Source organism: Hordeum vulgare, chromosome 7H (genome assembly GCF_904849725.1).
Source record: "Hordeum vulgare subsp. vulgare chromosome 7H, MorexV3_pseudomolecules_assembly, whole genome shotgun sequence".
Classification (NCBI taxonomy): domain Eukaryota; kingdom Viridiplantae; phylum Streptophyta; class Magnoliopsida; order Poales; family Poaceae; genus Hordeum; species Hordeum vulgare.
This window is the reverse complement of record NC_058524.1, coordinates 183293470-183437648: the sequence shown is the minus strand read 5'-3', so window position 1 is coordinate 183437648 and position 144179 is coordinate 183293470. Positions and strand designations below refer to the sequence as shown.

The window sequence follows — 144179 nt, the reverse complement described above, 5'->3', positions numbered from 1 at the left end:
CGGCAAAGAGGAGGACTTTCGTCCGAAAAAATTGCAAACTACGTCGGAGACAGCACTCCACACGCACCCACCAATAAATCTGGAGTTGCCCCTCCTCACGTCCAGTTCGGAACATGGCGAAGCACCGACATCTCAACACCACGCACCGCGGTCCGTTCCACCACACGAATCAGCCACGAGCCAGGGGGCCCCAGAGCTGTCCGTCCTCGCACGCAACCACCACCGCGATCCGCGCCACCAGTTACGGACAGGAAGGGCCTAGATCTGGTCGGCCCTGCCCGCAGCCACCGCCGCAGACCGCCCCACCCGCCACGGCCAGGAACGGACAAGATCTGGCTGGCCCTGCCCGCAGCCACCGCCGCAGACCGCTCCACCACTCGCACCGGCCATGACCAGGAAGGACCCGGTTGGCCGGTCCCGCCCGTAGCCGGTGTCGCACATCCATCAGAAAGACCTCGCGCCTCGCCCCGACGTTGCTGCGCGTGCCGTCCGCCCACTCCCGTAGCCGCGACCTCGCCACGCCCCTCCCTTGCACAGGCCCTTGTCGCGGATCACGCGTGCACCAGGCCCGCCGTCTACTTCCACTGGCATCGCGCCTCCTCCCGACGGCCACACACCCGTCGCGCGTCCTCGTCGCGGATCTTGCGAGCGCGAGCCGCCGCGCTTCCTCCCGACACCCGCACTCCCGCCGCGCGTCGTCCCGTGCGCGCTTCCACGCCGCGGATCTCGCGAGCGCGAGCCGCCGCGCCACCTTGGCCCCGCCCCTGTCAGCGGAAAAGGACAAGGCCCCGCCACCACCTTCACGGGAGCCGGCGCGGACTTTGTCGGCCGCTCCTCCGACGGCGGCGACCCGAGGGGAGGGAGGAGAGGGGGCTAGGGGGCCTCGGTCTAGGGTTTCCCCCGAGCCGCCAGGGATGACGACGCGGGGGACCGGGTGCGTGGTATTAAGGAGAAGTGATTTAGGGTCCCTTGTGGTTACTTTGACCTGGGGAGTAAGTGCTCGTACATGCTCGATCAACACGATTCTCGACTTCTCGTCTTCTCCTCTTCGCATTATCACAAACAATATTTGGATCTTTGTTACTCAAGAAACCAAAACCAATAACCAAACCAACAACAGCCTCACTTGTGAAAATCATAAGACTAGCTAGCTGATACACATTCTGACACATAGGCTTCACTTGCTCATGTCGATGTGCAGTGAACCTGACCATATGGCTCTGCAAGGCTAAAATCTTTTGCTTGCCAGAGCAAACTAACGAAGAACAATGTACTACTACTAAGCACGTACATATATACATGTATTTACATTTACGGTGATTACCTTACGTTCATGGCCAGTTTTACAGTCTACGTATGTCAAACTTGGTCACCGGCCGGAGGACAGCGCTGGGAAGTACTCCTGGCTGTTGATTGGTGCCGAGGGCGGCCGCCGGAAGCTGTCGTAGGACGTCTCCTGCGTCGCGCGCGTGGACGAAGCATTGCCTGTGCCGACGAAGCTGCCGCCGCTGCTGGTCGTCATCTCGATGTCGGTCAGGCTGAAGTGCGCCGCTCCCCCTTCCGGCGGCCACACAAAGCTCGGCTTGAACAGCGGCACCTCCGGCGGGGGCGCCTTCTTGGACACGATCTGCAGCACCTCCGGCATGGTGGGCCTGTCCCCGGGGTTGGGGCTGCTGCACGCCAGGCCGAGCAGCAGCAGCCTGGTGGCCTCGTCGGCGTCGTACCCAGCCGTTCCGAGGTCCTGGTCCACCGCCCCGACCAGCGCGCCGCGGCCATGCATCCGCCACACGAAGTCCACCAGCAGCGGGCAGTTGGCGTCGCCGAGCAGCGCGTAGCGGCCCGTGACGACCTCCAGCACGAGCGCGCCGAAGGCGAACACGTCCGTCTGGCTCGTGGCCTTGTGGCCCACGGAGTACTCCGGCGCGATGTACCCGCGCGTGCCGGCGACGCCCATGTCGGTGAAGGAGCTCCGGTCCAAGTCGATGACGCGGGCGAGGCCGAAGTCACCCAGGCGCGCGGAGAAGGACGCGTCCAGCAACACGTTGCTGGCCTTGATGTCGCGGTGGAGCACCGTGCGGCCGTACTCGTGGTGCACGTAGTGGAGGCCCGAGGCGACGTCCGCGACGATGCCGTAGCGGCTCGCCCAGCTGAGCGGCGCCGCCCGCTGGTCCTGGACGCCCCCGCGCCGGAACAGGTGCTGGTCGAGGCTGCCGTTGGGCATGTACTCATACACCAGCAGCAGCTGCCCTTTCTTGTAACACCAACCTGCACCAAAAATGCAAGCACGCGTTTAGAAAATTCAAAGAGACTAGAAGTATAACCACATTTGATCATTCACGTTTCGTGTAGCAAGTGGCAATGCTACGTTTGGTAGCGTGTTAACGATTGCATAAACTCGTCATGATCTGAATAGAGTACTGGCCTCTACTCCATTACCTGGACTTGTCAATGCCTTAAAATACAAGTAGCAAAACTAACTAGAGAAGGGTTGATTAGGACTAAACCATTTTTCCGAGTCAAGTCTCGGCTGATAAACAATAATGATCATGTAACTCATGAATTCATGAACAAACAAATAGTTAAACCACAATTTGTATGATGCATTGTAGAGTTTTGTTAACAAGTGGGTGAAATGGGATACCATGCATGAGGTGTAGTAGTAATTAAGTGAGGGCTTCATGCACATACCAATTAGGGGCACGATGTTTTTGTGGCGAAGGCGGTTGATGATGTCCACCTCCTTGACGAAGTCCTCGACGCATCTGGCATCATCCCGGATGAACTTCTTCACGGCCACCTCCGTTGCCCCCGTCTGGGCGTGCTCGGCGTCGGCGGGGAGCGTCCCCTTGTACACGACGCCGTACCCTCCTTTCCCCAGCCGCAGCCGCTCGTCGAAGTTCTTGGTCGCCTTCCTCAGCATCTCGTACGAGAACTCCCTCGGCATTCCCGGGAGGTGGCTCAGCGTGTGGCCCAGCCGCGTCTGGCTCCTCTGCATCTTCCGCCTCGCCCGCGACATTCTGGCCAGGAAGAAGGCGGCAATGACGATGGCCACCACCGCGATGGACACGAAGACGGCGACGAGGATTATCCAATCCTTGTTCCCCTTCTTCTCGGGGAAGGTCTCGATCGACATGCTCCACTCCAGGATGCAGTTGAGCTCGAAGGTGGCGCCGGTGGAAGCCGAGAAGCCGATGTATGCCTGCTCAGGGACGTGCTCGCTGAGGTCCAGTCCGCTGGCCAGGACCGGGGTCGCCGGCTTCGGCTTGCCCTTACCGCCCATGTACACCGTGACACGCCGGCCCACGCCGTCGTACTCGATCCAGACGGTGTAGTTGGCGGACGTCTGGGCATTCGTGGCGATGGTGATGTTGAAGTCGGCGAGGTTGGCCGTGGCGTTGGACACGACGCTGCCGATGTCGAGGCCGACGTGGTTATCGCTCGGGTCGTGGCTCTGGTTGAAGGTGTCGAACTCGATCGCCACGAAACGGTTCTTGGACGGGCCGGCGGCCTGCAGCGTCGCGTTGGTGAGGCCGAGGTACCCGCCGTGGCTGCCGGGAGGCGGCCCGTCGAGCGAGGGCGCGATGACGAACGCCAGGCCCTCGCCGGGGACCGCCTTGTCGTAGAACACGTTCATGGAGAAGGTACTGTTGAACGACACGACACGGGCACGCCGAGCCTGCGGCCGCGGCGCACGGCCGGCGCCGGTGTCGTTGCCGCCACCGGGGGCCTCGTCGTCGGGGAGAGTGCGCCAGATCGTGAACGGCTGCCTGAGGAGGACGGAACCGGACTTGTTGACGAGGTAGGCATCGTTGTTGCGGGTGTCCGGCGTGAGCTGGAGGGCGCCGCCGTTGATGCTGGCATCCTTGAGCACCTGCAGGGCGGCCGAGTCGCTCCGGTCGAAGGAAGCGTACGGGCCGTACCTCTTCACCGCCATGAGCTGCTCCTCCAGCTCCCGCAGCGGCCGGTGCTCCCTCGCGCTGCAGACGAAGGCGGCGCAGAGCCAGAGAAACAGCACGGCGACGAGGCAGCTAGCGCCGAAGCGCCGCAGAGAGTCGTGCCACGCCATGGAGTTGGAGTGAGCGAGCGCGGTTACGATCGAGGAGCTGAGCGGGTGAGGGGGGGAGGAGGGAGGAACCACGGTGTCGCCCGTGCTGGCTCTATATATGTTGCGGCGTGGGCGAGAGCTGGTGGCGTGGGCCGGGGGAAAGGGAAGGCGCACAGGAAATTCCTACCTCCCTGCCGAGTGCCGATCACGGCGAGACCGAGAAGGCGGAGCTCATGGCATCGTCGGGGAAACGTGGAGTACAGCGACGGCGTACGCTCCGCTGACAGTTTAAAAATGCATTGTGTGGGAAACGGCGGGGTGCCCGGTCTAACTGTAGAGTTTCCGGGCTTTTCCTACGCGTCCAATCCGAAAAAAAAACATCGGAATTGTGGCGCGCGGTCAAGGTATGCTATGGATGGTTCCGCTTTGAGTCGTCGTATTCGCCAACGAACAGGCATCATCCGGGTCGCCGTCGCTCCTGCGTGGGATCCTGCATGTTGCGACGACGTAGGCAGGTGAGGTCCCGCTGAGCTGATCCACGCGCGCCCTGGTTGCCTTGATCGGTTTTGGAGCTTTCCCCGTGACCTGAAAATGTACGCCCATCCTGTCGCGGTCGTCTTTTTTCTTTCGCCACGGCCAGCTGGGATGCGTGTGAACCAGGGCTGAAACGGGATAGTGCTGCCGATGCTTGAATTTGAATAGTGCCTCGTCGTGTCTATTTTTCTTTGCTATCTTTCCTATCTACTACCCCTGGAAAGAACTCGATTCAACATTTTTATAGTACTAACTTTGATGTATTCGGAGATTTATAGTCCTTCCAAGGTATAGTTTTGGTGAATGGAAGCCACTCTGCACGCAAGTTTGACTCTTGTGGGATGCCGTTCGGACAGTGCCCATGTGCTTGGGGCTTCTATTTTCCATCTTCTTCCCATATGTAGTCAGCATTTGCAAGAGCCAATTTAATTAGATGCTGCCATCACTAGGAACATACATATCCCCTTGACTACTGCTCTGCGGCTTGAGTGCTGTCCTACAAAAGATGTTGCATTGACCATCTGGGGACTGGGTTTAAGTGGCAGGATTACAACGGTGATGAGCGCATGTTCTTTTGGTGTTAACTTCTTATCGCGACAGGTATCTGGCTAACAAAATGCTCACCATAAGTATACAAGATTTGTTAAAAAGTTGAGCCTATGACACGTGGATCATGTAGCTAGAAAAGTATGCCAACTCATAAGTATGACAATCATTGTTAAAAAGTTGAGCCTATGACACGTGGATCATGTAGTTAGAAAAGTATGACAACCCGTAAGTATGACAATGAATCAAACACATAACTAAAATATTATGGTACGACTAAGTTTAGGTGTGTCAACCTTAGGCTACAAACCAAACATGTCCTATTTTTTTTACTTCGGCCCCAACTTTCTTCCTAAATTTACTCCATCGATCGGCTGCTAAGTAAAAGTCGTGCCTCTCCCACGTGTCATCTCCCACCCGTGCAAATTTGCCGGCCACTAACTAGAAAAAAGATTATAGGTAGAATATTACGAGTACTGTTAGGTAAAATAAACGCGCTACTCTAAATAGTAGTAGCGCTGGTCAAAAAGCACGCTACTGGTAATCGGTAACAGTAGCGACCGGTGCTAGGGGGCGTTATTAATAGGTGTGGCACACCGTTCGCACGCGGGCTAGCCACAGTAGTAGCGTTGGTCAAAAAGCACGCTACTGGTAATCGGTAGCAGTAGCGACCGGTGCTAGGGGGCGTTATTAATAGGTGCGGCACACAGTTCGCACACGTGCTAGCCACAGTAATAGCGTCGGCCCATGAAAAGCGCTACTGCTAATGACATTAGCAGTAGCGACGTCCATGGGCCGACGCTACTACTGTGGCTAGCCAGGCCCACCTCTGCTCCTCCAAGTTAGCAGCAGCGCCCATTCCCTACACGTGCTACTTCTAGGTTGTACCTTATCCACTTCTTCCCCGCGCCCCTCACTCCTCACTCTGTGCTTATCGATCCACTATCTCCCCCGCGTCAGCGCCGCTCTCGCATCCCAGGGCCCTCCCTGTCTCGACCCTTTCCACACGGCCCTCCCTGTCCCGGACCTCCCCATGCGGCGGCCCTCCCCGTCCCGGACCTTCCCATACGGCCCTCCCCGTCCTGGCCCTCCCCACGTGGCGGCCCTTCCCGTCCTGACCATCCACGCAGTCGTAGCTCTCCCTCCCTCCTATCTCCCACTCTCCCCCTTCTCCCTCCTCCCTTTGTTTTTGAAGTGCTAGATAAGATTAATGGATGGATGAATTGATGCATTTAGATGGATCGATGGTTAGATCAATGGATGCCTTTAGATCAATGGATGTATTTAGATGGTTAGATGGATGAATGGGTGCATTTAGATGGATGTGTGCATTTAGATGGATGGATGCACGCATTTAGATGAATGTGTGCATTTGGATGGTTAGATGGATGGATGGATGCATTTAGATGGATGTTAGTACTTCATCATGATAATATTGCTACGGATTTTTTTGCATCAATTTGTTGGTGCTACTTGTATCATTTTGCAGGGAGCACCTCCTAATGCCTATGTTTTTCCGGAATGGTGGTTCATTTCCGTTCCGGCAAATTTGAGGCTCTCAATATGTCCTATTTTAGCAATGATCATTTTTATGTAATGCTATTTGACTTATGATTTGGGTGACTTTCGGTCTATTGGGCTCCTCGTGTAACTTTCAGTATGTTCTTGATGGAGGAATACCGACGGTTGTCTTGGGGGTCGATTCCTCTTCTTTTCTTCTTGTTATAAATACCTCGGTACAATGCGCAAGTAGAAAAGAACAGGTGCGGTCATCACTGACGGTCGAAATATTAGTGCGAGGGAGAGAATAATAGGAGGAAGAGACCAACACCAATGGTCGAAATATCAGAGGAAGAATCCCAACAACTGTCGTGGGGGGCGCTTCCTCCTCTGTTTCCGTGTGCTAGAGATTTTGGTAATGCATGCGAGAACGAAGTGTTGGGGAACGTTGCATGGGAAACAAAAAATTTCCTATGCACACGAAGACCTATCATGGTGATGATCATCTACGAGAGGGATATCGGATCTACATACCCTTGTAGATCGCTAAGCGGGAAGCATTAAGAAATGCGGTTGATGTAGTGGAACGTCTTCGCGATCCAAATCGCCGCAGTCCCACGATCAGTCCTGATCTTCCACCGAACGGACGACACCTCCGCGTTCAGCACACGTACAGCTCGATGACGATCTTCGCCTTCTTGATCGAGCAAGAGAGACGAAGAGGTAGGCAGGTAGCTAAATTCTTCGGCAGCACGACGGCGTGGCGGTGATGGTGGTGGAGCTACTCCAGCAGGGCTTCGTCGTGCCGTATCGATCTAGCTACGATGTGTCATGAAGTAGTGGATGGAGAGAGGTTTGCACAAAGGCTTGAGGTGCAAAAACCCTCTCAAACCTCCACTATATATAGGAGAAACCAAGGGGTGGCTGCCTTGCCTCCCACTCCAAGTAGGAGGGGTCAGCCGAGCCAAGGAGGAAGGTCTCCTCCTCCAATTCGGTTTGGTGAAGGAGTCCTTTCCTTCTTGCCCACCTCCTCTTTTTTTTCTCTTCCTTTCCTTTATTTTTGCTCTAGCCGAAATATCACTATTGGGCTAGCCTCACCAGCCCACCATGGGCTGGTGCGCCACCCATGGGCCTATTAGGTTCTCTTCCGGGAGGGTGGACCCTCCCGGTCAAACCCAAGAACCCATTCGTCACTCCCCGTACTTTACGAGTAATGCCCGAAATCTTTTTGGAAGCCAAATGCAATGATCCTATATATTAATCTTCGTTTCTGGACCATTCCGGAGACACTCGTGACGTCCGGGATTTCATACGGGACTCCGAACAACATTCGGTTACCAACATCAATAATTCAACTATACTGAAAATGTCACTGAACCTTAAGTGTGCACACCCCGTGGGTTCGAGAACTATGTAGACATGACCGAGAAACTCTCTGGCCAATATCCAATAGCGGGACGTGGACGTCCACATTGGATCCTACATATTCTACGAAGATCTTATCGGTTGAACCTCTATGTCAAGGATTCACACAATCCCGTATATCATTCCAATTGTCCTTCGGTATGTTACTTGCCCGAGATTCGATCGTCGGTATCTCCATACTTATTTAAATCTCGTTACCGGCAAGTCTCTTTACTCGTTCCGTAATACAAGATCCCGTGACCAACTCTTTAGTCACATTGCTTGCAAGGCTTGTTTGTGATGTTGTATTACCGAGTGGGCCCCGAGATACCTCTCCACGGAGTGACAAATCCGAGTCTTGATCCATGCTAACTCAACGAACACCTTCGGAGATGCCTCTAGAGTACCTTTATAGTCACCCAGTAATGTTGCGACGTTTGACACACACAAGGCATTCCTCCGGTGTTAGTGAGTTACATGATCTCATGGTCGTGGGAATGAATACTTGACATGCAGAAAAGAATAGCAAAAAAATGACACGATCATATGCTACGTTTATTGTTTGGGTCTTGTCCATCACATCATTCTCCTAATGATGTGATCTCGTCATCAAGTGACAACACTTGTCTATGTCTAGGAAACCTTAACCATCCTTGACCAACGGGCTAGTCAACTAGAGACTCACTAGGGACATTTGTTTTGTCTATATATCCACACATGCATTTATGTTTCCATTCAATACAATTATAGCATGGATGATAAACGATTATCTTGAAACAAGAAATATAATAATAACTATTTTATTATTGCCTCTAGGGCATATTTCCAAGAGTCTCCCACTTGCACTAGAGTCAATAATCTAGCCTCACATCTCCATGTGATTTACAATGTAATGAATCTAACACCCATATAGTTCTGGTGTTGTTCATGCTTTGCTCGTGGAAGAGGTTTAGTCAGCGGATCTGCAACATTCAGATCTGTGTGCACTTTGCAAATATTTATGTCCTCCTCCTTGATGTAATCGTTGATGGCGTTGAAGAATCTCTTTTTGTGTCTGGTCCTCTTGTGAAACCTTGGTTCCTTGGCTAGAGCAATGGCACCAGTGTTGTCACAGAACGGATTGATTGGATCCAGTGCACTTGGCACTACTCCAAGATCTCACATGAAATGCTTCATCCAGACACCCTCCTTAGTCACCTCTCAGGCAGGTATGTACTCCGCTTCGCATGTAGAATCAGCTACGACACTTTGCTTGGAACTGCACCAGTTTACCGCGCCCCCGTTAAGAATAAATACGTATCCGGTTTGCGACTAAGAGTCATCCGGATCAGTGTCAAAGCTTGCATCGATGTAACCCTTTACGACGAGCTCTTCGTCACCTCCATAAACGAGAAACATTTCCTTAGTCCTTTTCAGGTGCTTCAGAATATTCTTGATCGCCGCCCTGTGTTCCATTCCTGGATCACTTTAAAACCTGCCTGCCATACTTATGGCTAGGCTGACATCCGGTCTTGTGGACGACATTGCATACATGATAGACCCTATGGCTGAAGCATAGGGGACGACACTCATCTTTTCTCTATCTTCTGCAGTTACTGGACATTGAGTCTTACGCAACTTTATACCTTGTAACATAGGCAAGAACCCCTTCTTGTATTGTTCTATTTTGAACTTCTTCAAAACTTTATCAAGGTATGTGCCTTGTGAAAGAGCTATTAGGCGTCTCGACCTATCTCTATAGATCTTTATGCCCAATATGTAAGCAGCTTCTCCTAGGTCTTTCATTGAAAAACTTTTATTCAAGTAATCCTTTACGCTTTCCAAAAACTCCACATTGTTTCCAATCAGCAATATGCATCCACATATAATATTAGAAACACTATAGAGCTCCCACTCACTTTTTTTGTAAATACAAGCTTCTCCGAAAACTTGTATAAACCCAAACGTCTTGATCACCTCATCAAAGCGCTGATTCCAACTCCGAGATGCTTGCACCAGTCCATAAATGGATCTCTAGAGCTTGCACACCTTGTCAGCATTCTCTGGATCGACAAAACCTTCGAGTTGCATCATATACAACTCTTCCTTAAGAAACACGTTAAGGAACGCCGTTTTGACATCCATCTGCCAGATTTCATAATCGGAAAATGTAGCTATTGCTAACATGATTCAGACGGACTTAAGCATCGCTACGGGTGAGAATGTATCATCGTAGTCAACTCCTTGAACTTGTGAAAAACCCTTTGCCATAAGTCGAGCTTTATAAATGGTCACATTACCATTTGCGTCCGTCTTCTTCTTAAAGATCCATTTGTTCTGAATGGCCTTGCGACCTTCAGGTAATACTTCCAAGGTCCATACTTTATTTTCATACATAGATCCTATCTCGGATTTCATGGATTCTAACCATTTGTTGGAATCTGGGCACACCATTGCTTCTTCATAATTCACAGGCTCATTGTTGTCCAACAACATGATCGACAAAACAGGATTCCTGTACCACTCTGGAGCAGTACGTGCTCTTGTCGACCTGCGAGGTCTGACAGTAACTTGATCTGAAACTTCATGATCATCATCATTAGCTTCCTCTTCAACTGGTGTTGCCTCGACATAAATTTCTTTTTGTCCTGCGGGACCATCTTGTTGAAGCAGAGGTTGCACAACCTCATCAATTTCTATCTTCCTCCCACTCAACTCTTTTGAGAGAAACTCTTTCTCAAGAAAAGCTCTGTTCTTAGCGACAAACACTTTGCCCTCGGATCTAAGATAGAAGGTATACCTAACTGTCTCCTTTGGGTAAACTATGATTACGCACTTTTTCGCTTTGGGTTCCAGCTTTTCAGGCTGAAGCTTTTTGACATAAGCATCACATCCCCAAACTTTAAGAAATGACAATTTTGGCTTCTTGCCATACCATAGCTCATATGGAGTCGTCTCAACGGATTTTTATGGTGCTCTATTTGAAGTGAATGTAGTTGTCTCCAATGCATAGCCCCAAAATGATAATGGCAAATCGGTAAGAGACATCATAGATCGCACCATATCTAATAAAGTACGATTACAACGTTCGGACACACCATTACGATGTGGTGTTCCAGGCGGTGTCAGCTGTGAAACAATTCCACATTGTCTTAAGTGAGCACCAAACTCGTAACTCAGATATTCACCTCCTCGATCAGATCGTAGGAACTTGATCTTCTTGCTACGATGATTTTTAACTTCACTCAGAAATTGTTTAAACTTTTCAAACGTTTGACTTGTGCTTCATCAAGTAGATATAGCCATACCTACTCATATCGTCAGTGAAGGTGAGAAATATAACAATATCCGTCGCGCGTCTCTATGCTCATTGGACCACACACATCAGTATGTACGATCTCCAACAAGTCACTTGCACGCTCCATTGTTCGAGAGAATGGAGTCTTAGTCATCTTACCCATGAGACATGGTTCGCATGTGTCAAGTGATTCAAAATCAAGTGATTCCAAAAGTCCATCAACATGGAGTTTCTTCATGCGCTTAACACCAATATGACCTAAGCGACAGTGCCACAAGAAAGTGGCGCTATCATTGTTAACTCTACATCTTTTGGTCTCAATGTTATGGATATGAATGTCATCACAATCGAGATTCAATATGAACAAACCCCTCACATTGGGTGCATGACCATAAAAGATATTACTCATATAAATAGAACAACCATTATTCTCTGACTTAAATGAGTAATCGTATCGGAATAAACAAGATCCAGATATAATGTTCATGCTCAACAGAGGCACAAAATAACAATTATTTAAGTTCATAACTAATCCTGATGGTAACTGAAGTGAGACCGTGCCGACGGCGATCGCATCAACCTTGGAACCATTTCCCACGCGCAACGTTGACGTCAGCTGTGCTTCCCTGGCAATGGCTCCAGAAAAGGGCTGATCCTGCAATCTCTAGTGTTAGCTAGACGAATTCTTATGACAACGAACCTTCTCCTGCAACGGCACCAGAAGAATGCTGCTAGCACTCCCCGGAAATGAAAATGGAAGAATGTTGTTGATGGCCCACCAGCGCGTGGGTTCGCAGCAGTTTTCGAGGGTAGAGTATTCGACCCAAATTTGTAGATCGCCTAAAGGACGTGAGAGAATAGTCTCGAGTATTAGCAGCTGAATTTGTCGGATTCAACCACACCTGAAAGATTAGTATCTGCAAGCACAGTAGTAACAGCAAAGTAGTATGATAACAATGGTGTCAGAAATGATCCGTTGACGGCAGACTATTCGTAATGATTGTATCAATGGCGCTTCCGTTGCCGTGTTGACGGAAATTGTCAATTCCCGTCAACGGTCTGGCGAATCAACAGTGTAGCAGGTAGTAGCAGTGTAACGAGCAATAGCAGTGGCAAGGAACAGCAGTAGTGATAGCAGTAGCAAGTAGCAACAGTAGCAAGCGACAGTAGTAGCAACAATAGCAGCAGCGCAAAACAAGTAACAACAGTAGCAACAGTAGTAGCAGTAGCAGCAGAGCGAGACAAGTAACAACAGTAGCAACAGTAGGACAAACTCATCGGCAATGGGTCGGTGATTTGTTTGGATGATATTCATCATGCAACAGCTATAGCACGGAGAGATATGTGGCTAGCTCCCGTTCGTCAATGTGATGTACGCATGCATTCCGTGTGTCGTCATACGTGCTTTGGGAAAAGAACTTGCATGACATCTATTGTCCATCCCTCCCGTGGCAGCGGGGTCCAAAAGGAAACTATGGGATATTAAGGTTCTCCTTTCAATAAAGAACCGGACCAACGCATTAGCACTTGGTGAACACATGAACTCCTCAAACTATGGTCATCACCGGGAGTGGTTCCGGTTATTGTCACTCCGGGGTTGCCGGTAACACATAGTAGGTAACTATAACTTGCAAGATCGGATCTAAAACACACATATATTGGTGACAACATAATAATTTCAGATCTGAAATCATAGCACTCGGGCCCTAGTGACAAGCATTAAGCATGGGAAAGTAGTAGCAACATCAAATCTCAGAACATAGTGGATACTAGGGATCAATCCCTACCAAAACTAACTCGATTACATGATAGATCTCATCCTACTCATCATCGCCCAGCGAGCCTACGAATAGATTACTCACGAACAACGAAGAGCTTCATGGAATTGGAGAGGGAAGAAGGTTGATGATGACGATGGCGACGATTTCCCCTCTCCGGAGCCCAAGACGGACTCCAGATCTGCCCTCCATATGAAGAACAGGAGGTGGCGGCGCCTCCCTATCGAAAACGCGACGAAAACTTCTCTTTTTATTTTTTCTGGGACGAAAGAAAACTTATAGAGCTGGAGTTGGGGGCGGCAGGTGCCTATGGGCCCCACAAGCCTGCCCACCGCCACCAGGGGGGTGGTGGCGGAGCAGGGGCTTGTGGCACACTAGCCCACCCCCTGAGGTGGAACTTGGCCCAGATATTTTTGATATTTTCCAAAAATGCTCCCCGTAATTTTTTAGGACGTTTGGAGAACTTTGATTTCTGCACAAAAATAACACCAAGGCAATTCTGCTGAAAACAGTATCAGTCCAGGTTAGTTCCATTCATATCATGCAAATTATAGTCCAAAACAAGGGCAAAAGAGTTTGGAAAAGTAGATATGTTGGAGACGTATCAATCGTCACTTCATCCTTCGTCAGCCTTTGTTTATTCTGCAGTTCTTGTTTCGAGTTGCAAATGTGAGCAGCAGAACCGGTATCAAATACCCAGGCACTACTACGAGAGCTAGTGAGGTACACATCAATAACATGTATATCATATATACCTTGTTTGGTGTTGGTCGCCTTCTTATCGACCAGATACTTGGGGCAGTTGCGCTTCTAGTGACCAGTCGCCTTGCAATAATAGCACTCAGTTTTCGGCTTAGATCCCGCCTTGGGTTTCTTCGTCGGATGGGCAACAGCTTTGCCACTCCTCTTGGAGTTACCCTTCTTGCCTTTGCCGTTTTTCTTGAAACTAATGGTCTTATTGACCATCAACACTTGATGTTCTTTCTGGATTTCTGACTTGCGACTTTCAGCATTGCAAACAGCTCACCGGGTGACTTATTCATCCCTTGCATGTTATAGTTCAACACGAAGCCTTTATAGTTAGGTGGCAATGACTGAACAATTCTGTCAGTGACAACTTCTTGCAGGAGAGCAATCCCCAGCTCAGCTAGACGGTTTGAGTACCCACACATTCTGAGCACATCTTCACTGACAAATGATTTCTCCTCCATTTTGCAAGCATGGAACTTATCGGAGGTCTCATACCTCTCTCTCGGGGCATTCTTCTCAAAGATAAACTTCAACTCCTGAAACATCTCATATGCTCCATGACGTTCAAAACATGTTTGAAGTCCCGATTCTAAGCCATACAAAACTGCACATTAAACTAGTGAGTAGTCATCCTTACGTGATTGGCAAGCTTTCAAAACGTCCTGTTGAGCCGTACCGGGTGGTTCATCTCCTAGCGCTTCTTCAAGGACATAATTCTTTTGGCCAGCAGAGAGGATAATCCTCAGATTATGAGCCGAGTCAACAAAGTTGCTTCCATCATCTTTCAACTTAGCTTTCTCTAGGAACATGTTAAAATTCAGGGTTGCTACTGCGCAAGCCATTGATCTACAACATAAAATTTTGCAAAGATTACTTAGACTATGTTCAAGACAATTGAGTTTAGATAATCATATTACTAATAAACTCCCACTCAAATAGACATCCCTCTAGTCATTCGAGTGTCGCATGATCCAAATTCACTAACTCAAGTCCGATCATCACATGAGTTGAGTATAGTTTCAGTGGTGAACATCTCCATGTTGATCATATCAACTATATGATTCATGCTTGACCTTTCGATATCTTGGGTTCCGAGGCCATGTATGTACATGCTAGGCTCGTCAAGACTAATCCGAGTGTTCCGTGTGTGCAACTGTTTTGCACCCGTTGTATGTGAACGTTGAGTCTATCACACCCGATCATGACATGGTGTCTCGAAACGATGAACTGTCGCAACGGTGCACACTGAGGGAGAACACAATTTTATCTTGAAATTTTAGTGAGGGATCACCTTATAATGCTACCGTCTTTCTAAGCAAAATAAGGTGCATAAAAGGATTAACATCACATGCAAATCATAAGTGACATGATATGGCCATGATCTTGTGCTTCTTGATCTCCATCACCAAAGCATCGGCATGATCTTTATCGTCACCGGCGCCACACCATGATCTCCATCATCATGCCGCCATCAAGGTTGTTGTGCTATCTATGCTATTACTACTAAAGCTACGACCTAGCAATATAGTAAACGCATCTGCAAACACAAATGTTAGTTTAAAGACAACCCTATGGCTCCTGCCGGTTGCCGTAGCATCGACGTGCAAGTTGATATTAACTATTACAACATGATCATCTCATACATCCAATATATCATACCATGTCTTTGGCCATATCACATCACATGCATACCCTGCAAAGACAAGTTAGACGTCCTCTAATTGGTTGTTGCATGTTTCACGTGGCTGCTATGGGTATCTAGTATGATTGCATCTTACTTACGCAAAGCCACAACGGTGATATGCAAATTTCTATTTAACCTTCTCCAAGGACCACCTCGGTCAAATCCAATTCAACTAAAGTTGAAGAAATGGACACCCGCCAGTCATCTTTATGCAACAAGTTGCATGTTAGTTGATGACACCGGTCTCTCGTAAGCGTACGAGTAAGGTTGGTCCGGGCCGCATCAATCCAACAATACCACCGAATCAAGAAAAGACTAAGGAGGGCAGCAAATTGAGCATCAACGCCCACGAACTCTTTTGTGTTCTACTCGAGATATCATCTACGCATGAACCTAGCTCATGATGCCACTGTTGGGGAACGTTGCATGGGAAACAAAAAATTTCCTACGCACACGAAGACTTATCATGGTGATGATCATCTACGAGAGGGAGATCGGATCTACATACCCATGTAGATCGCTAAGCGGGGAGCGTTAAGAAACGCGGTTGATGTAGTGGAACGTCTTCGCGATCCAAATCACCGCCGTCCCACGATCCGTTCCGATCTAGCACCGAACGGACGACACCTCCGCGTTCAGTACACGTACAACTCGATGAGGATCCCCGCCTTCTTGATCCAGCAAGAGAGACGAAGAGGTAGCTGAATTCTCCGGCAGCACGACGGTGTGGCGGTGATGGTGGTGGAGCTACTCCGGCAGGGCTTCGTCGTGTCGTACCTATCTAGCTATGATGTGTCATGAAGTCGTGGAGGGAGAGAGGTTTGCACAATGGCTTGAGGTGCAAAAACCCTCTCAAACCTCCACTATATATAGGAGGAACAAAGGGATGGCTGCCATGCCTCCTAGTCCAAGTAGGAGGGGTCGGCCGAGCCAAGGAGGAAAGGTATCCTCCTCCAATTCGGTTTGGTGGAGGAGTCCTTTCCTTCTTGCCCACATCCTCTTTTTTTCCTTTCCTTTATTTTTGCTCTAACCAAAATAGCCCTATTGGGATAGCCTCACCAGCCCACTAAGGGCTGGTGCGCCACCCATGGGCCTATTAGGTTCTCTCCTAGGTGGGTGGCCCCTCCCGGTAAAACTCCAGAACCCATTTGCCGTACCGATCTTTCCGGAAGCCCAATGCAACAATCCTATATATCAATCTTCATTTCCGGACCATTTGAAGACACTCTTGACGTTCGGTATCTCATCCGGGACTCCGAACAACATTCGCTTACCAACATCAATAATTCAACTATACTGAAAACGTCACCGAACCTTAAGTGTGCGGACCCTGCGAGTTCGAGAACTATGTAGACATGACCAAGACACTCTCTGACCAATATCCAATAGTGGGACCTGGACGTCCATATTGGATCCTACATATTCTACGAAAATCTTACCGGTTGAACCTCTATGTCAAGGATTCACAAAATCCCGTATATCATTCCCTTTTTCCTTCGGTATGTTACTTGCCCGAGATTCGATCGTGGTATCTCCATACCTATTTCAATCTCGTTACCGGCAAGTCTCTTTACTTGTTCCGTAATACAAGATCACATTTCCAACTCTTTAGTCACATTGCTTGCAAGGCTTGTTTGTGATGTTGTATTACCGAATGGGCCCCGAGATACCTCTCCGTCACACGGAGTGACAAATCCCAGTCTTGATCCATGCTAGCTCAACGAACACCTTCGGAGATGCCTGTAGAGTACCTTTATAGTCACCCACTAAAGTTGCGACGTTTGACACACACAAGGCATTCCTCCGGTGTCAGTGAGTTACATGATCTCATGGTCCTAGGAATGAATACTTGACATGCAGAAAACCATAGCAACAAAATGACACGACCATAGGCTACGTCTATAGTTTGGGTCTTGTACATCACATCATTCTCCTAATGATGTGATCCCGTCATCAAGTGACAACACTTGTCTATGGCTAGGAAACCTTAACCATCCTTGACCAACAGGATAGTCAACTAGAGTCTCTGTAGGGACATTTGTTTTTGTCTATATATCCACACATGCATTTATGTTTCCATTCAATAGAATTGTAGCATGGATAATAAACGATTATCTTAGAACAAGAAATATAATAGTAACTATTTTATTATTGCCTCTAGGGCATATTTCCAACACAAAGGGAGGAGCGGTCATCACCGACGGTCGAAATAGTAGTGTGATGGAGTGTCCACCAACATATACCACCATATCAGTGCGAGAGAGTGTGCACCATATACACCATGAGATATGATAGTTTTTCTAGAAGCCTCGACAGACCAAAACTCAACCCATGCTGATTTTTCATATACATCAATAGTTGTCATCGATTTTTAATCTTTGAATCATGAACCTAGGAAATGTCATCTGATGATGAGGGGATCCGTGAGTGTGACTTGCGGCGAAGATCGGGGTCTGTGCGAGTGGCCTCACCTATGAAATGGTAGGTACTTCACCATCAAGATTGATGAGACTTTTGATGTTCTTACGATACACAACGATGACCATTATTTTTGCTTCTTTGCTTTGTGTTTCTTTGCTTCAACGTGTAATTTATGTTTTTTTACAATTCGACTAGTGCATCCCCTATCATGCAAGATGGTCTGTCTTGATGAAGCTTGATTTTGAAGAAATGTAGAATATGGAGACGAGGAGAGCTCACCTTAGGACCAAACATGGTTTTACATTTTTGGTTAAACTATACAATGCGATTAATCACTCGCATTATGGTTGCTCAACTTGGCAAGCTCTATGCAAAGCATATGGATTTCACGAGGATATGGAAATAACCTTGAATATTCGTCGTGAAGATGATATTGAAGGTAATATCAACATTTGGGTGGATGTCGATGTGCTTGCAGTTTTACCTCTATGTGAGTTTCTCAACCATATTTGTTAAGTAATTTGCATTTTTTATTTAAACATACTTGGTGTTCATCCCTACTTCACTTGATTATTTAATTGACAACTTATTTCGTGTCTTTGAGTGAAACACAGAAGACATTAGACAGGACACACTATATTTATGGACAACATCTAACTTGGGAGGAGAAGAATTCTCTTGTCACCTTTGTTAATTGTGTCATGTGTGCTAAGGACAACATATATAATGGACCTAGCCCAAATTATACATTGTACATGCCACTAGTGCATAGGTTGAGGGCTGATGAAATGCGCGCAAATATCTTGGTAAGAGTTGCTAACTACATTACTATTATGTACTCCCTGCGTCCGGAAAAAATGTCCTCTAGTTAGTTCATTTTAATTTTTCAAAAAGCCCCTTATTCTTTGAAATCTCTTGCTAATCGACCCGTCTTCCATCCCTGTCGGCCGCAGGCACGGTGTGCCCAAGCCACTATCTTCCCCATCACCGGCGGGCACTGCACGTCCCAGCCACCGTTGGGCTCAGCCTACGCCACTCCTGTCGCGCCGCCAACCTGTAGAATGGAGGCGAGCACGAAGACTACAGCTGCTAATTGTGCACCAGCTTACCCGCACGCACAGAGGCGATCATTCCCACCTCCCACCTGCAACTCTGAGGCGACAACTTGACGGGCGACGACACGACTGAGGGACGCTAACTCCTATTCGTCCTGTTCATGTCCCCATCGCCCCGTCCTTCTCACGTCCCCAGCGTTCCCAGCGCCACCGCCGCCTACCCGCGTGTCTGCTTCGCTCGCGAGCGCGTTATCTTCTGCCACTCCGGCCTCTCGTAATGTTGTCTTCCTCCTCCATCTATGTTGCTTCTCCTAGTGGTGTTGCAGCCCCTGATATTTGTCCAGGTGGCCTGAATTTTTTTCTTCCTCATCCAGGCGACCCCGGCTATGCTGTTGTTGAAGTTACCAGCGCCCCCGCACTGAAATTGATGTCATGTGGACAAATTGGCGTGAGGTTCTTTGGGTAGCATCATGGCAGCATCATTGTAGAGCACATTGATGTGAATTTGATGTGAATTGGAGTGAAATTGATGTCATTGTAGATCAAATTTACTCTGCTCCGAAATTATTTGAGCTACATTGAGTATTACAGTAAAATTCAGTTAAAATATTCAGTAAAATTCAGTCCTACACTATATGACAAGGTGCTCGTGGCAACACTATTGAATGTATGCGTACGAACAGTTTCAAGAATATGGAATCTAGCCAAAGAACAACTTGACTTAGGCCAAGAAGTGAACGTTTCAAGAAAGAAGAAGGTGAATGTTGGTAGAAAGAGAAAAGAGCTAGACTTGGCGAGAACAACTACGGTCCCATTGAACAGAAGAAGAACAATTAGATCTCTTGCAAGCTGTTTGGGTGTTCCCCGCTTGACGCTACACGACAGGTTTCAATTGCAAGAGCTGAAACGCATCACTAACAGTGTGCTTCCACCGCTCTCTCCAATCCCTAACCGACTGCAGAGCACCTATGATTATCCGAGAACTGATACAGGGTGTAGAGGAGGAGTTTCAGAACTATCACGCTCATAAGCTGTTCGAGAGCTTCATCACTCTCCAAGCAGTCATCGTTGAAGTCCTGAAAGATCAAGGAGGAAATAGCTACAAATTGCCTCACTTGCACAAAGATCGCTTACAAAATGTCGGAGAGGAAATAATTGGTGTGTATTGTAGTGCTAAGCTAATTGCCAACACAATGGCCATTCTTGAACAAGAGGAATAGACTAAGGAAAAATGGAAAGTTGTAGATAAACAAATGAAAAGAAATGATATGAAAACAAACGATAGGAACTCGTGTCATGTGTGATATGTATGTCTTCTGTATGTCTTTGTGTCATGTGTTCAATGAGAGAATATTGGAGTATGTCATGTGATTTACTTGAATTTATTTGGATTTATTTGAATTATTTAAATTTATTTGAATTATCTCGAACTATTTGGATTTATTTTCATTTATTTGGTTTATTTGGATTTATTTGGATTTATCTGAATTATGTGGAATTATTTGGATTATTTGAATTAATCTGAACTAAGTTGAATTATTCGAATAATATCTTCATTAATATTGGAGTAGTCACTACAAGATGTACAAGGTCAATACAAGGAGTAAGAAGAAGAGAAATAATATTTTCATCAAGGGTCATTACAAGATGTACAAGATCATCACAATATCTTCTTCTTCTTCTTCTTATTCTCCTTCTCCTCCTCCTCCTTCTCTTCCTCCCCCTCCTTCTTCTTCTTCTTCTTCATCATCATCGTCTTCTTCTTCTTCGTCATCTTCTCCTTCTTCTTCTTCTTCTTCTTCTTCAAGATAAGTAGAAGAACTGTTGCCATGATGTAATATGCATATGACAAAACATAATTTTACCAGTCAAGATAGTGCAAAACTTGACAAGCTCAAGATAGACTAATTTTGACAACTATTGTACTGAAATGAAGCATTTTGGATCATCACAACAAAAGAAACATTTTACCAGCCAAGGTAGTGCAAAACTTTCTGCCAGTTAAGAAGAAGTACCCCGATTAGTTTTTCCCATACACCTTCGGAGAACCACATTTACATTCACATGTAGTGGAAGTCTGAAACAAACACTGTGGAGACGGCTGGTAATTTGAAGAGACTATCAGTCCAAGTCAAAATTGGGACTGGTCATTTAGAGTCAAATCTGTAACTTAAAGTGAGAGCAAAAGAATTTAGTTAGAGCAAAGTGTTATGAAAAAATTGAAAATTCAGTTAGCAAAGTCTACAAATTCAGTTAGCAATCATCACTCAGTGTAAATTGAATGAGCATTGGTTGAGTTAGCTATTCCATGCAAGAAGCAACAACTTACTGATTTTCAGATTTAAGATGTGAGCATTTAACTGATATTCAGTTTAGTTCTTGTGTAACACTGACATTCAGTTGAAATATACACTGACATTCAATGAGTAGTTTATTTAGATATACCCACCGGCATCGAAGAGAAGGACACATTCATCTTCATTGGAGCAGACACTCAAAGGATAATAAGAAAATGTCCAGACAGAGCTAACAAAAGCATTACAAGATGAATGTTTCTTAGCAGGGAGCAATACACCAAAATAAACCTGAATCAGGGGAACCTGAATCAAAGGTAGCAAAAATGAAGGTTTTTTAGCGGGGAACAAAAACCAGTAAAATTCAGCTAAAATTTCATATTTCAGGTTTGAGTTAATGTGTACTCCGAGCTCTGAATTTGTTTTGGTTGGTCTTTCAGGTGCTGCTATAGCAAATGAAGTTTGATGTGTATGAAGACTTTTAGGAGCTAACTGAATTTACACATAGTTCAGTTTCATTGAAATAATTGATAAGAAACAAAGTTTCTGAAAATCAGAATGTCCTACCATTGCAAATGAAGTTTGATGTGTATGCAGACTTTTTGCAAATGATTTTTTACTGAAATAAGATGGGCATAGGGAAATCTAGCAGTGTCGACAGATTTCTTTCTCAACTCTCATAAACTACAGAGTTTGTTGTTTCTACTCTGTATGCAATAGCAGACACAAGATCACCTAAGCTTTCTGAAACTGCAGAAAGGAGTAGCATTATAAAAAATTCAGGCAGACAAACAAATTTATCATAATCCTATGATCGAACCATCTGGGGAATCTTTTTCATCAGCTCAACTCCTCCCTCCAGAAACAAACCATACCACATCTGGAGTAATCAGGCATCGATCGAGGAGAGTAGGGACGCGGCTGATCGCGGGGAGGAAGGGAGGAAACACGCGCGGGGGGGGGGGGTGCTTACTTCTCGACGGCGACGCGCTCGACCTTGTGGCCCTTGCGCTTGGTGCGCATCTCTTCGCAGGGCGGGTCGTAGGTCAAGTCCTCGCCGGCGAGGAGCACCTACTTGCGGAGCTGTGCACGCTGCCGGTCGCTGATCTCCAGCGGCTTCCATACCCCCAGCTCTAGGATGAGCACGGGGCAGTGGCTGGAGCAGTTCGAGGGTCATAGGGCAGCGCCGTCGCCGGAGCCGACAAATAGCGAGCTTTGAAGAAAAGGGGGCTCCTTCCATCTTGATCTCCCGGTGAGGAAGTAGAGAAGAGGAGAGACGAGCGGGAGAAGGCGGCCGGCGGTCGATGCAGCGGCGGAGACGGCGGCGAGGCGATGGAAAAATTGGTCGGTGCACGTGGCTAGGTGACGGAGCAAGCGGCTCACGCATGGCGAGGTGATCGAGCAGGAGCGGTGTGTTGCGACGTTTGACGAAGGAAAGGGGAGGGGCATTCATAAAATTTCATCGGGGACATCTATTTTCGGACGGAGGGAGGAAATTACATTTCAATTATGCTACTATTATGTAAATTACATTGTTAACTAGGCTACTATTATGTTCTTCAAAAGAAACTACCAAATGGTGTTGTGCCTCCGTTGATGCATGGCAAAGGTAATATGAAAATTAAAAGCCCTACGAGGGCCCGATTTGCTTTTCCATTCTCGACTGAGCGCAAACCACAAGAAAAACTACAAATTGAAGCACGAGGAGAAATAAAGAAGGATCGCAAGCTACAACTTGGAGACCGTTGGATAAGTTTGCTTCATCACGAGACATAGATGTTATTCTGTTTTATGATATTTTACCTAGGAGAGAGGACCAGGTCCTATGAGAGCGGGGTTTACTGGTTTATATGAACTTGACATTATCGATTAGGATGATGATGATTATGGTTTTTTTATGTTTTATGACATTTTAACTTGGTATGATTAAGATGAAGATGAGTTGTTAGATGATTAAGAGGATGATGAGTTCGGAGATGATTAAATTGATGGATGCAAGTGACCAAGTGGAATTAGAGCAAAATATGATGTTCTAATTCACAACATCATATTTTCCTTATAACCCAACTTGATCACTTGCACCCATCCACTTTAATCTAAATATCGTTTTTTTCATAATTATTCATGTTGTTGTATATTAATATATATAACCGTGTGTAAATACAATATAAATATAAAAAAAATATGCACAGCTATTTGTGGTGTAGGTCAAAAAAGAGCGCTAACACACTTACGAGTAGCGTTGGGCCACACGCGCTACTACTAAACGTTAGTTGTAGCTCTGGGCAACTGGCGCTACCGCTAAAACTTAGTTGTAGTGTCGTAGCACTAGCATGTCTCCCCGCGCTACTGATAGTCTTCTGATCCGCGCTACTACGAGGGTTTTCTTGAGTAGTGGGCGTGACTCCCGGCGACCGCTTGTCGGCCTCGCCGCTTGATAACCCACAAGTATATGGGATCGTAATACTTTTTGAGGGTAGAATATTAAACCTAAATTTATAGATTCGACACAAGGGGAGCCAAAGAATATTTGCAGGTATTAGCACCTGAGTTGCCAATTCAACCACACTTGGAGATTTAGTACCCACAATTTATGAAGGAGGGTTGGTGATGACGAAGACCGAAGATTTCTCCCCTCTCCGGAGCCCCACACGGACTCCAGATTTGGCCTCCCGATGAAGAACAGGAGGTGGCGGCGGCTTCGTTTCACGAAACATGATGACACTTCCTCTCTTCTTTTTTCTCAGAAAATAGGATTTTATAGTGCTGGAGTTAGGGTTAGCCGAGTTCGTGGGCCCCACTACCACCCGGCCACACTAGGGGAGTGGCATGCCCTGGTGCCTAGTGGGTGCCTCGGGCTTCCTCTCCGGTAGGCCTTGGTTCCAGTATTTTTCTTGTATTCCATAAAAAATCTCAAGAAAGTTTCGTTCAATTCCGAGAACTTTTATTTATGCACAAAAACAACACCATGGTAGTTCTACTGAAAATAACGTTAGTCCGGGTTAGTTTCATTCAAATCATGCAAATTAGAGTCCAAAACAACAGAAAAAGCGTTAGGGAAAGTAGATACGATGGATACGTATGAACTCCCCCAAGCTTAACCCATTGCTTGTCCTCAAGCAATTCAGTTGACAAACTCAAAGTGAAAAAAAACTTTTACGAACTCTTTTGTTCTTGTTTACATATACATGCTTAGAGAGCACCCACGTTATCAGCATAAATCATGACTAATCATGTCGGCAATAACCTTATAAACTGTATTAGCTCATATCAATGGCATAATCAACTAGCGAGCAATAATAAGATAACTCAAATGCCAACACTTTGTTAAAACAATCATGATATAATATAACAATAGTGGTATCTCACTAGCCCTTTCCCAGACAGCAAAACATAAATGCACATCACCTCCAAAGTTCAAGCACTAACTAGACATTGTAATTCATGGTAGAGGAGATGCAGTCATGCTGCAAACAACGCTTAACTAGAAATAAAGCATGAGGATGACAACAATGCTCTCAGGTGTGGTACTTATTTGAGAAGGTGATGACTCAAAGTAAAAATAAAATATCATGAAAGTAAATAGAAAGTCCCTTCACAAAGGGAAGCTGGGATTTGCAACGGTGCCATAGCTCACAGCGAAAATGAGAGGTAAATTATTTTGGGAGGTACACCCTTCGTGTCAACGTTATGACCAAGAGTTATCGGTATCTTCCATGCTAAACAAATTAGCGGCGGTTCTCAAGCGGTAAAAGTAAAGGTTTACTCCTCTTCCTCCAACAAAAACACTCCACGGCTAGCCGAATCCACGGGTGTCATCCATACCAACAACAATCCAGGGGAGTTTTGTTTAATTATATGTGATTTATGATTTCGGGATTGGGAGTCCCTTTTTACGAGCCCCTCTCGTGTAAGGACGAGTGAATAAACACTCATCATGAGAATAATCTTCTTAGAATGGAAGATACTTACCGCCCCTTGGCGCTCCATGAGCGGTCCAGGCACACAAAACATAAGCTCATTTCAAATATTAGAGGTGGCCCATGCAAATTTACTTGGAACGGCAAGGTAATACCGCACATAGGTAGATATAGTGGACACATCTGGAATAACTTTGTTTCAAGGATTTTGGTGCACAAGCATTATTCCTTCTTAGTATAGGCGAAGTATATCAAATAGGTTGGGATGCGACCAGCTAGAGAGCGAAGACGGTCATGAACATGCTTATGAATAATTATCATTGCATACTACCATGAGTAGGATATAAACACCATGAACATAAATAGCATAGAGGCTATGTTGGTTTTGATTCAGCTACATATGTGAACATATGTCAAGTCAAGCCACTCTAACATTCAAAGGAGGATACCATATCATCATACTACATCACAACCATTTTAATGCATGTTGACATACAAGATAAATCATTATCCACTCCTAGCTACTTAAGCATGGCATAGACAACTATAATATCTAATTTTCATTGCAACATGTTTGGTCATAATACGCTAAATCATGGATACTAGTCTAAACATATTTACAAAAACAAAAACAAGTTGAGTTCATACCTGCTTCTCTCTGCCACAATAACTTCATCAAATATCGTCATTATTGCCTTTCACTTGCATGACCGAACGATATGAAAATAATAATAGTGCAAGAGTGTTGTGGACTGAGCTGAAATCTGCAACATTTTATTCAAAAAGAGAAGACAAAGTAATATGGGCTCTTTGTTAGATCCATAACAATGCATGTGAGAGCCACTCAACGTTTTCATCGAGGTCTTCCCCTTGGGTACCACTCAATAAAGTGAAAATAAATTCAGAGAAACACACTAAAATATTTTTGGAGTTTTAGTTTTTGTAGAAGAAAGCAAATTAAAGAAGGGAAGCTAAAACAAGAAAAACTATTTACATGGGAAATCTCCCAACAAGCAAAAGAAGAAAAGAGAAATCTTTTTAGGTTTTCTGCAAGTTTTTCACACACACAAGAAGAAAGCAAGAAAATAAATCTAACATGGATAATACAATGCAAGAGCGTGAACACCGACAACTAGAATATGCGGGCATGAATGCAAATTCGGTGAAAACACCTACTCCCCAAGCTTAGGCTTTTGTCCTAGCTTGGTAATCACCACACGTAGTAGCCGTCTCGCCTCATGTCGAAGTGTTTGATCAGCGGCAGTAGAGTCCCACTCCTGGGGATCCTACTCACCCATTGTCTAGGTGTTCTTGTAGGCAATAATGTTCTCATGCATGATCCTGTATCCATTCCATGAATTGTGCGAACTCATGGTTGAATCAGGCTTGTTCCATAAAGGGAATGTGTGGCCATTCGCACGGTCGGACCTCCGTCAATCGCGGGCTGGTGAGTCCAACATCAAATGATTCACCAATAACCCCCTTGGCATTTTTCTTGGATGAACTCCTCTTGAAGACGTTTATAATTACAAGAACAAATTTCTGAAAATTTTGGGTCACAAAATAAAGTTAACAAAACATCACAAGAATGATAGAAACTACTCATAAGGTTGCCTAGATCCTAAAACAAGCATTCAACCTACTTGGAACTTCAAGAATTTAACATGAAAGCTCATCTACAGCAGCACCTAGAGTATCTTATTACTTCTAGCATAAACCACTAAAGCAAAAACTAATTGGAGGAGTGTTGCCTCTTGAGATTGCGTTGGTTTTTCCCTTGAAGAGGAAAGGGTGATGCAGCACAGGAGTAGTAAGTATTTCCCTCAATTTGAGAACCAAGGTATCAATCCAGTAGGAGAATCGAGGTCAAGTCCAAAGTACCTGCACAAACACAAAATAGCTTGCACCGAACGCTATAAAGGGGTTGCATATCCCTTCAAGATTGATTGCAAAGTGAGATCAGAAGGCGGAAAGTGCAACAAAGTAAAAGTGTAAGGCTGAAAATATGGTGTGAAGTAGACCCGGGGCCATAATGTTCACTAGAGGCTTCTCTCAAAATAGCAAATAATACGGTGGGTGAACAAATTACTGTCGAGCAATTGATAGAACCGCGCAAAGTCATGACGATATCTAAGGCAATGATCATACATATAGGCATCACGTCCGAGACAAGTAGACCGATACTTTCTGCATCTACTACTATTACTACACACATTGACCGCTATCCAGAATGCATCTAGTGTATTGAGTTCATGAAGAACAGAGTAACGCCTTAAGCAAGATGACATGATGTAGAGGGATAAACTCAAACCAATGATGTTAACCCCATCTTTGTACCCTTGATGAAAACAACGCGATGCGTGCCTCACTACCCCTTCTGTCACTTGGTGAGGTCACCGCACGGTATGAACCCAAAACCAAGCACTTCTCCCATTGCAAGAATCATAGATCAAGTTGGCCAAACAAAACCCACAACTCGAAGAGAATTACAAGGATATGAAATCATGCATATAAGAGATCAAAAGAAACTCAAATAAGATTCATAGAAAATCTGATCAGAAATCCACAATTCATCGGATCTCGACAAACACACCACAAAGAAGAATACATCGGATAGATCTCCATGAAGATCATGGAGAACTTTGTATTGAAGATCCAAGAGAGAGAAGAAGCCATCTAGCTACTAGCCATGGACCCGAAGGTCTATGGTGAACTACTCACGCATCATCGGAGAGGTCATGGTGTTGATGAAGAAGCCCTCCTTATCCGAATCCCCCTCTGGCAGGGCACTAGAACGTGCCCCAGATGTGATCTTGCGGAGAGAGAATCTTGCGGCGGCGGAAAAGTATTTTCGTGTATCTCTCGCGCAGTTTTGGATTTTTCCTGAATTTATAGGCGGAAGAGGTAGGGCAGACGAGCCATAGGGGGCCCACAAGCCTGCTAGGCGCGGGCCCCCTCCTGGCCGCGCCTAGGGGGCTTGTGGGGTCCCCTGGTGGCCCCTTCCTTGGTTCTCACGTCCTGTGCGTATCTTCTATTCCGGAAAAAATATTTTCGGAAGTTTTATTCCGTTTAGACACCGTTTAAAATCCTCCTCTGAAAAGGGTCAAAAACACGGAAAAAACAGGAATTGGCACTTGGCACTGAGTTAATAAGTTAGTCCCAAAAAAGATATAAAAGGCATACAAAACATCCAAAGTTTGACAAGATAATAAGATGGAACCATCAAAAATTATAGATACGTTGGAGACGTATCAAGCATCCCCAAGATTAACTCGTGCTCGTCCCCGAGTAGGGAAGTGATAAAGACTGATTTTTTTATGTGGAATGCTACCTAGCATAGTTGTCCGTTGTAACTTCTTTCATGTGGCATGAATGTTCAGATCCGTAAGATTCAAAACAATAGTTTGCTATTGACATGAAAACAATAATACTTCAAGCAAACTAGCAAGGTAATCATGAACTTTTGAAATAACAAGGCCAAAGAAAGTTATCCCTACAAAATCATATAGTCTGGCTATGCTCCATCATACTCACACAACTAATTTAAATCATGCACAACCCCGGTATTGCCCAAGTAATTGTTTTCGCACTCTTACTTTCTCAAACCTTTTTCAACTCTCACGCAATACATGATCGTGAGCCATGGATATAGCACTATAGTGGAATAGAGTGTGGTGGTGGTTGTGAGACAAAAAGGAGGAGATGGTCACATTCACTCGGCGTATCAAAAGGCTATGGAGATGCCTATTAATAGATATCAATGTGAATGAGTAGGGATTGCCATACAAAGGATGCACTAGAGCTAAAAGTATGTGAAAGCTCAAAAGGAGAACTAGTGGGTGTGCATCCAACTTGCTTGGTCACGAAGACCTAGGGCAATTTTGAGGAAGCCCATCATTGGAATATACAAGCCAAGTTATATAATAAAGATTCCCACTAGTATATGGTGGTGACAAAATGAGAGGCTCTCAATCATGAAGAACATGGTGCTATATTGAAGCACAAGTGTGGAAAAGATAGTAGCATTGTCCCTTCTCTCTTTTTCTCTTTTTTTTGTTTGGGCTCTTAGGCCTCTTTTTCTCCTTTTTTTATTTTATTATGGGAAACTTTGACCTCTTTTTTATTTCCTCACATGGGACAATGCTCTAATAATGATGATCATCACACATTTATGTACTCATAGCTCAAAGCTCAGAACGATGATGACTCTATAGGAAATGCCTCTCGGAGTGTACCGGGATGTGCAACGATCTAGCTTGGCGTATGACGTTGAAACATCTCGCTAGCTATCTTACGATCATGCAATGGCAATTATGAGAGTGACGACACAAGTCATGAGACGGAACGGTGGGAGTTGCATGGCAATGTATCTCGGAATGGCTATGAAAATGCCATAGTAGGTAGGTATGGTGGCTGTTTTGAGGAAGGCATATGGTGGGTTTGTGCACCTGCGAAAATTGCGCGGTACTAGAGGCTAGCAATGGTGGAAGGTGAAAGTGCATCTATACCATGGACTCACATTAGTCAAGAAGAACTCACATACTTATTGCGAAAGTTTTTTCTAGTAACCGAAACAAAGTGCTAAACGCATAGTCCTAGGGGAAGGTTTGGTAGGTGTTAACCATCGCGCGATCCCGACCGCAACACAAAGGATGACAATCGATAGATCAATTATGCTCTGACTTCCTAACATAGCGGTTCACCATACGTGCATGTTACGGGAATAACTAACCTCAACACAACTATTTCTAGATTCACAACGCCCTACTAACATAACTTCTAATATTACCAAATCCACGTCTCAAAACTAATTGAGAGGAATCAAATTTCTCTTTCTACTCAATGGACATGAAGATGGAAGTTTTTGTATCCTCTTTGGGTACCTATCACCTTTGGGACTACTTTCGTAGCACAAGCCAACTACCAAGTCATGCACCACCGTGCTCTAAAAGATCTAAGTGAAGCACATAGAGCAAAATGGTCTAGCTCAAAAGATATAAGTGAAGCACAATGAGCATTCAAGCAAATTCACGATGAGTGCATGTCTCTCTCAAAAGGTGTGCAGCAAGGATGATTGTGACACAACAAAAAGAAAAGACTCCTATGATACAAGACACTCCAAGCCAAACACATACCATGTGGTGAATAAAAATATAGTTCCAAGTAATGTTACCGATGGATTAAAGACAAAAGAGGGGATGCCTTCCCGGGGCATCCCCAAGCTTAGGTTTTTTGGTGTCCTTCAATTTGGCTTGGGATGCCTTGGGCATTGCTAGCAGTCCCCGGCAACGACACTAGGGAAATGTTGTTGATGTGTTCCTAACTTGATGCCTCCGCGGCAACAGAGCCAGAACTTCTCCTAGTTGCTCAACAATTAGCAATTGTATTGCAATGGCCCACCATCGCGTGGGTTCGCGACAGTTTTCGAGGATAGAGTATTCAACCCAAATTTGTTGGTTCGCCCGACAGGAAGTGAGAGGATACTCTCAAGTATTAGCAGCTGAATGTGTCATATTCAACCACACGTGAAAGATTAGTATCTGCAAGCAAAGTATCAGCAACAAAGTAGTATGATAACAACGGTGCCAGAAACGATCTGTTGACAAGGCAGACTATTCCTAACTGTCGTATCAATGGCGCCAGAAGTTGACCGTGGACGAGAAATATTCTTTCCCGTCAACAGCGCGAGAAAAAGTATTGTAGCAGGTAGCAGCAATGTAACGAGTAACAGCAGTGGCAAGAAACAACAGTAGTGGCAGCAGTAGCAAATAGCAACAGTAGTAAGAGCAGCAGAGCAAAGCAAGTAACAACAGCAGCAACAGTAGTAACAGCGGCAGAGCAAAACAAGTAACAACAGCAGCTGGACAAACTCGTAGGCAATGGGTCCGTGATTTGTTTGGGTGATATTCATCATGCAACAGTTATAACATGGAGAGATATGTGGCTAGCTCTCGTTCGTCAATGTGATGTAGGCATGCATTCTGTGTGTCGTCATACGTGCTTAGGGAAAAGAACTTGCATGACATCTATTGTCCATCCCTCCCGTGGCTGCGGGGTCCAAAAGGAAACTACGGGATATTACGGTTCTCCTTTTAATAAAGAACCGGAACAACGCATTAGAACTTGGTGAAAACATGAACTCCTCAAACTATGGTCATCACCGGGAGTGGTTCCGGTTATTATCACTCCGGGGTTGCCGGGTCATAACACATAGTAGGTAACTACAACTTGCAAGATTGGATCTAAAACACGCATATATTGGTGACAATATAATAATTTCAGATCTGAAATCATGGCACTCGGGCCCTAGTGATAGCATTAAGCATGGCAAAGTAGTAGCAACATCAATCTCAGAACATAGTGGATACTAGGGATCAATCCTTGTCAAAACTAACTCGATTACATGATAGATCTCATCCTACTCATCACCGCCCAGCGAGCCTACGAATAGATTACTCACGAACGATGAAGAGCTTCATGGAATTGGAGAGGGAAGAAGGTTGATGATGATGATGGCGACGATTTCCCCTCTCGGGAGCCCAAAACGGACTCCAGATCTGCCCTCCAGATGAAGAACAGGATGTGGCGGCGCCTCCGTATCACAAACGCGACGAAATCTTCTCTCTTGATTTTTCTGGGATGAAAGTGAATTTATAGAGTTGAGTTTGGGGGCGGCAGAGCCACGTGGGCCCCACAAGCTTGGTGGCCGCCACCAGGGGGACGACGGCTATAGGGCTTGTGGCCCACTGGCCCATCCCCTCCGGTGGATCTTTGCGCAGGTATTTTTCATATTTTCCAGAAATATTGTAAGTAAATTTTCAGGATGTTCCGAGAACTTTCATTTCTGCACAAAAACAAAACCATGGCAATTCTGTTGAAAACAACGTCAGTCCAGGTTAGTTCCATTCAAATCATGCAAATTAGAGTCCAAAACAAGGGCAAAAGAGTTTGGAAAAGTAGATACGATGGAGACGTATCAACTCCCCCAAGCTTAAAACCTTGCTTGTCCTCAAGCAACTCAGTTGACAAACTGAAAGAGAAAGAAAAACTTTGACAAACTCTGTTTGATCTTGTTGTTGCAAATATGTCTAACTCATAACCAGAATTTCAGCAAGATCACAAGTTAACCACATAAGCAAGTGACACAAAGGTCTCACGGTAAACTAATATCAATGGCATAATCAGCTAGCGAGCAAATAATAATGAGTTTCAGATACCAACAATTCAATCAAAACAAGCATGAAGCAATATGAATAGGTGGTATCTCGCTAGCTCTTTCTGAGACCGCAAAACATAAATGCAAAGCACTTTCAAAGATCAAGGGATGACTAAACATTGTAATTCATAGCAACGAAGATCCAGTCATAGTCATACTCAATATCAATCAAAAGCAAAGCATAAAAATGACAGAGGTGCTCTCTAATTGGTGCTTATACAAGAAGAGGATGACTCAACAGGAAAATAAATAGACAAGCCCTTCACAGAGGGAAGCATTGATTTGCAGAGGTGCCAGAGCTCAAGCTTTGAAATCGGAGATAATAATTTTGGGTGGCATGCTTATATTGTCAACGCAATGACCAAGAGTTCTCAATATCTTCCACGCTACTCATGCTATAGGCGGTTCCCAAGCAGAAAAGTAAAGTTTTAACTCCCCCACCACCAATCAATCACACTCCACGGCTAGCCGAATCCTTGGGTACCGTCCATACTAACATCAATCCGGGGGGAGTCTTGTTTTATAGTTATGTTTTCAATTTAGGCGTGGAACTGGGCATTCCAATTACCGGCCCCTTTCTCGTGAATGACAGTGAATAAACACATGTCGAGGATAACACGCCTAACATGGAAGATATCAATATCCCTCTATCACCACATGAGCGGTTCGGGGATGCAAAACAAATTATTTCTTGAAGGTTTAGAGAATGGCACATGCAAATTTACTTGGAACGGCAGGTAGATACCGCAAATAAGTAGGTATGATGGACTCTCATGGAAAAACTTTTGGGTTTATGGAAGTGGATGCACAAGCAGTATTCCGCTTAGTACAAGTGAAGGCTAGCAAAAGACTGGGAAGCGACCAACTAGAGAGCGACAACAGTCATCAAGATGCAATGAGTTTGACTAACATTGAGTGCAAGCATGAACAGGATATAAATCACCACGAATATGAACATCATAGAGGCTATGTTGATTTTGTTTCAACTACATGCATGAACATGCGCCAAGTCAAGCCACTTGAATCATTCAAAGGAGAATACCATCCTATCATACTACATCATAGTCATCTCAAAATCTATGTTGGCATTCAAGACAAACCATTATAAGCTCTCAGCTAAATAAGCATGGCATCAGAAACTATGATCTCTAAGTTGTCATTGCAAACATGGTTCTCTCACAACAAAGCTGAATCTCGTACGACAAGCTAGTCATATTTACAACAACAAAATAGATAGTGTTCATAACAGCCTTTCCAGTCTCAGTCACTTCATCATATATCATCATTATTGCCTTCCACTTGCACGATCGAACGATGTGAACAATAATAAGAGTGCTTGTGCATTGGACTAAGCTGAATCTGCAGGCAAACACAAAGGAGAAGACAAAGTAATATGGCTCTTTGAAAGCTAAACAGGTATGCATGCAAGAGCCACTAAACATTGTAACCAATATCTTCTACCTTGACCCAAAGAAAAAGAAAACTATTTACACGGGAAAGCTCCCAACGAGCAAAAGAAGAAAGGAAAATCTTTTTGGGATTTCTCAAAAGGACACAAAACAAGAAAACAAGAAAACGAAAATAAACTAGCATGGATAATACAGTGGCAAAGTGTAAACACCGACTAATCAAGTGAAAGCATAAGCATGAATTTAAGGTTGGTGACAACACGTACTCCCCCAAGCTTAGGCTTTTGGCCTAGCTTGGTATACTCCCAAGGTGGGAGATAACCAGCTTTGGGATACTCCTGAGTGGACTGTACATGCCACTGCTGTGTGAGCTCCTCTGGCTCCCGCTGATAAACTGGCGTCTGGTACTCGACTGGCAGCTCGGGCAGAGGCACATGTGGTTGGGCCAAGCCCCAATATGCGTAGATGTCCGAGGGCAAAATAGTGTATCTGCCTGCATGAAGATCGAACAAAGAAGGAGTAGGCAAAGTAATAGTTTCTCGAGTACCCTGACTAAAAACCAAGTTATAAATCATCCGTCTACTAGCATCTCTATCCAAAAAATCATGGCGAACCACGCTGTCATAATCAAGATATTTCTCAGGAAGAAGCATCTGTCCTTCCTCTCCTAGTCTAACGGGTATCTCAAAGTGTCTGGCAAGACGGGTAGCATAGATACCTCCATAGACGACACCCTTGGAACGGTTTGTGTTCAACCGCTGGGCTACTATAGCACCTAGGCTATAAGTCTTATCGTTATAAAGGCCTTCGCGCAAAACCGCATGGTCTGGGGAGCTAAGTGATCCAGCCTCCCCACGGTCAACCAAGCATTTTCCCACAAATAATGAGAAGTACCGAAGCACAGGAAAATGTATGCTAGCAATTCTAGCGCGAGACACTCCTCTCTCCTCTCCAACAGCAATAGTACCTATGAAATCCTCCAAGTCCCGTGGACAAGGGTCACGAATATCCCCAACATAAGGTAATTTGCATACATTGCAAAAATCCTGTAGTGTCACGCACTGGGGGATGTCGTATAACATGAACTCACCCATGGGAGGATTCTTCCTCGGATAAAAGTGGAAGCTTTGAACGAAAATATTGGTGAGGAGGAGGTATTGTGAGCACTTATCTTCAACGAACGCGGTAAGACCTGCGTTCTCCACCAAGTAATAAAAGTCTTGATAAAGCCCGGCGGTGCGCAAAAATTCATCACTTGGCCACTCGCACGCTCTTACCTCTGTGACTCGAGGAACCACGTACTTGGGGTGGTTCTTCTCATCCTCCTTGGGGTTACGGCTTGAAGAGCCTCTCAAGAACCTCCTCATCTTTTCATTTTTCTAGCTCTGAAAAATTCTAAAATTTTAGAGACTTCGAAAGAAAAGTGAATAAGGATTAACCCAACTCATAGCAACTACTCCTACTAGTGCCTAAAGACCGTATCACGCGCTAAAACTACTTGGGACCAGCTAAAATCAACATTTCAAGCTCAAGAATAGGGTCACCAAGGTAGCAAGAATACGCGAAGGATAAAGCACTAGAGCAAAAACTAACTGGACCAATGGAGGAGTCACTTACCAAGGAGTAATTCCCCCAAAAGGGTCCGGAGAATGGTGCTTTGAGCAAGGAGATCGAAAATCACAACCAAATGAGCAAGAACACGGGTTTGAGCTGTGAACCGATTTTTCCTGGAGGAAGAAGAAGAGGATGGGAGCTGGAATGAGTGGAGGGGGTCCCTGTGGGCCCCACAAGCTTGGTAGCTGCCACCCGGGGGGGGGGGACGGCGGCTATAGGGCTTGTGGCCCACTGGTGTGGCCCCCAGGCCAGCTCTCAGTCCCAGTTTTTTTCAAATATTCAAGAAAAAATTATACTAGATTTTCAGGACCATCGGAGAACTTTTATTCTCGGGGTATTTTTCTCCGGGACGCTAAAACAGAAACAGGAAAAACTAGACTAAATCTATCATTTTTCTTCTAAGCAACATAAAGTGAATGCTTAAAACAGAGGTATGTGACTCTTTGATTCATCCATTTCATGGTCATCGAAAGAAATCCGTCAATGGGGTTGATCAAATCCTCATGACAAAACCTTTTCGAATCGCAAGAGGAAATGGAGAATTGTCGAATAGCCACTAAGTAACCTCAATGGGGATATGTATCTCCCCAACAAGAAAATCATACTTCATCTTGACACGAGGAATAGGGCATTCAAAGCTCCCAATAAGAATCGATGAAGTTTTTTCGATAGCATTGATGCAATGTACTTGATATCGTTTCTTCGGAAAGTGCATTGTATGCTTATTACCGTTGACATGGAAAGTGACATTGCCTTTCTTGCAATCTATAACAGCCCCTGCAGTGTTTAAAAAGGGTCTTCCGAGGATGACAGCCATGGCATCGTCCTCGGCAATATCCAAGATAACAAAGTCTGTTAAGATAGTGGCGTTAGCAACCACAACTGGCACATCCTCGCAAATGCCGATAGGGAAAGCAGTTGATTTGTCGGCCATTTGCAGAGAGATTTCAGTGGATGTCAACTTATCCAGTTCAACTCTACGATAAAGAGAGAGCAGCATAACACTAACACCAGCTCCAAGGTCACATAAGGCAGTTCTTACGTAGTTTCATTCAATGGAGCACGGTATAGTGTGCACTTCGGGATCACCAAGTTTTTTAGGAGTTCCACCTTTGAAAGTGTAATTGGCAAACATGGTGGAGATCTCAAGATCTGGTATCTTCCGTTTATTAGTCACGATATCTTTCATGTACTTGACATACGGAGATATTTTGAGCATATCAATTAACGACATCTGCAGAAAGACGGGTCTTATCATCTCAACAAAGCGCTCAAAATCCTCATCATCCTTTTTCTTGGATGGCTTAGGAGGAAAGGGCATAGGTCTCTAAACCCATGGCTCCCTTTCTTTACCATGCTTCCTAGCAGCGAAGTCATTCTTATCGTATCTCTTAGGTTGTGTGTTATCAGGATTAACCGTAGGTTCAATCTCCACATCCTTATCATTGCTAGGTTGAGCATCATTATGAACATCACTGTCCATATTGTCACCAGGTTCATGTTCATCACCAGATTGTGTTTCTGCATCAGACGCAGAAATATCATTTGGTTCTTCAGGTGTGACAGTATTTGGTGAACTGACATGTAGGTTTCTATCATCCTTCTTCTTCTTAGGATGACTGGGTGTATCAACATTAATTCCTTGAGAATCTTGATCAATTCTCTTAGGATGGCCTTCAGGATACAAAGGTTCCTGAGTCATTTTGCCTCCTCTAGTAATGACTCTGACAAAGTTGTCATTTAATTCATTGAGCAAGTCATTCTGAGCTTTATGTACTTGTTCTACCTGAGTAGTAATCATAGAGGCATGTTTACTCAGAAGCTTCAGATAATTGACATTTCTGTCTACACCAGCACTTAAATGACTAAGCATACGAGTACTTTGTTCCAAATGTCTGCTAACATAATCATTGAAACTCTGTTGTTTGGCAACAAAGTTGTCAAATTCATCAAAGCATAGGCTAGCAGGTTTATCAAAAGGAATATCACTCTCATCAAACCTACGCAGAGAATTTACTTCTGCTACCTGTATCGGGTTATAGAGACCATGGATCTCTTCGGTAGGTGGTAGATTTTTGACATCTTCGGATCTAATGCCTGTCTCTTGCATAGATTTCTTGGCTTCTTGCATATCTTCGGGACTGAGGAATAGAATACCTCTTTTCTTAGGAGTCGGCTTAGGAGGTGGTTCGGGAATAGTCCAAGCATTATCGTTGATCAAGATGTTATTTAGTAGAATCTCAGCTTGTTCTATAGTTCGTTCCCTAAAAATACAACCGGCACAACTATCTAGGTGGTCTGTAGAAGCATCGGTAAGTCCGTTATAGAAGATATCAAGTATCTCGTTCTTCTTAATAGGGTGATCAGGCAAAGCATTCTGTAGCTGGATGAGCCTCCCCCAAGATTGTGAGAGACTCTCTTCTTTGAGTTGATCAAAGTTGTATATTTCCTGCAAGGCAGCTTGCTCCTTATGGGCAGGGAAATATTTCTCACAGAAGTAATAGACCATATCCTGGGGACTACTCACACCGAGGAGCAAGAGAGGTGAACCAGGCTTTAGCGTCATCCTTTAGAGAGAAAGGAAACATCTTAAGGATATAGTAGTGGCGGATCTTCTCCTCACTAGTGAAAAGGGTGGCTATATCGTGTAGTTTGGTAAGATGGGCTACGACCGTCTTAGACTCATAACCGTGGAAGGATTAGATTCGACTAGAGAGATTATCTCAGGGTCTACAGAGAATTCATAATCCTTATCGGTGATAAAGATAGGTGAAGTGGCAAACTTCGGGTCGTATTTCATCCTAGCTTTCAGAGATTTTTCCTTCCACTTGAGAAGTAATTTCTCAGCGTCATAGGCATCCTTACACGCAAGAAAATCCTCAGCTATCTCTCCCTCCATAACATAACCCTCAGGTATATCAGGCAATTCATATATAGGAGAGCTAGATCTAGCAGGAGCAAAAGGAGGTTCCATCTCAATAGTATCGGCAGTTTCAGAAGCATCACGAGCATTGGCAGTAACTCTAGCAATATGAGCATCAAGGAATACCCCTAGTGGCACACCAGGCAAAGTAGTATCTCTAGCAGTATCAAGCATAGCATCATCAGGCATAGCATCTCTAGCATCATCAGGCAAAGCAGTATCAAGCATAGCATCTCCAGCAGTATCAGGCATAGCATCTCTAGCAGTATCAGGCATAGCATCTCTAGCAGTAGCATCACGCATAGCATCTCTAGCAGTAGCATCATAAGCATCATCAAACACAGGTGACATATCAAGATTTCTAGCAGGAGGTGATGTCGCAAACTTACTCATAACTGAAGGTGAATCAAGTGCAGAGCTAGATGGCAGTTCCTTACCTCCCCTCATAGTTGAGAGCAAGACTTTGGTTTTTGGACCTTTCAGATTCTTCATAGTGATCAGCAGATATGAATCCCAAGTGACTCAGAGAATATAGAAATCTCTTCCCCGGCAACGGCGCCAGAAAAAATGCTGCTAGCAGTCCCCGACAACGACACTAGAGAAATGTTGTTGACGTGTTCTTGACTTGATTCCTCTGCGGCAACAAAGCCATAACTACTCCCAGTTGCTCAACAATTAGCAATTGTCTTGCAATGGCCCACGAACGCGTGGGTCCGTGGCAGTTTTTGAGGGTAGAGTATTCAACCCACCTTTGTTGGTTCGCCCGACAGGAAGTGAGAGGATACTCTCAAGTATTAGCAGCTGAATGTGTCAGATTCAACCACACCTGAAAGATTAGTATCTGCAAGCAAAGTATCAACAGCAAAGTAGTATGATAACAACGGTGCCAGAAACGATCTATTGACAAGGCAGACTATTCCTAACTGTCGTATCAATGGCGCCAGAAGTTGACCATGGACGAGAAATATTCTTTCCCGTCAACAGCGCGAGAAAAAGTATTGTAGCACGTAGCAACAGTGTAACGAGTAACAGCAGTGGCAAGAAACATGAGTAGTGACCACAGTAGCAAGTAGCAACAGTAGTAACAGCAGCAGAGCAAAGCAAGTAATAGCAGTAGTGGGACAAACTGGTAGGCAATGGGTCGGTGATTTGTTTGGGTGATATTCATCATGCAACAGTTATAACACGGAGAGATATGTGGCTAGCTCCCATTCATCAATGTGATGTAGGCATGCATTCCGTGTGTCGTCATACATGCTTAGGGAAAAGAACTTGCATGACATCTATTGTCCATCCCTCCCGTGGCTGCGGGGTCCAAAAGGAAACTACGGGATATTAAGGTTCTCCTTTTAATAAAGAACCGGAACAATGCATTAGCACTTGGTGAACACATGAACTCCTCAAACTATGGTCATCACTGGGAGTGGTTTCGGTTATTGTCACTCCGGGGTTGCCGGGTCATAACACATAGTAGGTAACTACAACTTATAAAATCGGATCTAAAACACACATATATTGGTGACAACATAATAATTTCAGATCTGAAATCATGGCACTCGGGCCCTAGTGACAAGCATTAAGCATGGCAAAGTAGTAGCAACATCAATCTCAGAACATAGTGGATACTAGGGATCAATCCCCGTCAAAACTAACTCGATTACATGATAGATCTCATCCTACTCATCACCGCCCAGCGAGCCTACGAATATATTACTCACGAACGATGAAGAGCTTCATGGAATTGGAGAGGGAAGAAGGTTGATGATGACGGTGGCGATGATTTCCCCTCTCCGGAGCCCAAAACGGACTCCAGATCTGCCCTCCAGATGAAGAATAGGATGTGGCGGCGCCTCCGTATCGCAAACGCGACGAAATCTTCTCTCTTGATTTTTTCTGGGACGAAAGTGAATTTATAGAGCTGAGTTTGGGGGCGGCAGGGCCATGTGGGCCCGACAAGCTTGGTAGCCGCCACCAGTGGGGCGGCGGCTACACGGCTTGTGGCCCACTGGCCCATACCCTCCGGTGGATCTTTGCGCAGGTATTTTTCATATTTTCCAGAAATATTCTCCAGAAATTTTCAGGACGTTCCGAGAACTTTCATTTCTGCACAAAAACAACACCATGGCAATTCTGCTGAAAACATCATCAGTCCAGGTTAGTTCCATTCAAATCATGCAAATTGGAGTCCAAAACAAGGGCAAAAGAGTTTGGAAAAGTAGATACGATGGAGACGTATCAGGCATCCCCAAGCTTGTTCTCTTTCCACTCTTTATCCCTTTGTCCATGAGAACATCACCCAAAACTTGAAAACTTCACAACACAAAACTTAAACAGAAACTCGTGATATCATTAGCACAAGAAAACAAACTACCACCTCTTTAGGTACTGTAGCAATCTTGATTTCTATTTATATTGGTGTTAGATTACTGTATTCTCACTTTTCCATGGCTAGTACCCCCGATACTATCCGTAGTTTCATCAAAACAAGCAACCAACTCAACAAAAACAGAATCTGTCAAAAACAGACTAGTCTGTAGCAAGTTGTATACTTCGTATACTTCTGGTACCTCAAAAATTCTGAAATATTACGACTGCCTGGGAAAAAGGCATATCAACCAGCATAAAAAAGAATCAACTCAAAAACTCTTTCTGAATAAAAATTTAAAATAATTTCGTGAGCGAAAAGTTTCTGTCTTTTTCCAGCAGGATCAAACAATCATCACCAAAACTAGTCATAAAGGTTTTGCTTGGCTCAAACACAAAAAGAAACACAAAAGACACAATCATAATAGAATTATGATGGTGTGGACGCAACAAAAGAGAAAGAAAATGATAAATTCATTGGGTTGCCTCCCAACAAGCGCTATTGTTTAACACCCTTAGCTAGGCATAAGGTGATGGAATCACGTACCGTCGTGTTTGGTGCTCAAACCATAAGTAGGGTGATCACTCATCATCTTAAGGTCTTCATCTCTCTTACTAGATAATTCACCACTATTTTTAGGAACAAAAATAGACTTGGTGGCCTTATTGTGGGCAAAGTTTGGAGTGTTCTTCACAGCGGAAAAAGCGGAACCCAAGTTGGTTATAACATCCTCTAGTTTGCCAATCCTAGCGGAATCATGACCTAGTTTTTCGTTAACTATGGGTTCCCTCTCCTTTAGATTTTTCAAAGTCATTCCCACCTTGGATCCGTACTGAGTGATTTGATTGTGGATCTTTTTATCCAAATTCTCAATGAGTTCAATCGTAGCAACTTTGTTTTCAATGATATCCAGCCTACGCATCACATGTTCCAAAGTTAAGGTGGTTCCATTAACCATGAGTGGGGGTGAGCCTACCAAATTTATCAAAGCACCGTAAGAATCAACAGTATGGCTACCCAAGAAGTCTCCACCTACAATGGTGTCAAGAACATACCTATTCCAAGGGGAAATACCCACATAAAAGCTGCGAAGCAGGACAATAGTAGATTGCTTACGAGTAGATCTACTCTGAGCATTGCAAATCCTATACCAAGCGTCCTTTAAGTTTTCTTCGTCATTTTGTTTGAAATTGAGAACTTCGTTCTCGGGAGTATCGTTCGAAGCGGTGGGTCTAGCCATGAGGACATGTAGACTATCCCACACAAGCGAACAGAAAGCAAGCGAGAGAAAAGGGCGAACGAAAAAGGCAAATATTTTTGTAAATTTTTGTTTTTCAGAAGCGGCGAGAGGAAAACGAGAGGCAAAAAAGTAAATGCAAGAGATGAGTTTGCGACACTTACTTGGATGAGTTCTTTACTTGATCCTCCCCGGCAACAGCGCCAGAAATTCTTCTCCTGCCTCTTGAGCTTGCGTTGGTTTTTCCCTTGAAGAGGAAAGGGTGATGCAGCACAGGAGCAGTAAGTATTTCCCTCAGTTTGAGAACCAAGGTATCAATCCAGTAGGAGAATCGAGGTCAAGTCCAAAGTACCTGCACAAACACAAAAGAGCTTGCACCCAACACTATAAAGGGGTTGTCAATCCCTTCAAGATTGATTGCAAAGTGAGATCTGAAGGCGGAAAGTGCAACGAAGTAAAAGTGTAAGGCTGAAAATATGGTGTGAAGTAGACCCGGGGGCCATAGTGTTCACTAGAGGCTTCTCTCAAAATAGCAAATAATACGGTGGGTGAACAAATTACTGTCGAGCAATTGATAGAACCGCGCAAAGTCATGATGATATCTAAGGCAATGATCATACATATAGGCATCACATCCAAGACAAGTAGACCGATACTTTCTGCATCTACTACTATTACTACACACACCGACCGCTATCCAGCATGCATCTAGTGTATTGAGTTCATGAAGAATAGAGTAAAGCAAGATGACATGATGTAGAGGGATAAACTCAAACCAATGATGTAAACTCCATATTTTTACCCTTGATGGCAACAACACGATGCGTGCCTCACTACCCCTTCTGTCACTGGGTGAGGTCACCGCACGGTATGAACCCAAAACCAAGCACTTCTCCCATTGCAAGAATCATAGATCAAGTTCGCCAAACAAAACCCACAACTCGAAGAGAATTAGAAGGTTATGAAATCATGCATATAAGAGATCAGAAGAAACTCAAATAAGATTCATAGATAATCTGATCATAAATCCACAATTCATCGGATCTTGACAAACACACCACAAACAAGAATACATCGGATAGATCTCCATGAAGATCATGGAGAACTTTGTATTGAAGATCCAAGAGAGAGAATAAGCCATCTAGCTACTAGCTCTGGACCCGAAGGTCTATGGTGAACTACTCATGCATCATCGGAGAGATCATGGTGTTGATGAAGAAGCCCTCTGTATCCGAATCCCCCTCCGGCAGGGCACCATAACGTGCCCCAGATGTGATCTTGCGGAGACAGAAGCTTGCGGTGGCTGAAAAGTATTTTCGTGGATCTCTCGCGCAGTTTTGGATTTTTCCTGAATTTATAGGCGGAAGAGGTAGGGCAGACGAGCCACAGGGGGCCCACAAGCCTGCTAGGCGCGGCCCCCCTCCTGGCCGTGCCTAGGGGGCTTTTGGGGTCCCCTTGTGGCCCCTTTCATGGTTCTCACGTCCCGTGCGTATCTTCTGTTCCGGAAAAAATCTGTTCGGAAGTTTTATTCCGTTTGGACACCGTTTAAAATCCTCATGTGAAAAGGGTCAAAAACACGGAAAAAACAGGAACTGGCACTTGGCACTGAGTTAATAATTTAGTCCCAAAAAATATATAAAATGCGAACAAAACATCCAAAGTTTGACAAGATAATAGCATGGAACCATCAAAAATTATAGATATGTTGGAGACGTATCAAGCATCCCCAAGCTTAACTCGTCCTCGTCCCCGAGTAGGGAAGTGATAAAGGCTGATTTTTCAATGTGGAATGCTACCTAGCATAGTTGTCCTTTGTAACTTCTTTCATGTGACTTGAATGTTCAGATCCGTAAGATTCAAAACAATAGTTTGCTATTGACATGAAAACAATAATACTTCAAGCAAACTAGCAAGGTAATCATGAACTTTCGAAATAACAAGGCCAAAGAAAGTTATCCCTACAAAATCGTATAGTCTGGCTATGCTCCATCATCCTCACACAACTAATTTAATTCATGCACAACCCTGGTATTGGCCAAGTAATTGTTTTCGCACTCTTACTTTCTCAAACCTTTTTGAACTCTCACGCAATACATGAGCGTGAGCCATGGATATAGCACTATGGTGGAATATAGTGTGGTGGTGGTTGTGAGACAAAAAGAAGGAGATGGTCACATTGACTCGGCGTATTAAAAGGCTATGGAGATGCCTATTAATAGATATCAATGTGAATGAGTAGGGATTGCCATACAAAGGATGCACTAGAGCTAAAAGTATGTGAAATCTCAAAAGGAGAACTAGTGGGTGTGCATACAACTTGCTTGCTCACGAAGACCTAGGGCAATTTTGAGGAAGCCCATCATTGGAATATACAAGCCAAGTTATATAATAAAGATTCCCACTAGTATATGGTGGTGACAAAACGAGAGGCTCTCAATCATGAAGAACATGGTACTATATTGAAGCACAAGTGTGGAAAAGATAGTAGCATTGTCCCTTCTCTCTTTTTCTCTCTCTTTTTTTGTTTGGGCTCTTGGGCCTCTTTTTCTCCTTTTTTTATTTTATTGTCGGCAACTTTGGCCTCTTTTTTTTATTTCCTCACATGGGACAATGCTCTAATAATGATGATCATCACACTTTTATTTACTCACAGCTCAAAGCTCAGAACGATGATGACTCTATAGGAAATGCCTCCGACAGTGTACCGGGATGTGCAACGATCTAGCTTGGCGTATGACGTTGAAACATCTCGCTAGCTATCTTACGATCATGCAATGGCAATTATGAGTGTGACGACACAAGTCATGAGACGGAACGGTGGGAGTTGTATGGCAATATGTCTCGGAATGGCTATGAAAATGCCATAGTAGGTAGGTATGGTGGCTATTTTGAGGAAGGCATATGGTGGGTTTGTGCACTGGCGAAAATTGCGCGGTACTAGAGGCTAGCAATGGTGGAAGATGAAAGTGCATCTATACCATGGACTCACATTAGTCATGAAGAACTCACATACTTATTGCGAAAGTTTTTATTAGTAATCGAAACAAAGTGCTAAACGCATACTCCTAGGGGAAGGGTTGGTAGGTGTTAACCATCGCGCGATCCCGACCGCAACACAAAGGATGACAATCAATAGATCAATTATGCTCCGACTTCCTAACATAGCGGTTCACCATACGTGCATGTTACGGGAATAACTAACCTCAACACAAGTATTTCTAGATTCACAATGCCCTACTAACATAACTTTTAATATTACCAAGTCCATGTCTCAAAACTAATTGAGAGGAATCAAATTTCTCTTTCTACTCAATGCACCTGAAGATGGAAGTTTTTGTATCCTCTTTGGGACTACTTTCATAGCACAAGCCAGCTACCAAGTGACGCACCTCCGTGCTCTAAAAGATCTAAGTGAAGCACATAAACCAAAATGGTCTAGCTCAAAAGATATAAGTGAAGACAATGAGCATTCTAGCAAATCGACCACAATCCAGCATGCATCTAGTGTATTGAGTTCATGACAAACAGAGTAACGCCTTAAGCAAAATGACATGATGTAGAGGGATAAACTCAAACCAATGATGTAAACCCCATCTTTTTACCCTTGATGGCAACACCAAGATGCGTGCCTCGCTACCCCTTCTGCCACTGGGTGAGGTCACCGCACGGTATGAACCCAAAACCAAGCACTTCTCCCATTGCAAGAATCATAGATCAAGTTGGCCAAACAAAACCCACAATTTGAAGAGAATTACAAGGATATGAAATCATGCATATAAGAGATCAGAAGAAACTCAAATAAGATTCGTAGATAATCAGATCATAAATCCACAATTCATCGGATCTTGACAAACACACCGCAAAGAAGATTACATCGGATAGATCTCCATGAAGATCATGGAGAACTTTGTATTGAAGATCCAAGAGAGAGAAGAAGCAGTCTAGCTACTAGCTATGGACCCTAAGGTCTATGGTGAACTACTCACGCATCATCAGAGAGGTCATGGTGTTGATGAAGAAGCCCTCCGTATCCGAATCCCCCTCCGGCAGGGCACCGGAACGTGCCCCAGATGGGATCTTGCGGAGACATAAGCTTGCGGTGGCGGAAAAGTATTTTCGTGGATCTCTCGCGCAGTTTTGGATTTTTCCTGAATTTATAGGCGGAAGAGGTAGGGCAGACGAGCCACAGGGGGCCCACAAGCCTGCTAGGCGTGGCCCCCCTGGCCGCACCTTGGGGGCTTGTGGAGTCCCCTGGTGGCCCATGCCTTGGTTCTCACGTCCCCCGTGCATATCTTCTGTTCCGGAAAAAATCTTTTCAGAATTTTATTCCGTTTGGACACCGTTTAAAATCCTCCTCTGAAAAGGGTCAAAAACACGGAAAAAACAGGAACTGGCACTTGACACTTATTTAGTAAGTTAGTCCCAAAAAATATATAAAAGGCATACAAAACATCCAAAGTTTGACAAGATAATAGCATGGAACCATCAAAAATTATAGATACGTTGGAGACGTATCAAGGAGTGGGGGAGTTACATACCAAGAAGAAATCCCCCTAAACAGTTTCAGAAACGGACTTTCGAGCAAAGAGATCAAAATCCATGGGTTTGAGAGAGAGAGAGAGAGAGAGAGAGAGAGAGAGAGAGAAAGAGAGAGAGAGATTTCTAGAGGTAAGTGACGAAGTGAGCTAAAGGGATAAGTGAGGGGGTCCCTCAGGGGCCCACTACCCACGAGGGCGTGCCTGGTGGGGTGGCGGGTCATGGTGCCTAATGGACACCTCGTACGCCCCCTTGTGATGTTTTCAGTGTCACATGTTCTCAAATATTCAGAAAAAATTGTGTGAAAATTCGAGGTCATTTGAAGAACTTTTTTTGGGCACTTTTTTATTGCACGGAGAATTCGGAAAACAGGATAAACATAGTACTTATTGTATTTAATTAAAAAATAAGAGGAAAAATAAAGTGGGTACATAATAGTGTGCCTACTGAATCCATCGACCTCATGCCTCTTGAAAATGATTCATTAACAAGGTTGATCAAGTCTTATTAACAGCCACTTCCAATTAGCATGAACAAAAGAATTTTCGTAAATCATAAGTTACCTCAACGGGGATGTGCATATCACCAATAATAATTTTTGGCAGTTGAAAACTTCCATTGGTGATAGTTGGAGATTTTTTAATAAAATTTACATCAATCACTTGGAATTGTTTCCTCGGAAAATGCATCGTATGTTCTTTACCACTGACATGAGAAGTGACTTTGCTTTATTGCAATCAATAACACCCCCTGTAGTATTTAAGAAAGTTCTAGCAATGATAATTGACATGTTGTCATCCTCGGCCATATCAAGTATAACAAAGTCTTTCAAAATAGTAACATTTGCAACAATAACGTGTACATCCTCACAAATACAGATTGGTATGGCAGTTAATTTGTCAGCCATTTGCAATGAAATTTCAGTAGGTGTGAGTTTATTCACGTCAAGTCTTCTGTATAAATAGAAAGGAATAACGCTAACACCAGCTCCTAGATCACATAAAGCATTTTTCACATAGTTTCTTTTGATGGAGCATGGTATAGTTGGTATTCCAGGATCTCCTAGTTTTTAGGTACTCCATCCTTCAAAGAATAATTAGCAAGCATGGTGGAGATTTCACCTTCATGAATTTTTCTTTTATTAGTACTGATGTCTTTCAAGTACTTAGCATAAGGGGCCATCTTTAAAAGATCAGTTAAACGAGTACACAAAAAGACTGGCCTAAGCATTTCAGCAACGCGTTAAAATTCTTCATCATCTTTTTTCTTAGTTGATTTGGCTGGATAAGGCATGGGTATTTGAACCCATGGCTCTCTTTCTTTGCCATGTTTTCTAGCAACAAAATCTCTTTTATCATAACGTTTATTCTTAGGTTGTGGGTTATCAAGATCAATAGCAGGTTCTATCTCAACATAATTACCTCGTTCTTTATCATTGCTAGGTTGAGCATCTATATGAGCATCATTATTATCATTTCCATTATCACTAGGTGAATGCTCACAACCATGTTGAGTTTCAGCGTCAGAGATAGAGATATCATTAGCATTATTAGAAGGTTTTTTTACTTTAGGTTCACTAGAAGTATTCAAAGTCCTTTCATTTTTCTTTTTCTTTTTATTCCTAGAAGGGCTAGGTGTATCAATATTAAATATTTGTGAATCTTTTTCAGTTCTTGTAGGATGACCTTCTAGATATAGTGAATCTTGAGTAATTGTTCCTCATCTACTCATTACTCTAACAACATGATCCTTCATATTATTATTCATTTCATGAAGTAGCTCACTTTGAGATTTAGCAACTTGTTCTAGTTGAGTTTGAACTATAGAAGCATGTTTTCGTACACCTCTTACATCATTGGTGATTCTAAATAAGAAGTCACTTAGGCGAGAAATCATATCAGAGTTTTGTTTCAATTGTTTCATAACATAGGAGTTGAAATGATCTTGCTTTATAATATAATTATCAAACTCATATAAGCATTGACTAGGATGGTTATTGTAAGGGATGTCACATTCATCAAACTTTAAATGAGAATTTACCTCCACCACCCGGGGGGTGTGTTGAGACCATGTATTTCTCCAATAGGTGGTAAATTCTTAACATCTTCAACTTTAATGCCTTTTTCCTTCATACATTTCTTTGCCTCTTGCATAGTTTCAGGATTAAGGAATAAGATACCACTCTTCTTCGGAGAAGGTTTAGGCAGTGGTTCAGGAAGTGTCCATGCATCATGATTCTTCAATATATTAGTCAATAATTCCTCAGCTTGTTCAAAAGTTCGTTCCCTGAAAACACAACCAGCACAACTATCTAGGTGGTCCTAAGAGGCATCGCTAGTCCATTATAAAATATATCCAATGTTTCATTCTTCTTAAGAGGATGATCAGGCAAGCCATTAAGTAATCGAAGAAGCCTCCCCAAGCTTTTGGGAGACTCTCTTCTTCAATTTGCATAAAGTTAAATATTTCTTGTAAGGCATCTTGTTTCTTATGAGCCGATTTTTTTTCCAGAGAAGTAATAAATCATACCCTGGGGACTACGCACACAATGAGGAGCAAGAGTACATTACCAAGTTTTAGCATCACCCTTTAATGAGAAGGTAAATAACTTGAGAATATAGTAGTCGCAAATTTTCTCATCATGAGTAAATAGGGTGGCTATATCGTTTAACTTAGGAGATGTGCCACAAAAGTTTCATTTTCATAGCCATGAAAAGGATCAGATTCAACCAAAGTAATTATCTCTGGGTTGACAGAGAATTCATAATCCTTATCGGTAACAAAGATAGGTGAAGTATCAAACTTATGATCATATTTCATTCTAGCATTCAATAGTTTTTCTTTGAACTTGCGTAGTAGTTTCTTAAGATCTTCTCTATCCTCACAAGCAAGAAAGTCTCTAGCTATTTCTTCATCCATAACATAACCTTCAGGTACTTCACACATTTCAATTCTAAGATAGTCATGTCTAAAAGGTGTTTCAATATTTCCAGTTTCGAAGATTTCATCAGTTTCAGCATGCTCAATTTCTTTAGCTCTAGCAAGTTGTTCACCAAGAAATTCACCTAGTGGCACAGTATCATCAAGCAAGGTACTAGAATCATCATTAGCATCATTCATAGCAGAGGTAGCATCATCAATAACTTGCAACATATCACGATTAATATCATGTGGTGGTGGTGTTGCAAGTATATTCAAAACAGAAGTTGAATCAAGTGCTGACCTAGATGGAAATTCCTTACCTCCCCTCGTCTTAGAGGGAACGATCTTTGTTCTTGTATATTTTAGATTCTTCATAGCGATCAATAAATAGATATCCTAAGTGACTCAAAAAATATAGCTATGCTACCAGGCAACGGCGCGAGAAAATGTTCTTGATAACCCAGAAGTATATGGGATCACAATAGTTTTCGAGGGTAGAGTATTCAACCCAAATTTATAGATTCGGCACAAGGGGAGCCAAAGAATATTTGCTGGTATTAGTAGCTGAGTTGTCAATTCAACCACACTTGGAGATTTAGTATCTGTAGCATAGTAAAATGATAGTTTTGATAGAAGTGGTAACACTAGCATCAGTAACAGTAATAGTGATAGCAGTTTTGTAGCAGTTCTAACAGCAGTAGCAACATTAGTTACTTAGCAAGAATAATATGTGGAAAACTCATAGCCAGTAGATCGGTGATATTGCTGGATGATATTCATAATGTATCAGTCATAATGTAGGGCGACACAGAACTAGCTCCCGTTCATCGATATATTGTAGGCATGTATTCCGCAAATAGTCATACGTGCTTATGGAAAAGAACTTGCATGACATCTTTTGTCCTACCCTCCTGTGGCAGCGGGGTCCATAAGGAAACTAAGGGTTATTAAGGCCTCCTTTTAATAGAGAACCGGAAAAAATCATTAACACATAGTGAATACATGAACTCCTCATACTACGGTAATCACCGGAAAGAATCCCAATTATTATCACTTTGGGGTATGTGGATCCTAACACGTAGTAGGTGCATATGACTTGCAAGATCGGATCAAGAACATATATATAATGGTGAAAACATAAACGGACCAGATCTTAAATCATGGCATTCGGGCCCTAGTGACAATCATTAAGCATGGCAAAGTCATAGCAACATAAATCTCTGAACATAGTGGATACTAGGGATCAATCCCTAACAAAACTAACTCGATTACATGATAAATATCATCCAACTCCTCACCGACCAGCAAGCCTACGAAGGAATTACTCACTCCCCATGGAGATCATCATGGAATTGGCGATGAAGGAGGGTTGGTGATGACGAATACCGAAGATTCCCCTCTCGAGAGCACCAAACGCACTCCAGATTTGGCCTCCCGATGAAGAACAAGGGGTGGCGGCCAATCTGTATCATGAAATGCGATGATACTTCCTCTCTTTTTTCTTCAACAATAGAATTTTATAGTGTTGGAGTTAGAGATAGCCGAGCCCCGTGGGCCCCACTACCCACTAGGACGCGTTAGGGGGGTGGCGCGCCCTGGTGCCTAGTGGGCGCCTGGAGCTTCCTCTCCAGTGGGTATTGGTTCTAGTATTTTTATTTTATTCTATAAAAATCTCCAGAAAGTTTCGTTCAATTTCGAGAATTTTTTTTGTGAACAAAAACAACACCATGGTAGTTCTAATGAAAACAACGTCAGTTCGGGTTAGTTTCATTCAAATCATGCAAATTAGAGTCCAAAACAAGAGAAAAAGTGTTAGGAAAAGTAGATACAATGGAGATGTATCACCACTATCTTGTTTCCTCTCTTGCCTCCCACCGCCCTTTTGCCCGACATCGAACCCGTTCGACCCTCGTCGTCGTCGGAATCAAGGTGAATTGTCGTCGTCGTCACCATTGTTGCCTGTCATTCTTAGATTCTTATTTTTTTGTCGGTCACCCACCTGTTTGGTATAACGACACCGACCGGCCAGTGGACCACCAACACATCACAATTTTATGATGAATTGCCTAGGAGAGGATCACAGTTTGGCTGCATACACATCAACAATGTAAACAAATTTTACACAAACATCGGTGTTCCATTTGTTAAGGAGATAGTCTGTGACTATGAATATTGTTTGTCATAACCATAGAAGATTCATAGTCATCGTCCATATGCTTCACAAAGGGTACAATGATGATGAAGCTTATCGCTTCTAGACGACCCGACTATTTAAGTCGGTCGATTTCCTCCTAAGGCGGCAAGGTGGGACTAAAAACATGTGAAACATGTCGGTTCGATCGGATGTGCAAATCTTAATTAGGGTATCTCCAACGACAACCGCAAAATTCCTCCCGCGTCCGTCGCGGACAAGGGGGTCCAATCCGCTCATACAGATGCGGGTGGACGACAACAAATCATGGCCACATACATTTTGACAGTGATACGTCTCCAACGTATCTATAATTTTGAATTGTTCCATCCTATTATATTATCATCGTAGGATACTTTTTAAGCATTTAATTGCTGATTTATATTAATTTTGAGAACTAACCTATTAACCCAGTTCCAAGTGTCAGTTGTTGTTTTGTGCATGTTTTTGACTAATCAAGAATACCGTACAAACGAAGTCCAAATACCCTGAAACTTGTTCACGATTTTTTCTAGACAAAAAAACGACCTGGAAGTTTCAGAGGAAGACAAGAGGGCACACGGGGCGCCCCCAAGCAAACAGGGGGGGGGGGGGGGGGTAACCGCGTCGTAATGGCTTGGGGCCACCTTCCAGACCTCCAGCTCTCGTTCTGTGGCCTATAAATTTTCATATATTCCAAAAACTCGAGCGAGCCTCCTAAAGCTCTTTTTTCGCCGTCGCAAGTCTATGTTTTGTCGTGTGCCCATCTGGAGCCCTGTTCTGGTGCCCTGCCTGATGAGGGGTCGATCATAGAGGGCCTCTACATCAACCTTGCTTCTCCCCATGGTGATGTGTGAGTAGTTCACCATAGACATAAAAGTACGTAATTATTACCTGGATGGCTATCTCTCTCTATGCTCTTTGTTGCCATGATCACCGTGATTCCCACAGTGATCTATCTTATGTAATCACTCTTGTGTGGTGCATTTGTTGGGATCCGATGAATTGTAGGTTTATGTTCAGATTGTTCATGAATAATATTTGTGTATTCTCTCAATTCTTATATGCATGATTGTGATAGCTTTGTAATTCTGTCCGATATATTATTTTGGTTTAGCGAACTAGATTAATTTATCTTCAGCGGGGAGGTGTGTTGTAGTGGGTTCAATCTTGCGGTGCTCAATCCCAGTGACAGAAAGGGACATGACATATATTGTATTGCTGCGACTAAGGACAAAACAATGAGTTTCATTCACATTAAACGGATTTATTTTGTCTACATCATGTCGTCATCCTCCAAGCATTACTTTGTTTTTACTTAATACTCTAGATGCATGTTGGACAGTGGTTGATGGGTGGAATAATAGTAGTAGATGCAGGCATGAGTCGGTCTACTTTCTTACGGACGTGAATCCTATATGTAATGATCATTGACATGGATAAATATTGCATAACTATGCACTTTTCTATCAGTTACCCAACAATAATTTGTTTACCCACCATATGCTTTCTACGAGAGACAAGGCTCTAGCGGAAACTATGCCCCCAAGTCTACTCACAAATATATTTGCAAAAAATAAAAATAATCCTCTTAATTTTATTATTTGTAGTTACTTTTTATATTTAATTTTTTCAAACTATCTATCTATCACTACTTATGGCTTGCAAGTAACAAGTTCAAGGGATTAACAACCCTCTTGCACACGTTGAGTGCAAATGTGTGCTCTTTCGTGTGTAGGCGCTGAAGATGGGAATTTTTTTGGATCTCCTATTGGTTCGATAACCTTGGTTCTCACAGAGGTAAATACTTACCTCTATTGTGTTGCATCATCACCTCTTCTTCGGGGAAAACCCAATGCAGATCAGAAGTATCAGGAATAATTTCTTGTGCCGTTGCCGGGGAGTATGACCAATTTCCTATCAAGTACCCTCACACAAATTATCATTCACCTGTTCTGCTTTTTATTTGCTGTTATATTTTTCTTGCTATAAAAATCAAAAATACAAAAATATTTATCTTTGCTAGTTTACTTGTTTGCTTGATGCTATGGCTAGTTCTCCTCCGAACATGCCCCTTCCTCCTAACTTGGGAGAAGGTCCCAAAGTTCTAGATTTTTAATACTTGTGTGATGAATCTTTAAAGGAAGCTTGGGATAGATTACTAGAAATACAAATGAGAGCTAATCCCAAGAGTCGTATTAACTTACTTCTTAGGAGCTTTAGTGTGGCTTACCTCTATTTCATAGACGTGTTTTGGATTCTGTGTTTGAAAAAGACTTTCTTGGAAACAATGTTTTTCATACTTATGAAAAGATGATATGTGTATTTGGGCAATCAAAGATAGAAACCGTTGAACCTACTTTATTAGTTAGCTGCTGTCAAATCGACGTAATAGAAGAAACTAAGGCCAGTATGGAAACCAACCTTAGAGGGTTATACAACATCTCTACTAAAATCAATGGAAACGTAGTGCTACAAAATAGGAGATTTTATACTTTACATCAAAATATGGATGCTCTTAGTGTTTTGAAAGATGAAATGGAGATTCTCAATAAAAAATTGGAACAATTTGTTCATATTACTAATGATGGAAAAAAGACCAGAATTGTGAAAGGAAATAGACCCCTTGTTGCCAAAGATGACATCACTTGAAACTATGCATTGTGCCTAGCTAGGGGCATAAAACAATAGCGCTTGTTGGGTGGCAACCCAATAGTTATCTTATTTTTATTGTTGTATTGTATGTTTTTGTGAGTTAAAATGATTATTTCTACTATAATTATTGTGTTTTTATGTTTAATTGGATTTGTGCCAAGTAAAATCTTTGGGATGATTTGAATGATAAGTAGAATTGATATGGTGTAAAAACACAAACTTTGGTGTCGAGTGCAGAATTTTGTGATTTTACTGGAATGACTTTTCAATATGAAGTTTCACACAACATTAATGTAAAAATTACCCATGTCTTCCTAATTTTGCAAAAAAATGGAGATACAGAAGTATGATTTTTTCGATCACTACATATTGTTCTGTTTTAGGCATTTTATGTTTCTACTTGAATAGTTTTCTTGTTTTCATGATGCTATGGTTCATATCGGGGGGGGGGGGTATAAGCTATGGAGAAGTTGTAATACAGTACCTTACGAAATAATAAAATATGAATCAATTTATAATAGTACCAATGTTTATGGTTCGCCTATCATACTAACGGATCTCACGAGTTTTCTCTTGAGTTTTGTGTGTTGAAGTTTTCAAGTGCTGGTTGTTATCACGATGGATGAGGAAATGAGAAGCAGCAAAGCGCCTAAGCTTGGGGATGTCCAAGCCACCCCAATGAAAATTCTAGGAAAACTCAAGTGTCTAAGCTTGGGGATGCCCCAGAAGGCATCCCCTCTTTCGTCTCAATCAATCGGTATGTCAATTGGAGCTACATTTTTATTCATCACATGATATAAGTTTTGCTTGGAGCGTCGTGTGCTTTAGTTTTAGTTTTTCACAATCATTTTTTGGTAGACACATCCACTTTAGAGAGACACATGTTCATCATGATTTGTTAGAATACTCTATGTGCTTCACTTGTATCTTTTAAGCTAAACAATTGCTCTAGTGCTTCACTGATACCTTTTAGAGCACGGTGGTGTATAGATTTTATAGAAATAATTGCACTCTCGTTCTTCACTTATATTTTTTGAGAGTTCATAAATAGTGAGGCTAATGTGCATGGTTTATAAGACTAGTCCAAAATAATAGGTATTCAAGGAGTGCATAATCAAAACCTTCATGTAGCACATAAAAGAGAAATTGTGGGTTAATGATATTGATGTGGAATATGGGCTTGAGTGCATGGTTTTTCATTAGTAGAAATATCGATAGTTAAAGGGTGTTAATTTGTTGTTCATCTAAATATTGGTTATGGCATGATGATGATGTGTGAGCATTCTTATTCGTTGTTGAAATCCTAGTGTTGTTTAGGTCGGGAGGCGCGATGGTTAACTCCTCCCAACCTCCTCCCTAGGGGCATGCGTTTAGTACTTTGCTTCGAGAGGGCTAATAAAGTTTTGCAATAAGTATGTGAGCTCTTTATGACTAATGTCAACCCATGGATGTACGCACTCTAACCTCCTCATATTTGATAGCCTCTTCGGTACCATGCATTGCCCATTCTCACCTCAAGGATTGGTGCAAACTTCGTCAGTGCATCCAAACCCCGCGACATGATATGATTTTTTGCACATAAGCCACCTTATATCTTCCTGAAAACAGCCACCATACCTACCTATCATGACATTTCCATAGCCATTCCAAGATATACTGCCATGCAACTTCCACCGTTACATCATATGACTAGTACACCCATTGTCATATTGTTTTGCATGATCATGTAGATGACATAGTATTAGTGGAAATGTCACCATTCATCATTGTTATACATGTTATGCTAGATCATTGCACATCTTGGTACACTGCGAGAGGCATTCATATAGAGTAATATTGTTCAATAGTTTATCATATCAAGTCGTAAGTAAATAGAAGTTTGATGTTTTCATTATTAGAGCATTGTGTGAGTGAGGAAGGGATGATGGAGACAATGATTCCCCCACAATTCGGGATGAGACTCTGTATGAAAAATAAATAAAAGTGAGAGAGAGAGAAGCACAAAAGAGACAGAAAGAAGAAAAAAGAGAAAGAAAATAGAAAAATAGAAAAATAAAAAAAATTAATAAATAAAAGAAGGAAGGGACAATTATACTACCTCTTTTCCATACTTGTGCTTCAAAGTAGCACCATGTTTTCCATATACAAAGTCTCATGGTTTGCCATTTTCATATACTAGTGGGAATTTTTCATTATAGAACTTGTCTTGTATATTTCGATGGTTGGTTTCCTCAAATGCCTGAGGTCTTCATGAGCAAGCAAATTGAATGAACGAGCACTTAGTTTCAGTTGAGATTTCATACACTTACAACTCTAGTGCATCCGTTGCATGGCAATCCCTACTCCTCGCATTTATACCGATTGATGGGCATCTCCATAGCCCGTTGATCCGCCTAGTTGATGTGAGACTTTTTTCTCCACTTTTACTCCTTTGAAACCTACCACCATATTCTATTCCACCTATATGCTATATTCGTGGTTCAGGCTCATGTATTGAGTGAGGAATAAAAAGCTGAAGCACATTAAAAAGTACGATCCCATTACTTGGCTTAACACCGTGGTACTTGAAATTTGTATTTATATGGTGAAGAAGGAGCCATGCCATGCTAATATGAGAAAATGAATTGGGGCGGGGGGTAAACATTCTTGAAGGATCATATATTCTGGAAATTGATGATTGTGTTACTTATGTTTATGGATATTACTATGTTGATGTTTGTTAATTCATCAGTTATCAATGATAATACTTGCAAAATATTACATGTTATGTAGCATGTCACATCAAAAATATGTTTTTATCATTTACCTACTCGAGGACGAGCAGGAATTAAGCTTGGGGATGTTAATACGTCTCCAATGTATCTATAATTTTTTATTGTTCCATGCTATTATATTATCATTCTAGGATACCTTTTAAGCATTTACTTGTAGATTTGTATTAGTTTTAGCACTAACCTATTAACCCAGTGCCAAGTGCCAGTTGTTGTTTTCTGCATGTTTTTGGGTCTTCGGAAATATTGGACCAAACAAAGTCCAAATACCCCGAAACATTTTAACAATTTTGTTGGACAAAATAAGGACCTGAAAGCTTAGGAGGAAGATCGGAGGGCACACAGGGCGCCCCCAAGCCAACAGGGTGCGCCTAGGGGGATGACGGCGCCCTAATGGCTTGGGGCCACCTCCCAACCATACAGTCGTCATTCTCTCTTCCGCCATGTGCCCATTTAGATCCCTGTTCCAATGCCATCTCGAAGCGGGAATCGATCACAGAGGGTCTCTAAATCAACTTTACTGTTCCCATGGTGATGTGTGAGTAGTTCACCACATACCTACGGGTCCGTAGTTAGTACCTAGATGGCTATCTCTCTCCCTATGTTATTGCCATGATCACCATGATTCCTGTGGTGATCTATCTTATGTAACCACTCTTGTGCGGTGCGTTTGTTGGTATCTGGTGAACTGTGGGTTTATGTTCATATTATTCATGAACAATATTTGAGTCTTCTGTGAATTCTTATAAACATGATTGTGATAGCTTCGTAATTCTCTTGGATCCTTATTTGGTTTGGCCAACTAGATTGATTTATCTTCACTGGGAGAGGTGCGTTGTATTGGGTTCAATCTTGCGGTGCTTAATCCCAGTAACTAAAGGGACATGAAATGTGTTGTATTGTTTCCACTAAGGGTAAAATCGATGGGCTTCATTCATATTAATTGTATTTACTCTGTCTACATCATGCCATCACCCTCCAAGCATTGTTGAATTTTTACCGAGTACTCTAGATGCATGATGGATAGCGGTCGATGGGTGGAATAATAGTAGTAGATGTAGGCAGGAGTCGGTCTACTTTGTTACGGACGTGATGCCTATATGTAATGATCATTGCCATGAACAAATATTGCATAACTATGCGTTTTTCTATCTATTACCCAATAGTAATTCATTTATCCACTATATGCTTTCTACAAGAGAGAAGCCTCTAGCGAAAACTATGGCCCTGAGATCTACTCACAAATATATTTAGAAAAACTACATATACCTTGCTGCCTTTTATTATTTTTATTTAATTTTTATATTTAATATATTCAAACTATCTGGGTATCACTACTTAGCGCTTGCAAGTAACGAATTCAAGGGGATTGACAACCCTCCTGCCCGTGTTGGGTGCAAGTGTGTACTCTTTTGTGTGTAGGCGTTGAAGACGGGAAATTGTGTGGTTATCCTATTGGTTTGATAACCTTGATTCTCACTCAGGAAAATACTTACCTCTACTGTGTTGCATTATCCCCTCCTCTTCGGGGAAAAAACCCAACGCAGACCACAAGTATGAGACAACAACTCGAAGCACCACACGAAATTCCTGCAAACACAACCGGATTTCATATAAACATGATATATTTTATATAAAAGGCTAGTTTTTTTATATAAACATGACGGATTTCATTACATTTAACTAAGCGGTGCTAGTGTGGCTAATCTAAATGGTCACCTGCAGATCCCTTTGTTTTCCTCATGTCCGGCAACGAGATCATCAACCTATCGAGAGTCCCAGAGGCATATGCTCCAACACAAAGGATGGCTTGCTTCCCCACCGCTCATCGGAGTGGAACCTCTGGCTAATGCTTTAGCACAAGGGCAAGGAGGCACCTCCGCTTCCATGGAGTCCATGAGGGGTTGAATATGGTCCTCGCAAAAGAAGAACCTGGCAAGACACCGACTATGTACATCGGCATCACATTGGCGGTGGCCACCATGTGATCCAAGCGGCGGCGGCCTCTCGTATTCTACATCTCTTCGATGATGGCGACAGACGCGGAGGCGCTCGCCACCGACTCGTCGCTCTCTGGGCACCCGACATCTGTCTCTGCATGCATGGCATTGCCGCATGCACGGGAGGCGCCACCATAGGCACTGGAGGTGCGTTCGTAAACACGGGAGGCGCCATGCTCCCCACCGTGGTGGCATGGAGCAACTCGTCACTCAAGGAGGGGCAAGTTCTTGAACCACGTGTCGGCTTGGGGCGGCAACTGGTTTCATCGGGCCACGTGAGGGAGGTGGAGTAGCGAGCCGCCTCGCTCGTATCCGGTCGATGCGGTAGGCCACCCAGCTGGCTTATATACCTAAGAACTGCTCTTTAGAAGCCATGGAAAAAGTGAAGAAAATAGTGAAGAAGGAGATGGGGAAGGGGCGGAGGTGTGCGATTCTTGCCCAGCGTGTGGCCTCGTTTAAATAGAGGGCGCACGAAAGGAGCTCGAAGGGGTTGCGTTCAATGTTGGCCCGCCGGTCTGCTCATGAATGGACGTGTGGCCGATGTAAGTTTCTTGGCTTCCACACGGGTTTAATGAAGTTGTTGAATGCAGCGAGGAGGCATGTTCAGCCGGACGTGCTGTGGGCGGCGCCCACGGCCGATGGGCCGCCTCAATGGCAGAGGGAGTGAGAGATTGTGTCCGTTTTGAGCCGCCTTCAATGTGGAGCGGCGTGCTCTACAATGACATGAATGCGGGCAGCTGGCCCTGGGGCGGAAGCGCGCGTGAGAGGGGGAGGGGGTTGGTGGGCCAGGACGGTCAAAAGCGGGCTTGGGATCGGTCCGGACTCCCGCAAACCTTCTCATGTTTGTCTCCGGTTTACGGAAGAAAACGCGTTCGGACCGTGCTGCGGACTGATACAAAACCGCGTTGGTTGGCTTCTACGGTCCGGACAACGCACTCTAGATGGTCACGGAAAGTTTACGGGTCCGTCTTGGGAACGTCCTTAGAGAATTTTATTCGGTGTCCCGCTAGCCTAACACAAATAATAGTTTTTTACTCCGTTAAATATAAGGGATCAGCTAAATCCGGTCAAAATTTTGTGGAATGAATATATTTCACTAAGATTTATTTCGCCGGATACTTTATTATTTTTAGGAGATCGGTTAGAAATGACCCATCATGGTTATCGGACAAGTGTCTTCTATGTTCTGATCTGGAGTTTATCTAACCATTCTCAAAAAAGAAAAAGTCTAACCCTTGCTGAACTTGACAACGTTATTCGGTGGAGGTTGCGTGTACCTACATTTTAATACAAGATTACCCCAAGTACAAAAGAAGAAATAATTCCTTCGTTTCAAAATTAATGTCATAAATTTAATACTAAATTAGTATAAATTCTGTACTAGCTCAACGATACTTATTTTAAGACAGAGAGAGTACAAGGTAATCTCTGTTGAACACTTAAATCCCATGGAACCTGCATGGGACTTTCTCTTTGAAGAAAAATGCATGGGACTTTCTTTGGCTTTGAGTTTATCCAGGATTGTCAAGCCTTGACCATTGAAATGCTCCCTTAACGTTAATCCTCATTCTTTAGTCTTACGCCAATTTCCGTGTGATGTCATAACACAGACTGACAAGCACACATGGATTAAAATACTTCTGCGTTGTGAAGTTTCCTCTGAAATGTGGAGAGAATACTTATCCTCTCAGCTCCTAAATGTCGTTGGCTTATTCTTCGTACAGGTACCTCCCCTCATTTCCGGGAATAATACTTATTTTCTCTAAAGCAGGAGGGGGTGTTTGTTTGGTCAGACACGCTCTGTCACTGGTTGCAGATTTATTTATTTATACCAAGTTAAGCATGCATTTTCCAGAAAATGGAACAGGGTTACATGAATCGATCGGCCTCCTCTATGTAAAATAAGTCCATTTCGGCCGGCAAGCGCAGGTAGTCAAGTCGTCCAATCGTCCGATTCGCTAGTAGCAGGCCCATGCAAGGAACCTCCGGAGTCCAAGCTACAAAAGTCCATCGGCGAATCACAGAGCACACGGTCAATGATCTGTATTTCTCTCTGTATTGGTATTATATACTTTTTTTTGAGTGAATTTCACAATTTACCCTAGATGTGCATTTGTGACATTAATTACCTCGTCGAGTTGAAATCCATCTAGAATAGCCCTTTAAGAAGCTTCAGACTCTCATTTTTTTATGCATGTCTACTAGGAAAGGTGTAAGTTGATATATGGGATCTAAAAATATCTAGCCGAGGACGAGGAATGGAACAAATGAACAAGTAAAGCCTGGACATGATCGTCAATAATGTCCTTTGTACTTTACTCATTTTTCTTACGAATCATTTACACAACATGCGGATCCTATCTAACACAAACAAGCAAAATGAAAAACTGACGTAATATCGTTAAAAGTCTCTAAAATCTGATATTCCAATAGAATTTCGACTAAATGGAGTAATATGTGTCACAAATTTATAATAATAGGGTAAAAAGCGATATTCATTCTTTTTTTTTCTTCTGTAATAGCAGTTTGGACGACATGCTAACGACCTGTAAGTTAATATACTCCCTCCGTTATTATAAAAATAAATGTATTTAGATATTTTAATTCTAAATACATTTTCTTATTCATTTTGCGATAAATAATTCTGGACAAAGAGAGTACTTGTCATACATATCTTCTGAACGCGTCTTGGAATAAGCACAATGGTACAACGTGACAGCAACATGATTCCTAATAAGAAAAACCTGAGATGGGGTGAAAGGAAATAAAATTAACATTCGGACAGCTGCACCCCCCTTGAAAAGAATGTCAGAGCTTACAAGTATTGTTAGCTCGAAAACTGATCTTATATTATGGGACAGAGAAAATATTTCATAAAACGTTACTATTGCCGTCGATTGTACTCCCTCCATTCTAAAATAAGTGTCTTAATTTTGTATTAGCTTTAGTATAAAATTACATTAAGTTTAAGACATTTATTTTAAGATGAAGAAATACATCGTTAAAAGATAAAATGTTGTTATCATCTGAGCGCTGGTCACACGCATATCCCGTTTCTAACCCAGTCAGTGCGTGTCAGCAATACCTCACATGTTTAACAGGCCACTTGTCAAACTAATTGAGAAGTTGGTTTCCTATATCTATATCTACCTACTTATAAAGTAGGGTGCGTTTTTAAAGTTTTTTTGGTCCGTTCATTTTATTTATTTATACCTACTACTAACAATAGTAATAAAGCATTGTGTATTTCTCTGATTTTTTTGTCCATCATTAATCGATACCGTGTTGTGCATTTATCTGATTTTTTTTGTCCATCAACTTCCCTTAATCCATACCTATATTGATAAAGTACGTGTCCTCGACTAGGGGGCCTAACCTAGTCATCCCACACTCCTTGGACTAGGACACGGACCCTGCACCTATCCAAGACGGACTCCGGAGATTGCACGAAGGAACGTGATCAAGACTATGTATGCTGAAGACTTGTCGTATAATCCAAGACTTCTAGTGTCGTCTTCATGTTAGGATACCGACCTGAGAACCCTAGATATCCTATTCGGTGTGTACATAAGCCGTGGGGTTTAGCCCATAGAGGAGACTCAAACACAATATTACTCACCTAGCCCTAGGGTTAGAACACATCTCACGATCTCGAGGTAGATCAACTATGTATTCGATACTACTCCATCAATATAAACAAGAACAAGACGTAGGGTTTTACCTCCATCAAGACGGCCCGAACCTAGCTAAACATTGTCTCTTTTGTTCCTAAACTCCGAGATCCACAACTCAGGACCCCCTACCCCGAGTTCTGTCGGTTTTTACATCGACGCTGGTGCTCTCATTGAGAGTTTCACTGTAAGATCGACAGAAGGAATGATGAATCAACAGTAGATCGAATGCAACAACGGTTGTGGGAATGTTTACTTCCCCGGCCAACTTTTCGTATCCGGCACCATGATGTTATGCACCGATTCTACCGGCCGTTTGGCCTCAGTCGAAAACTTCGCCCAGGGTCAGATAGTAACCTTTGAAGGTCCGGAGTACACTGCGGATTCCCGTGGAGAACTTGTCTTGTCAGGTTGGATGAACGGTCTGGTGAAGGGGCTGCTTAGCATCGGAGGATTGACTCCGGAACCGATCTATCTTGAAGAGACCGGGTCAGAGGCCTTGGTAACACCAGAAACCCTAGCAACTCAGCATGGCGCCCTCTCGAGCCTCGACCCTCACTCAGGCTCGGCCCCAATCTCCGAAGCCATGTTGGATCTTAAACCAACCCCGAGCTAAACGCTGGGAATACTTCAAGTCATCCCTAACTATAGCCAGGCTATGAACCTCGAAGAGCTGCATCATCTTAATGAGATGCTCGACCCATCCAGAATGTTTCAATCTAAAGTTTTACAACAAGATCGGACTTAAAGCCGACAATCGGGAAATTTACGTCCCACGTGTTGATGACCCACAAGTATAGGGGATCAATAATAGTCCTTTTGATAAGTAGAGTGTCAAACCCAACGAGGAGCAGAAGGAAATGATAAGCGGTTTTCAGCAAGGTATTCTATGCAAATGATGTGAGTAACAATGATATATAGTTTTGTAGTAAGATAATTTGTAATAAGTGACAAATGACAATAGTAGCAAAGGTGCAGCAAGGTAGCCCAATCTTTTTTGTAGCAAAGGACGGTCCTGAAAGTACTCTTATATTAAGCAAGTGCTTGTGATGACACATGGGAATTCTTTTCTAGTCATGTTCATCATGTTGAGTTGATTCGTGTTTGCTACTTTGATAATTTTATACGTGGGTGGACCGGTGCTAAGGTGATGTTCTTACTTGAACAAACAACCAACTTATGATTACCCTCTCTCGCAAGAATCCGCAACTACGAAAGAAGAATTAAGATAGATCTAACCATAGCATTAAACGTGTGGATCCAAATCAGCCCCTTATGAAGCAACGCATAAACTAGGGTTTAAGCTTATGTCACTCTCGCAACCCATCACTACTTGTTACTCCACAATTACTTCCCTTAGGCCCATAACATGGCGAAGTGGCATGTAGTCGACGTTCACATGATACCACTGAGAGAAGTAACAACATACATATCATCAAAATATCGAACGAATACCAACTTTACATGATTATTTATAACAAGACTTCTCACATTTCCTCAGGAACAAAGTAACAACTCACACCTCATCGTCATGTTCAATATCGGAGGTATAATAATAATGATTAAAGATCTAAACATAATATCTTCTACCAAGTAATCCAACAAGCATCCACTCCAAGATGTAATCAACACAAGTAGTAACCCACGGGTACTAATCTGAGGTTTTGAGACAAAGATTGAAGACAAGAGATGAACTAGGGTTGGAGATGAGATGGTGATGGTGAAGATGTTGATGAAGATTGGTCCACCCATGAAGGAGGAAGCGTTGGTGATGATGATGGCTTCAATTTCCCCCTCCCGGAGGGGAACTCCCCAGCAGAATCTCTTTGAAATGGACGTATCAACTCCCCCAAGCTTAGACCTCGCTTGTCCTCAAGCGAAAGCCAAGCTCAAAAATTATGGCCACATGATTTGAGAGGGAGAAGTCCACAAAAAAATACGGACATGAGGTCATCATGAATATTAGCATAGAAGCAAGTATTTTATCATATATCTCCTCATAAACAAGTAACAATCCATTCACAATTATTGTATTATGAAGCATAAACCTTATTGACAATCAACAAACTATGTTCTGAGTCATTGGGACAATCATAATACATCATATTTTAGAGGAGAGTCTATGTAATAGCTTTCTTATTAACAAGTTCACATACTCAACTATCATTTAATCCTCTACAATTGCTCACGCTCAAGACATATTTTTGGAGCTAATGTTTCCATATGACACATAGGAAGATGGGGGCTTAATTGATTTGCCACCCAACTTATTTAACTCAAGGATAATGTCAACAGTAATAAATCATGATCATATACATCCACCTAGATATGTAAGTCTGAATCTTTCCAAGACACTATAGGGTTAATAGGAAGGAAGAGGAATAAACTTTAGTGACTCTCGCGTAGAATTAAATACATAGAAGTAAAAGATAGACCCTTCACAGAGGGAAGCAAAGGTTGTCACGCAATTTGAAGTTTTTGGATGTGCAAACTCTTAACGCAAAGGAACATCACTTTATATTGCCCTTTATGATAGCAAAGTTTATTATGCAGTTTGTCGCTTTTATTTCTTTGCCACAACAAGATCGTACCAAGCTTATTTTCCCTTGCAATAAAAGATCATACATATTTAAGGGCAATTTTTTATTGCTTGATGCACCAGTGACAACTTACTTTAAGGATCTTATTCAGTCCATAGGTTGGTATGGTGGATTCTCATGGAAAGAAACTGGGTTTAAGGGGCTATGGATGTACAAGTAGTATCTCTACTTAGTGCAGAAATTTTTGTCTAGCAAAAGATCTAAAGCAAGCAACACATGTTGAGGGATACAAGACCATATATCTTCTATTTGAATATAAACTACCATGATCATTACATTGTCTTCCATGTCCGACATCAACACTTGATCAGTATATAACATTTGGTGAGAGCTCACAATAATAAAATATGTGCGAGATATTGTATTTGTATGTGAATCTCCTCTCCTCTATCATAATCCTGTATTAGTGACTGATACTATGTTTTTTTATTCTCACCAACTTTTATCACTTATACCCTTTTATATGCGAAGTCATTACTCCCCATGAGATAAGCATATGACCTTTTGTATTTCTTTTATTGCCATGATATGCTGACGGGTGCATGCAAGTAAAGCACACAAACTCAACTAAGCTTTATTATATAACTCTCATACTCAATTACAAGGGTAGGTAGAACTCAAAGCAAAATATCTAAGCAAAGAAAATCTGAAATTTTATTTCCCCAAATCACGAAATAGATAAGGATCAAACTAAGATAGATGGAATGGTTTGAAGTGATGGTGATACGATGCCGGGGCACCTCCCCCAAGCTTGGAACGAGCTAAAGGTGGTGTCCATACCCATGTACTCAAGCATCCTTCTTGGGTGATGGTGGTGATGATGCAGTAGGCTTGTTCTGTGAAATGGTAAGGAGGGCAGCTTTTAGCTCCCTCATATCATAAAGTAACTATTGAATCATTGCGGTGTTCTTTTGCACTTCCACCATGATATGTTTATTCTCTCTCCACCAAGAGCTTATCCTGCATCACTTTCACTTGGATGAGAGATGTCCCACTTGGACGTTATATGCGAGGGGGAAATATTTTCAACTCCAAAGTTGTGAATCAAATTATGAAAATTATTTGCATGTAACCTGCCGAGGGGCCTCCTCGGGGTAGATTCACCTTTGCTTCTTGAGCTAGTTGAGATCTCATCCCCATTGGTGGGTAGCGGTTCAGAGAAGTGGATATGCTAGCTAGTGTTCCTTGTTCCGAGGTCGAGGGAAGAACATCCATGGAGTCCCTAGATCCTTCTCCCGATATGACGTTCTCAGATCCTTTTGATTCGAGTTCCATCTGTAAAATCCATCCTTAGTTCTCGACGTTGTTGGAGGACGACGAAGACATAACTCCACAGCTTTGGCAATCTGTCAGCAAAACAACTCGAAACAAGAACAGATGAAAAACTCGCGATGCGGTGGTGAAAACAGTCGGGATTATATATAATGATTTTTTTCTAGGTCAGAATACGTTCTCGGGAAGAAAACAGAGTCCGAAAGGCACACGAGGGCCTCACAAGCCATCAGGGCGCGCCCTATTAGCTTGTGCCTCCCTCGTGGGTCCCCGTGACTCCTTTTTATTCTTGGATTTTTTCTAAAATACCAAAACCAACATAACATATTTTTTGGAATTTTTGGAGTCTATTTACTTACTGTATCATGTACCTGCCCCTTTTCAGGTTTCAAGAGTGTTCTGGGAGGTTTCTCTTATGTGCTCCTCGGTGTTATCACTTTAATAATATTAGTTTCGACATTAATGGGCGTACCTAAGATGTAATGCTTAATTCTTTGCCCATTTATCACTCTCCGATTTTTTGCCTTCGAAGTTATTGATATTTATAGCACCAGAGTGATAGACCTTCTCGACAACATATGTACCTTCCCATTTGGAAAGGAGTTTACCTGCAAAGAATCTGAAACGGGAATTGTACAAAAGCACTAGGTCCCTTACATTGAATTTTCATCTTTGGATCCTCTTGTCATGCCATCTTTTATCTATTTATTTAAATAACTTGCAATTTCATAGGCTTGTGTCCTCCATTCATCTAATGAGCTAATATCAAATAATCTCTTTTCACCGGCAAGTTTGAAGGCTTAGTTAATTTCTTTAATTGCCCAATAAGCTTTATGTTCTAACTCAAGAGGTAAATGACAAGCTTTTCCATAGACCATTTATATGGGGACGTTCCCATGGGATTTTTATAAGCAGTTCTATAAGCCCATAAAGCGTCATCAAGTTTGTTAGACCAATTCTTTCTAGACCTATTAATAGTCTTTCACAAAATTAATTTTATTTCTCGGTTGCTCAATTCAACTTGGCCACTAGACCGAGGATGATAAGGTGATGCAATTCTATGGTTAACATCATATTTAGCTAGAAGTTTATGAAAAGCACCACGAATAAAATGTGAACCACTATTAGTCATTAAATATCTAGGGACTCCTAACCTCTAAAAAATGATCTTTTTAAGCATTTTAATAGAATTATTATGATCATCACTATTAGTTGGAATGGCTTCTACCCACTTAGTAACTTAATCAACAACAACTAAAATATGAGTATACCCATTAGAGGAAGGAAAAGGTCCCATAAAATCAAAGCCCCAAACATCAAATGGTTCTATAGCAAGTGAATAATTCATAGGCATTTCCCGTCGTCTACCAATGTTACCAACTCTTTGGCATTCATCACATGAAAGGACATACTTACAAGCATCTTTAAAATGAGTAGGCCAATAGAAACCGGATTGTAATACCTTGCGTGCAGTTCTGTCACCAGCATGGTGTCCTCCGTAGGCGTTAGAGTGACACTTCCTTAGGATATGTCCCTGTTAATGCTGAGGTATACAATGCCTAATAATACCATCTACTCCTTCTTTATAAAGACGTGGGTCATCCCAAAAGTAATGTCGTAATTCATAAAAGATTTCTTTTTCTTTTGCTGATAGGTGAAGCTAGGTGAATATATTTAGCAACAATGTAATTAGCATAATCCGCATACCAAGGGGTACTATGTGAAATTTTTATAACACCAAGTTGCTTATTAGGAAAATTACCATCAATAGGGAGTGGGTCATCAAGAGCATTTTCCATCCTAGACAAGTTATCCGCTACAGGGTTTTGAGCTCCCTTCCTATCAATGATATGCAAGTCGAATGCTTGTAGTAAAAGCACCAACCTAGTAAGTCTAGTTTTAGCATCTTTCTTTTCCATAAGGTATTTAATATCAGTATGACCAGTGTAAATAGTTTCTTTGGAATCAACGATGTAAGGTCTAAACTTATCACATGCAAAAACCACTCCTAAAAATTCTTCTTTTGTAGTAGCATAATTTCTTTGGGCACTATCTAGGGTCTTACTAGCATAAAGAATACCATTCAATTTCTTGTCTACTCTTTGTCCTAGAACAACATCAATAACATAATCACTAGCATCACACATGATTTCAAATGGCAAGTTCCAATCAGGTGGTTGAACAATAGGTGCATAAATTATGGCTTTCTTAAGTATTGCGAAGTATTCTACACAATCATCATCAAAAACAAAAGGAATATCTTTTTGAAGGAGATGAGTTAATGGCCTAGAAATATTTAATGAAACGCATACAGAAACCAACATGACTGAGCAAACATCTTATACCTTTTATATCTTTTGGGCATGACATTTTCTCTATTGCATCACCTTTGGCTTTATCCACCTGAATGCCTCGTTCAGAAATTTATGCCCAAGTACTATACCTTCATTCACCATAAAGTGGCACTTCTCCGAATTCAAGACAAGATTAGTTTCTTCACATCTCTACAAAACTCGAACAAGGTTGCCCAAGCAATCATCAAATGAAGTCTCGTAAATGGAAAATCATCCATGAAAACCTCAACAATCTTTTTACATAAGTTGGAGAATATAGCAGTCATGCATCTTTGAAAGGTAGGAGGTGCATTGCATAGACCAAAAGGCATACGCATATAAGCATAAGTTCCAAAATTCAAGTAAAGGTAGTTATTTCTTGGTCCTCTTTTGACACAGGTATTTGAGAGAAACCAGAGTATGCATCGAGAAAGCAAGAGTGTGTATGCTTGGATAATCTTTCTAACATTCGATCAATAAAAGGCAAGGGGTAATGATCTTTCCTAGTAGCTTTATTCAATTTCCTGAAATCAATTACCATCCTATAAGTAGTTACTATTTGATACGTCTCAAACGTATCTATAATTTTTGATGGTTTCATGCTGTTATCTTGTCATCTTTGGATGTTTTATATACCTTTTATATCTTTTTTGGGACTAACTTATTAATTAAGTGCCAAGTGCCAGTTCCTGTTTTTTCTGTGTTTTCGGCTCTTTTTAGATCTGATTTTGGAACGGAGTCCAAACGAAATAAAATCCCCGACATGATTTTTTCCCGAACGGAAGAAGATCAGGGGGCTTGTGGGCCAAGCTAGGAGGGCTACAGGGAGCCCACAAGCTCCCACTCCGCCACCAGGGGGCGGCGGTGGGCAGGCTTGTGGCCTCCCTAGTGCCCCCCTGACCTAGATCTTGCGCCTATATATTCCCTAAAAAATAGAAAAAATCAAGGGATCCACGAAAATACTTTTCCGCCGCCGCAAGCTTCCGTTTCCGCGAGATCTCATCTGGAGACCCTTCCCGGTGCCCTGCCGGAGGGGACTTTGGAGTTGGAGGGCTTCTTCATCATCATCATCGCCCCTCCAATGACTCGTGAGTAGTTCCCTTCAGACCTACTGGTCCGTAGTTAGTAGCTATATGGCTTCTTCTCTCTCTTGGATTTTCAATACAAAGTTCTCCATGATCTTCATGGAGATCTATTCGATGTAATCTTCTTTGGGGTGTGCTTGTCGAGATCCGATGAATTGTGAATTTGTGATCAGATTATCTATGATATATATTTGAATCTTTGCTGATTTCTTATATGCATGATTTGATATCCTTGTAAGTCCCTCAGAGTCTTGGGTTTTGTTTGGCCAACTAGATCTATGATTCTAGCAATGGGAGAAGTGCTTGGTTTTGGGTTCTTACCGTGTGGTGACTTTTCCCAGTGACAGTAGGGGCAGCAAGGCACACATTGTGTAGTTGCCATCAAGGGTAACAAGGTGGGCTCTGTCGTTGATATGAGATTGTCCATCTACATCATGTCATCTTGCTTAAGGCGTTACTCTGTTCTTTTGGACTCAATACACTAGATGCATGCTGGATAGCGGTCGACGTGTGGAGTAATAGTAGTAGATGCAGAAAGTATCGGTCTACTTGTTTCAGACGTGATGCCTATAGATATAATCATTGCCATAGATGACATCACGACTTTGCGCGGTTCTATCAATTGCTCAACAGTAATTTGTTCACCCACCGTCTACTTGCTTTCATGAGAGAAGCCACTAGTAAACACTATGGCCCCCGGGTCTATTCACACCTATCGTTTCCACTTTCGCTTTTACTTTGCTTTGTTACTTTGTTGCTTTCAGTTCTCACTTGGCAAACAATCTATAAGGGATTGACAACCCCTTCATAGCGTTGGGAGCAAGCTTTTTGTGTTTGTGCAGGCACTTGTGATACTCCTTCACTGGATCGATACCTTGGTTCTCAAACTGAGGGAAATACTTACCACCGCTGTGCTACATCACCCTTTCCGCTTCGAGGGAATACCAACGCAAGGCTCCAAGGCCACGGGGGAAATCCTTTGCATATTTGCCTAGGAAGTCCCTTAAGGCGTAGCTGTAGCAGAAGGATTCCTCGTGCCGTTGTTGAGAAGTATCAAGCAACACTCCTATTTCTGGCGCCATAGGAAGGTCTTTTGTTGCAGTAGCATAAGTATTTCTAGCGCCGTTGCCGGGGAAGGAGAGATCTATCCAAGTAGGTCTCACAAACTCATCTCTCGCATTTACCTTTTTGCCAGTTGCCTCTCGTTTTCCTCTCCCCCACTTCACATTTGCCGTTTTCTTTTGCCTTTGCCTTTCTCCTTTGCCGTTTTCTTTCGCCCGTTTCACTCTCTCTTCCTGCTCGTTTGTGTGTGATATAGTCCATCAATGGCTAGGCCCACCACTCCAAACGATACTCTTGAGAATGAAGTTCTCAATTTCAGGCAGAATGAGGAAGAAAATTTAAAGGACGCTTGGTACAGGATTTGCAATGCTCAAAGTAGATCTATTCGTAAGCAATCTACTACCGTCCTCCTTCGCAGTTTCTATGTTGGGATTTCTCCTTGGAATAGGTACATCCTTGATACCATTGTAGGCGGGAATTTTTTGGGGAGCCATACTGTTGACTCCTATGGAGCTATCATGAATTTGGTAGGCTCACCCCCGCTCATGGTTAATGGAACTACCTTGACCTTGGAACACGTGATGCAAAGACTTGATGCTATTGAAAACAAATTGCCACAGTTGAACTTATTGAGGGTTTAGATAGAAAGATCCACAATCAAATTACTCAGTACGGATCCAAAGTGGGAAATTTTTTGAAAATTTTAAGGGAGAAGGAACTTATAGTTAATGATTCTTCTAGAATTGGCAAACTAGAAGATGTCATAACCAATTTGGGTTCCGCTTTTGCCGCTGTACAAAATACTCCAAATCTCACTCTCAAAAAGACCGTCAAGCCTATTTTTGTTCCTAAAGATAGTGGTGAGTCATCCAATAAAGATGAAGATCTTAAGATGATAAATGATCACACTACTTATGGTTTGAGCACCAAAGATGACTATACGTGATTCCATCACCTTTCGCCTAGCTAAGGGCGTTAAACAAAAGCGCTTGTTGGGAGGCAACCCAATGAATCTATCCTTTTTATTTCTGTTTTGTGTTTTACACACTTTCATAATTCTGTTATGATTGTGTTTTTTGTGTTTCTTTTTGCGTTTGTGCCAAGCAAAACCGTTATGATTAGTCTTGGGGATGATCGTTTGGTCATGCTGGAAAAGACAGAAACTTTCTGCTCACGAAAAGAATTTCCATTTTTTTTATGTAAGAGATTTTGAGTTGATTCTTTTTGCTGCTGATTGATACGAAAATTCTTCAGACTTTCGTAATTTGTTCAGAATTTTTGAAGTACCAGAAGTATACGAAATATACAGATTCCTATAGACTGGTCTGCTGTTAACAGATTATGTTTTTGTTGTGTTGGTTGCTTATTTTGATGAAACTATGGATAGTATCGGGGGGTATTAGCCATGGAAGATTGAAAATACAGTAACCCAACATCAGCACAAGTAGAATTTAAGTTTGCTACAGTACCTAATGAAGTGGTGGTTTGCTTTCTCATACTAATGTTATCACGAGTTTCTGTTTAAGTTTCGTGTTGTGAAGTTTTCAAGTTTTGGGTGAAGTTCTTATGGACAAAGAGATAAAGAGTGGCAATAGATCAAGCTTGGGGATGCCCAAGGAACCCCAAGAGATTCAAGGATGCCATAAAAGCCTAAGCTTGGGGATGCCCCGGGAAGGCATTCCCTCTCTCGTCTTCAATCCATCGGTAACGTTACTTGGGGCTATATTTTTATTCACCACATGTTATGTGTTTTTGCTTGGAGCGTCTTGTATCATAGGAGTCTTTTATTTTTGTTGTGTAACAATCATCCTTGCTGCACACCTAGAGAGAGAGACATGCACTCACCGTGATTTTGTCGAGCTTCACTTATATCTTTTGGTAGACAATTCAGCTCACATGTGCTTCACTTATATCTTTTGAGCTAGATACTTTTGCTCTATGTGCTTCACTTATATATTTTAGAGCACAGCGGTGCGTGGCTTGGTAGTTGATCTATGCTTTGAAAGTAGTCTAAAAAGGGGTAGTTATCCAAAGGGATACGAAAACTTCCACCTTCAGGTGCATTGAATAGTTAGAGAAGTTTGATTCATCTCAATTAGTTTTGAGTTGTGGTTTTGGTAATATTGAAGTTATGCTAGTAAGGTGTTGTGGATCTAGAAATACTTGCGTTGAAGTTAGTGATTCCCGTAGCATGCACGTATGGTGAACTGCTATGTGATGAAATCTTAGCATGATTAGTCTATTGATTGTCATCCTTTGCGTGGCGGTTGGGATCGCGCGATGGTTTATACCTACCAACCCTTCCCCTAGGAGTATGCGTTGAATGCTTTACTTCCATTACTAATAAAACTTTTGCAACAAGTATATGAGTTCTTCATGACTAATGTTGAGTCCATGGTTTATATGCACTTTCACCTTCCACCATCACTATCTTCTTAGTGCCGTGCAACTTTCGCCGGTGCACAAAACCCACCATTAGCCTCCCTCAAAACAGCCACCATACCTACCTACCATGGCTTTTTCAAAGTCATTCCGAGATATAGTTCCCTGCAACTACCACCATGACATGTGCCATCACGTCTAAATTGCCATTGCATGATCATAAGATAGCTAGCATGATGTTTCCATTAATGTCTATGCCATGCAATATAATTGTCACGGTACACTACTGAAGGCATTCCATATAGAGTCATCGTTGCTCTAAGTTTTGAGTTGAAAGTGTGATGATGATCATTGATGGAGCATTGTCCCATGTGAGGAAATAAAAGAGGCCAAATAATCCCACCAAAAAAAAAGAGGCCAAAGAGCCCACCAAAAAAATAAAAAAAATGAGAGAAAAAGAGAGAAGGGACAATGCTACCACCTTTCCACACTTGTGCATATTAAGCACCATGATCTTCATGATTGAGAGTCTCTCGTTTTGTCACCACCATATAGCTAGTGGGAAATTTTCATTATATAACTTGGCTTGTATATTCCTATGATAGGCTTCTTCAAAATTGCCTTAGGTCTTCGTGAGCCAGCAATTTGGATGCACACCCACTAGTTTTCTTTAAGAGCTTTCACATACTCTTGGCTCTAGTGCATCATTTGTATGGCTATCCCTACTCATTCACATTGATATCTATTGATGAGCATCTCCACAGCTCATTGATATGCCTATTTAATGTGACCATCTTCTCCTTGTTTTGTCTTGCAACCTCCACCACACTCCACACCATCTATAGTGCTATAACCATGGCTCACGCTCATGTATTGCGTGAGAGTTGAAAAGGTTTGAGAAAGTAAAGGTGTGAAACAATTACTTGGCCAATACCGGGGTTGTGCATGATTTAAATTCGTTGTGCAATGATGATAGAGCATAGCCAGACTATACGCCTTTGTAGGGATAACTTTCTTTTGGCCTTGTTATTTTGGAAGTTCATGATTACCTTGCTAGTTTTCTTGAATTATTATTGTTTGCACGTCAATAGCAAACTATTGTTTTGAATCTAATGGATCTGAACATTCACGTCACATAAGAGGAGTTACAAAGGACATCTATGCTAGGTAGCATGAAAGCATCAAAAATTCATTCTTTATCACTTCTCTACTCGAGGACGAGCAAGAGTTAAGCTTGGGGATGCTTGATACGTCTCAAACGTATCTCTATTTTTTGATGGTTTCATGCTATTATCTTGTCATCTTTGGATGTTTTATGTACCTTTTATATCTTTTTTGGGACTAACTTATTAATTCAGTGCCAAGTGCGAGTTCCTGTTTTTTCTGTGTTTTTGGCTCTTTTCAGATTTGCTTTTGGAACGGAGTCCAAACGGAATAAAATCCCCGAAATGATTTTTTCCCGAACGGAAGAAGATCACGGGGCTTGTGGGCCAAGCCAGGAGGGCTACTGGGAGCCCACATGCTCCTAGTCTGCCACCAGGGGGGCGGCGGTGGGCAGGCTTGTGGCCTCCCTGTCGCCCCCCTGACCTAGATCTTGCGCCTATATATTCCCTAAAAATCAGAAAAAATCAAGGGATCCACGAAAATACTTTTCCGCCGCCGCAAGCTTCCGTTTTCGGGAGATCTCATCTGGAGACCCTTCCCGATGCCCTGCCGGAGGGGACTTGGAGTTGGAGGGCTTCTTCATCATCATCATCGCCCCTCCAATGACTCGTGAGTAGTTCACTTCAGACCTACGGGTCCGTAGTTAGTAGCTAGATGGCTTCTTCTCTCTCTTGGATCTTCAATACAAAGTTCTGCATGATCTTCATGGAGATCTATCCGATGTAATCTTCTTTGGCGGTGTGTTTGTCGAGATCCGATGAATTGCGGATTTGCGATCAGATATCTATGATATATATTAGAGTCTTTGCTGATTTCTTATATGCATGATTTGATATCCTTGTAAGTCTCTCCGAGTCTTGGGTTTTGTTTGGCCAACTAGATCTATGATTCTTGCAATGGGAGAAGTGCTTGGTTTTGGGTTCTTACCGTGTGGTGACCTTTCCCAGTGACAGTAGGGGCAGCAAGGCACACATTGTGTAGTTTCCATCAAGGGTAACAAGGTGGGCTCTGTCGTCGATATGAGATTGTCCATCTACATCATGTCATCTTGCTTAAGGCGTTACTCTGTTCTTTTGGACTTAATACACTAGATGCATGCTGGATAGCGGTCGACGTGTGGAGTAATAGTAGTAGATGCAGAAAGTATCGGTCTACTTGTTTTGGACGTGATGCCTATAGATATAATCATTGTCATAGATGATGTCACGACTTTGCGCGGTTCTATCAATTGCTCGACAGTAATTTGTTCACCCACCGTCTACTTTCTTTCATGAGAGAAGCCACTAGTAAACACTATGCCCCCCGGGTCTATTCACACCTATCGTTTCCACTTTCACTTTTACTTTGCTTTGTTACTTTGTTGCTTTCAGTTCTCACTTGGCAAACAATCTATAAGGGATTGACAACCCCTTCATAGCGTTGGGAGCAAGCTTTTTGTCTTTGTGCAGGCACTTGTGATACTCCTTCACTGGATCGATATCTTGGTTCTCAAACTGAGGGAAATACTTACCACCGCTGTGCTACATCACCCTTTCCGCTTCAAGGGAACACTAACGCAAGGCTCCAAGGCCACGGGGGAAATCCTTTGCATATTTTCCTAGGAAGTCCCTTAAGGCGTAGCCGTAGCAGAAGGATTCGTGGTGCCGTTGCTGAGAAGTATCAAGCAACACTCCTATTTCTGGCGCTGTTGGAAGGTCCTTTGTTGCAGTAGCACTATTCTTTATGGAATAAGCTCAATTTTATCATTAGGAATAACAGTTATACCTACTTTCTTAGGAACACAATGAACACGACTTACTCATCTACTATCAGCAATAGGATACATTATACCCGCTTCAAGCAGTTTTAGTACCTGAGTCCTTACCACTTCCTTCATCTTAGGATTAGGATGGCATTGATGATCAACAACAGGTTTAGCAGCCGGTTCCACATTAATCTTGTGCTAACATAGAGTGGGGCTTATGCCCTTAAGGTCATCAAGAGTATATCCAATAGAAGCTCTATGCTTATTTAGAGTTTTAACTAATCTCCTTTCTTCGTGTTCTGAATGGTTAGCACTAATAATAACAGGATATATCTTCTTTTCATCAACATAAGCATATTTCAAAGTACCAGGTAATGTCTTTAGCTCAAACACGGAATCTCCCTTGGGTGGAGGAGGATCCCCTAAAATATCAACTGGTAAGTTGTGTTTAAGAATAGGTGTTTTCCTAAGAAATATATCATCTATTTCATTTCTTTCATTCATATGCGTATGATTTTCATGGTCCAGCAAATATTGTTCTAGCGGACCAGTAGGAGGTATGGCAATAGACGCAAGACCAATTATTTTAGGGCTTTTTTATTCTTCTGCCCCTGGTTCCTTAGTCGTACTCATTCATCCTCACGCTCTTAACTTTTGCTCACTTTTCCCCACTCCCTTGTTTGAAACCCTCATAAATGGTCATAGCAGAGGATGCCATCGGGTCAATGGTTTGACCGTTAACTGCTCATGAGTGCGGCCGCGCTTAACTGTGTTGCCCATTGGACCTAACAAGTGGGGTCGCGTTGGATGGTGGTGCTGGTTGGATCGTTGGGCCGTGGTTTCGTTGGACTATTGGGTCGTTGCATGAAACACCTACATGCATGCGCTGATACACACCGCCACGATACAAAATCCTGATATGCATGCGCAACTTGATCCAGCTAGCCTGGCTGCATGCATTGATGCGCGCCGCCACAATGCGACATGGATGCAGCTTTCCTACCTGTGAGCCGCCACGGACGCAACGATAGTCATTGCCACTGGTTCATATCTTATTGCACGCATCTCTTCACATCGTTTCACCCTTTTTGATCCACTCACATCTGTTCGGTGTGGCGATTAAAAACAGTTGGCAATTAAAGTCTAGGGCATACCGATCGACGCGCCTCGTTTGAACATGGCAACATGGCCGGTTGTTGGATCGATAGAACAGGTGTCTAGAGGGGGGGGGGTGAATAGACTACTTGTATAAATGAAAATCCTAGCATTTTCCCAATTTTAATGATTGGCATATTTTAGCAATTCTAACAAGTCTAGTGCACCCTACACATGCTAGTCAACATATATGGCAGCGGACAATAAATACATTGCATATGTAAGTAAGGAGTAGAGTTTAGGAAGATCAAATGCAAAGATTGACATGGCGAGTTTTGTAACGGTTCTGATAGGTGGTGCTATAATATATCCACGTTAGTGGAGACTTCAACCCATGTTTGTGAACGATTGTGAGAGTCCACGGAAAGGTCCACTCACAAGGGGTCCACGAAGAAGCGGCCTTGTCTATTCCACCGTGGCTTACGTACACACACCACTAGCCTCACTCACGGTAGATCTTCATGAAGTAGGCGATCTTGCCCGTACAAACTTCTTGGTACAACTCCACAACACGAATTAGGAAGCTCCCAAGCGATACCTAACCAATCTAGGAGGCACCACCCTCCAAAAGGTAATAGATGCGGTACAACAATGAACTCCTTGCTCTTGTGCTTCAAAAGATAGTCTCATCAACACCCAATCGCTCTCTCACATATTTAGCATGGGTAGGAGAGATTATTTTTTTGGAAAGCAACTTGGGGAGGCTAGAGATCAAGTTTCAAATGGTTGGATTGGAATCTCTTGATCTCAACACATGAGTAGGTGGATCTCCCTCAAAAATTGGATCTGGCAAGTGTAAGTGTGTTCTGAGTGTTCCTTTACGAATGAGAGGAGGTGGAGGGGCATATGTAGGCATCCCCCGAAATCCAACCGTTACAACATTATTTCTCAAGTCGGTGACAGCGGAATGAATCTCGGTGGTATCGTGTTGCACTAAATGTGGCAACTTTTGAACTCTCGGTGAGACCAATATATGAATCTCGGTGGTTCCGATAAGATTGCCTAGAGTAGTGTCAAAATCATGGTGAGACCGATTCCAATCTCGGAAATTCTGATTCTTGGAATTTGCACAACGGAAAGTTGGGCACTGATCTCAGTGGCACCGATACGAAAGTTGGTGGTACCGCGAGATTAGGGTTTGGCAAAGGATCTGTCTGGAGGAAAATCGGTAGGGTCGAGTAGAAAAAGTTGGTGGCACCGATTTTGCTAGTTTGGCTTTCGACGGAGATATTTTGTGGGAGAATGAGTGAGTATTTTTGGTGGATATCTCTAAGCACTTGAGCAACCAATTCATCATAGTACCTCACCCCCTTTTAGTAGTATTGGCTTTCCTATGGACTCAACGTGATTTCTCACAAATGTAAAATGTAGAGTCCTCTTTCTTGAAACTCGAGCCAATCCTATTCCTTTCCTTGCATCAAGGCGCTTCTCCTCCCAATACTTTGGCCAATGCTCTTTGTGGACTATACCTGAAATATTCTAGGTAAAAGTGTTAGTCCAAGAGACAGTGTATTTTGTCATGAATTTTTAAAACCACCAAGGGAGCACATGTGCTTGAAATCTCCCCCTTTTGGTAATTGACGACAACATACAATCAAAGTTTTAAATAAAGATAGGCATTAGAATATAATAGCTTTGAAAGATACTCCCTCCATTCCTAAATATAAGGTGTGTTATTATTTTTGAAAGTCAAACTTCTCTATCTTTGACCAAGTTTGTAGACAAAAATATCAAGGTCTAGAATACCAAATCATTATCACTAGATTCATCATGAAATATATTTTTATGTTCTATATATTTATTAAAGTAAATAATTATATTTTCCTGTAAAGTTGGTCAAACATAGACAAGGTTTGACTTTTTTAAAAATTAATACACCTTATATTTAGGAACGGATGGAGTACATGACTAGTACAAGCTCCCCCTAAATGTGTGCAATTCCTTTTTATAGGATAGTTGCTTTGGAATGGATGGGCACACGCTTGGTAGAAGGATAAGACAAGTCATATATATCTTGTCTCTGTGCATCAAACATATGTGAATGAAGAACTTCCATGTTCAAGACTCACTCTTGCAAACAATATGTGCAAGAGACAAGGGATCATCTTGAACAAGGATATGATGCATATACTTACCTTGAGGTTCTTGATCATCTTATAAGTAGGCCTACACTTGAGAAAACAATAGTTAGATAACACAAGAGTACTCTATTGTAAAGATGCAAAGAGCTTCAAAAGTACCAAGAAATGGAGAAGATATGAGAAATCTGATTTGATGATAGATATGTCTCCAAGAGAATTTAGAACCTTTTCACTTAAGGATGAATATGTAAGATTATCTCTCCCCCTGAATCATAGAATGTTGATAGTGGGAGTAGGTAGGGTGATACAAGTTCGATCAAAAGATAGCTATTGTCGGGGGGATGACCCTCGGGTACCCCAAAGATGGCTAGTCGGACGGGGTGCCCGCCTGCCCGGGCCAGCTGCTCCGATTCCCACCCACGGCTGGCTACTCTAACCAGCCGGCTACCCGAAGTCAGCTACGACCTCCCATCGGACACGCGTGATCGAGACGGTCGTACCCCGCGGTAGTGCACTATTGGCCAGTAGTAATGTGCTAAACCGGCGTCATGCAGTTTCATCTATAGTGTAGCTTGTCCCGTGGGTGTTGATTTATAAAGCGTCCCACAGGACAAGCATAGCCTAGCTCACAAGCTACGTCCATCTTGCATGTAAGCTGCCCACTATAGCTTGCATCTCAAGCAGCTTGACATGTAAGCTACCTAGTGTAGCTTACATGTCAACCATCCACTCATGCCTATATAAGAAGCCACATGCTCTCATCCCCATCACACTCTCCCACGTATGAGGCAAGAAGCCCATGGAACTCCCCTCCCATACAGCTCCAGGAGCAACTTTGTACTCCGAATACACCTCATATACACACATGCAGGAAGAGGGGTACTATCTCTCCGGAGAGCCCCGAACGTGGGTAAACCACCACATGCTACTACCCCATCTTGTCGTGGATCTTCCACGACAACCTTGCTCTCACCTTGATTAGCCACCCCTGGCATCTGTTGCAAGAAAACGATGACACTTGGTGCCCACCATGGGCCTAGCTGCTATTGGAATCGCAGTCCGGGTGGGACCCTCTTCGTCACCACCACAACGGCTTTGCCTGCGTCCCCCCACATATGTTCGCCGCCGAGACCGCACGCTCTGGCTTCCCATGCGCCCCCGTGCTGCGTCTCGCTCCGGCACGATCATCCGTGTGACCCCGCGGCCGCTCCGGCCGTGCACCCATGGCCCCTCGTCACCCGCGTCCACGCGTTGCGGCTGTTGCTCCGCCTCCGTTCGTGCGATGTGGTGTGGACGATGTTTCGTTCATTCCCATGTGCCTGCGTCTGTGTAGCGGCTGCTGCTCCGCCCGTGTCGTCCGCCCTCGTGGCACACACGACACCTGGTATCTCCTCTTGATCCCCGTGCTGCTTCTCTGCTCCGGCCGTGCTCCCATGGCGCCCCGTCGCTCATCTGCGCGTTCCCGCCGCTGTTGCGCCTACGTCCACATGCCCACGCTCACGCTGACTTAGCTTCCACACATGAGCCAATACATTGCTCGTACAGTGATAGGGAATAGCTCATACATAACTAATATTGTAGTCAGACACAAGATAGACATCGCGTGTACACTGGCCAGATAGGGCTCGTACAAAAGCTCACCTCCGTTCTTCTCCCGTGAGTGCGTCCGTCCTGAGCACCTCTTGCTAGACCGCCTCGCGCCGCCAAGGGGATTCGCCCCGATCTCCCGGTCGCTCTGACCATGCCCTCGTGCAACTCCACGGCTACCGCTCCACCCACGCGCCCGTGTGCCCGTGTGTTCACCCTAGCCGACCGCACTTCCTAGGCCTCCGACTACTCGCGCTCCGCCCCTCCGCATCGTGTAGGGACCTCGACTTACGAGTCGAGATTGCCGAATGAACATGCTCAGTGATCCCAGAGATCAATACTCACTGGACACACAGATACTGAATATTAAGAGTCTTACATCCATACATATCGTTTGATACAACAAATCACCATTTCGGTCAAGTCTTACAAATATAGGGCCTTGAGGGCCAACACACCAAACTAAACTAGTAGCAAAATTATCAGTCGAAAGCGTGAACCCATGCCATCAGCCTTAACCTACAGGCATTCTGACTGGGAAGCGTCATAGCCCGCAAGAACGTCACCGAGTTACTCTTCACCAAATCTTGTTCTCTTATACCTGGTCAATGGAATAACCAGTGGCAAGCCAATGAGTACTTTGAATGTACTCGCAAATAGCCCATGATATGAACAATGCAATTGAAGGGATAACATGTAATATGCATCTTTGGTGGATAACATCTTGGTTGTGAATAATCAAGATCATGGATGTGCAGCATAAGCTAGATGTTGATATGAAGAACACGTTACAGATATCAATATATCTGCCGAGGGCTGAACACTCCGGGTTCACCCTATATGCCAAGTCACCAAACTTGGTCATATCAACTCTTCCTTATTAACACCACACTCACACACACACACACACACACACCTGGTTTATGCGGAAACGACTGTACGTAGTTTAAGCAGGATTACCCAACTGTCCTTGACCGTGGACACGGCTATTCGAATAGTTTTACACTCTACAGAGTTAGTACGCTGGACTCACGAGATCCGGAAACTTCCGTGTCATCCACGACTCGTGGTATATAACATACCCGAGGTAAGTATCCGATCAATGCCTTTCCCCTGACGATACTAGACAAAGAGGTCCACTCGATTGGAACCCAACCCACATGTTGTATGTATTACGAGCACCAACTCTGGACAGTATCAACCATGCGGGGATCAACGGTGTGCCTGGAACACGTAAAAACAGCATAGTCGCCCTACCTGGAACGACCCCATCACGAGAGTGACCACACATCACTCCAGCCACTAGTAATGTGGCTCTTTGCTAGCACCGACCAGAGTAATCAACATTGCCCCGTCCCATAAAGGGGTAACGTGGTCGTACATGTAAGGTTGGGACGGTCGACACATCATAAATTTAATCCCATTTCTGAAACCATACACACACAAATACCCGGTGCACCACTTCTCCGAAAGTGGCAACCTAACTCATCATCACCCTTGGGCATTAGTGGCACCCGACGGGTTTTTCATAAACCTTTGATTTGTACAAACAAAATGCTCATGCTACTGCTATTCTAGCTTTACATGTCAACATGATATTAGCATGATCCTCATAGGTGGTAGGATCATGCTCAAAATGCAAGTGCTCCGGAGGAGCCTTCGGTAACATCACTTCAATGATTTACCGGTACTTATGATCATATGCAACGGAAATATTTGCTACTCTAGCATGCAATATATCATATGCTCTGTCATGGTCAAAGGGTTGCTTGCCTTTGCTCACATAAGTCCTCGAGGTCTTCGAGGTGTTCCGATCCAACTCCGAGTACTCCATCTACCCGCCTCTATTGTCGGAAACAACCACGGTAAGCCACACAGCAAGCAGAAACGAAAGTGCTATAAAAAGGAAGTTATATTTTTCTTGGACCACTCTGGTCATAAGAAAATACCTGAAGCTTGCCATAGGAGGTTTGGATCATCAGGGATTTCTGAATGGAGAAAAGGAGGAGTAGGGGGTTCTTTATGAAGCCCACAGAAAATATTATGATAAAAATGAGTGAAGGCACTCATTTGACAGAGAACATTTTTAGAAACATTTAGGAAGTTGTTCCACTGGATTTGGAATTGAGGTGAATATTCTGTGGATTTTCTAATACTAGATAAATAGCATTAGGAAGCTATTTAATTAATGCAACAGAATAAAACCTAATAAAAATGTTGACCAAGGCTTCAAAAATAGGGCATGATTTCCGATGGCTCTAGAATTTGGAATCACTCAATTTGGAGTCGATTTGACTCTTGTAGGAATTTTGAAAGGTGGGCTAGGAGCATTTAAATCTATATTTGAATAATAATACCACAGAAAGATTGCTTGGAAAAATGTGCAAAGCACATCTTTGGATGGTCCTTGATTTTAGGGACCTGCAGAAATTTGAATCAACATTTTTGGAGTTAGAATGATCTTAATATGGATTTATGAAGTTTCTGAAGAAAAACAAAAGGACAAAGGGGCTGAACCAGGGAGGCTTATAACACTCTCAGGGCGTTAATTAGATGAATTGGCCGGCCCATTGGTTCGGCTGGCCAGCATAGGAGGCCACACAGGAGGCGGTTTCCCTTGGGGCGCCTCCACCTCAGAGAGGTGTAGCCCAGCCGGGGCGCGGCCACTCAAGCCGGTTAGGCTCGGCCCTGGCTCGCTGACTGCAGGGGCCCCTTGCCAGGCCTTCTCCAACCTCCTAGTTGGCCTGGGGCACGCACACAGGCCCGGCTGGTCGATGCAGGGGCCGGTTTCGGCGGCTTCTAGCCCCTCTCCGGTGGTGCGCCGGCCACCAAGGGCTCGGGGCACGGCCTCCCGCGCCCGAGGAGGAGCCAGCCCCGCAAGGGGAGCCTCGGGGCGAGGTAGCTCGCTGCCATGGAGGAGGCCGACGGCAGCCTCGGCGGGGCGCGGCGGCTCGGCCAGCTAGAGGGAAAATGGGGCATGGGGAGGATGCGGAGGGGCTGCAGGGCCCCCTGGGCACCACTACGTAGTCGGAGGAGGGCTGGCAAGCCCAGGGTGCAGGGAGGTAGATGCAGCTCTACGGCAGCCATGGGAGGAAGGAGGAAGCTAGGGAGGAGAGGGGAGCTCAAGGGGAAGCTCTGCAGATGCTCTATGGGAGAGGGAAGCAAGATAGGCTCGGGGGAGAGAGGGAATAAGAGGGGGAGAGGAAGAGAGAGCTCGGGAGCTCTCTGGAGCTCTGTGTGCATGGACGCCACGCACCCCAGAGGGACCTTGGAAGCTAGCTGGTGCCGGGAAGTGGCTTGACTCGTCAAGGGGAAGTGCAGTGACATACTGAGACAATTTGATTCGGCTAGAAACGGTCGGGAGGAAAGGAACAAGGTGCAGAGCACCATTTCTACACTCCAGGAAGGTGGTCACCACCCCACTTGGTGTCTCGGGCCACCCCTTGGCCAGGCTAAGGTGTCAAACATGCAAGGCATGAGTGCCATAATGCACTGGTGGAGTTTGGACAGATATGGAGCTGGTTTGAATTGGTTTGAACACTCATTAAGTTTGCAACAGGAAACTAGGGGCTCACAAAAGTGGTTTTCAGAGGGGCAGTCTTGGGGTGAAACCATGTCTAGCAGCATCTGGTATGGAAGGACTACACCACTGCAAGGTTTCAGCTCAAGCAAGGGAGGGTAGCAAGTACTTGCTGTACAAAGCTATATTTCAGCCAGAATTGATTTTGCAGATGTGCTGCTCATATTCCCCACATGAGCATGCTATAACTTGGTTTGAATTGACGCCTTGGGATGCTATGGGCCCTTTGGAAAGAGGTGGGGGCTTTGGCATAAGCAGAAGTGGGGAAAGAGGGGTAAAAATGGTGATCAAAGCGTGAAAATGAGAAATAGTTACATGGAGCCTCTCTCCAATAATTGACCAGTGGCCATAGAAATGTTACTCGAGGTAAAATTCAACTATATGAAGCTGTGGTAGAAATTTTAGCTTAAGGGTTAAAGTGGAAGGGGCCAAAGTAGACACATTAGTGAGTGCACACAAGGTGTTTGATGAGTGGCAGAGCAATCAGATGGACTTCAATGGATATGAAACTTAACATGATCAAATAATAGATGAGAATAGGCTTGGACACCAAATTTGGGATTTGATGCACAAGGTTTCCAATGTAGACTTGGAAAACCTATGAAATGGGCAGAAATGGCTTTCTGCTTACAAAACTATTCGAATCAATTTCCACAAATCCAATATTTGGTGTGGGGGCATTATTTGAGCATTAGATAATGCCCAAAAAGTTTGGGATCAATTAGAGAAACTTTATAATGTAAAATTCTCAAAGTCAGAAATCAATAGAGTGGGTTTTGAGGGGCTTGGGACAAGTTCTTCTATTATCCTTGATGCACCACTTGGTGTGGATGCATTATTGGAGTATCGGAACTTGTCTACCAAATTTGAGCACATTTGGAGATACTTGACAATGTGGAATTGCTCAAATTTGGATCTGGACATATAGGGTTTTAGAACTATTAGGGGAAGAAATTCAACTTGGAATTAGATAAAACTTGGCAAGATCATCAAACATATCATTGGTGACATGCTGGAATTTTACTGGAATTTATTGAGAATATTTCTTATAGAAATATTCCAAAAGCTTGAAATAGGCACGAAGGGTCTTGAAGGGGTTTGCCCAATATTTTGAACATAACCATGTGTTGAAACTCATTTATAAGCAATATATATGTCCACTTAGTTTCCCTAAATTTTCTCAAATATTTTGAAAGCAATAAAAATAACTTTCCTTCATAAGAGACCATTTGTGGTCCTATAGGAAGGCATTTAAATAAAATGGTAAAATAACTTTTGAAATAATAATTTTGTGGTTTTGGGAAGTCATTTTGATAATGGGTTTTAAGTAAAATAATTGGTGCAAAATGAATACCCTAATTTGAGGACTTGTAGTACAAATCCCATCCCACGGGTTTTGAAAGCTTAATTCAAGGGAATGCTTTTTGGTAAAAATAATATTTGGTAAAAATAGTTTTTGGTCCTAAACACATGGCATGGCCATTACGAAGGAGTTTGGGTTTAGGGAGGTGAGTCTGGAGAGTAACAGGATTTAATGAGAATCAACACAAGCGTATAAGCAAGCAGGCAAGCAAGCAACAGTCACTCCAAGCATCACAAGCATTCACAAAATTTTTAATTGGTCCTAATTTTTGAAATAAGTTAATTAGCGAGGAAAGCTAAACACACGGTGTTACAGACCTTACCCCTTAATAAAATCTCGTCCCCAAGATTTGTTAAGGTGAATATAAGGACTGCTCCTGCTATGCTGCTGAACACATCGATATCAATTTTCTAAAAACGTGGTCCGGCGTGGTCACCTCAAGAATGGCACTTATTGGTGCATCTGCGTTCCACGAAGATGTTGGAGGAAGGAAAATTGCAATACCTGGTTGCTAATCTGTGACAGCCCGAGACCGACGTTCCAGAAATTCCCCTTCTATTCTGTTTTCGTCGGATGTTCATTTTATTTGTCGCATCATCATCGCATCATGCACATCATCAGCATTGCATCGGCACCCCATTGCCTCTAGTTTTCAAAAGTTGCATCCGTTGTTAGTTGCCGGTTCACGTCGTTGTCCGTTCTGAGCCCGACCACACACGCACGCACCCGCGACATCATCAAATCCTTGTTTTTAAAAGTGTGTTGAAAACTTTCTCTAATTGGGTTGCAACTTGGTGTGCGGTCGTATTTAGTTGTAGCTAGGCCGCCTGTCAAGTTTCGTCGCAATCGGAGTCCGTCTGTTACCCGAACGGTCGACCGTAGCGGCACCGTATTCGGTCTACCGTCGGACGATTATCGGTGTTTGAAAATCGTGTTGCCGCGCCGCACCATTTCCCTCTCGTCTCCGGATAACTACTCTACACGGCCACTTAACCGTCCCCGCGTTCGAGATTGTCCGATTCCGACCGCGCGGTTGGATCCGGAATGAAATTCCGCTAAACCTAGCCCCCCCATTTGTCTATAAATATACCCTCCTCCTAATTTTAGACAGCTCCTCTCCTCCCACCCCGGGATCTGATACGTCCATTTTGCATCATGTTTTCATGTTGATATTTATCGCTTCTTTGGCTGTTATTTCACTTCACGGTACAATTCGTATGCCTTTTCTCTCTTATTTTGCAAGGTTTACATGAAGAGGGAGAATGCCGGCAACTGGAATTCTGGCCTGAAAGTGGAGCAAAGTTGAGATACCTATTCTGCGCAACTCCAAACTCTGTAAAAATCAACGAGGATTTTTTCCCGATTTATCAAAAATATTGGGCCGTGGAAGTGCCAGAGGGGGGCGTGCAGGTGGCCACAAGCCTACACGGCGTGCCCACCCCCCAAGTCGTGCCATGAGGGCTTGTGGGCACCCTGTAGGCCCACTTGCCCCCCTCTTTTGCTATATGAAGGGTTTAGTCTAGGAAAAAATCAAGGAGGAGCTTTTTCGTGGTTGCGCCGCCGCCACGAGGTGGAACTTGAGCAGAACCAATCTAGCGCTCCAGCAGGACGATCCTGCCGCGGAAACTTCCCTCCCGGAGGGGGAAATCATCGCCATCGTCGTCACCAACACTCCTCTCATCGGAGGGGACTCGTCACCATCAACATATTCATCAGCACCATCTCATATCCAAACCCTAGTCCATCTCTTGTAACCAATCTCCGTCTCCCGACTCCGGTTGGTACTTGTAAGGTTGCTAGTAGTGTTGATTACTCTTTGTAGTTGATGCTAGTTGGATTACTTGGTGGAAGAGTTTATGTTCAGATCCTTGATGCTACTCATTACCTCTCTGATCATGAATATGATTATGCTTTGTGAGTAGTTACTTTTGTTCCTCAGGACATGGGATAAGTCATGCTAATAGTAGTCATGTGAATTTGGTATTCGTTCGATATTTTGATATGTGGTATGTTGTTTTTCCTCTAGTGGTGTCATGTGAACGTCGACTACATAACACTTCACCATTATTTGGGCCTACAGGAAGGCATTGGGAAGTAGTAAGTAGATGATGGGTTGCTAGAGTGACAGAAGCTTAAACCCTAGTTTATGTGTTGTTTCGTAAGGGGCTGATTTGGACCCACTAGTTTAATGCTATGGTTAGACTTTGTCTTAATTGTTCTTTCGTAGTTGCGGATGCTTGCAAGAGGGGTTGATCATAAGTGGGATGCTTTTCCAAGTAAGGGCAGTAACCAAGCGCCGGTCCACCCACATATCAAACTATCAAAGTAACGAACGCGAATCATATGAACATGATGAAACTAGCATGACAGAAATTCCCGTGTGTCCTCGGGAGCGTTTTCCTCCTATAATACTTTGTCCAGGCTTGTACCTTTCTACAAAAGGGATTATGCCACTTTGCTGCACCGTTGCTACTATTGTTACTTGTTGCTTGCTACGAATCATCTCACCACACAATCACTTGTTACCGACAATTTCAGTGCTTGCAGATATTTCCTTGCTGAAATACACTTGTGAGATCCTTTTGCTCCTCGTTGGGTTCGACACTCCTACTTATCGAAAGGACTACAATTGATCCCCTATACTTGTGGGTCATCAAGACTCTTTTCTGGCGCCGTTGCCGAGGAGTGAAGCGCCTTTGGTAAGTGGAACTTGGTATGGAAACATTCATATAGTGTGCTGAAATTTATTGTCACTTTTCACTATGGATACTAATCCTTTGAGGGGCTTGTTCGGGGTATATTCACCTCGAATGGAAGCACAAATAGTTGCTCCTCAACCTGCTGCACCTACTGAAAATATTTGCTTTGAATTTCCTTCGGGTATGCTTGAGAAACTGCTGGCTAATCCTTTTACAGGAGATGGAACATCACATCCAGACGTGCATCTAATCTATGTAGATGAAGTTTGTGGTTTATTTAAGCTTGCAGGTGTGCCCGAGGATGAAGTCAAGAAGAAGGTCTTTCCTTTATCTTTTAAGGATAAGGCGTTGACATGGTATAGGCTATGTGATGATACTGGATCATGGGACTACAATCAGTGAAATTGGAATTTCATCAAAAGTTTTATCCTATGCATTTAGTACATCGTGATCGGAATTATATTTATAATTTTTGGCCTCGTGACAGAGAAAGCATCGCTCAAGCTTGGGGGAGTCTTAAATCAATGCTATATTCGTGCCCCAATCATGAGCTCTCGAGAGAAATTATCATTCAGAACTTCTATGCTCGGCTTTCTCATGATGATCGCACCATGCTTGACACTTCTTGTACTGGTTCTTTTATAAAGAGAGATATTGACTTCAAATGGATTTTATTGGAGAGAATTAAACGCAACTCTGAAGATTGGGAGCTTGAAGAAGGTAAGGAGTCAGGCATGAACTTCACATTTGATTGCGTTAAATCCTTTGATGAGACAAATACCTTTACTGATTTTAGCACTAAGTATGGACTTGACTCTGAGATAGTAGCTTCATTCTGTGAATCTTTTGCTGCTCATATTGATCTCCCCAAAGAGAAGTGGTTTAAATATCATCCAGTTGAAGAGAAAGTCATTGCCTATAATGATCCTGTTGTTCCCAGTGCTTACATTGAGAAACCACCTTTCCCTATTAGGATAAAGGATCATTCTAAAGCTTCAACTGTGATAGGTAGAGGCTATATTAGAACACCTATACCCCCTGAGCAAAATAGAGTTGAACCTAGCATTGCTATTATCAAAGATCTTATGTCTGAAGAAGTTGAGGGACATAATATTCACTTTTGTGAAGATGCTGCTAGAATTGCTAAACCTCACGCTAGAGACAAACATAGGCCTGTTGTTGGCACGCCCGTGGTTTCTGTTAAGATAGGAGATCATTGTTATCATGGTTTATGTGACGTGGGTGCTAGTGTTAGTGCAATACCTCAATCCTTATATGATGAAATCAAAGATGTGATTGCACCTGTTGAGATAGAGCCCATTGATGTCACTATTCAGCTTGCCAATGGAGATACTATCTGCCCTGTGGGAATTGTTAGGGATGTTGAAGTCTTGTGTGGTAAAACGAAGTATCCTGCTGATTTCCTCGTTCTTGCTACCGCACAAGATAGCTTTTGTCCCATCATATTTGGTAGACCTTTTCTCAATACTGTCAATGATCATATTGATTGTGAGAAGCAAATTATCACTGTTGGCTTTGAAGGTGTGTCACATGAGTTCAATTTCTCTAAGTTTGGTAGACAACCTCATGAAAAGGAGTTGCCTAGTAGGGATGAAACTATTGCCTTAGCCTCTATTTCCGTGCCTCCTACTGATCCCATAGAGCAATACTTGCTTGAGCATGAAAATGATATGCATATGGATGAAAGGGATGGGATAGATAGAGTTGTCTTAGAACAATACCCTATCCTTAAGAATAACTTGCTTGTTGAACTGCTTGGGGATCCACCCCCACCAAAGGGTGATCCTGTGTTCGAGCTTAAACAGTTGCCTGATACTCTTAAGTATGCCTATCTTCATGACAAAGGGATATATCCTGTTATAATTAGTGCTAACCTCTAAGAGCATGAAGAAAAGAAGTTCCTAAAAACTCTGAGGAAGCACCGTCTGCTATTGGATACTCTTGATGATCTTAAGGGCATTAGTCCTACTCTATGTCAGCACAAGATTAAAACTGATCCTGATTTCAAACGAGTTGCTGATCATCAAAGGAGATTAAATCCTAAGATGAAAGAAGTAGTGATAAAAGAAATACTAAAGCTCATGGAAGCGGGTATTATCTATCCTGTTGCTCATAGCGATTGGGTGAGTCCGGTGCATTGCGTCCTTAAGAAGGGAGGCATTACCGTTGTCCGTAATGATAAGGATGAATTGATCCCACAGAGGATTATTACTGGCTATAGGATGGTGATCGATTTTAGGAAATTGAATAAAGCCACTAGGAAAGATCATTACCCTCTGCCTTTTATCGACCAAATGCTAGGAAGGCTGTCCAAACACACACACTTCTGCTTTCTAGACGGTTATTCTGGTTTCTCCCAAATACCAGTTGCATAATCTGACCAGGAGAAAACCATGTTCATCTACCCTTTCGGTACCTTTGCTTAGAGACGTATGCCTTTTGGCTTATGTAATGCACGTGCCACCTTTCAAAGATGTATGATGGCTATATTCTCTGACTTTTGTGAAAAGATTGTCGAGGTTTTCATGGATGACTTCTCCGTTTATGGGTCTTCCTTTGATGATTGCCTCAACAACCTTGACCGAGGCTGCAGAGATGTAAAGCAACCAATCTTGTCTTGAATTGGGAGAAGTGCCACTTTATGGTTAATGAAGGCATTGTCTTAGGACATAAAATTTCTGAAAGAGGTATTGAAGTCGATAAGGCTAAGGTTGATGCAATCGAGAAAATGCCATACCCCACATATATCAAAGGGATAAGAAGTTTCCTTGGTCATGCTGGTTTCTATAGAAGGTTCATTAACGACTTCTCTAAGATTTCTAGGCCTCTTACCAATCTCTTGAAAAAGGATATTCCTTTTGTCTTTGACGAAGATTGTGAGGAAGCTTTCGAAATACTTAAGAGGGCTTTGATAACTGCACCTATTGTTCAACCACCTGATTAGAACTTGCCTTTTGAGATCATGTGTGACGCTAGTGATTATGCTGTTGGTGCTGCACTAGGGCAAAGAGTCGATAAGAAGTTGAATGTTATTCACTATGCTAGTAAAACTCTAGACAGTTCCCAGAGAAACTATGCCACTACGGAGAAGGAATTTTTAGCGGTCGTGTTTACATGTGAAAAGTTCAGGTCTTACATAGTTGATTCCAAATTCACTATTCACACTGATCATGCTGCTATTAAGTACATCATGGAGAAGAAGGACGCTAAACCTAGACTTATCAGATGGGTTCTCTTGCTACAAGAATTTGATTTGCACGTTGTCGATAGAAAGGGTGCTGATAACCCTGTAGCAGATAACTTGTCTAGGTTGGAAAACGTTCTTGATGACCCACAACCTATTGATGATAGCTTTCCCGATGAGCAACTGAATGTCATCAATGCTTCACTTAGTGCACCGTGGTATGCTGATTATGCAAACTATATAGTTGCCAAATATATACCACCTAGTTTCACGTACCAGCAAAAGAAGAAATTCTTCTTTGACTTGAGACACTACTTTTGGGATGATCCTCACCTTTATAAGGAAGGAGTAGATGGTTTTATTAGACGTTGTGTACTTGAACATGAACAGGGAAATATCCTACAGAAGTGTCACTCCGAGGCCTATGGAGGACACCATGCGGGAGATAGAACTGCACACAAGGTATTGCAATCAGGTTTCTATTAGCCCACTCTCTTTAAGGATGCCCGTAAGTTTGTTTTGTCTTGTGACGAATGTCAAAGAATAGGTAATATTAGCAAACGTCAGGAAATGCCTATGAACTATTCAATTGTCATTGAACCATTTGATGTTTGGTGCTTTTATTATATGGGACCTTTTCCAAAATCCAATGGGTATACTCACATCTTAGTTGTTGTTGATTACGTCACTAAGTGGGTATAAGCTATCCCCACTAGTAGTGCTGATCACAACACCTCTATCAGGATGCTTAAAGAAGTTATCTTCCCTAGATTTGGAGTCCCTAGATATCTAATGACCGACGGTGGTTCACACTTCATTCATGGTGCTTTCCATAAAACGCTTGCTAAGTATGATGTCAACCATAGAATTGCGTCTCCCTATCACCCTCAGTCGAGTGGTCAAGTAGAGCTAAGTAATAGAGAGATTAAACTGATTCTGCAAAAGACTGTTAACAGGTCTAGAAAGAATTGGTCTAAGAAGCTCGATGATGCACTATGGGCTTATAGGACTGCCTTAAGAAACCCATGGGCATGTCTCCGTACAAAATGGTGTATGGGAAAGCATGTCACTTACCTCTTGAGCTAGAGCATAAAGCTTATTGGGCAATCAAAGAGCTCAACTTTGATTTCAAACTTGCCGGTGAGGAGAGGTTATTTGATATTAGCTCGCTTGATGAGTGGAGAACTCAGGCATATGAGAATTCCAAGTTGTTCAAACAGAAGGTTAAGAGGTAGCATGATAAGAGGATACAAAAGCGTGAGTTCAATGTAGGTGATTATGTCTTGCTATATAACTCTCCTTTAAGATTCTTGGCACGCAAGCTTCTCTCTAAATGGGAAGGTCCCTATGTTGTTGAGGAAGTATATCGTTCCAGTGCTATCAAGATCAACAACACGGAAGGTAATTGTCCGAGAGTGGTAAATGGGCAGAGAATCAAGCATTATATCTCAGGTACTCCCATAAATGTTGAAAGCAATATTATCAATACCATAACTCCGGAAGAATACCTAAGGGACATTTATCAGCCTGTTTCAGACTCCGAAAACGAAGAGGTATGTGATTCGGTAAGAAAAGAGAGTCCAAAACTTTTCCAGTAGGAAATTTTCTCCGTTTTGGAATATTTGAAAAAATAAAAAAATTGGAAGTAGTCCGGAAAGTGCGCAAGGAGGTGACAAGCCTGCACGGTGCAGGCCCACCCCCTGGCCGCGCCGTGAGGGCTTGTGGCCACCTCGTGCGCCTCCCGCACTCCGTTTTCGTGCAGGGTACTCCTTCTGGTCTGAAAAAAATCATTATATATACTCCCGTTTGGTATGACCCCTGCATCACGCAGATTTCCTCTGTTTTTCGTTTCGAGCCTGTTTTCTGCCGCATATCTAGGTCAAGATGTCTTCTCAGGATTCAGAGGGGGAGAGCTATGTTTTGATTACCTTGCTAATCCCAAGGTCTATGGGGACTTGGATCCTTATGGCTGGACCACTGATGAGGAAGAAGATTATGATCCGAAGGGGAAAGAACAAACAAGTTCTGATGAAGAGGAGGCTCCTCTACCTCAACCTGGACACACTCATGTGGAGTTCAAGAAGTCGAGCCTCCCTGACTCAAGGAAGAAGCCTAAGACCTTGTTTACCCCTTCTCGTTTCTTGCAGGAGAGTAAGCAGGAATTATGCCAAAGGGTGTTGAAGCTTGAAGAGGAAAATGATGATCTGAGGGAGCAGAATTTTATGCTTAAGTGGAAATTAAACAAGCTCAAGACCTCATCAACAACTTCATCACCATCAGCACCAAAGGAAGACAACTGAACATGTGTATGGGCAATCCCCTTGGCTTGTGCCAAGCTTGGGGGAGTTGCCCAGTATCGTATCACTAGCACATCTTTTGCCTTTACCTTTGTTTTATTTCGTTCCTTTTCAGTTTTCTTTTTCTCTAGTAGTTTAAAAGTCTTAGTGTTTTAGTCTTGAGTTTTGCTTTGTGTCACCCCCGATGTATTCTTTCTCTTGAGCCATATAATAAAGAGTGTCTTAGTTGAAGGGCTTTGCCTCTTGCCATGATAAAAAGAATGAGAATAAAACAAAAGCATGAAAGATCAAACGTATCTATCGGAAGTGATAGCTGATACGTCTCAAACGTATCTATAATTTTTGATGCTTTCATGCTGCTATCTTGTCAACTTTGGATGTTTTATGTACCTTTTATATCTTTTTTGGGACAAACTTATTAATTCAGTGCCAAGTGCCAATTCCTGTTTTTTTGTGTGTTTTTGACTCTTTTCAGATTTGATTTTGGAACGGAGTCCAAACGGAATAAATCCCCGAAATAAATTTTTCCAGAACAGAAGAAGATCGGGGGACTTGAGGGCCAAGGCAGGAGAGCTACAGGGGGCCCACAAGCCCTGTAGCCGCCACCAGGGGGGGCGGTGGCTACCAGTCTTGTGGCCCCCCTGGAGGTCCCCTGCCCTAGCTCTTTCGCCTATATATTCCCTAAAATCCCAGAAAAAATCAGGGCATCCACGAAAACACTTTTCCGCCGCCGCAAGCTTCCGTTTCCGCGAGATCTCATCTCGAGACCCTTCCCGGTGCCCTGTCGGAGGGGACTTTGGAGTTGGAGGGATTCTACATCAACATCATGGCCTCTCCAATGACTTGTGAGTAGTCCACTTCAGACCTACGGGTCCGTAGTTAGTAGCTAGATGGCTTCATTTCTCTCTTGGATCTTCAATACAAAGTTCTCCATGATCTTCATACAGTTCTATCTGATGTAATCCTCTCTGGCGGTGTGTTTGTCGAGATCCGATGAATTGTGGATTTGTGATCAGATTATCTATGAATTATATTTGAGTCTTTGCTGATTTCTTATATGCATGATTTGATATCCTTGTAAGTCTCTCCGAGTCTTGGGTTTTGTTTGGCCAACTAGATCTATGATTCTTGCAATGGGAGAAGTGCTTGGTTTTGGGTTCATACCGTGTGATGACCTTTCCCAGTGACAGAAGGGGCAGCAAGGCACGCATCGTCTTGTTGCCATCAAGGGTAACAAGATGGGCTTTTATCATAGATATGAGATTGTCCATCTACATCATGTCATCTTGCTTAAGGCGTTACTATGTTCTTTTGAATTTAGTACACTAGATCCATGCTCGATAGCGGTCGACGTGTGGGTTAATAGTAGTAGATGCAGAAAGTATCGGTCTACTTGTTTTGGACGTGATGCCTATAGATATAATCATTTACATAGATAACGTCACGACTTTGCGTGGTTCTATCAATTGCTCGACAGTAATTCGTTCACCCACCGTCTACTTGCTTTCATGAGAGAAGCCACTAGTGAACACTACGGCCCCCGGGTCTATTCACAACTATCTTCTCCACTTTCACTTTTACTTTGCTTTGCTTACTTTTTTCTTTCAGTCCTCACTTTGCAAACAATCTAAAATGGATTGACAACCCCTTCATAGCGTTGGGTGCAAGCTCTTTGTGTTTGTGCAGGTACTTGTGACTCGACGCGATCCTCCCACTGGATCGATACCTTGGTTCTCAAACTGAGGGAAGTACTTACCGCCGATGTGCTACATCACCCTTTCCTCTTCAGGGGAACACCAATGCAAGGCTCCAAGGACGCGGGGAAATCCTTTGCATATTTGCCAAGGAAGTCCCTATAGGCGTAGCCCGTAGCAGCAGGATTCTTGGCGCCGTTGTCACGGAAGGTGTGTTGTCGCAGTAGCAGAAGGATTTCTGGCGCCGTTGCCGGGGAGGAGGATCGCTTGCCGGGAAGTATCAAGACAAGAATAATCTCCCGTCAACACGCCTATTTCTGGCGCGGGGAAGAGAGATCAAGTCAGATCTATCCAAGTAGGTGTCACAAACTCATCTCTTGCATTTACCTTTTTTTTGCCAGTTGCCTCTCGTTTTCCTCTCCCCCACTTCACATTTGCCGTTTTCATTTGCCTTTCTCCCTTGCCATTTTATTTTGCCTTTTTGCGTTTCTCCTTTGCCGTTTTCTTTTGCCTTTTGCCGTTTTCTTGCTTGCTTGTGCTCTTGTTGGTTTGTTGAAGTCATCATGGTTGAAAACACCAAACTTTGCGACTTCTCGAGTACCAATAATAATGATTTTATTAGTACTCCGATTGCTCCCGCCACTAGTGCGGAATCGTATGAAATCAACGCTGCCTTGTTGAATCTTGTTATGAAAGAGCAATTCTCTGGCCTTCCTAGTGAAGATGTCGCATCCCATCTCAATACCTTCATTGAACTTTGCGATATGCAAAAGAAAAGAGATGTGGATAATGACGTGATTAAGTTGAAGCTTTTTCCTTTCTCGTTGCGAGATCGCGCAAAAACTTGGTTTTCTTCTTTGCCTAAAAATAGTATTGATTCTTGGGATAAGTGCAAAGATGCTTACATATCCAAGTATTTTCCGCCGGCTAAGATTATCTCTCTACGTAACGATATCATGAATTTCAAGCAACTCCATCATGAACACGTTGCACAATCTTGGAAGAGGATGAATTTAATGATTAGAATTTGTCCCGCTCATGGCTTGAGTTTGTGGATGATTATACAAATCTTTTATGCTGGTTTGAATTTTGCTTCTCGCAATATCTTGGACTCAGCCTCAGGTGGAACGTTCATGGAAATCACGTTAGGAGACACTACAAAACTCCTAGACAATATCATGACCAACTACTCTCAGTGGCACACTGAAAGGTCACCTGCTAGCAAAAAGGTACACGCTATAGAAGAAATTAACTCGCTTAGTGCTAAGATGGATGAGTTGATGAATTTGGTTGCTAGTAGAAATGCTCCTTTAGATCCTAATTACATGCCACAATCTTCCTTAATTGAGAGTAGCAACGCTAGTTTGGACGTTAAATTTGTTTGTAGGAACAATTTTGGCAACAACAATGCTTTTAGAGGAAACTAAGTTCCTAGGCCTTTTCCTAGTAACTCCTCTAACAATTATGGCAATTCCTACAACAACACTTATGGAAATCACAACAAATTACCCTCTGATTTAGAGAGTAATATCAAAGAGTTCATCAACTCTCAAAAGATTTTCAATGTGTCCATAGAGGAAAAACTACTCAAAATAGACGATTTGGCTAAGAGCGTTGATAGGATGTCTTGTGATATTGATGCTTTGAAAGTTAGATGTGCTCCTCCCAAGGTCAACTTGCATGAAACTTTAAAAGCTATGCATGTCTCCATGAATGAAAGCAAAGAAAGAACCGCCCAAATTCGGGCTAGGCATGAATGGTTTAAAAGGGTGCGTTCTAGTGATGCAAATCACGAAGATCTTAAAGTGCTTGGTGTGACTCCTCTTGAATCTTTGTTTTCGCGTGTCAAACCTATTGGTGAACGTGCTGGATATGAATCCACTTTGGTTGAAAAACGACCCAATGATTCGGAGTCCACCTATCTTGATGATAAAGGTGTGGAGAGTGGAGTAGAAGAAATCAAAATATTGGGTAGTAATGAAACTCCCACTTTGGATTTCAAGGAATTCAATTATGATAGTTGCTCCTTGTTTGAATGCATTTCTTTGATGCAATCCATTGCAAACTCTCCACATGCTTATAGCCAAAGCAAAGCCTTTACCGCACATATCGTAGATGCTATGATGAAATCTCTTGAAGAGAAACTCGAATTAGAAGTCTCTATACCTAGAAAACTTCATGATGAGTGGGAACCTACTATCAAAATCAAAAACAAAAACTATGAATGCAATGCTTTGTGTGATTTGGGTGCTAGTGTTTCCGCGATTCCAAAGTCTTTATGTGATATTCTTGATTTTCATCAGATTGAAGAGTGTTCTCTTAATTTGCATCTTGCGGATTCTACTGTCAAGAAACCCATGGGAAGGATCGATGATGCTCATATTGTTGCAAATAAGAACTATGTACCCATGGATTTCATTGTACTTGACATAGATTGCAATCCTTCATGTCCCATTATTCTTGGTAGACCTTTCCTAAGGACTATTGGTGCTATCATCGATATGAAGGAAGGGAATATTAGATTCCAATTTCCTCTAAAGAAGGGCATGGATCATTTTCCTAGAAATAAAATAAGATTGCCTTATGAATCTATGATGAGCGCTACTTATGGTTTGAGCACCAAAGATGACTATACGTGATTCCTTCACCTTTTGCCTAGCTAAGGGCATTAAACAATAGCGCTTGTTGGGAGGCAACCCAACGAATCTATCCTTTTTCTTTCTGTTTTGTGTTTTTCACACTTTCATAATTCTTTTATGATTGTGTTTTTTGTGTTTGTTTTGCGTTTGTGCCAAGTAAAACCGTTATGATTAGTCTTGGGGATGATCGTTTGGTCATGCTGGAAAAGACAGAAACTTTCTGCTCATGAAAAGAATTTTCATTTTTTTATGTAAGAGGTTTTGAGTTGATTCTTTTTGCTGCTGATTTCTACGCAAATTCTTCAGACTGTCGTAATTGTTCAGAATTTCTGAAGTACCAGAAGTATACGAAGTATACAGATTGCTACAGACTGGTATGCTGTTAACAGATTCTGTTTTTGTTGAGTTGGTTGCTTATTTTGATGAAACTATGGATAGTATCGGGTGGTATTAGCCATGGAAGATTGAAAATACAGTAACCCAACATCAACATAAGTAGAATTTAAGTTTTCTATAGTACCTAAGGAAGTGGTGGTTTGCTTTCTTATACTAATGATATCACGAGTTTCTGTTTAAGTTTCGTGTTGTGAAGTTTTCAAGTTTTGGGTGAAGTTCTTATGGACAAAGAGATAAAGAGTGGCAAGAGCTCAAGCCTGGCGATGCCCAAGGCACCCCAAGTTGATTCAAGGATGCCGTAAAATCCTAAGCTTGGGGATGCCCCGGGAAGGCATCCCCTCTTTCTTCTTCATTCCATCGGTAACTTTACTTGGGGCTATATTTTTATTCACCACATGTAATATGTTTTGCTTGGAGCGTCTTGTATCGTAGGAGTCTTTTATTTTTGTTGTGTCACAATCTTACTTGCTGCACACCTAGAGAGAGAGAGACATGCACTTACCATGATTTTGTCGAGCTTCACTTATATCCTTTGGTTAGACAATTCAGCTCACATGTGTTTCACTTATATCTTTTGAGCTAGTTGATTTTCTCTATGTGCTTCACTTATATCTTTTAGAGCACGGAAGCGTGTGGCTTGGTAGTTGATCTATGCTATGAAAGTAGTCTCAAAAGGTGTAGTTATCCAAAGGGATATGAAAACTTCCATCACCATGTGCATTGAATAGTTAGAGAAGTTTGATTCCTCTCAATTAGTTTTGAGTTGTGTTTGTGGTAATATTGAAGTTATACTAGTATGGTGTTGCAGATCTAGAAATACTTGTGTTGAAGTTAGTGATTCCTGTAGCATGCACGTATGGTGAACCGCTATGTGATGAAGTCTGAGCATGATTAGTCTATTGATTGTCATCCTTTGTGTGGCGGTCGGGATCCCGCGATGGTTTATACCTACCAACCCTTCCCCTAGGAGTATGCGTTGAATGCTTTGTTTCGATTACTACTAAAACTTTTGCAACAATTATATGAGTTCTTCATGACTAATGTTGAGTCCATGGTTTATATGCACTTTCACCATCGACCATCACTGTCTTCTTTAGTGTCGTGCAACTTTCGCCGGTGCACAAAACCCACCATATAGCCTCCCTCAAAACAGCCACCATACCTACCTACTATGGCTTTTTCAAAGCCATTCCGGGATATATTGCCATGCAACTACCACCATGACATGTGCCACAACTTCTACATTGCCATTGCATGATCGTAAGATAGCTAGCATGATGTTTCCAATAATGTCTATGCCATACTAGATTATTGTCACGGTACACTACCGAAGGCATTCCATATAGAGTCATCATTGCTCTAAGTTTTGAGTTGTATGTGTGATGATCATCATTGATGGGGCATTGTCCCATGTGAGGCAATAAAAGAGGCCAAAGATGCCCACCAAAATAATAATAATAAAAAGAGGCCAAAGAGCCCACTAAAAAAATAATGAGAGAAAAAGAGAGAAGGGACAATGCTACTATCCTTCCACACTTGTGCTTATTAAGCACCGTGATCTTCATGATTGAGAGTCTCTCATTTTGTCACCACCATATAGCTAGTGGGAAATTTTCATTATATAACTTGGCTTGTATATTCCATTGATAGGGTTCCTTAAATTTGCCTTAGGTCTTCGTGAGCAAGCAAGTTGGATGCACACCCACTAGTTTTCTGTAAGAGCTTTCACATACTTTTAGCTCTAGTGCATCATTTGTATGACAATCCCTACACAGTGAGCATCTCCATAGCTCATTGATATGCCTAGTTAATGTGGCCATCTTCTCCTTCTTTGTCTTGCAACCTCCACCACACTCCATTCCACTTATAGTGCTAAAATCATGGCTCACGCTCATGTATTGCGTGGGAGTTGAAAAAGTTTGAGAAAGTAAAGGTGAGAAAACAATTACTTGGCCAATACCGAGGTTGTGCATGATTTAAATTCGTTTTGCAAGGATGATAGAGCATAGCCAGACTATATGATTTTGTAGGGATAACTTTCTTTTGGCCTTGTTATTTTGAAAGTTCATGATTACCTTGCTAGTTTGCTAGAAGTATTATTGTCTCCACATCAATAGCAAACTATTGTTTTGAATCTAATGGATCTGAACATTCACGTCACATAAGAGGAGTTACGAAGTACATCTATGCTAGGTAGCATGAAAGCATCAAAAGTTCATTCTTTATCACTTCCCTACTCGAGGACGAGCAGGAGTTAAGCTTGGGGATGCTTGATACATCTCAAACGTATCTATAATTTTTGATGGTTTCATGTTGTTATCTTGTCAACTTTGGATGTTTTATGTACCTTTTATATCTTTTTTGGGACTAACTTATTAATTTAGTGCCAAGTGCCAGTTCCTGTTTTTCTGTGTTTTTGACTCTTTTCAAATCTGATTTTGGAACGGAGTACAAACGGAATAAAATCCCCGAAATATTTTATTCCAGAACAGAAGAAGATCGGGGGACTTGAGGGCCAAGGCAGGAGAGCCACAGGGGGGCCACAAGCCCTGTAGCCGCCACCAGGGGGGCGGGCGGCAGCTACCAGGCTTGTGCCCCCCCTAGAGCTCCCCTGCCCTAGGTCTTTCGCCTATATATTCCCCAAAATCCCAGAAAAATCAGGGCATCCATGAAAACACGTTTCCGCCGCCGCAAGCTTCCGTTTCCGCGAGATCTCATGTGGAGACCCTTCTTGGTGCCCTGTCGGAGGGGACTTTGGAGTTGGAGGGATTCTACATCAACATCATCGCCTCTCCAATGACTCGTGAGTAGTCCACTTCGCACCTACGGGTCCGTAGTTAGTAGCTAGATGGCTTCGTTTCTCTCTTGGATCTTCAATACAAAGTTCTCCATGATCTTCATGGAGATCTATGCGATGTAATCCTCTTTGGCGGTGTGTTTGTCGAGATCCGATGAATTGTGGATTTGTGATCAGATTATCTATGAATTATATTTGAGTCTTTGCGGATTTCTTATATGCATGATTTGATATCCTTGTAAGTCCCTCCGAGTCTTGGGTTTTGTCTGGCCAACTAGATCTATGATTCTTGCAATGGAAGAAGTGCTTGGTTTTGGCTTCATACCGTGTGGTGACCTTTCCCAGTGACAGAAGGGGCAGCAAGGCACGCATCGTGTTGTTGCCATCAAGGGTAACAAGATGGGCTTTTATCATAGATATGAGATTGTCCATCTACATCATGTCATCTTGCTTAAGGCGTTACTCTGTTCTTTTGAACTTAATACACTAGATGCATGCTGGATAGCGGTCGACGTGTGGAGTAATAGTAGTAGATGCAGAAAGTATCGGTCTACTTGTTTTTGACGTGATGCCTATAGATATGATCATTTCCATAGATAACGTCACGACTTTGTGCAGTTCTTTCAATTGCTCGACAGTAATTCGTTCACCCACCATATGCTTGCTTTCATGAGAGAAGCCACTAGTGAACACTACGGCCCCCGGGACTATTCACAACTATCGTCTCCACTTTCACTTTTACTTTTCTTTGTTTACTTTTTGCTTTCAGATATCACTTTGCAAATAATCTATAAGGGATTGACAATCCCTTCATAGCGTTGGGTGCAAGCTCTTTGTGTTTGTGCAGGTACTTGTGACTCGACGCGATTCTCCCACTGGATCGATACCTTGGTTCCCAAACTGAGGGAAATACTTACCGCCGCTGTGCTACATCACCCTTTCCTCTTCAAGGGAACACCAACGCAAGGCTCCAAGGCCGCGGGAAATCCTTTGCATATTTGCCAAGGAAGTCCCTATAGGCGTAGCCCGTAGCAGCAGGATTCCTGGCGCCGTTGTCAGGTAAGGTCTGTTGTCGCAGTAGCAATAGCTTCACATATAAAAAGGATGATGATTGAAACTTGTTGAGGGTAGGTAAATGTAGACCTTGGTCATGGTTGCAATTAATAGGAAGTGATAAGGAAGGAGAAGTTCAGATATAAATATATCATCTCTAAGACCATCTATGATTGTGAACACTCACTAAACTATTGCATGCCTAGAAGTAGATGTTGGACAAGGAAGACAACATAATGAATTGTGTTTGCTTGGCTCTGAATAATGTTATATGATTAGAGATCCCTTAGCATGTGACGATTGCTTCCACCTCATATTAGCCAAAACCTCCCGCACCAAGTAGAGATACTACTTGTGCATCCATAAACCTTCAAACCAGTTTTGCCATGTGAGTCCACCATACCTACCTATGGATTGAATAAGATCCCTCAAGTAAGTTGTCATCGGTGCAAGCAATAAAAATTGCTCTCTAATATGTATAATCTATTAGTGTGTGGAAAATAAGCTTTGTACGTACCTGTGATGAGGAAGACATAAAAGCGACAGACTGCATAATAAAGTTCTTTAACACGGGAGGCAATATAAAGTGACGTTCCTCCGCACTAAGAGGACACACATCCAAACCTCAAAAGCGCATGACAACCTCTGCTTCCCTCTGCGAAGGGCCTATCTTGTACCTTTCTTTTTGCCCTTGAAAGAGTCATGGTGATCTTCACCAATTCCTTATTTCGCCTTTGTCTTGGCTACCGTCATATGCTTGGGAAAGATCTATAATCATATGTCCACTTGGAGGTAAGTACTCATGAATTATTATTGTTGACATTACCCTTGAGGTAAGCAGTTGGGAGGCAAAACCATAAGCCCCTATCTTTCTCTATGTCTAGCTGAAACTTTGATCTCATGAGTACCACGTGAGTTGTAGCAATTGTAGAGAACGAAAGAATGATTGAGCATGTGGATTTGCTTTACAAGCTCTTATTTGACTCTTTCTGATGTTGTGATAAATTGCAATTACTTCAATGACTAAAGGCTATCGGTTGTTACTTCTCGGTAAGGTTCTTGATCCATGCTTTACTTTGTGAAGGAATTATCACTTTAGCATGAGAGAATATATGTTGGTATTGCTATTCTGATCTTGATCATGACGCATGCATGTTCGTATCTTGTTTTGTCGACACCTCTCTCCCTAAGCATGTGGACATATTCAGTGAGCTAGGCTTTCGCTTAAGGACAAGCGAGGTCTAAGCTTGGGGTTGTTGATACGTCCATTTTGCATCATGTTTTCATGTTGATATTTATCGCTTCTTTGGCTGCTATTTCACTTCACGGTACAATTCTTATGCCTTTTCTCTCTTATTTTGCAAGGTTTACATGAAGAGGGAGAATGCCGACAACTGGAATTTTGGCCTGAAAGTGGAGCAAAGTTGAGATACCTATTCTGCGCAACTCCAAACGCCGTAAAAATCAACAAGGATTTTTCCCGATTTATCAAAAATACTGGGCCGAAGAAGTGCCAGAGGGGGGCGTGCAGGTGGCCACAAGCCTGCACGGCGCGGCCACCCCCCAGGCCGCGCAATGAGGGCTTGTGGGCACCCTGCAGGCCCACTTGCCCCCCTCTTTTGCTATCACTAGTGGGGACGGGGCCTTTAGCCCCGGCCCGTAAGGGGCTTTAGTCCTGGTTCACCAACCGGGACTAAAGGGGCGGGACTAAAGGCCTAACCTTTAGTCCCGACCCTGTTACAAGCCGGGACTAAAGGTGCTCCACGTGGGCGCCTCGTAGCGCCCCAGGGGCAGGACCTTTACTGCCGGTTCGTTACACAGACCGGGACTAAAGAGTTTCAGATTTTGCTTATTTTTGGGTTTTTTTTGAATGAAATTATTTTTGGGTTTTAGGGTTTTAGGGTTTAGGTGTTCGGGAGATTAACGTGATGCCTCGTTTGGTGTTCGGGAATTAGTTTTCATATAATTTAAATAGAAATAATTATGCATATATAGATAAGATTAACTTATCTTACAAGCGAGCATATATATACAATTATATGGAGATCTGAATTATCGGGACTAGAGCCCGTCTATTCGATTACATTGACGAACATCAGTAATGGCCCCTAGCTACACTAAATCGTCCTTTGTCATCTATAGCTTCCGTCCTCAGAAAGGTCGCAAGCTCCTCTGCAACAGCAATCGCGCGTTGTTCTGGTAGGACCTTCGTCCTCATGGCCGTGTACTATATAAGAAGAGGATATGAATATGAATATCAATCATGATAACAAAGAATGACGGGTAAAAATAGAGGTGTGAATGTTCATTGCTTACGTCGAATCTGTGATCCTTGTGCTCAGAGGTAAACGTGTGAATGGTCTCGCAAACATAGTATCCGCATAGATGCGTTCCCCGTGGCTGCTGGTCGCACTTTACGAGATTAGAATATATATAATCAAGATAATAATCTAGCATCATAAATGTATTGAAAATAGAAGTATATCATACTACTACTTACCTGAGCCGCTCTAAAGGTCAGCTTCTCAAGAAAGTTACCGGGAGTCACGCACTTGAACCGCTTCCAAACCCTGCCCAACAAGGATAATGATTTGCTAAATTTTTCATTAATTGATATATCAGAAAATCATCGAAAGAGACCGATAGAGCGCAAGAATGATTGAAATTACCCTTGGAGCATGTCCTGCAGGCTTTGGAACTGTTCCAAGGGTCTCGATGATGGGTCGAAGGCATCAACTCTTCCCTTATCAATTTGAATGTCCAACAGAATCCAATGGAAGATGCACATGTATATATATATATGTGTGTGTCAGTAACTTATCAATTACACTTATAAGTGAATGGACACAACAGAGTAAAGACCCTCACCTGAAGTTGTATGGAAACAGTATGTGGTCACATAAATTTTGATCTGTTAGAAACCTTAGAAGGTTTTCCTCCGTCTCCTTGGGTTTATCAGTTAGCGTCACTATATGTATTTTATCTGGGTCAATAAACCCAATATTTAGGATGTTCTTACTTTTAGAATCCAGAATCTTCTTTCTGCATAATAGAGTACAAGTTATATATAGAGAATGAATTGAAATAACTAAACAAGTTATATGTAGACAACCAATTGAAAAACTTACAGACAATAGCAACTCATAAGCGATTTGTCGAGGGCGCCGCCATTGTACATCTGGAAGAGTTCATCAAAGTCGATATGGATTTCTTCGGGGCGGCCGTAGTACTCCCGTGGGACACTCACCACGATCATCGTTCTCCCATTCTTTGATTCACTTAAGTACCATTGATGCATGTAACGCATATTTGTTGGGAGATCATCTTTGCTGACCAAAGGCTCTCCCATGACAAACTGTGGCTTAGGGGCAACCACAGCCTTGGGTAACCTGTCGTCTTGGGAAGCCAGAACATGTTCAACCGAGACACCCCATTCAGCCGCCCAATGCTTTGCTATTTCAAAAGCTTGCCCCTGCACCGGAGGGGGCACATTCTCGGTTAACACCTTGAGGGGTGGGATCGACTGTTTGGCCTGTTGTCCAAGCTGAGGAACGTTTGATTTTTTCTTGCTTGTAGTTGAACTTGATTTGCTCCCACTTGCACTTGCACGTGATCTGCTCTTTTTCACTTCCTTCTGCAATGTGCGTGTATAGTCATCAGGCTTATGGTCTAAGTCATACTGTGATGGAAGGGTCGTGAAGTATTTTGCAAATGCTATTTGCTTCTCGGTGTATTCCGGGCGGGGCTCGGGTTCCTTCTTTTTCATCTGCGCATCATGATGTTCCTTTGCTATCCTCGCGTTTTCCTCGGGGGTACGATCATAAGGTCTGATAGGAATATTAGCATGACGTACCTTTGGGAGGGGCGACCGTTTGCGCTTTAGGGGGCTCCGTCGCTTAGGAATCGCCGGCGGAGCGTTCTTGGTGGCACGCTCCGGTTAGTATCCGGAGCGGGCGGCGGCGGAGACGGACGACCCAAGTCTGGCGGCGGTGATCGAGATGGACTCGTGTTGTGCTGGCCGACGTCATGTGGAGGGCTTGGAGGTGATCTGCTCTTTTTCACTTCCTTCTGCAATGTGCGTGTATAGTCATCAGGCTTATGGTGTAAGTCATACTGTGATGGAAGGGTCATGAAGTATTTTGCAAATGTTATTTTCTTCTCGGTGTATTCCGGGCGGGGCTCGGGTTCCTTCTTTTTCATCTGCGCATCATGATGTTCCTTTGCTATCCTGGCATTTTCCTCGGGGGTACGATCATAAGGTCTGATAGGAAGATTAGCATGAGGTACCTTTGGGAGGGGCGACCGTTTGCGCTTTGGGGGGCTCTGTCGCTTAGGAATCGTCGGCGGAGCGTTCTTGGTGGCACGCTCCCGCTTAGTATCCGGAGCGGGCGGCGGCGGGGACGGACGACCCAAGTCCGGCGGCGGTGATCGAGATGGACTCGTGTTGTGCTGGCCGACGTCATGTGGAGGGCTTGGAGGTAATGGAGGTGTAGGTGCCCTGCGACGACTCAGAGGTGGTGTTGTCCTTGGGGCCGAGCCTGGAAGCTTGATGTAGTTCTTGTCCCATAGGATGACTCCACCCAGTACTTCTCGGAGTGTCCTCTCATCTTCGGGTCCAGCTATGTCGAGCTCCATATCATGAAACCCCGCCAGGATTTCATCCACCCCGACTTTAGCAAAGCCAGCTGGAATCTCACGGCCATGCCAGCGTGCATGAGGGCCAGAAGGTAAAGCTTGTCCGACGGCCACCTTCATGGATATGTTCTTGAATTTCTGATGGAGTTCACATGATGTTGACTCCTTGATTCCATCCACGGGGTAGCCGGGACCGCCCTCTATCATTCTTCGTGCATCGTCGCGCGGGGCCTCAGATTCAGCCACGCTGCTTTTCCGCTTAGATGGGGCGCCGGTAATATGAAGTGCAGGATCTTCCTGGCGCGCTACTCCTCTAAGCTCATCAATCTGCTTGTGTTGCTCGTTAATCCTGGCAAGCAACTGGTTGAACTTGTCATTCTCCTCATCCTGCTGCCGCTTCTTTGCTCTCTCTCGGCTTCTGTAAGTGTCTTGATCTCTGGCAAACCCAAGCCACCACGGGTAAGAAGGACCGAAGCCTCGCGTTCGTCCTCCATGTTCGTCATTGCCGAGGACCAGTGTGAGCAAATCGTTCTCTCTATCAGCAGTGAACTTTCTTTTTCCCTCCTTAATTTCTTTCACTATCCTTTTCCAATTCTCCCTGGGTATCCTAAGACCATCACTGCAGATGAGGTCCCCTATTTTTTCGTCGTACGAACCACCGTGCGCAAGGAACCAATTTCTTGGTCTCAATTCCCACTCATCACGGAGTGGTTCAGGTAAGATGCCTTTATCTAGCAGATCTTGCTCTTTCTTATCCCACTTTGGGATGGCAGTCTCATAGCCCCTGGCCCCAGCTTGTGGTGATATTTCTTCTTGTCGGCATTTATCTTGTTCTTTTCTGATAATGCCTGGGCATCTTCTGACTCCTTGTACTCTTGAAATGCCTTCCAGTGATTCGCCTGATTGGCTAGATACCCCTCGAATACTGGCACTTTCTTTATCTTCAGATAGTTTTTCCATAGCTTCTTCTTCCAGCTATGGAACAGTTCGGCATCTTATTTAGAGTCCACTGCTTGACTTTGGCCCTCAGTTTGTCTGCGGCGTCTTCATTCTCAGATTCTGGCAGGTTGAAATGTGACATGAGATCATTCCAAAGATTATCTTTGTACCTTTCGGCGACATAGTCACTATCGGCTGCCCCTTTGCGCTTGTTCCACTCCCGAACGTTGATCGGGACGTGATCCCTAACGAGAACTCCGCATTGCTTCTTGAATGTGTCAGCAACATTCTTAGGAAGCTTGGGTTCGCCCGTAGGCAATATCACCTCAAAGGTGTAATGCGTCCGTGCATCCAACTTTCTAGTCGGGCCTCGTTTCGTAGCTTTGCTCGATGTGGAGGCCTAAGAGGGAGAAACATTCGTCAAATGAATGTATATGTATACAATATAGATCTATCTCCAATATTTTTTCCATATTACAAGTGATTGTCGAACTTCATATGTATACCTCGCCGGACTTTATTATTTCTTCACCGGCTTCTCCATCAGTGGAGCTATCACCTTCTCCGTCATTGGACCTATCTCCTGCCCCATCGGCTTCATCTTCGTGTCGCTCGACCTCCATAACATATCCGGAGGGGTTTAGATATGACGACAGAGATTCAGCTGGTTCAACGTCGGGGCCGTCTTTGATTATATCTTCGAGAAGTTCTTCCTCTTCGAGGTTCCTGATATGTGGATCCATAGTTCTGCAAAAAACGGACATTTGATTAACTAATAAACTAACAAACTATATAAGAGGTGTTGGAAACTTCGAAGTGTCGTTTTATATAGGAGGACCTTTAGTCCCGGGTCTTGGCTAGAACCTAAACTCTAAAATACCAGCCGGGCGGAGCCCAGTCCCGGACACTTAAGCATATACAATAGCAAAATTAAACTAGTTATATTAATTTTCTTGCTAAAAATAAACTATTAACACTTAAGCATATACAATAGCAAAATTAAACTATTAACACTTAAGCATATACAATAGCAAAATTAAGCAATAATCTAAGAAACACTATTAACACTTAAGCATATACACTATACAATAGCAAAATTAAATGACAAAAAATATATTTCTTCTTCTTGTAACCCTAAACTAATTTTTCCTCTTCTTCTATTTCTCCTCTTCTTGTACTTCTTCTTCTACTTCTACTTCTCCTCTTCTTCTACTACTTCTCCTCTTCTCTTCTTCTACTTCTCCTCTCCTCCTCTTCTAATTTTTTCTCTTCTTCTACTTCTCCTCTTCTTCTATTTTTCCTCTTCTTCTCCTCTCCTCCTCTTCTTATTCTCCTTTTTCTTCTTTTCTTCTCCTCCTCTTCTTATTTTCCTTTTTCCTAATTCTACATATTACTAACCCTAATAATCTAGCACAAACCTAATAACAATAGGAATTAAATGAAAAAAAATCTTTTTCTTCTTTTCTTCCCTTTTTCTTCCTTTCTTCTCCTTTTTCTTCCTTTCTTCTCCTTTTACTTCTTTTCTTCTCCTTCCCTTTTTATTCCTTTCTTCTCCTTTTTATTCCTTTCTTCTCCTTTTCCTTACTTTCTTCTCCTTTTTCTTCTTTTCTTCCTTTCTTCTCCATTTTCTTCTTTTCTTCTCCTTTTTCTTCTTTTCTTCTACTGGCCGGAGTGTTGGGGAGGAGGGGGCTTACCGGCTGGAGGTGTCGACGGCGCGCGGCGAGGAGGACGGCGGCGGCGAGCAGGATGACGGCGATGGCGAGGAGGATGGCAGGCGGCGGCGAGCAGGACGGCGGGCAGCCTGACGGCGTCGTCGAGTTCGTCGCTGTGCCGCGCCGGGCAGGAGAATGAGGAAGAAGGAGAGAAGGAAATGCGATTTGGGTTGGAAATTTTCTAACTCCCGCTTATTTAGGTGGATCTTTAGTCCCGGTTCGGGGCTCGATCCGGGACTAAAGACCCCCTTTAGTCCCGGGTGGAGCCACGCACTGGGACTAAAGGCCCTTTTTCGGCGGACCAAAAGGCGGGAAGCAGGGGCCTTTAGTCCCGGTGCGGAGCTCCAACCGGGACTAAAGGGGGTCTTTAGTCCCGGTTAGAGCCACGCACCGGGACAAAATCCCCTCCTCGGCACGCGGCAGGCGAGGGGCTATTAGTCCCGGTTTTAGACAAAAGCCGGGACTAAAGTGTTGCCTATATAAACCCTCGCCCCTGCCCACCATATCCCCTGTTTTTTGGTTGTTGAAGTGTGACCATGCCATGCTCTTGCCACTCTAGTTCATGCACATGACGTGTTCGATGAAATGCCCGAGCCACTCTACTTAAGCTTTCTCCTCTCCAAGCTCGACCTCCAAGCTCCATTTTCCTTAATATTTGTCTAGGTTTGGCCGTGCACCAACTGCACAAGTGTTTTAAAAGGTTAGCTACTTCATCCTTTCATTTGTCACTGCTAGTGTAGCTCATTTCAAATGCTCAAATTAACTTCTTAGAGTCTGCACAAGCGTAGGGTGTCGTCCCGTGCCCGTCCTCCCATTGTCGATCGCTCCGTGCCAATCTCGTCGCGAGCACCACCGTGGTGAGCCTCTTGTTCTTATATTCTTTTTAAAAGAAAAAAAAATCTTACTTTTATGATTTAGATACATACTTGTATAAATTACTCACTTTCATTATTTTTTGTTATTATATAGTGCGATGGTTTTGGTATCCGCCTCCGTCGGCCCTCGTCCTGTCTATGATTCGGATGTGGTATATATATTATCTTTTATAACTATTTGTTTTATTTAGTGTTTATGACAATTATGACGACCAACGCGACATATATTTTTTAATCTAGGAGGTATGTGAACCGGAAATTCCAACCCACATAGAAATTCTTGACGAGAAGTTAAATTTGGTTGAAAAAGAAAACAAATACTTGAAGAAAAAATTGAAAATAATTGAGGATAAGAATATGGAACTGGAGTTGCATGTCGCCGATGTCATCGATGATCGCAAGATGAAGATCGATGCGATGCGGTTGAAGATGGATGCAATGCGCTTGAAGATGGATGAAATGCGCTTGAAGATTAGGAATATTAGAAAATATGCCATTGATAAAGAGGCTTGGTATCATTATGCTGTTGGGTCAATTGTTACCTTAGTTGCGATTTTGATCGCATTTTTTGTTTTACTTAAATGTTTTACATAGTTGTATGTTGTTTTATGAGAGAACTTTATGTATTTATTTTTTGCAATAATAACATTTGATCACTACTGTTCTTTGGCTTTAATGTGATGATGAACTTGTATTAATTTGGTCATATGTTCTGCAATGGTTTTTTGATATATTTAATTTCATAATAGAGGTGAATCACCAATGATAATATTTAATTTCATAATATGGTTTTTTGAACTTATTTGAACTCCATACTTTTTGTGTGTTCAAAATGCACCATTCAAAGCCACATCACAAAATTTCAACAATTTCGAACGAGAACTCATCTTTTACAAAGGTTTATTAAAATTCTTTTTCGCGTATTTGAGAATTTGACAAAACTATGAAAATGAAAAGTGTTTGAAATTTAGTACATTCCATACATGCATTACATAAAAGGTTTAATACATTATTACATTATTGCACCAATATTCCTATCTATTATTTCTGTTTTCTTCTGGGTCGTAGCCATGGAGAATCTTCATCATTCAGTAGGATGCTTGGGTCAGTTTTCACTTTGAAGGGCGGAATTTCATGAAACTTATTATAATCTTCTGACATGTCTGTCTTGTCATCTACTCCCACGATGTTTCTTTTCCCTGAAAGAACTATGTGGCGTTTTGGCTCATCGGACGATATCTTCTTTTGCTGATTTATTTTTCTCGTTTTTGTAGACATGTCCTTCACATAGAAAACCTGAGCGACATCATTGGCTAGGACAAATGGTTCGTCCATGTACGCAAGATTGTTGAGATCCACTGTTGTCATGCCGTACTTTTGGTCTACAACTACCCCGCCTCTTGTCAGCTTCACCCATTTGCACCGAAACAAAGGGATCTTAAAAGTAGGTCCATAGTCAAGTTCCCATATCTCCTCTATGTACCCGTAATATGTTTCCAAACAGTGCCCATTCTCATCTGTTGCATCAAAGCGGACACCACTATTTTGGTTGGTGCTCTTTTTATCTTGGGCAACCGTGTAAAATGTATTCCCATTTATCTCATACCCTTGGAAAGTACATATAGTCGAAGATGGTGGCCTGACCAAACAATACATCTCATCTCCAACGGTGTCGTCATTCATGAGATGTGTCTGCAACCAACTGTCGAAAGTCTTCTCGTGTTCCCCTTTAATCCAAGAGTCAGCCTTCCCCGGGTTTTCGGAGCGTAGAATATTCTTGTGTCTCATGATATACGGAGCCACCACGGTGGAATTGTGTAGAACTGTGTAGTGTGCTTGAGAGAAAGAATGCCCGTCCATACATACTTTTTCTTTCCTTCCTAGTGTGCCTTTTCCTGTCAGCCTACCCTCAAACCGAGATTCAGGAACACCAATCAGCTTAAGGTCAGGAAGAAAGTCCACACAAAACTCAATGACCTCCTCTGTTCCATAGCCCTTGGAGATGCTTCCTTCTTGCCTAGCATGGTTACGAACATATTTCTTTAAGACTCCCATGAACCTCTCGAAGGGGAACATATTGTGTAGAAACACAGGACCGAGAATTCTAATCTCTTCGACTAGGTACAGATATATACTTCCTGTCTGATCCAAACAGTGCGTGCATGCATTGTATCCCTTGTTTGACTGTCCTGAAATGTTACTAAGAGCAGGCCAATCATTGATGGTTACGAAAAGCAACGCTCGAAGGTCAAATTCCTCTTCTTTCTGCTCGTCCCACACACGTACACCTGGTTCGGCCCACAGCTGTAAAAGTTCATCAACTAATGGCCTTTGGTACACATCAATATCGTTGCCGGGTTGCTTTGGACCTTGGATAAGCACTGGCATCATAATGAACTTCCGCTTCATGCACAACCAAGGAGGAAGGTTGTAGATACATAGAGTAACGGGCCAGGTGCTATGACTGCAACTCTGCTCCCCAAAAGTATTCATGCCATCTGTAATCAGACCTAACCATAAGTTCCTTGCGTCAACTGCAAATCTCGGGAACTCTCTCTCGATTTTTCTCCACTGCCAACCATCAGCGGTGTGCCTCAACTTATCGTCTTTCATACGATCTTCCATGTGCCATCGCAACAACTTCGCATGATCTTTATTTCTGAACAGACGTTTCAACAGTGGTATTATAGGAGCATACCACATCACCTTGGCAGGAACCCTCTTCCTGGGTGGCTCGCCCTCAATATCACCAGGGTCATCTTTTCTGATCTTATACCGCAATGCAGTGCATACCGGGCATTTATCCATATTCTCGTACTTCTGACCGCGGTAGAGGATGCAGTCATTAGGACATGCATGTATCTTCTGCACGTCTAATCCTAGAGGGCAGACAAGCTTCTTTGCTTCGTACGTGCTGGCGGGCAATTCGTTCTTTCTTGGAAGCATCTTCTTCATCAGTACCAGCAACTTTTCGAATGACGAGTCAGTCACACCGGTCTCTGTCTTCCACTTCAGCAATTCCAGTGTGCTACCCAACTTCTTCTGGCCATCTTCACAAGTTGGGTACAACAATTTGTTGTGGTCCTGTAACATCTGCTCGAACTGCAACCTCTCCTTTTCTGTGTCGCAACCTCGCCGTTCATCAGAAATGACCTGGCCAAGATCATCAGCGGGCTCATCTGGTTCCCGTTCTTCATCCTGATCTTCTTCTTCATTGTCTTCCATTGCGGTATCAACATACTCAGGGAACATAGATCGGTAGTTGTCATCATCGTTCTCTTCTTCTTCATCGTCGTCTTCCATCATAACCCCTCTTTCTCCATGCTTGGTCCAAACATTATAGCCCGACATAAAACCGGACCGAAGCAGGTGGCTCTGAATGACTCTTGAGGAAGTGTAATCCTTCTCATTCCGACATTCAACACATGGACAAAACATATAGCCACCACCATGCTTGTTCGCATCGGCTGCATCTCGAAAAGAATACACGCCTTCTCTGTAAGCGGTTGTGCGTCGATCACCGTACATCCATGGATGGCTCATCTGTGTGATACGACAGTATATCAAATACAATCACGATCCTAGAAATTAGTACCGCACGGTCTAAACGAGGAAATATAGTTGCTAACCTTTTAGAATAAGTAGAAATAAAGAGGAAGAGGTTTAAGCATGGCTCAGGCATCTCATATCATAGTTGTGTTCGGTGAACTGAAGCGGCATCGCTCTAACACACATTTCAACAAACACCTCTAGTGCATCAAAAAAAGTGGAGAGCTAGCACACACCCACAAACCTCCATCCAAGAAAAATGCAAGGAAGAGGGGAGAGGGGGGCTGTGCTATATATAGGCAGAGGACTTTAGTCCCGGTTTGAGACACAAACCGGGACTAAAGGTGGCGCACATGCGGGCTGCCCACCGCGTAGCCCTTTAGTCCCGGTTTGGGACACGAACCGGGACTAAAGGCTCCTTACGGGCCGGGATTAAAGCCTCGAGGGAGGCATTGAGAATTGGGGCGACGTGGCCGGGCCTTTAGTCCCGGCCCAGAGGCAGGCCGGGACTAAAGGGTCCCGGCCAAAGGCCCATTTTCCACTAGTGTATATGAAGGGTTTCGTCCAAGAAAAAATCAAGGAGGAGCTTTTTCGTGGTTTTGCCGCCGCCACGAGGCGGAACTTGAGCAGAACCAATCTAGAGCTCCGGCAGGACAATCCTGTCGGGGAAACTTCCCTCCCGGAGGGGGAACTCATCGCCATCGTCATCACCAACACTCATCTCATCGGAGGGGACTCTTCACCATCAATATCTTCATCAGCACCATCTCATCTCCAAACCCTAGTTCATCTCTTGTAACCAATCTCCTTCTACCGACTCCGATTGGTACTTGTAAGGTTGCTAGTAGTGTTGATTACTCTTTGTAGTTTATGCTAGTTGGATTACTTGGTGGAAGAGTTTATGTTCAGATCCTTGATGCTACTCATTACCTCTCTGATCATGAATATGATTATGCTTTGTGAGTAGTTACTTTTGTTCCTGAGGACATGGGATAAGTCATGCTAATAGTAGTCATGTGAATATGGTATTTGTTCGATATTTTGATATGTTGTATGTTATTTTTCCTCTAGTTGTGTTATGTGAACGTCGACTACATAACACATCACCATTATTTGGGCCTAGAGGAAGGCATTGCGAAGTAGTAAGTAGATGATGGGTTGCTAGAGTGACAGAAGGTTAAACCCTAGTTTATGTGTTGCTTCGTAAGGGGCTGATTTGGATCCACTAGTTTAATGCTATGGTTAGACTTTGTCTTAATTCTTCTTTTGTAGTTGCGGATGCTTGCGAGAGGGGTTAATCATCAGTGGGATGCTTGTCCAAGAAAGGGAAGTACCCAAGCGCCGGTCCACCCACATATCAAACTATCAAAGTAACGAACGCGAATCATATGAACATGATGAAACTAGCATGACAGAAATTCCCGTGTGTCCTCGGGAGTGTTTTTCCTCCTATAAGACTTCATCCAGGCTTGTCTCTTGCTACAAAAGGGATTGGGCCACTTTGCTGCACCGTTGCTACTTCTGTTACTTGTTGCTTGCTACGAATCATCTCACCACACAATCACTTGTTACCGACAATTTTAGTGCTTGCAGATATTTCCTTGCTGAAAACCACTTGTCAGATCCTTGTGCTCCTCGGTGGGTTCGACACTCTTATTTATCGAAAGGACTACGATTGATCCCCTATACTTGTCGGTCATCAGGATCCGTGCCACCCCGAAACCCTAGTCCCACCTCTCTCTCTCCTCCCACCAACCACCAGCCGCCGCCGGCCCACGAGACCAATTTCGGGCCCGCCCGGCCCGAATCGGCCCCAGCCGCAGGCTCGCCACCAAGGAGCGGCAGCTCCCGCAGGCACAGACCCCGAGCAGCTCTCTCCTCCCGCGATCAACCCCGGGCCGTAGCTCCTCCCATCGTTGGATGTCTGCCCCGCCACCAGTCACAGTTTGCTGGAGCCCCACCGCGTCGGACCGGCAGCACCGGCCGGCTGTCGCCGCCCCCAGCTCGCCGTCCATGGCCACCTCCTGCTGCAGCTCTCGGCCACAGCCGCCTCGCGTCCTCAGCTCGCCGCCGCCTCGTCGTCGGTCTCCGGCGCCAGATCCGCCAGCCCGCGTCGCCCCACTGCCGCCGGATCCCGCCGGTTCACCTCACCAGCCCCGCCGCTGGTCCCCTCCTATCGGCAACCGCCGCCGCCGCGACTCCCTCGATCCCGATCGGGATCGGGAGGAAGGGATGATCGAGCCAGCGCCTGCAGCTCCTGGGCCTCCAGCCGCCGCGCCGAGCAGGCCCAGTACCAGGCCAGCTCCTCCAGTTCGGCCCATCGTCCCGCGACCCAAGCTCCCAACCGACCTGGCCCATGGCCCAAGGTGGGCAGTCTGCCCCCTCCTCTATCCTTGCACAAGCGAGATTTAGTTGTTTTGCGCCTCCAGTTCGGCCCGTTAGTTTATTTAGGAATTTTCGGAATTAATTCAATTCCAGAAAATTGACAATATTAAAATGTCTGTATCTTTTAAACTGTGTGTCGGATCGGAGTGATTTAGATATGTATCTCGTGTAAAATTTTGCGTAGATCACGATTTTGTAACTTGCATGTATGTTTGAAGTAGTTTGAACCGCCAAATGCCTAGTTTTGCGTGATGTCCCAATAGGAATTTGCCCGTATTTATTTTCCGTGCGTGTCCGGATTGCTTGATCTCCGTAGATAAAATGCTCATGTTTTAGGAACCATTTTGCCATGTATTTTAGAGTAGTCGTTGGTATTTTTGCATGTAGGATTCCGTAGCTAGTTTGCTATACCGTGTTTAGGATTTTATCTCGCATTTACGTGTGGCGATATTTTTGTGTTGCAACCCCACATGTTTTATATGTTTTCTGGGTAGAAAAATCCATAGGATTTAACTGTGTATTTAGTTTTAGCTTTTGAGCAAGTTAGTTAGCATGATATTTTGCCGTGTGGCCCTTTTGTTTATTTAGTGGGATTTAATCCGTGCGTGATATGATTAAGTTGTCAACTAGAGAGTTGCTCTTGGATGTTTAGTCTAGCCACTTGTAATTTTGGTTGCAATAGAAATCCATGTTTAGGTGTGGTTTGTTTGTTCTTTACTTGCTAGGAAATAGTGTTGTTTTAGAGATGCTGAAATATTTCCAAGTCTGAAATCTGTTATATTTTGTTGCTGTCTTTGCATGAGTTTATCTTGTGATCTGTAGCTCTTTTGAGGTTGGTGCAATGGAGTTAGTTGTAGACTTTGGGTTTCTCTAGCATGCTCTAAATTTTCATGCCATTTTGAGTCCTGTAGCTTATGGTCTTGCTGCTGTCAATGTGCCTTCAGATCGAAAACTGCAGTTTCATATACTGTTATTTTCACTAAGTCTGAAATAGTGTGTGAGATCCCATTTTAAGACTTCTATTCGTAGTGATCCATGCTTCCATGCTAGATGTTGTTAGTTGTATGTTGTAGTGCTTCTTGCCCTCTACCGTCTCATGCCTTGGTTGTGCATATTGGTTTTGTGTAGCTCGTAGTTGTGGGGTGTAGAAAATGCTATGTGGCTGATTTTGGCAGATTGTAGTGATTTCTTGTTTAGCTCGTAGTTGTTGAACCGTAGCTCCGTTTTGTTCGTGTCCTATATGAAACTTGCTTAGAATATCATGTAGTTTCATATTATATTGCTGGTTGTATGTTTTGAAGTGCTCGTGACCGTCATTGCACACATATTGCATTCATGCCATCATATCTTGCGGTGTCCGTATATTTTGATGCGTAGCTCCGTTGGAGATGTTCTCTATGTGTAAATTGCTTGTAATGACGCGTAGAATCACGTGAACCTATTTGTTTTGCTGGTTAACAACTAATTAAACGTGTTAGTTCAGATCTGGACATAAATGTAAATTAACATGTGAGGTCGTTCCGGAGATGCTATACGTCATTTCCGACCTCACTTAAAATGCCTAGATAGGTAGATTAATTACGCTTCACCTCTTGCCATGTTTAACCACATTTAATATTGCCGTGTACCTAATCGAGATAGAACTAAATAATCCGTATGTGGAGTTTCGTCAATATGCAACTCGTTGCATATTGAACTTCACTTAATGTGTAGTATTTGGTTGTTGTGATTTGACATGCGTGTCTTGCATATATTCTCTGTTCATGCATCATATGTGATGTGCATCGTGTGGTGAATATCGTGTGTTGATGGTTGTTTCCGGTTTCCTCCATCTCGATAGAGTTCCGCAAGTGTGTCAGATGTGAGGACCCTTTCGACTACATCGGTTCGTATGCTTCACGGAGTCATTCTTCTTCCAAGCGGGATCTCAGGCAAGATGACCATTTCCACATACCATTACTATCATTGCCATGCTAGTATTACCGTTTCTACCGATTATGTCTCGTTGCCTACCAGATGTTAAATGTCAGCCTCCCAACATTGCCATGAAAACCCTCAACCTGTTCACAACCTAGAAAACCACTGTTCGGCTACGTTACCGCTTGCTTAACCATGTGTTAGCATTGCTAGTTGCAGGTGCAGTTGCTTCCATGTGAAAACATGAGTTCCTTGTTATATCACCATATTAAATGTTATTTAAATTAATGCACCTATATAGTTGGTAAAAGGTGGAAGGCTCGGCCTTTCTAGCCTGGTGTTTTGTTCCACCTTTGCCCCCTTAGTTTCAGCTACCGGTGTTATGTTCCATAATTGAGCGCACCTAACACGCTTAGGGTTGTTATGGGGACCCCTTGATAATTAGTTTTAGATTAAAGCTGGTCTGGCAAGGCCCAACATTGGTACTATTTGCCCAACATAATAATTTTGTTAATACTGAAAGCATAGGGCGTCATGAACCCGAGGAGTAATTTTACATAATACAGGGAGGGCCAGTGCTGATGGTGCTAGTCCAAAATAGAGCACTGTGCGGGGCCAACCTAGGGCAACTTGGGAGATTTCAGTCAGGCCACCGTATGCGTCGTTCATCCGTCGTGTCGTGAGAACGAGATACGCGGCTCCTATCGGGATCGTCGACACGTCGAGCAGCCTTGCTGGATTAGTTTTACCTTTGACGAGATATCTTGTGCATCGGGATTCCGGTGATGCTTTGGGTAATCTCAGAGTTGAGGTTTTCCACTAAGGAATCCGACGAGATCGTGAGTGTCGTGATCGAGGATTTCTATGCGGCTAGTGGTAATTTGTGATGGATTAGTTGGAGCACCCCTGCAGGGTTAAATCTTTCAGAAAGCCATGCCCGCGATTATGTGGCAATGTGGAAACTTTGTTTAACACTGGTTCTAGATAACTTGAACTTAACTTAATAAAAACTTGCCAACTGAGTGCGTAATCGTGACTGTCTCTTTCATGAGTTCCTTCTCCGGTCGAGGAGATGGTGGGGTTATGTTTGACGTAAGTAGGTGTTTAGGATCAATCATTTGATCACCAGTAGTTCCCGTCCGTTATGAGTAGATCTTCCCCCTCTTATTTCTTTTACTCGTAAGTTTAGCCACCAAATATATGCTTAGCCACTGCTGCAACCTCACCACTTAACCATGCCTCACCTATTAAGCTTCGCTAGTCTTGATACCTTTAGAAATGAGATTGTTGAGTCCCCTGTGGCTCATAGACTACTACAACACCAGTTGCAGGTACATGTAAAGATTATTTGATGGGAGCGCGTTGATTGTTCATTTGGAGTTGCTTCTTCTTCTTCTTCTTCATCGATCTAGGATGGGTTCCAGGCCGGTTGCCTGGGATAGCAAGGCTGGACGTCGTTCTTCGTTTCTCGTTTATTTCGTCCATAGTCGGACCCTGCTCTTCTTCATGATGTTTATGTATTGTACTCATGTGACTCTGATGTAGCTTGTGGCGAGTGCAAGCCAATTCTTTATATATCTCATCTTCTCAGTACATGTACTTGTAACGATATCCATTCTTGCGAAACGACGAGAGGCGCTTCTATCCCTGACGAGGCCCTCGTGCCAAATTGAGGATAGGATCGCATCTAGGTGTTTCAAGTTGGTATCAGAGCAGTACCGACCTAGGAGCCCCCTTGATTGATCAAACTTGGCCGAGTCGAGTCTAGTGAAAAACTGCTTTGAGTCTAGTTATATATCGGAGAGTAGGTTTCTTTTTTCTCCTCTTCTATGCTCTGGTGAGGAATCTTGACGAAATAATTTAAATCTACCCCTCTTCTCATTCAAATTTTTTTGGGATCACACGGATATTTTTGGAATCTATATGATGCCGATGTGACGGAGTTCTGTCTTGGTGCCTCCTGTCTGACTTGATTTCTTCCGGGGAGTTGAGCTCCAGGGGATTCTCGAGCACATCGTTATCATTCAGATTTCTTAGTATCTTAGAACAAAGGATGTTCGTAATTCCTTCAATACTAGTAGTGGCGAGATAACCCCGATGTCCCGAGTACTGGTGCAGATTGTTCGGTAGTACTGCCATACTTTGTATCGTTGTGATCACGAGGGTCTGTAGTAGATGAAGGTACGAGATTCTGGTTGTGTGTTGACGGATGTGATACACTGGACGGGTTAATATAGGAGTTGTGTGACATATTACTCCTTGTATCCGTGTACCAGATTGCATGACCAGAAATTTCGGGAATTCTTAGGTGGGAATTCAAGTAGTTACTTACTTGGCAATCTTCCAACAAATGCATGATGTTAGGTTGGGGTCGTCTTACGGTGGTTCTCCTTGTGTCTTAAAGAGTCCTTGTAGCTTGCTACGACTCGGGGACGCTTCGTATGTCGTGTGCACTTCCTTGCACAGGATGACTACTGTAAGGATCGAGCCCGTGTGATCCTTTCCACGAAAACATCGAACGGAAATCTCTCTCATGAGTTTGTTTTGGCTTGTTTCGTAAGCCGCATCCTTTGTTTTGTTGAATATGGTAATTTGAGTTGCTTCGATGTTAAATGGTGATTTCATATCTTTCCAAGAGCTGTTCTCATATTTCTATGAGCATGCTCATTAATTCTTTTGCTCAATCAAAGTGTCTTTTCAATTCTTGTCAACCGGAGTCGTCATATCAATTCTTTTCAACCGGTGTGCTTCTCTTCAAGTGAATTCTATCCTCTCCAATTTTGCAATATCATTCTGTCTTTTCTTCCGGAGTTCATCTCATCTGTTCCAAGTGTCTTTGTTTTCCCCGCCCTCCCTCCCTTTTTCTTCTGTGATTAGTTTTTTATCCAAGTGCCTTTCTTTTCATCTATGCTTCCGCTCTCTTCTGTTCCGTGTCATATCCGGTGATTCATTGTAAAGATTCTTAGGAGTTCTAGTTCATCATTCCTTCAATCTGGTTGACTTTTTCCGGTGAATTCAATTTGGTTGTCCATGTTCATTATATCCTATTCATCCTTGTAATTCTTCCCTATGTTGGAGTTTCTTTTCAGCCTATCTTGTTGTCTTTTCTCTCTATCCTATCCAGAGTGCTGAAGATATCTCAGAGGTTCTTGTTTCCAATCCTTTCAATTATTTCGAGGTCTTAACCTCATCTAGTTTTCATTTGTACCGGTGCAATATCTCCCTTTCTGAGAAATCTTTTCTACGGTGGTTTCTTTTGAGTGGGCCCATAACCCACAGGTTTTTCCAGGATCTTATCCGGCCTTCTGATCTTTCCGGAGATATCTAATTCTTTTCAACTATGATGTAAGTATGGATTTCATCAGTCATATTCTTTCTTCAAGATTAATTTGTATAAATTCTCATATTTGGCTCAACCTTTCATTCTTCATTATTCCGGAGTGTCTCAGTATTCTTCGTGTTGTTTCTCGTCATCATTCTTAGCTTGCAAATTCGAAGGAGTGTTTCTCTCAAATCTTGCTCCATTGTCGTGTTATCCTGTCATTTGTTCCAATCATGAGTAATCTCTTTCTTGCGATCCGGTGCTTTTCTGAGTTGTTTTCATTCTCGATCCTCCGAAGGCCATCATCCAGAAGATTTTGTTCGTTCTCACCTTGCAGCTTTCATTCTCAAATTCTTCTCAATTGTTGTCTCTTCGTTCGTCTCTCAATTATTCTGGTGCCTTGTTCTAGTTTTCTCTCAGGTGGCTCATCTCTTCAATCTCATGTATCTCCATTCTTGTGGGGACCCCGACTAGCAAGTCGAGTTCGCCGTGCCCAGTGACCCCAAGGATCATTGTTCACTGAACACAGATACTGAACAATAGAGTCTTACATCCAAGTACCGAAATTATTACATCAAACAACCAGAAGGTCGGGTTCAAGAGCGAGGCCTAAAGCCAAATTAAACAGATACATCGAGTAGCGGAAACTCGTAAGGGCTAAGCGGTGCCCATGCCATCAAGCCTACACCGACATGCATTCTGACTTGGAAGCATCCTAGATCGCAGGTTCGTCTCCGACGGCGTACTCGTCGCCAAACTCCGGTCCTTCCATGTCTGGTCAATAATATAACCAGTGGCAAGCCAATGAGTACTTTGAATGTACTCGCAAACAGCCCATGATAGGAACATTGATAGCGAAGAATAATAGTAACAAGTATCTATGTTGGAATGCAATTTGGTGGAATGATCAGGTATATGCAACAAGTTAAAGAACTACTCTTGAAGAACAGGTTACAAATATCAACATATCTGCTAAGGGTTGAACACACCAGGTTCACCCTATATGCCAAGTCATCGGACTTGTCATAACCTCGATGTATTAATGAGGGCTAAACCATCCGGGTTTACCCTATATGCCAACTCATAGGACTTGTCATAACCTCGATGTATTAATGAGGGCTAAACCATCCGGGTTTACCCTATATGCCAAGTCACCGAACTTGGTCATATTATTACTCTCATAACAACACCTTTTTAACACCACACACACACACTTGGTTTAAGCGGAAACGCTGGACGTAGTTTAAGCAGCACCACCCAACTGTCCTTGACCGTGGACACGGCTATTCGAAAGTTTGACACTCTGCAGAGGTAGTACGTTGGACCCACGAGAAACGGGAAACTTCCGTGTCATCCACGACTCGCGGTATATCACATATACCCGAGGTAAGTACCCGATCATCTTCTTTCCCCTGACGATGCTAGACAAAGAGGTCCACTCGATTGGTACCCAGCCCACATGTTGTACGTCTTACGAGCACCGACTCTGGACTGTATCAACCATGCAGGGACCAACGGTGTGCCTGGAACTCATAATAATGCAATAGTCATCCTACCTGACACGACCCCATCACGAGAGTGACACCGATCACTCCCGCCACTAGTAATGTGGCTCTTTGCTAGTACCGACCAGAGTAATCAACAAAGCCCCGTCCCATAAAGGGGTATCGTGGTCGTACTAGTAAGGTTGGGACGGTCGACACATCATAAATCTAATCCCATTTCCGAAACCATACTCACACAAAACACCGGTGCATCACTTCACCAAAAGTGATCACCAACTCATCATCACCCTCGGGAATTAGTGGCACCCGACGGGGTTTTCATAAACTCTTTGATTAACTCATCATCATGCTCATGATAATATGCTCTATCTTTACTTGTCAACATGGTATTAACATGACCCTCAAGGGGTAGGGTCAAGCTCAATGCAGTAATCTTACTCTACTAGTCAAGATGACAGTAGCATGATCCTCATAGATGGTAGGGTCAAGATCATCATGTTTGTGCTCCGAGGAGCCATATGAATAACATCACCAACATGCAAGGGCTTTGAAGAAGCCTCCGGTACCATCACTACAATGATGAACCGGCATCCTGATCACATGCAACGGGAAAATACCAACTATACTAGCATGCAACAATGTTTGTGCTCAAGTCATGGTCAAAGGGCTGCTTGCCCTGGTCAGCTAGGTATCCGGGGTCTTCGAAGTCTTCCGCTTCGAGGCTCTGAGGGTCTCCGAGGCAACGGGAAAACCGGAGCTCCGAGGTGGAGGGGTCTCGGTCGATCTCGAGCACCGGGGCTCTGCGAGCTCGATTGGGCGGCTAGGGGGAGTCTAGTGGTTGTGCTGAAGCTGCTTGGAGGGTGCTGGGGTGCCGGGGGGACCTATTTATAGGCCAGCGGCGGTGAGCCGACTCGGGCGCGCCGGTGACTCACCGTGGCGCGCGTGCAAGCTCAGTGAGGTGCTGGCCGCAAAACCACGGGTTCGGGATGTGGTTTAGGACCTCCTGGTGCATCGGTCGCAGAGGGAAAGCGAGTGGGGTCGAGCCGCAGCGACCGTGCATGCTCGGCCGCGTCGGGCGCGCGCGGGCACGCGTCGCCTGAGCTCTTGCGCGAGGAGAGGGGGCCCCTGATGGTAGCTTTGCACAGAGTGGGTGTCGGGGAAGTGTTTGGACATTACTGGGGGGGTGGAACTGGCCGGGGCGACGTCCCCTTGCTGGAGGTTCTCTGTAGCGCGTCTAGAGCGCGGTTTTGGCATGCCACGGCATGCTGGCGCGCTCTGGGGCCCTTTGGGACGTGTCCTCCATGTCCTGAGTGTTGCTGGGAGTGTGCCTAGCCGTTGTGTGCTAGTGGGAGCACGAGCTGGTCAAGGAGGCAAGGAACACTAGTGCTGCCAGTACTGGCCTGCGGCTCAAATTGAAGATCTTGGCACTAGTGCTTGGAGTTGGGGAGGGGCAGGTTGACTGGGTGCTCAGGGTGTTCTAGGGCTCTACCTCACCAAGTTTGGGGCTTTGACAATGGGTAGAACAGTGGGTAGGAGGGTTTTTACCTTCCTGTCAGTAGGTGTTCGACAGTGATTTGGGGTGCTTCCACTCCACCACTGGAACTAAAACTTAACAGGTTTGGTCTTGGGGTAAAAACATGGGGTTTCACCAAATTTGAGCTCCATTGAACAAGTTTGGCTTTGTAAACATGAAACTGCCTCAAAATGACCAGTACTGTCCTTTACAAAGGAAGTGCGGCCAAACAGAGTCTCACAAATCCCATTTTTGGTGTGGAGTCCTCATTTGGGGTGTCAAACACCTCTGCAAAGTTTCAGCTCCATTGGAGAAACTTTGCAATGTAGAGTTGTTCCAACTCTTCTCTGGACAGAGAGGGTTTTGGGCTTATTAGGTACACTTCCCCACCTTGGATCAAGGTGAGATTTTATGTGAGCACCTAATATGGCTTGTGAGGGCTCCTGAAATTTAATGGGAATTTATTGAGATCATTTCCTTTGGAAACATCTCAAAAAGCTAAAACAGACAGAAATGGTTTTCAGGGTTTTACTCAAATAGTACTAATATAAAATAGGGTTGAAAATCTTATATATGGAAAATATATGTCCTTCTGAGCTTCCATGAATTTACTCAGAATTTCTAAGGCAGGAAAGCAATTTTCCTTGTGGGAATATCATTCGTGGCCTTAGAAACAGACATAAATATAAAATAGGAAAATAATATTTTACATCACCAATTAATGTTTTTAATGAACGAAAATAATATCTGGATCAGATCACCAACTTTGGTTAGAAGTGCTACTTGGCTTCATGAGCTAGTAGTGTATCCCAACATGATGAAGGTGATCTTGATATAAAGGAAAAAGGGTTTTTGAAGAGAGCAAAATAGTAAGTTTTTCATGGGTTTGAGTCATCAATCAAGCAAGCATTCACTCATACAAGGGCCAACATTTCACTCACAACATTATTTGAAAAAGTTTTAACAAGCTCTGATTTTTGCAACATAAAATATTTGTGATGAAAAACAGGGTGTGACAGACCTATCCCTCTTACAAGAATCTCGTCCCCGAGATTCCTAAGCTAAGCGCTAAATAGCTCGGGAAATTCTGATCGGAGATAGTCTTCACGTTCCCACGTGGCTTCTGCTTCGGTATGGTTGCTCCACTGAACCTTGAAAAACTAGATGGTGCGGCTTCTGGTGCAACGTTCGGCTTCATCCAAAATGCGGATCGGTTTCTCGCGGTAGGTAAGGTCCGGTTGAAGGTCAATAGCTTGATGATCAATGTCCTTGTAAAGATCGGGACGGTTCGGCACTTGTAAACACTTCCGGAGCTGTGACACGTGAAACACGTTGTGCACACCCGAAAGCTCAGGAGGTAGCTCCAACTGGTAAGCTACTTCCCCGCGCCTTGCCGTGATCTTGAAGGGTCCAATGAACCTGGGAGCTAGCTTCCCCTTGACGTGGAAATGCTTGGTCCCCTTGAGAGGCGTGACTCGCAAGTACACGTGGTCTCCGGGAACAAACTCCACATCTCTGTGGCGAGGGTCCGCATAGCTCTTCTGCCTTGACTTAGCTGCCTCCAAGTTCTCTCGGACAAGCTGAACCTTGTCCCCTGGTTCCTGCAGTGCTTCTGGTCCAAAAACTAGTCCTTCACCGGTTTCGGACCAATTGAGCGAGGTGCGGCACTTCCGTCCATATAACGCTTCGAATGGGGCCATCTGAAGACTGGACTGGTAGCTGTTGTTGTAAGAAAACTCAGCAAATGGCAGGAAATATTCCCACTTGGCACCATGAGCCAAAACACAGGCGCGGAGCATGTCCTCAAGTATCTGGTTCACCCTCTCGGTCTGTCCGCCCGTTTGCGGGTGGAAAGCCGTACTGAAGGAGAGTTTGGTTCCGAGAGCTTCTTGAAACTTCTTCCAGAATCTTGAGGTGAATTGCGTGCCGCGGCTGGACACGATCTCCTTGGGAACTCCATGGAGACTCACCACTCGATGAATGTATAGACTGGCCAGCTGGCTACCATCGTAGGTGGTGTTAACGGGGATGAAATGGGCCACCTTGGTCAAATGATCGACTATGACCCAAATGGAGTTATGACCCTTATTCGACCGGGGCAACCCGGTGATGAAGTCCATGCCGACTTTATCCCACTTCCATTCCGGCACTTGAAGAGGTTGCAACAATCCAACAGGTCGCTGGTGTTCAGCCTTGACTCGCTGGCATACATCGCATTTAGCGACATAGGAGCCAATTTCCCTCTTCATGCCATGCCACCAGAATCGTTCTCGGAGGTCTTGGTACATCTTGGTACCACCTGGATGGATAGAGTACGGTGTGTCATGAGCCTCTTACAGGATCAAGTCCTTAAGTTCGGCCTTGTTAGGTACGCATAAGCGCTTCCCGTACCACAGTACTCCTTGCTCATCAATCGAGAATCCTGGGGCTTTGCCTTCTCGCACCTTCCTCTTGAGTCCTTCGATACTCTTGTGTCCCTTCTGGGCTTCCTTGATGTCGTCTGCCAGAGTAGGCTTGACTTCGAGGTTGGCCAGGTATCCTGGTTCGACTATCTCAAGCCCGAAGCCCTCCATCTCTTCATACAAGACGGGTAACCTTTCCTTGAGCATGACGTTCAAGGAGCCTGCCTTCCGGCTTAAGGCATCGGCTACCACGTTCGCCTTGCCGGGGTGATATTGAATGCTGATGTCGGAATCCTTGATTAACTCAAGCCATCTCCGCTGCCTCATATTCAGCTCCCTTTGAGTGAAGATATATTTCAGACTTTTGTGGTCTGTATATATCTCACATCGCTTCCCCAGAAGGTAATGTCGCCACGTCTTCAGAGCATGCACTACAACTGCTAGCTCGAGATCATGGGTGGCGTAGTTCTCCTCATGCGGTCGCACTTGCCGTGACAAGTACGCCATGATCCTGCCATCTTGCATCAGGACTCCACCGAGCCCGGTTCCAGAGGCATCACAATATATTCCGAATTCCTTGTTGATGTCTGGGGTAGCCAATACCGGGGCGGTAGTTAGCCTCTTCTTCAACTCCTGGAAACTTGCTTCACACACCGGTGTCCACTCGAACTTTCGGCCTTTCTTCAAGAGCTGAGTCATAGGTCGAGCGGTGCTGGAGAAACCTTCTACAAACTTGCGGTAGTATCCCGCGAGCCCGAGGAAACTCCTAACATCCTTCACGTCCTTTGGTGATTCCAAGTTGGTCACTGTAGTAATCTTGGACTGATCTACGGCCAAACCGCTTGTCGTCAGGGTATGACCCCAGAAATCCAACTTCGTTCAGCCAAAAGTGACACTTGCTGAATTTGGCATAAAGCTGGTGCTCTCGAAGCTTTCCCAGAACTAACCTCAGGTGTTGCTCATGCTCCTCTTCGGACTTGGAGAAGATTAATATGTCATCGATGAACACGACGACAAACTTGTCCAAATGTTCCATGAAGACCTTGTTCACGAGGTACATGAAGTAGGCTGGGGCATTTGTCAAACCGAAGGGCATGACAGTGCATTCATATAGACCGTACCGGGTCACGAATGCAGTCTTGGGTATATCTTCGGGTCGAATCTTCAACTGGTAATATCCCGATCGAAGATCGATCTTGGAAAATACCCTGGCCCCGTTTAACTGGTCAAACAGGTCTTCGATCTTGGGGAGCGGGTACTTGTTCTTAATTGTGACTTCATTAAGAGAACGGTAATCAATGTAGAGTCGAATGGTACCATCCTTCTTTGAAACAAATAGAACAGGTGATCCCCAAGGTGATGCACTCGGACGGATGAACCCTTTCCTGAGTTGCTCATCCAGCTGCTTCTTCAGATCTGCCAGCTCTTTGGAACCCATCCTGTAAGGCTTTTTATATATAGGCCTTGATCCGGGCATGAGCTCGATGATGAACTCGATGTCTCGGTCGGGAGGCATTCCGGGTAGCTCGTCAGGAAAGACATTCGGGTATTCACGGACTACCGACACTTGATCAAGCTCTACCTCGGATAGACTGTTGACTCGAGGCACTTGAGCCGATACTGGCTCGGAGACAAACTTGACCTTGACCCCTTGGTTGCTTGTCATGGTAATGGCCCTGTTGGCACAGTCCAAAAGACTCTGGTGCTTGGCCAACCAATCCATGCTGAGGATTACTTCTAAGCCTTGTGATTTAAGCACAATGAGGTCTGCCAAGAAACTCGATCCATTGATAACTATCTCGACCCTTCTACACCCTAGGTTGGTCCTCAATACTGCTCCCGGGGTTTGAATTGCCATCTGTCCACGGAGTAGAGTGGGTTTTAAACCACACTTCTCCGCAAACCTTTGAGTAACAAAAGAATGCGAGGCACCACAATCAAACAAACTTATTGCTGGAGTTGAGTTGACGAGGAACGTACCCAGAATGCAGTGCGGGTCTTCCTGCACCTCTTCTGCAGTGATGTGATTGATCCGGCCCCTGCCATTGAACTGCTGGTTGCGGGGGGCCTGGTTCCTTCCTGGTGCACCTTGACTGGGGTTGGGTGCATTGGGATGCGGTGCGTCGGGCTTCTTGTTGGGGCACTACCTCGAATAGTGCCCGGTCTGACCACACCCAAAGCAGGTGACCTAACCTGGAGGGTTGGTCTTGACTCCACCGTTGTTCGGTGGGTTGACTACTGGCTTGGCTTGCTGCGGAGGTTGATAATTCTGGCGGAATGCCGGGTGCTTGTACTGCTGCTGCTGAAAGTTGGGTCTTGCAGGTGCTGACTGCCATGGTCTTGGTCTTGCGTTACTGGGTCCTCCACAGCCTATCAGTTTGCGCTTGCGGGTGTCGTCCATCGCACGACGCTTGTCTTCCAGCATAAGCGCCTTGTTAACCAACTCGCTGAAAGTCTGGCAGTCGCAAACCACCAGCTGGTATTGCAGGGACTGCTGTAACCCTTCCATGAAGCATTCCACCTTAGCGACCTCAGTGTTAACATCTTCGGGCGCGTACCTCGACAAGAGGTTAAACTTCTGCAGGTACTCCTTAACAGTTCCACTGCCCTGCCTCAAGGCTCGGAATTCCCGCATCTTAATGGTCATCAGTCCAGGTGGAATGTGAGCCGCGCGAAATCCTTCCTTGAACATTACCCAAGTGATGACTTGCCCTATCCGCACGATCTGAAATCCATCCCACCATGCCCTGGCGGTGCCTCCGAGACAGTGAGAAGCATAAAGGACCTTCTCATGATCGTCGGTGCACTTGACCAGCGCAAGGAGGTCTTCAATGGTGCGGATCCAGTCATCGACGTCCAGTGGTTCAATCGTCTCCGTGAATATGGGGGGCGTAGTCCGCAGGAACTCAGAAAGAGTAGAGCGGCTACCGCCATTCCCATTCCGCGGTGGGTTGTCCACCAGGACTTGAGTCAACTGCTGAATAGCGGCATTGCTGGCTTGACGCTCCTCCCGAAGAGCTTGAAGGAACTGAGCCATCGTCAAGTTCTCAGGAGGAGGTGGTGGCGGAAGGTCTCTAGGCTGCTCGTGGTGACCTCCAGCGTGAGCTTCTCCTTCGGTTCCCTGCGGCGTCCCTGAGGAGCCGGTGCCGGGGTTGCCGAAGGTGCTGTTGCGGGTTGCGTTCACCATCCTGTCATAGAAACAGACATGTCAAAATGCCACCTTGCTCGGGAATACAAGGATTCGTTCCTAGTCAGAGGGGGTCCGATACGTGCAAGTGCAAAGTTTTCAAAACCAAAGTTTTTGACAAACGGAAATTGCATTGATAAAAACTAGGTGATGTAGTCACTTACAGGCTGCCTAAGGTAATAGGTGACTTACATCAAGCACACATACGTAAATTAGAAACGGATACGTGGATACCCTATGCTCGGGGTACTCCTAATTGCCTACGCTAATCCTACGCGACGGACTGCTCAGTCTCAAAGGTGGACTCAACAGGATCCTTATCTTCGTCCTCGTCTTCATCAACATCTTGTTCCTTTATAGGAGTGGAAGAAAGAATCCGCACATCACGGCATCTCTTAGGCGAGGCGGCGAAGATCTCAGTGTACTCTTCCGCTGTCAGGCGGCGACTCCGAAGAGGGACTGCCTGGATGGGTAACACACCACCCCTAGTAGCAACAGTTGTCCTCCCTTCAGGTGTGCCTGCCTTCTTTACTTTGCGACTCTGCATCTTCTCAGTGTGGAGCAGGCCCTTGACTATGTGCAACTCTTGATGAAGCTTGGCTGATTCCTTAACGAGGAAGTGCGTGACGGTGTCCGACGAGAGGCTGAAGTAGGTCTGAAACCTTAATGGCATCCCATCCTCCGTGGCTAGGGTGAGTGTCCAACTCCCATCCAATCCTTCCTTAATGAAGGGTAGGTGACGAATGACAGGCTCATTAGCCATCTCAGGGAGGATGCTGCGGAGACGCACGAGCGCCTCTCGTGCGGCCGTCTCCACTGCCATCATCAGCTCTCCCATCTGTGGTCCTTCGAAGAACCAACTAGACGGGGAGTCATTAGCCTTCACTATCACATCCACGTGATATTCCTTAGTGTCGGCGTTGACCCAGTGCTCGTGGTAGAGGAACATGGGCGTGCGAGGTACGTGGCACTTCTCGAGACAATCCATCAGGAGTAGTGGAAAGCCGGTCTCCAGAAGCGTCTCAGGTACAACAGCCATCTACAAGGCATACGAGAGAGGTCAGAAGGTTGTATGTGCTAAAGTTTTGTGCAAGGATGGCGTTCTAACGTTCTCGGCTAACGTCCATGCTATCTAAGGCTTCCTATAGTCAGGATGGCTCTGATACCAGTTCTGTGGGGACCCCGACTAGCAAGTCGAGTTCGCCGTGCCCAGTGACCCCAAGGATCAATGTTCACTAAACACAGATACTGAATAATAGAGTCTTACATCCAAGTACCGAAATTATTACATCAAACGACCAGAAGGTCAGCTTCAAGAGCTAGGCCTAAAGCCAAATTAAACAGATACATAGAGTAGCGGAAACTCGTAAGGGCTAAGCAGTGCCCATGCCATCAAGCCTACACCGACAGGCATTCTGACTTGGAAGCGTCCTAGATCGCAGGTTCGTCTCCGACGGCGAACTCGTCGCCAAACTCCGGTCCTTCCATGTCTGGTCAATAATACAACCAGTGGAAAGCCAATGAGTACTTTGAATGTACTCGCAAACAGCCCATGATATGAACATTGATAGCGAAGAATAATAGTAACAAGTATCTATGGTGGAATGCAATTTGGTGGAATGATCAGGTATATGCAACAAGTTAAATAACTACTCTTGAAGAACAAGTTACATATATCAACATATCTGCTAAGGGTTGAACTCACCGGGTTCACCCTATATGCCAAGTCATCGGACTTGTCATAACCTCAATGTATTAATGAGGGCTAAACCATCCAGGTTTACCCTATATGCCAAGTCATCGGACTTGTCATAACCTCGATGTATTAATGAGGGCTAAACCATCCGGGTTTACCCTATATGCCAAGTCACCGAACTTGGTCATATTATTACTCTCATAACAACACCTTTTTAACACCACACACACACACACACTTGGTTTATGCGGAAACGTTGGACGTAGTTTAAGCAGCACCACCCAACTGTCCTTGACCGTGGACACGGTTATTCGAATAGTTTGACACTCTGCAGAGGTAGTACGCTGGACCCATGAGAAACGGGAAACTACCGTGTCATCCACGACTCGCGGTATATCACATATACCCGAGGTAAGTACCCGATCATCATCTTTCCCCTGACGATACTAGACAAAGAGGTCCACTCGATTGGTACCCAGCCCACATGTGGTACGTCTTACGAGCACCGACTCTGGACTGTATCAACGATGCAGGGACCAACGGTGTGCCTGGAACTCATAATAATGGCATAGTCGTCCTACCTGGCACGACCCCATCACGAGAGTGACACTGATCACTCCCGCCACTAGTAATGTGGCTCTTTGCTAGTACCGACCAGAGTAATCAACAAAGCCCCGTCCCATAAAGGGGTATCATGGTCGTACTGGTAAGGTTGGGACGGTCGACACATCATAAATCTAATCCCATTTCCGAAACCATACTCATACAAAACACCGGTGCATCACTTCACCAAAAGTGATCACCAACTCATCATCACCCTCGGGCATTAGTGGCACCCGACGGGGTTTTCATAAACTCTTAAATATCATTTTAAAAACAGATCACAAGGTGATTTTAAAAATGTTGCAAGGCTTGAATAAATTCAGTTTATTATTTTGGAAAATGTTTCCTATGGTTTTTATTAGCTAAGCATATTTATTTAAAAGCAAACAGGAGCAAACAAATGCTTTAAATATCATTTTATTATACCAAAACAGATTATGTTTTTGATAAACGTCAAACTCTACAGAATCAATTACTACACATTTTAAAAAAATTGTTGGTGGAAGAATCATATTTTTCTACTGGCTAAATATTTTTGTAAAAATCATTTAAGTTGCAGGTTAATAAATAAAAGAAAAAGGCCAGGGGGGAGACCGAGTCGGTCCAGCCAGCAGAACGGCCACCAGGCGCGCGCGGGCCAGGTTCAAACCTGACCTGCGGGCCCTTGGGGTCAGTGTCAGCGGCTGTGCGCGCTGGCTACCCCAGGACACCAACAGGTGGGCTCCACCTGTCGGGTCCTTCTCCTAACTCCAGCCAGAGAGGTGGAGACGGACGCCGGCGAGGCTACCGTTGCCCTCAGGCCAATCTAGGAGCAGGAATGGGTCCCTCGTTCTTCCGCCCACCTCCTCATGGTCGGGACGTCACCGGAGCTGGTCTGGGTCACCGGCGACGAGGTGATTGTGGCGTAAAGGTTTCGGGTTGGCGTCGAGCTAGTGGCTAGGGGCACGGATTCGCTCGGGGGAGTTGGGGGAAATGGTCCTGGCGTCAAGGGGAGTTTAATGGGTGGTCGGGTAGCGCAGGAGCCGGCGCGTAGCCGGAGATCGACTGGAGCTCCGAGGCGGAGGGGCCTCGGTTGATCTCGAGCACCGGGGCTCTGCGAGCTCGATTGGGCGGCTAGGAGGAGTCTAGTGGTTGTGCTGAAGCTGCTTGGAGGGTGCTGGGGTGCCGGGGGGACCTATTTATAGGCCAGCGGCGGTGAGCCGACTCGGGCGCGCCGATGACTCACCATGGCGCGCGTGCGAGCACAGTGAGGTGCTGGCCGCAAAACCACAGGTTCGAGACGTGGTTTAGGACCTCCTGGTGCATCGGCCGTAGAGGGAAAGCGAGTGGGGTCGAGCCGCAGCGACCGTGCATGCTCGGCCGCGTCGGGCGCGCGTGGGCACAGGTCGCCTGAGCTCTTGCGCAAGGAGAGGGGGCCCCTGATGGTAGCTTTGCACAGAGTGGGTGTCAGGGAAGTGTTTGGACATTACTGGCCGGGGCGACGTCCCCTTGCTGGAGGTTCTCTGTAGCGCGTCCAGAGCGCGGTTTTGGCATGCCACGGCATGCTGGCGCGCTCTGGGGCCCTTTGGGACGTGTCCTCCATGTCATATTTTAAATCACCAATTAATCTTTTTAATGAATGAAAATAATATCTGGATCAGATCACCAACTTTGGTTGGAAGTGCCATTTGGCTTCATGAGCTAGTAGTGTATCACAACATGATGAAGGTGATCTTGATATAAAGGAAAAAAAGGGTTTTTGAAGAGAGCAAAATAATCAGTTTTCATGGGTTTGAGTCATCAATCAAGCAAGCATTCACTCATACAAGGGCTAACATTGCACTCACAACATTATTTGATTTTTTTAACAAGCTCTGATTTTTGCAACATAAAATACTTGTGATGAAAAACAGGGTGTGACAATTCTTTCATGGTTGCCTCATTCATTTCAATTCTCACCGGTGTTTCTTGCAACATTTCTTCTAGTTTGTGCTCATATATCTGCTCTGTCTCTTCAAGAAGAATAAGTGATATGCTAAATCCATTGCTTGTCATAAATTTAACTTGATGAAGGATAAGCATAACATAATTCTTATTCTTGTTCATAGTAATCTGAATTGTTCTTCCAGAGTGGCTCATGATATTAATTCTTTTCTCAAGTGCTTATCTTTCTTTTCCGAAGTTCCAAGTTCTATCAAGTATCTCTTTGCGAAGCTTCATCTAAATCATTGCAAGGCCTTCAATCTCATTCTTTCATCATTTCATTCTGGTGTTCCCCAAGAGGTTCGTCATGGTGGTGCATCAAGTTGATATTCTCTTGGTCCAGAGTTGTTGTGATTTTGCTCTTTTGGGTCAATCATGTTGTTCTATCAAGATCATGGCGTTCCCTTGTTCTATTTAGTTGTTTGTTATGAATCCTATCTAATTCTCCCATCTTATCGATTTTTTTGTCCCATTTTCCTACCGAAGTGCTGCCGAAATTTTCCTTGAATTCTTGCTTGTTTCTCATATCATTCCTCATCGCTTTGCAACCTTCAAGGTTTGTTGGTTTCAGTCGTTTGTCAAAGAAGCGATTCAGTTTGACCTCTTGCTTTCTCATCCTCTCCCCCTTTCATTCTTGGATCTCGGGTCGAGATCCTCTTGTAGTGTAGGAGAGTTGTGACAGCCCGAGACCGACGTTCCAGAAGATTCCCCTTCTATTCCATTTTTGTCGGGTGTTTACTTTATTTGTCGCATCATCATCGCATCATCAGCATTGCATCGGCATCCCGTTGCCGCCAGTTTTCAAAAGTTGCATCAGTTATTAGTTGCAGGTTCTTGTCGTTGTCCGTTATGAGCCCACCACACACGCACGCGCCCGCGACATCATCAAATCCTTGTTTTTAAAAGTGTCTTGAAAACTTTCTCTGACTGGGTTGGAACTTGGCATGCGGTCGTATTTAGTTGTAGCTAGGCCACGTGTCAAGTTTCATCGCAATCGGAGTCTGTTGGGTATCCGAACGGTCGACCGTAGCGGCACCGTATTCAGTCTACCGTCGGACGGTTATCGGTGTTTTAAAATCATGTTGCCGCGCCGAACCGTTTTCCCTCTCGTCTTCGGATAACTACTCTACATGGCCACTTAACCGTCCCCGCGTTCGAGACTTTCCGGTTCCGACTGCGTGATTGGATCCGGGAAGAATTTCTGCTAAACCTAGCCCCCCATTTGTCTATAAATATACCCCCCTCCCATCCTAATTTTAGACAACCGCTCTCCTCCCACCTCGGGATCTGTGCCACCCCGGAACCCTAGTCCCACCTCTCTCTCTCCTACCACCAACCACCAGTCGCCGCCGGCCCGCAAGACCCATTTCGGGCCCGCCCGGCCCGAATCGGCCCCAGCCGCTGGCTCGCCCCCGAGCAGCGGCAGCTCCCGCAGGCGGAGCCCCCGAGCAGCTCTCTCCCGCGACCAACCCCGGGCCGTAGCTCCTCCCGTCGCTGGATGTCTGCCCCACCACCAGTCAGAGTTCGCCGGAGCCCCACCGCGTCGGACCGGCAGCACCGGCCGGCTGTCGCCGCCCCCAGCTCGCCGTCCATGGCCGCCTCCTGCCACACCTCTCGGCTAGAGCCGCCTCGCATCCAGAAGTTGCCGCCGCCTCGTCGTCGGTCTCCGGCGCCAGATCCGCCAGCCCGCGCCGCCCCGCTGCCGCTGGTTCCCCTCGCCAGCCCCGCAGCCGGTCCTCTCCCATCGGCAACCGCCGCCGCCGCAGCTCCCTCGATCCCGATCGGGATCGGGAGGAAGGGATGATCGAGCCAGCGCCTGCAGCTCCTGGGCCTCCAGCCGCCGCGCCGAGTAGGCCCAGTACCAGGCCAGCTCCTCCAGTTCGGCCCATCGTCCCGCGACCCAAGGTCCCAACCGACCTGGCCCATGGCCCAAGGTGGGCAGTCTCCCCCTTCCTCTATCCCTCGCACAAGCGAGATTTAGTTGTTTTGCGCCTCCAGTTCGGCCCGTTAGTTTATTTAGGAATTTTCGGAATTAATTCAATTCCAGAAAATTGACAATATTAAAATGTCTGTATCTTTTAAACTGTGTGTCGGATCGGAGTGATTTAGATATGTATCTCGTGTAAAATTTTGCGTAGATTACGATTTTGTAACTTGCATGTATGTTTGAAGTAGTTTGAACCGCCAAATTCCTAGTTTTGCGTGATGTCCCAATAGGAATTTGCCCGTATTTATTTTCCATGCGTGTCCGGATTGCTCGATCTCCGTAGATAAAATGCTCATGTTTTAGGAACCATTTTGCCATGTATTTTAGAGTAGTCGTTGGTATTTTTGGATGTAGGATTCCGTAGCTAGTTTGCTATACCGTGTTTAGGATTTTATCTCGCATTTACGTGTGGCGATATTTTTGTGTTGCAACCCCACATGTTTTATATGTTTTCTGGGTAGAAAAATCCATAGGATTTAACTGTGTATTTAGTTTTAGCTTTTGAGCAAGTTAGTTAGCGTGATATTTTGCCGTGTGGCCCTTTTGTTTATTTAGTGGGATTTAATCCGTGCGTGATATGATTAAGTTGTCAACTAGAGAGTTGCTCTTGGATGTTTAGTCTAGCCCCTTGTAATTTTGGTTGCAATAGAAATCCATGTTTAGGTGTGGTTTGTTTGTTCTTTACTTGCTAGGAAATAGTGTTGTTTTAGAGATGCTGAAATATTTCCAAGTCTGAAATCTCTTATATTTTGTTGTTGTCTTTGCATGAGTTTATCTTGTGATCTGTAGCTCTTTTGATGTTGGTGCAATGGAGTTAGTTGTAGACTTTGGGTTTCTCTAGCATGCTGTGAACTTTCATGCCATTTTGAGTCGTGTAGCTTATGGTTTTGCTGCTGTCAATATGCCTTCAGATCAAAAACTGCAGTTTCATAAACTGTTATTTTCACTAAGTCTCAAATAGTGTGTGAGATGCCATTTTGAGACTTCTTTTCGTAGTGATCCATGCTTCCATGCTAGATGTTGTTAGTTGTATGATGTAGTGCTTCTTTCCCTCTACCGTCTCATGACTTGGTTGTGCATATTGGTTTTGTGTAGCTCGTAGTTGTGGGGTGTAGAAAATGCTATGTGGCTGATTTTGGCAGATTGTAGTGATTTCTTGTTTAGCTCGTAGTTGTTGAACCGTAGCTCCGTTTTGTTCGTATCCTATATGAAACTTGCTTAGAATCTCGTGTAGTTTCATATTATCCTGCTGGTTGGATGTTTTGAAGTGCTCGTGACCGTCGTTGCACACATATTGCATTCATGCCATCATATCTTGTGGTGTCCGTATCTTTTGATGCATAGCACCGTTGGAGATGTTCTCTATGTGTAAATTGCTTGTAACAACACGTGAAATCACGTGAACCTATTTGTTTTGCTGATTAACAACTAATTAAACGTGTTAGTTCAGATCTGGACAGAAATGTAAATTAACATATGAGGTCGTTTCGGAGATGCTATACGTCATTTCCGACCTCATTTAAAATGCTTAGATAGGTAGATTAATTACGCTTCACCTCTTGCCATGTTTAACCACATTTAATATTGACATGTACCTAATAGGAATGGAACTACATAATCCGTATGTGGAGTTTCGTTAATATGCAACTCGTTGCATATTGAACTTCACTTAAAGTGTAGTATTTGGTTTTTGTGATTTTACATGCGTGTCTTGCATATATTCGCCGTTCATGCATCATATGTGTTGTGCATCGTGTGGTGAATATCGTTTTTTGATGCTTGTTTCCGGTTTCCTCTATCTCGATAGAGTTCCGCATGCGTGTCGGATGTGAGGACCCTTTCGACGACATCGGTTCGTCTGCTTCACGGAGTCATTCTTCTTCCAAGCGGGATCTCAGGCAAGATGACCAGTTCCCCAGATACCATTACTATAATTGCCATGCTAGTATTACCGTTTCTATTGATTATGTCTCATTGCCTACCACATGTTAAAAGTCAGCCTCCCAACATTGCCATGAAAACCTTCAACCTGTTCATAACCTAGCAAACCACTGCTTGGCTACGTTACCACTTGCTTAACCATGTGTTAGCGTTGCTAGTTGCAGGTGCAGTTGCTTCCATGTGAAAACATGAGTTCCTTTTTATATCACCATATTAAATGCTATTTAAATTAATGCACCTATATACTTGGTAAAAGGTGGAAGGTTCGGCCTTTCTAGCCTGGTGTTTTGTTCCACCTTTGCCCCCTTAGTTTCGGCTACCGGTGTTATGTTCCATAATTGAGCGCTCCTAACACGCTCGGGGTTGTTATGGGGACCCCCTTGATAATTCATTTTAGATTAAAGCTGGTTTGGCAAGGCCCAACATTGGTACTATTTGCCCAACATAATAATTTTGTTAATATTGAAAGCATAGGGCGTCATGAACCCGAGGAGTAAGTTTACATAATACAGGGAGGGCAGTGCTGATGGTGCTGGTCCAAAACAGAGCATTGTGCGGGGCCAACCCAGGGCAACTTGGAAGATTTCTATCAGGCCACCGTAAGTGTCGCTCATCCGTCATGTCCCGAGAACGAGATACGCGGCTCCTATCGGGATCGTCGACATGTCAGGCAACCTTGCTGGATTAGTTTTGCCTTTGACGAGATATCTTGTGCATCGGGATTCCGGTGATGCTTTGGGTAATCTCAGAGTTGAGGTTGTCAACTAAGGAATCCGACGAGATCGCGAGTGCCATGATCGAGGATTTCTATGTGGCTTGTGGTAATTTGTGATGGATTAGTTGGAGGACCCCTGCAGGGTTAAATCTTTTGGAAAGACGTGCCCGCGGTTAGGTGGCAACGTGGAAACTTTGTTTAACACTGGTTCTAGATAAACTGAAGTTAACTTAATTAAAACTTGCCAACTGAGTGCGTAACCGTGGCTGTCTCTTTCGTGAGTTCCTTCTCCGATCGAGGACACAGTGGGGTTATGTTTGACGTAAGTAGGTGTTCAGGATAAATCATTTTGATCACCAGTAGTTCCCATCCGTTATGCGTAGATCTTCCCCCTCTTATTTCTTGTACTCGTAAGTTTAGCCACCAGATATATGCTTAGCCGCTGCTGCAACCTCACCACTTAACCATGCCTCACCTATTAAGCTTTGCTAGTCTTGATACCTTTGGAAATGAGATTACTGAGTCCCCTGTGGCTCACAGATTACTACAACACCAGTTGCAGGTACAAGTAAAGTTTATTTGACGCGAGCGCGTTGATTGTTCATTTGGAGTTGCTTCTTCTTCTTCTTCTTGATCGATCTAGGATGGGTTCCAGGCCGGCAGCCTGGGATAGCAAGGATGGACGTCGTTCTTATTTTCTCGTTTCTTTTCGTCCGTAGTCGGACCCTGCACTTCTTCATGATGTTTATGTATTGTACTGATGTGACTCTGATGTAGCTTGTGGCGAGTGTAAGCCAATTCTTTATATATCTCATCTTTTCAGTACATGTACTTGTAATGATATCCATTCTCGCGAAACGACAAGAGGCGCTTCTATCCCTGACAAGGCCCTCGTGCCAAATTGAGGATAGGGTCGCATCTGGGCGTTTCATAATTGTACCTGGTGCTTGGCACCCAGTCCGACCGACAGGTGGGCCCAGGGGCCGCCGTCAGCCTCTTCTTCTTCCTCTAATTCCTGTTTCATGGGTGAGTCCCATGTGCTGCCTCCACTTGCGGTGCCTAGGGCGTAGGGTGTCCGGGGGCGCCCTGCGGTGGTGCACGGTGAGGCAACTGTCGGCGCAGCGAGCTCTCACCTCGCGGGCCTGGGCATGTCGACACTGCTCTGGGATTCCCAACGAGCACCGACGACCGAGCAACAAGCGGGGCTGGTGGCCTTGCCAGTGGCTCACCAAGCCTGGCTATAAATTGGCCAGGGAGTCCTCCTCATTCTCCCACCCGGCTTCACCCCTTGTTGCTGCTCCGATCTCTTCCTACTTTTTCTTCTTCTTGTAGGTGCTCGAGGAGGGACGCCAATGGCGGACGAGACCTCGGGGTGGCTCATAATCCTCCTGTCCGGAATGGTGGCGTTGTTGGTCGGGGTCTCGACGATGTACTGTGCGATCGTCCATGATGATCGTCACAATATTGTTGCCCGAACGGCGGCTCTCGATGGCGGTAGGGTTCATGATGATTAGGGAACTGCTCAGTGTACGTGTGGTGTTATTGTGTTAGCGGTGTCTCTGCGAATAAATACGTATGCAGTTCCTTCTTACGAAAGAACCGAGGTGTGCCATTGTGGCAAGTGGTTAGGTGCTGATGCGTGTGTGGTCGTGAACATAGTCGTGGTTCGGTTGGAGGTTGCTCCCGGTGCGTCTGTCCTTGCTAGTCTTACTATCTTGCATGTCGTAGCCGGCGTAGTTGACGTGGGAGCTGTAATAAAACACGTTGTTTCTTCTTTCTTCTCCATCGTCGTGGCTCCTTGATCATGTCGATGCTTCACCTTGCTTGCAGGAAATATTCTTCGGTTGCCGGAGGGTTGCAGTCTGCGGAGTATGTGGCTCATCTAAACAGGACTGAGGTGTTCGTCCTCTTACTGGGCGAATAAGTATGTCATCCGCGAGGACAACAACATATTTTCCCAAGCATCACATAATCACAGTGCTCATGAGAAAGGTGAGGGGAACGGTATCTCGCTATGGGCGGTCCTTGATCGAGGGGTTTATGGTCTAGCATGACCCAGTCCTTCATGCTCATGTTCGTCATAGATACGATGGGTGGTGGTCTGGCGGGGTACTGGCCATATGCCAATGACTTAGAGTCGTTTTCCATGGTCGTAATCCGTCCATCTTATGGCTTGGTGAAGCTTTAGGGTCTCAAGGAACTTAGGATGTGGGTGAACGGTTATTATCCTATCTCTTAGCACATTCCTTAGATGCCAATAGTTCGACCTCTAACTCGGGACGACATCACCCTATCTCATCAAAGATACCATCTCACATGGGTCAACTCCATACACTCAAGCTAGTCAACTGCGGGGTTGAGGTAAAAACTAACTTCAAACACTACTAGTATGGTGTAGCTACGATGCACATGCATTCCTAAGCAAGAACCTTGGGAAGGCATACAAGCTCCTAAGATTGAATTTAAGACACCGCGAATCCAAATGTCTAGCTAGATCATTCAATGGACAGGGCACTGCATCTCTATAGTAAGGAAACACGTTGTAGTCTAATCCAAGATCTTGGTTCCTATCTACTAATCCGGTCAAGTGGTTCATCAATCCTGTCGAACACCACTGGACCCATCACTCCTACAAATCCAATATTGATGGGGTTCTACATAATCACTTAGAGTCCTCATAATTTACATATCATTGCAAGGATTACGTAACGATTTATCCACCAACTTCAATATCATGGCCATCTAATCTCCATGGCCAATCCACATAGGTTCGCAAATCAATTAGACAATTCCAAGTATTCGAGTTCGTTATCCACTGAGGAACGTGGTATCATGATCGTGATCATCGGGATAAATCCAATTTACTCTGAACCATGTGGTCTCTGTCATCAATCGATACTCTATTGGGATTACCTATTTAAATCCAAAACTCAAGTCCAAATAAAACTCCTACTCGATACTCCAAGTCATCATGGTAAAATATCTAACCATGTCGTCTACTTGATAAAGTCAATTATAACCCCAAGAATTCATCGCTCCTGATCACAATCGTCCTACTGAATCCAAACTTACTCCAGGAATATGTAGGTTATGCTACTATATGAACTTGTTCCACCAATTCACCTACTTTTATATGGGTATTGTGATACACCAAGATAGTCTGGCTATATCCTCAAAACACCTATCACCATCACAACAATCTTTAGTCTATACTCTCATATCCGAGAACGGTCCTTCTTATGGCATCAGGGTTATGGTGCTATCTTAAGATTGAGGGACACTTGTTCACCATGATCACTTGTTCCATCAAGAACCTGGTGCTAAGTGGGGTTTACCGAGGCTCTACGGGTATTCCGGCAAGTCTGTGTATTAGACACGTGACCAGAAATTTGAGCCGGAAGGCTTGGGGAGGTTAGTCTGGTCTAGAGTCGGTTTCAGATCTTGAGGGAAAAGCATAATTCCTACGGGTTGTGTGTGGTTAAGCACGGCATAGTCTGTGTCTTCAGTGTCAGTTGTCCACCGAAGTGAATTCCTGGTGCATCTTGTCTTGTTGGTCTTCAGTTGTCGAGAAGGGTGAGAGAGAGAGAGAGAGTAGCCGCACAGAGGAGAGTGCCTAGGGGTGTTATAGTGCAGGTGCAATCGAACAACTGTTAGGAAGTCAATTCAAGCATCAAGATGAGGCAAGTGATATAACCGCATGCTTGTTGCCTAGAGCAAAAGCGCGACTTATATCTAAGCACGAACAACAAAAACAAGCAACACACACATGGTTCCATCCGAACCATTTCACGGACTCGACTTCGCACAGGGATTTACGACTCGTCCTACTCTAGGGGTTCTCGGACTCAGTAGTCGTGCTTCCTTCATGCTCCGGGGAGGAGCCTGCTAAGTCTTTTGGACCTTCTCATGGTGTTGCCGCACCTCTTGTCATTGCTCGCCGAAGCGACTCGGTTCAGTTGGAAGGAGCTCTTGATGTCTTCTCGTCTGGGGGGGGGGGTTGCTGACCAAGGTGGTTCTTCATGGCTGTCATTGACAGGTTCTTCTGTCGTCTTGTGAGGCTTAGAGAGTTCCAAGTGGACATCTTCATGCAATGACATTTGCAAGGCATGATAGAGTTTCGGCCTGTTAGTCATACTAATTGCGATATCGACACCTAGAGAGGGGGATGAAGAGAACCGTTTTCCTGCTCACTAAGGTGAGGCGGATCAATGGTGAGGTTCTCATCCACCGGTGGTGGTCAACACAATCTTAATGTTGACACGGTCGCTCTATTAGCGATGCAGATCATGATTCTGGAATATCATAGGTGAAGGTTTCATCCCTCTGGAATAGTGTCGAGGGTGTCACCATCTTCTAAGCCTCGATGTCCCTGTTCCTCTTGGAGGTACTTCTGTTGGTGTCGTCTAGTCGTAGAGTTGTCATCTTTCTCCTCCAGCATAGGGGTGATTG

The 144179-nt window shown here is 44.1% G+C and overlaps 1 protein-coding gene across 1 annotated transcript; it reads right to left on the bottom strand.

Annotated features, from left to right (window-relative positions):
• Positions 1-1059: 1059 nt before the first annotated feature.
• LOC123410441 (probable L-type lectin-domain containing receptor kinase S.5) lies at positions 1060-4320 on the bottom strand. The gene is made up of 2 exons (XM_045103388.1): positions 2689-4320; positions 1060-2265 (listed from the first exon to the last, which is right to left on the bottom strand). The coding sequence occupies exons 1-2, from the start codon at positions 4064-4066 to the stop codon at positions 1370-1372; spliced, it is 2274 nt and encodes a 757-aa protein (XP_044959323.1). The 5' UTR covers positions 4067-4320; the 3' UTR covers positions 1060-1369.
• Positions 4321-144179: the final 139859 nt, after the last annotated feature.

Bases quoted from the DNA above. Each gene is read 5' to 3' on its own strand.
- LOC123410441 (XM_045103388.1), bottom strand. From the start codon at position 4,066: ATGGCGTGGCACGACTCTCTGCGGCGCTTCGGCGCTAGCTGCCTCGTC. The intron at 2,266-2,688 runs GTATGTGCATGA...TTTTTGGTGCAG, and splicing joins AAACATCGTGCCCCTAATTG to GTTGGTGTTACAAGAAAGGG.